Raw genomic sequence first — 144,179 nt, 5'->3', positions numbered from 1 at the left:
TCTTCACCGAATACTTTGCACGATGAGCTACGGCCTCAGCAAAACAGTGCAGGAGTTGTTAATAACTGGAAGCCACAGAAAAGTTTAAGACAAGGCACTGAAGGAGTTTGCTATAGCAAGACTAAGCACACACTTCTAGCCACAGAAACAAAGAGCTTTGAGAAAATGCTAAGGGAGGAGGAAGTTGGGTTTGTGCTGCACGGACCAGAGCACAGTGCTCTTCGGGCAGGCAGCAGGGTCTGGGCAGCCACTGCAGAGCTGCATCCCACTCTTGTCTGGAGGATCCCATGACAACATTGCACCAGCTACTCCCCTACATCTTGGGGACGACGTGGCTGTTGGCACCAGTGTAGTGTGGCCTCAAGCCCTGGATCTGCCCAGGGGTCATGCTCTGCTCCCCATCAATTCCCCGCAAACACAGGCACTGAGCCCTGCCCAATACCTTCATCTGAACACTTCCAAAAGCTGAATCAACTTGCACTGCTTTGCAAATGCGTGCACAGAGCAAATCCTGCAGGGAATAGACCTCCACAGCTGTGCTCGTGCCCTGCCTGAGCCTGGCTGCACAGGACACCCCATCCCAGTCTATCACAGCCCCTCGCTCATACTAACCCTTGACAGACCACAAAAGGCAGGTTGTGTCAGCTCCCCACCACTGCTCACCAACAAGAAATGACTGCTCTGTGGGAGCAGGGTACTTCAAATGGTACTTTCCTTCTCAAAGAGAGCTGTACAGGACTGCGAGAAGTGAGGCAAAGCACCAGCTACACTGGCATGCGGGTGGACAGGCAACCTGAACCCTCGCCATGGGAAAAAGGAAACCAGAAGAGGCAGTTAATGGAGATCTCACAGGAATGCCCTGGCACAGAGCTGCCCATCCAGCCAACCCAAACCAGGTCCCCTGTATCTGCTCTGTGCCTTGCTCCTGCTCAGGCCCTCTGTAACCCGGAGCCTCTCCAAATACCACACAGCCTGATACTCACCAGTGAGAATACATTTTGTGACTCCTGTTTACATATCTGTTGCTCTCTGCATGCCAAACTCATCATGAGATGTGTTGTTTCACAAGACTGGTGCAAACTTCAGGAGAGTACCACAGCTCATTGGAAGGTAAATGCCTACACACCTCCCCAGCAAGGATGATTGCCCCCCTCCACAAACACACATCACCACCACCATTAGTCCTTCAGAGAGACCAAAATATTGCACCAGCCAACTCCTACCATTGTGCAATAGCCAGCGTCAAAGTCACTTCAATCACTTTCCCAGGAGAGATTTTACAAGAAGCACAGCCCATTTCAGAGTCCTCAGAGGTCAGACAAAGCCGCTGGCAGCTCAGACAGCAAGGGAGCACGTGGGTGACATTTCTCTGCGGGCCCTGAGACAGCGGCACTGACAGTTCCCAGCCCCTGCAGGGGTTAGCTCGAGATGCCCCTGATGACTGGCCGACAAAACACAGCAATTTGCTCTTCAGGCACAGTAACAAATACAGTCGTTTAGTCTCCTGTCAAAATATTTCTTAAGATAGCCTGTTTTTACATTCGCTGCCGAAGAGGACTGCACTGCAGCATTCGGTCCGAGTTCTTTTAAAAGTGTGAAAGAACTTTCAGCAACCTATTTGGGTACAGAATTACTTGATTTGGGTCGGGATTTAAAGAAGCCTTTCAGAATCAAGGTTCAGGACAAAAACAGAATCACGCTGGAGTCTAAGGTGAAAGGGCAGGAGCTGGGGGGGGGAATTCAGGAGTCAAACCCTTGCTCAGACTGAGCTGCTGTTGGCTCTGCAGGATCCTTCCGTTGTACAGAAACACCTCCGGCTCCGGCGCTCCCACTGCCGAGCCGGGCAAGTCGGATTCCCGGGGACAAGGGCCAGAGCTGGAGCCTGGCCAAAGGAAGGCGCTCAGCTGCCAGCAACACAAACCCTGTTTTTGTGATAGGGTAACCTAACACCTAAGCAGGGGCCACGTGTTGAGCCCGAGCAGCTCTCCTCTCCGCTGGCCGCCCCCTTCACCAGTCCTGTTCCAGAGAGCCTTATAGGAGCTTTAGTGCTGTGGGCTGCTGAAATGAAGGGCTTGGTGGGAGAAGTACCACTGCAGTCCCCTTCACAAGAATATATATGTACATTCGTATATATAGAAAATTATTCACAGACAAAACCCAGCGTCACTTGTTTATCTGAGGGCAGTTATTAAGCCCAAACAGATCTAATACAAGATTTTCTACAATTCAGTTTCACTTGCCACCTGCCAACTAATGTTCACAGCCACGTTCAGTAGCTAGCTTTTTTGATGAGAATAGTTTCTAATTTAAGAAATTTTGCATGAGACTTTTTTTTTTTAAAAAGAATCTTCATTCTCAGATCTCTGCATTTCGATTCATAATAACAATCAGAGCATGCTCAGAACATGCCCAATGAACAATGCTACTACTAGCATCAGAAGCGAGTCAGACACTTGCTGGATTTCGGTCAAGAGCGTGAAAACCCCTAGTCTCCCCGCCCGGAACAGCCAAGTGCTGAACAGAGCCAGCCTGCTCCTCTCATTCTCTGCAGCAGCATTCCCCAATGCATCTTCCTCATCCTCAGGAGGACTGAAAACCAGCTCAACTCTAAGCAAATTCAGCACTAGGTTGTACTACTTTATGCGTTATTAATTCACTGCCACAGGCTTGAGGAACTTTTTACACATACAGTGGAAGAGAAGAAGCAAGCTATCAGGGACAACATAGCTTTTCAGCCAGAATGAGTTAAACGCCTATGTGACTGTCGGTTAATCCATACAGTACACAGTCAACAAGATGCTTAGGGAAGGAAATAACATCTTCTTTAGAATATATATGCACATATTTTCTCACTAGAGATAACCGTAGCACCTGGTTTCACATCACAGAGAAGAGCCCTTCCTGAGGTACACCCTTACTTTGCTTTCTTGTGATGATACAGTGATTTAGCTGATTTGGATCTCTCAGTACATCTGCACACCAGCTTCCTTCCTAAGCAAATAATCTCAACAACAAAAAGAATAAGTCTAACACTTTCAAGACTAGGCTGAAGGAGTGCACAACATGCTGCCCAGCTAATTTGTTCGCTAAATGCCAGGGCTTCTAGCACCATACCCCAGATCCTCAGTTCTTCAGCCTCTTCCTTCCTGTACAACTCCTCCCAGCATTTTAGTTCAGTTTCCTAAGGAAATAAGTTACATGTAATTTCAACACAGTGCACGTAATAGCTTTTGAACCATTAGCCAACAAGAAGTTTGACCACACTAGATACCAAAGAAGCTGTTAAATTCTTACACTGTTCACAACCGCAGGGACAAGGGAGACCCTTTTTCATACCCCCATCGCAGGTTCAAAAGCTATCATTTACTCATGCCTTATTAGAAAGAAGGGAAAGAAAAACTGAAAAGAATGGGTCTGTTTATAATTTCTCTACCTATGGAGCTGCTGCTTACATCTTGTCTGTCCTCTCAGGTTGCCCCTAAATAACCAGCTCCCTAAGTGGATGTAGCGATTAGCTACTAAACTTCCTTTTGACTACTCTCTTTCATTCTCTAACAACTTCAGGTCAATTACTCAGAACCTTTCTGTACTCACAAGAGAGAGACTGCAACTCCCCACACATGTAAAACAGGCACAGATGTCAGTTAAACTCAATGATAATATCAAGTAAGAGATGGGGATTTACTTACATTTTCAAAAAAGAAACAAAAGCTGTATTACTCTGAAAGATCTACAGGTGACAGTTTTGTTGCACAATCCTAGAGCCTCATCTCACTTCCACTGAATTGAATGAAAAAGCTACCTTTGCATATACTAGGAGTCTGACTGACTCATAGCATACAGTAAGAGGAAGTAATTTGGTTTACCAGTTTTTCTAGTGAAACTATCTGAACTGTTCAATGTTCACTGTAAACAAAAGCTTCCATTTCAGTTTTTGTTCATACATATTGTCCAATACATCCTTATATTGGTCCTTGTATTTTCTTTCTATGAAAAGTATGATCATTTTATACACCCAGAAGCAATGTTGTCAATCTACTAAGGTTAAAAAAAAAAAAAAAAAAAAAAAAAAAAAAAAAAAAAAAACAGGTCTCAGCTGTTATGGATTGACAAATATTTCAAATGGCAGGCACCTCCACACCCCAGCAGAGTAGCTGGCATGGATTTGAGACTATCGTTTAGGATGTAAATATAGACAGTTGATGTAAAAGGCAGGTGTCTGTATTTGAGCTAATCAGCTTATGCTGTCTGTATAGTTGACAGAGAAACAAGCTTCTATGAAGGGATACTTATCTGACCTACTTTAGACACCTCTCCCCCAAACTAAGATGATTCATGCCCTAGACAAACACATTTCCCTCAATGGACCATAAAAGGAGCTGAAGATGTTTGAATTAGACAAGAAAGCCTAATTTTCAGGCAGCTAATATTAAGTAAAATTAATCCTTGATGGGCCGATGTTATAGTACAAACTCATAGCACAATTCCTGGGTATGCATTATAGACATGGTAAACTTTCCTTAGGGACACAAATAACAAACAAAGTCAGATGGGTTGAAAAGGTACTCTAAATTTCACCCAAAGTAATCAAAGGAGAATTTTCCAACATAAAATACGTAACTTTGGCACTCCTAATGAAAGTGGAAGTAAACCATCTGAAAGGGAGGGCAAGGAAAAAACTATGTGAGGTTTACGCTCTGTACAAAACAGGCTGGGCAAAAGTAAGGGTGGAAAAGCATGCGCAGTGTTTGAAAAAAAATTTCCCTGTATGAATGTGTAAGAGCTGCTTTGTGCAATCACATATGCACAGCTAAAATGAATACAAAGGGAGGATAAAACATTTCACAAACAGGAGGATGCTATACCTCTGTGCAGATTTTAAGTGACTACACAAGGAAAAAGACAGAAGTGATTTAGGTCAAACTAAAGCAATCATTGATACGGGATTCCTTTGCTACTTCTGTCTTTAAGCAAAGATGTTCCTCTACGCAAGAGGAAAACATGCTACACATATGCAAGCGGTATATTTAGTGACCCCCAGTGTATCTTCAGGGTTGTATAGACAGTGCTGAGCAAACACAAAAGGATTCAGCGCTTAAACTCAAGCTGCAATCTTCTCTGTATTTCTTCTGTTTATAAAATAGCCTTGAACTTGTATAAGCATTGACTTTTCCACAAGACACAGGAATTGCTGTATTTTGGTTTACTTTGCAAATCATCACTGACAAGAAAACATACTTAGCTTCATGGGATTTGAAGATACACATTAAAGAAGCTAAGGGAAGAAATGGCTTTGTTTATGCTCTCTCTATGTCCAGCCTACCGCTGGGAGTATCTCTACTGAAACTGATGTGAGAACTTCTGTGGGTGAGATCTGCATGTTTGTGTGAAGTGTAGATGCCTGAACTGATAACATAAATGACCACAACTTTTAAAGTTAGAAGAAATTTTCAAAGGTTTCTATGTGGAACCATGTGTTCATGCTTTTTCATTTCAACAAACATAACGTTGAGATATGGAAGGCATCAAAGCTCAATAAGCTTTTTTTCTGTTTATTTACATTCCCCTCAGATACACATTTTTTATTTAATATGGTAAAAAGCAAAGTTAACACTCTGTGCCAAGTTTCAGGCAAGTGTGAAATTTCAAGGCTTGTTAGGTTATTAAGCTTCTGAAATATGGCTTTATATTTATAAGAGAAGTGCTGACACAACCTGAACTCTGAGCAGTGGTAATGCCACCAGAACTGTACGTTCATATGCAGTGTGAAAAGCCCAGATTAGTTTAGTCTGATAAAATGAAGGATTTAAAACAGAACAAATTATTTCAAACAATTGTGTTTCTCCTGCTGTCATATTTGCAATCACATTTGTGTTTAAATGATGTGAAAACGTGGATCTATTTATATATTCTCAAGTTACACCCACAAAACAGGATCCTAGAGAAATTCTTGCAAACAGTATTTGCAAGAATACTACAGAAGTAGAAGCGTGTGTAGGTGTACGTGAATAGATAGATTATGCATATGCTCAACACATAATAGTCCATAATGCTGAAAATAATAAATTGTTTTGAATGTGTAGCAGAGGAAAGTGCATTTTGTATGGATTATCTGCCCTAGTTCCTGGTCTTATTTTTGGAAAGCAATCAGCTCTTCGTGAGAACTCAGCACCATGCTGAGCCACCCTGGGGCTTTTTGTGGCCCAGCCCTTCACTTTGCATTATCATCTGCTAGCAGCCATATCCTGTGCAGACTGATTCATTACGGCCAAGAAAGAGAGAGAACAGGAGACCCTCTGAATCCTGGGGTTTGAAACCACTCTAAGATCCTTTGCTCATCGTACGATATAAAGCTCGCTTTCAAATAAATTACCAGTCATTTTTGTCATTGACTATTCTGAATAACAACTTATTTTAAGATAATACGTTATTTTAACTCCAGATCTTTGCAAATCACCTTTACTTGAACACAGTTATATTTGTTTTCTGTGAAGCTGCAGCTCATGAAGTCAGAGATAATACAGTATGCTGAACTTGTATTTTTAAACTCTCAAAGGTATTACTTTTAAAATGGTATGTTTTCCTGATGCCTAACTTTTGAACACAAATAAGGAAATCCAAAATCATTACTATTACACTGTTTCTTTTATTTTCTATTACACTGTATTTCTGCAATATCTTGGTATCTCACAGCACTTTTAAACATGAATTTAAATGTAAGAACCGCTATAAGAATCTAGCTTTCAAGAATCTAGCTTTACACACATCCTCTTCAGGGATAAAATGACCAGAGCTAGTCCACAACTGGGCTGGGATGACAAATTTTAAACCTTGACTTCTAGCCTTCAGCATTAACTCCAATACTTTAAAAGTAAATTATGTCGCTTGATGTTTGTTTGTTTTATAGATGCAGTTTACAGGCAAATCTTTGTAGACAATCTTTTCATAAAGTCTCCTGTTTTGATTACAGCAATAGCAGGACATAAACTAACCTTGCATGCAAGCAAGTTGTGCGACACAGAGGCAGAAATAAAGTTGCTGAACTATGCTGACGTCCCTATCAATACTACTAAAGCAGGACATGAAGGAAGTACATTCATATGGTAGTAGAAGACCTGTCAAAAGGAATCAGTATGGGCAAGATCAGATAGTCACATTTATCTCCAGCGTAACATGGCTGATTACAGCTGAATTACAGTGACTTTAAATGTAAAAGTCAAATTCTTAAGCTAATTAAAATGAAGCCAATAAGTATTTCTGAAGTTTTTACAACTCAGTTCCTTCATGAAATACAGTATAATCAAGAAAAATTTGAATATATCTCTCTGACTCAAATGGAAATCGAAAAGGTGGAGTTCAATGGAAGCTGTGCTACTAATGATTCATAGGTTGTCATTTTACTATATCACTTATGATGTAAGAGGAACCAAATAAGAATGAATTGTGTTTGCAGAGACATTGTTATATCAATCCATGTTTCCCAAGGAATCCGAAGTTTCCCTGAGAACCCAAAATGGCCTGCAGAAGCTCTTCAGATGGACATCTGAAAAACACGCATCATTCACACGAAAGTTCAATATTATAATTTGCAGCTGTGGAGACCTTACACTGAGGATCTGCAAACCACTGAAGGCATTTTAGAGCTAATCAAGTAAGCAGGCAGTGCTAAAAAAACAGCAGCAGTAATAGCATCCAATAATCATACGATCGGCGGAGTTCAGCTATTTTTAGAAACAGCGTATTTTTAGAAAGTTTCCCTCCTATAAATAGTTGTCTTTTATGTTAAGCCAGATTTGCAAAAAGACTGTTTCTAGCTGAACAAGTCACTGCAGTGAGGGTTAAAACTCTTTCCTGACCTGATGAACTCTCCTTATTTTTATGTAAGAATAAGGAGACCACCTCAACAATATTCTAACATCAAAGCTTATTAAAGCATTTGGAGCAAGTGACATTGAAGTAGGAAAGGAATGAAAACATTATGCTCCAAATGAATTAAAACATTATGCTCCAAAAGAAATTATTATTTATCATGCATGATATTTTTACAGGAGATAAGCATCCTGATTACAGGGTGAGTGGCACCTTTTGACTGCATGTGGTATCCAAGGTATGAGGCTTTGCACCTTCACCTCGCCTGACCTACAGTTCTGTGATTCTGCTATTCTTAGAAAAGCCCTTGAAATACAGCAGCTTGTGTGCTAGCCAGGAGGCCTCAGCCTATTTAACAAGGCTCAACACCCCTCCTAACCTCCTTTGTCAAGGTAATCAGAGATTAATACGGTGATTAGGTGGCTTTCTTAAATGAGGTATTGTTTTATTTCAGCAATAGGAAAACTACAGTGCATAAAAGAAAGAAGATTTAAAACTAATCAAAAAAACTAAAAGCATATCTATTTCTCCTAGGACTCAATATGTCTCAAAAAGCTAGGAAATTCCAGCAGTTTCAAACCCTCTCCCCGCACACACCCTCATAGTCCCGGTAACCGTACTCTACCTTCTCCTTTCTTTTTCTGGCCTGTAGTATTCTGTCATCCTTAGCTCTTAGGTTTTGGTAGAACAGCTGTGTAAATACAGCTGGCACTAAGAAACTGTAATTGTCACAGTTAATGGCTCAGGATCATTATCTCTTACCTTCCTGACCTGTTCACAAGCAGGTATTTTGTCTGGAAGCACTGTCTAGCCTTCCCCTAGCTGATTTTTCTTCTTAGAGATTTTGGGTTTCCCTCTGAAGAAAATCAGGATATGAAAATACAGCAAATATGCTATGAACTAGGTCACAGACAGCACAGACCGATCACAGGGCAGCTTTCCCTGATCATTGCACAGGTGCCTCAGACCATGCACAGCAAGAACCAATGAAACAGGAGACAGACACAAAACTCAAGAGTCTGATTTGCTTCTCGGGATTTTTTTTTTCAGCCAGGCCTTTGAAAATGCATTTTTGCTTTTTTACAGCTAGTTTAAGATGGCTAACATTTTAAAGAAGCACCAGTTAACAACCGTATGTTAACCCTTCAATTTGTTCTCTGATCACTGCGTGAAACCATGTAACATCTCTACACACCTCAACACTACTCATTGCTAGGAATTTTAGGCTGTATATTTACCTTCAGTTTGAAAACACACACAGGAGACTACCCACACAGTTCTGAGTATTGTACTGCTACTAAAAATAACCGCAGCCTGCAGAGCATCGTGAAAGGGGCAGGCCTTCACCCCCATGGATCAGTCAGTAATCGGGAAAAAAAAAAAAAAAAAAAAAAAAAAAAAAAAAAAAAAGCTTTCCTCATCTCCCAGACTAAACAAAGCAGCAGACTATGCCGTACACAGCTCCCTAGACATCCCTTCTGGCAACAAGGACCAGCGATGGTTGTAAACGGTGACCCTCTCAAAAGATGAGTCATAGGACAGTAAAGTGAAAATACCAATCCAAGAAGCACTGACTCACTCCTAGATTTCTCTCTCAAAATAATTTAGTTAAGGCACATAGCATTCTGAGTACAGGTTTACAAGTCTTTGATAGCAATCTGCCTACAGCTGAATTAGGATGGCCCATTAGGGTTGATGCAGCATATCCAGATTCCCTACATTTTCCTTGCTCTGCTTTACCAAGCCCTTTTTTGTTGTATCAGTGCAGTACCTAAAACTTTCTCAAAGGCCAAGAGTTACACTGTTTTTCAACAAAATGTTTCAACTAGACACTAATTAACCTTCTGCTACCCATAAGCAAATCATCCAAGACCCTGATAAATCACCATAGAAACCCAGAGCTCCTCGTGGGCCCACTTGGGCCCGAAGGGCTCACTCATACCCGCAGGACACGCTGCCCTTAGCTCTTCACCAGCACCGTGACCCTGGCACCCAGTGCTGCAGGAGTTCATTATCCGGAAGCACTGCGTAATGCAGCACAGCGAGTGCCCAGCCAGGTCAGGTCTGGGAGCAGCAGTGTGTTATCTGGGTTACTCCCAGCTGCTTTATCCTGGGCAACAGAAAGTGGACTGGCTGGAGGTACTGCTTTCCACACAGAAAGGATCAGCTGCGTCTCAATACAACATGAAAGCTTAAAGAGAGAAAGGTTTCACCTCTCACTTTGCTGAAATTCAGTATTTAAAATTTTCAAATGTAAACGCACATTCAGCACAACATATAACAAAAGCCACACCACGAACTCAAGGAAGCCTCCCAGTTCTACAGTGCTGCTTGCTAGCTGAAGTAGTCATAAATTAAAACACAGCTATGCAGTTAGAGAAAAGAGATCAGATCCCGAGGGCTGGCTAACTTTAAGTGATTGTACATGCATAAACAGAGGCAATGCCATACTTGCTTTTGTAAGATAACTCAAAGACAACAATGATAAGGCTACAAGAAGTTGTGGTTTGTTCATTTTTAACAGAGGTGCACTGTTTTAAAATGCATTTCTGTATCTTCTTAAAGTAGAAGCAGTTTAAGACATTTAACTTATGAAATGGTCACTATCTTGAAAAACAAAGTATCTTTTGCAGTACATTTTAGTAAAATTTATTTTAAAACTTAAATTGTGCAACTCCAACACTGTAATAAAATTACATCCGCTTATTCAACTCCTGATTTTCCTATGCAAACAAGCATTTATTTAGGCCAGATCTATCAATTCAGTCTATGGAAAAGAGTGATCCCAGGGTGACAAAACTATGCCAGCAGAAACTCAAACACCTAAGGTAGCAATACTCTATTCCAAGTACTATTTTGTTTGTACTTGGCCACTTTGTCATATTAATTAAAAACAAACAAAGCAAAACAAAGAAAGTCTCACAGATTTGCAGATGTGGCAACAACCATATCTGATTATTTTACTCAAAATAGTTACTGTAATATCTAGTACAGAGAAAGATATAGCTTGTATGCAGAATTCACATTTGAAATTTTCTACTTCCAAGTCAATATTAAACATTCATACAGTAACAACTATACCATTTTAGATACACAGTCCTCTGCCTTCTTCCAATTCTTCCTCCAAAGTTGAGCGCTTGACTACAGACCAGTCATGTCTTTCTATCAGTTAAATTTTATGCATATAAGAGTTCTGGGAGACTGCCACCAATTAAACACTAGCACATTTAATACGCAGCACAGAATATGGTTGACCTTTCCAGGCAATATGCCTTTTCAACGATTTTTAATAAAAATCTAACGAATACCCAAAATGAAGCAGATTTTACTTAGTATCCTATAGTTTGCTTACCAGGTTAAGAAAAAAAAATAGCCTGTCACATTAGCTTCCTTAGCCTAGCACTAATGTGTATGTGACAGGAAGAAAAGTGTTAGACATTATATTGACTATGCTCTAGATTCATAGGGCTAAATATTACAAATATCCCTTTCACAAGGCTGTTAGTAACTGTCTACATCTTGATAATCAGTTACACAATTAGAACTCTAAGTACCAGGTTTTAGAGAGAGGTTTAAGCCTATCTTGTTTAATTCTTCTTTAAACCTAGCAATTTTGATTTGTAAGTTTCTAAGAGAGATTTGTTTTAGGCCTTTAACATAGGCAAAACTAATTAGAAGCTTTAATATCTCTTGCTATGTTCTACTCCCTGCCATAAGAACGGAAGAAGTTCATCCAAGGCTGACGTACATGTGAACCCTTCAGCCAGCTTAAGAAATGTGAGCCTACAGATGCTAAATTAAGTACCACCTGCATGTACACGACAAATGCCCAACATTTTGTCTCTTAAGCGTTACACATATCTCAAAATATATCCAGCCGCGCAAAAGATTTTTCAAATGGTGCAAAGATGGTAGTATTTAAGTCAGAAGTTTCTAATGCACACCACCACTTCAGAAAGAAGTCACTGCAGTTAATCATTTCTGTGAACATACCCACATGCCATTTGCATGTCTTTAATGAGATGCCTGCAATTTATAACACTGTCACATTTAAAAGTTTTGTTTTCAGTAGAAATAGTTTTATTGTTATTAGCATCAATACGTGCAGAGGCTGATGAGAACACATCACTGCACTACAAGAAGTCAGACACCTTCTCTCTGCAGACTTGTTTTGAATTGTTTATTGAGGTTTAAGAAGTCATCCACATTTCTATAAATATAGACATTACTTGAGTAAGTGACTTACAATGTCACCAGTGCAGGTACATATATAACCAACATACAAAAGCTCCACTGGAAGCTACTTCAGTTTATTCAAAAAGGACCAAGATGTCATAAAAAGAACAACAACAACAACAACAAAAGAAAGAGAACCAAAAAAACAGCTGTTACTTTCAGTTACTGAAGACACTAAAGTGCATTTTTGGTTACCTCCTGGACAAACAGCTGCTGGTTAAAAAAAAAAAAATTTAAAACATAATCAAAGTTACACTGATTGACATTCAGGTTTGTAGCTGTCATCCTCATGATACATGGCAGTAGGTAATAAAAACGTATTACTTTGCTGACTGAGTAAGAGGAAGAAATAGGTTTTACTTTTTTTTTTTTTTATGGTATTTCCAACAAAAGTCAAAAGAGAATCTAACATTCTGATGATTTTTTTACAGCACCACTAAAGTTAGTCTTTAAAATCCAGGCTCTGTTTTAGCCCTTTTAATCACTAGCCACGTATCTAAAGAGTCACTTGAAGCTCTGTACCAGTAAGAAAAAAAAAAAAAAAAATCTCCCTTTTCTGTCAAGCACTATCCTGCCCAGTTAACACTGTTTGCACACTCTGTAAACAAGAACAGCTTAAAGCATAATTAAAGCAGAACACAGGCCCATCTTAAAATCTTCTTCCCCACTCCCCACCCCCATAGTGTCAAATGTTTTGAGTGTATAAAGCATGAACACATCCTAACCACAAAATACTTTAAAAGTCACAATTAAAAAAAAAAGTGTATGTTGAAAGTGACAGAGCAATACCGCTTTAATAAAAAGGGTATTTTGGGGAGACACAAGATGTGCTCTGCTAAGTTTAACCCTATCTTTACTTCCTTATGATTTAGTTTTATTGCCAAAAAATGTCACCAACAGAGCTAAAAATGCTGCACTGGTTACAACCACAACAGCCAAAGCTGCTCTTTGCAACTCCCTTACTGCAATTAATTTACTCTTAAATTGACAGCATGAAGACATGATACTCATCATCCAAAAATAAATTAAGAACTTTGAGTAAATTTCTTAGTGATATACAAGTACTTTAAACCTGATTAGCACTGTATAATCATGGCTACTTCTAAAAAATAAAATCCTTACATACCAAAACATGCTATATGTTGGGAAACCACTTTTTCATGCTCCAGCATGTTGTTTATATTTTACTTGTCAAACAAGTCTTTATCAGCTGAAGAAGCCAGAGCACTGGAGTTTCAAGTATTTGAACTGAACATGATTCAAATTCAAAAGTGCCAAATTAAAAAACTACGCATGTAGCCAAGCTTTCATAGAATCCTGAAATAAGATAAAAACAGCCTCTTGAAATAATGGATTACTAGCTCCATACATGTTTTTAAAGCTGTATAATGTTCACCTAAACACTCCACTTACGAGCATTAGCAGTTTAAAAACACAGAACACCTTCAATGTAAATTGCTTGCAGAGGGTACCCTCAAACATATGAATACAACACTAAGCAAAAAAACCCTCGTCTTATTTGGCTATTTAGACATCCATGTCACATTTACCCACCCATCCATTTCCTGGTAGTATTACATTATCTATTAGGGCTTCTGAAATAATGCAGAGCCTTAAAACTCAGAAGAGACTATCAAAAAAAAAAAAGAAAAAAAAAGAAAGAAAAGAAAAAAAGAAAGAAAGAAAAAAGTTCCATAACTGCACAGCCTTCCACAAGGCAAGGCTGTGCAACCAATTGTTTAATATAACTAAGCTTAACGGCATCCAAACAAGCAGGCCTGGGTTTGGAAGCTGTCTTATGTCAAATTTTGACCGTGTAACTACTCTAAAAGAGAAAGGTCAAAACAGAACTCATCTCTTTTTTTTCTGCTGTCTCAACATTTTCCTTCGCTTAATTATCATATCATGTAATTTTTCCAGTCCCTCTTTGAGTCCATCTCCAATGATTGCACAGGTAGGCTGCAAATGCCAGGGAGTAGAAGAACTCAGCTCACTCATTGCTAACATTTTCTCAATTTCAGTGAGAGAGAGAGAGTTTCTCAAGTCCTGTTTGTTAGCAACTATAAGCACAGGCACTCCTTGATTTTCTGATATCCTAGTAATTTTATGAAGTTCTGTTTTGGCTTCCTCCATCCTCTCAACATCAACAGAGTCCACCACAAACACAATGCCGTCGGTGCACCTCGTGTACGACTTCCACAGGGGCCTCAGCTTCTCCTGGCCGCCCACATCCCAGAAGTGGAAAGTGACCGTCTTCGAGTTACCCAGCGTCACCTTGATCTTCTCCGTATTAAATCCTTTAGTGGGGACAGTGTTGACAAACTCGTTGAACTGCAGCCTGTAGAGCACGGTCGTCTTCCCAGCCGAGTCGAGCCCCAAGATGACAATGTGGAAGCACTGGAAGGAAGGCAGGCTGGACAGGATCGGCGTCTGGTCCGAGAGTCCATTCCCCATTGCCAGACGGGAGGGTGACAGCAGGCTGCCGCGAGCAGAGGCTGGATCGCCGCAGCGACAGGCGCAGCCACGCCACACTCGGCCCCTGCCGGGACAAAATCAGTGTGAGCCCCCGGCTGGCCACGGTTTCGCGGTGGCCGCGCGGATCCGCCGCCGCGCCCGGACACCTCGGGCCGCCACCCTCCCGCGCCCTTCCCCGCGGCCGCCGCCCCGCAGCGCCGCGGCCGCCGCCGACACTGCAGCTCGCCGCGCACCTGCGCCCCTCGCCGCTGCCGCCGCCCCGTCAGCGCCGCCGCTGCCGCCTACCGCTTCGCTTCGCTGCGCCGCCGGCCCGTCCCTCAGCGCGGGGCGGCGAGAGCAGCCCGCGCCCCCATGCCCGCGCGCCGCCGCCCCGCACGCGCGCGCCCCGCGCCTCCTCCGCCGCCGCCGCCGCTGCTGCGACTCCCCCGCATCTGGCGGCGCCGCGCCGCCCGGCCCGCGCCTAGCCCCACTCGCCCCGCCCCGCGCCTCCGATTGGCCCCGCCGCGCGGCGGGGGCGGGGCGCAAGGCCGGCTCCGCAGCGCCCATTGGCCGGCGGCACCGCGGAGGCTGCAGTCACCACCCTGACGCCGGGGACAGGGTGGGGGGGCCGCTACCTTGGCAGCTGCGGGGGTCACCGCTCTCCGCCCCACACGGTTTCGCAACCTGAGCGCGCCAGTTCCTCCCTCCCGCCCCCGCGGGCGGAGTCGCTGCCCAGCGTGGCCCCCCCGCCGGAGGCTGCCTCGCCCTCGGCGTGACCCAGCTGCCGCGCGGGCCACGGCGGGGGCATCCGCGCTCCCCCGCGCCGTGGGCGGTAGCGCCCCGCCGGCCCTAGCGCCCCGCCCCTCCGCCTGAGGCGCGCGCACTCATTGGGTCCGCCGGCTGCCGCTCAAGTGAGCGTCCCGCCCCCGGCTGCGGGGAGGGAGGAGGGCGGCTGCGCCTCTTCCGCGCCCCGCCCGCCGCACCTGCGCCGCGGCCGTGGGGGCGCTTCTCCGCCTCCCCGCCTGCCCCCCCCACCCCGAGGGACCGCGGACGGCTTCCCCGCCGCTGCCTGCCCCAGGAATGCCTCCCCGGGCGGGAGCGCCGCAGCCCCGCCACCCCCGAGCGGGCAGCGGGCGCCGCCTCAGCTCTCCACTCGTCGAGCTGCTGCGTCATTGCCCCACCCCGCCGCCGGCCTCTCCCATTGGCGGCGCGCGCCTTCCCGTCTCCTAGCAACGCGCCTCGAACGCAGCTCGCGGGCCCTCTTCCCCTGGCGGTGACCCCGCTGGCCTGCGCACGTGACCTGCCATGCCCTTCCCCACGCACCGGCTGCTCCGCGGCGCCCCGCCCCGCCGCGCGGGCAGGCGGGCCACGTGACGAGCCGCGCCCCCGCCCCGCCCCGCCGAGCCGTTGGGCTGGCGCGCGGCTGTGGCGGCGCCGTGAGGGCAGGTGCGGCTGCCATGGCCGTCGGGGCGCGGCTCTGGGGAGGCCCAGGGGAATCGTGCTTCAGGGCGGCTAGAAGGGTTGCAGCGCGGTCGGGAGCGCTGCCAGCGCCTCAGCTGGTGCCTTACAGCTCTTGCTCTCTTGGTGTAGCACAGCAGCTCGTTAATCTCCGGGCCGGTATCCTGCCTCAGTGGCTTTAGAAAAGCCTGATAGTATCCTTGGTCCCTCGCCTGGGATCCCTGCAGACTCTCATCTCCGCCATTAAGCTTAGTTATGTTAAACAGTCAGTTGCACAATATAAAGGGGCGGGAAATCCTTTGAAAGGGATGAGCAAACTCTCACCACTTTTGTGCGAGTAAGAGGTGCTAGGCCCCAGGCCCACAACGTGTGCTTGTCCTGTTCTTGCCTTTCGGGTGTCCCTGTGAAGCAGGGAGCTAAAGGGACCAGGAGGAGCTGGGAACACCTGAGCAGATATACATGGTCTACTTATTTGCGTATACGTAAGGTGTGAGCAGTACCTAGGTCTTAATACACATAGAAATCATCTAGGCCAGTTATTAGGATGAATTTTCACAGCAGAAGGATATGCTAAGTACTTATGCATTTTAATCAGTAAGCTAGATCTGAGCAATAAAATCTTCCAAAGTCAGAACTAATTATTGATTTCTAATAAGCTGTTTTAGTACATTACTGTTTTTTTATAGCATATGGAGCATTAGACAAGGCCCAGAGCTGTATTTTGATTCGGATATTTTTGCTATTCTATTTCTTTCCATCACTACTTGCTTAATGTTTTTGCCACTGTGGTCTTTACACAACTGTGACAATGTGGATGGTTTCTTCTGCATATGTTGGATGTACACAGGCTCAATCTAAAGTGTCTGTAGCATAGAGAAGGATCAGATCCACTGATTTAAGAGCAGTGCATACCAGTAAAGTCTTCAATATATGACCCTAATGACAAATTCAAGAAGTCATTAATAAAAGCATATGGTTAACTACTAACTAAAGCTGTTGTTCTACTAAAATCTACTGTTCTAAGTGTGTGCTTTCCCTACCAAAATCAGTGCAAAGAAGAGAATCTGTAAATTCTCCTCACAGCTAAATCTTTTCACCTTTGGGGTTCCAGCAGAAGTAGAACAGTGTCATTTTCAATATTAATCTTGCATCTTTTCTAGAACACTTTTAAACTTCTTGATGTGACTGCTGAAAATAAATATTTTAAAAATATATAGAAATAGTGTATATATAAAAGTCAGTTATAGTTTTTTTTTTCCTTTGGAAGCATTGTACTTTATATTGTAAGTCATAAAGAATTATATAATATAGAAGTAGTTTAATAGTAAAAGGGTATTGTATAGCAACAGAAATTCCATAGTATGGTGTAGGCAAGATTTCATGTTACTAAAGTATTAAGTATTGTGTCCTGCTAAAAATAGCAAAATTCTCATTTACTTAGATCTGAGATTAATATTTAACTGGTTTTATCTTTGTTACTTAATTACATCCTGATCTTGCAGATGATTCTCTTTGGAGGAAGTGGCCTGTTTGTAAAAGAAGGTGGGTTTACATCCGTGGAAAAAAATGGGGTAATCTACTGCCACTGAAGTTCACTAGTAAGGCTTCTGATCTGGCACTCTTTTACATTATCTTTGCATAGCTTAAAGAAAAGCAAAGCATAGAGAAGCATTTGTAGTGACAGTAGGATAGAGCCTTAATTATTTCAGGGAAGGTCTTCAGTTACTTAAAATTGGTGGAAATGAGATACCCTGTTAAGGAATGTTACTACTGATAATAAATTTATTCATAAAACTCCACAAGATGAAATAAATCAAACTGACCTTTATCTCCGCCTACCAAATTATAATATTCCTTATTTTTAATGAAAAAATAAGCCTATTAGGTATTATAGCCTTACAAATTTTTATGTCTCGTATGAAGATCTGTTCACACTTTAATACAGTTTTATTATAACCATCTATTTAAAACAAATTCCACAGGGAAGATATGGGCCAGCTACTGTCTTATTGGAGGTATTTTAATTTTTAATCATAAAATGCAGAAAGGTTGCCTTTGTCTATTGCTCTGTTGAAAAACAAGCGATACATAAGAATGGATTTTGATGCCCTTGAAAAGGGAGAGATACAGAACTGCTAATTTTGTAGAATGTAGTATTTATAGTAATAATATAGACACCAGGGTGAAGAAGGAACGTCTCCTAGATTATGTGTTTCTCTGGAAGAAGAGTTTTATGATATTGAGGGGATCGTTAAAGGATTAAGATTAGAGAGAAATGAATATCTAGCAAAATAAGAATAGCAATATCTGTAAATGTATAGATGAAAATGATACACACTTTATCTAGAAAATAACTAGAGAAGTAGATTGTTATATTTCTCTTTATGTCTCTACACTTAATTTGTCTCATCTGCCTGCTGTAACTTGCTGTAAACTGAATTATGAATTATCTGGGGCAGGAACTATTTTCCATTGCAATTCTTCTTAGTGTTTAGCACCTTGATCTTAATTAATGCCTGTAGGCATTACTGCAAAACAACTATTAAATAACAATCCAAGCTGATCAATTCCTCCCATATACTTCATGCTACTTTAGAAGTTGAATTTGCAGACCAGGCAGGTGTTCCAGGTGTTGGGAATGGACTAATACTATCTAAATTAGTGGGAGGGTAAGAAAGTTGACACATTCAACCCCTGATAATTGAGGATAAGAGTGAAGCAAGGCTTAGATTATCCTTTAGAAGACTTGAATGATGGTGCATAGCTAAAAGTATACTTACTGCGTTTTCAAGTATGTAGGTAATTGAGGAAGGAGGAGAGTTATTTAGATGACAGGTGAACATAATTGCAAAGTACAGCACGTACATGTATGAGGAAACTGAAGGGCTGTAGCCATATGAAGACTTGGTAATGCGAAATAAGGAGATGTTTAATTTCTGTGTTGAGGTTATGTCATGTACTGACACTTCTCTCACTTCCTATCTAACTTGTCTAAAGCTCTGTGTTCTTTCCTACTAAACATTGCTTAACTCAGGAAAGCAATTGCAACTTCATCATCTCTGGGCTTAAAACTTTTTCCTTCTATGATATACATATACCAAGGTTTGTTTACACAGAAAATATAGCCTGGGACAAACCTTTGTGTTTAAAGAATCTCTGCCTGCATGACATGTTATTCTTTTATGTGTTAAAAGTGGATTTTTATTCTTGCTTGATCTGGGGATAATTTTGGATTAAAACAGGTTTAGGAGCGCTAGGCCTCCAAAGCTGCAGCCAACCATTGTATCTATGAAAGTTCAAACAGTCCTTAGTGTGCATATGGAACAGGGAACTGATAGCAGGGAGAGAGAGCTTGAAAATGTTGTCAGGAAAGAATCAGCATAGGATGGGAAGAGAAGAGAATCTTGGAAATTTTAATATTATCTCACAGCAGAGACTTAGCTTATCTTCTGATACGTTTCCATCACGTGCTTCAGGAGCTATCTCACAATGCCTAGATAACAACAAATTCAAAAGATCAACTGTCTATCTGCAAGGCTGCATGTGTACTTCGGAAGAAATCTTTTATGTGGAAATTGTTGTGGTAATTAAAAGCTAGCAGTTCATACGAGTTTAACTGTATAAAGACGTCAAATCAGAACTCTCACTTAATGCTGCTTATTTCAAGATAAATTCAGTTGAAATGATAGGCCTTTTTTACACAAACACATCTAGTGGCACAGTAGATTATAAATTCTTTCCAAAGCAAAGATAGTGGGCTTGAAAATCCTTGGTTAGATAAGCACAATATTCCTTTTGTTTCGTCTGAATACCAGTATTCTATGGAACAGGCTAATGACATTTATTATCCAGTTCAATAGCTAATAACCACAGCAGTTACTTTTTAATACACCATATGTTGTGAGTAACATGCAAATAGAATGAAAAGTGGAACATAAGACAGCCCAAATCCCATTTACCACAGATGCAGAGGGATACAGCCAGGACTACAGAATACTAAAGGATGGAAGCAAATATTAGCAAATGCAGATGGAGGGAGTGGAAGAAATCAGCTGCATTATGCAGCTGAATTAATTAAAAAGAAAAAAAAAACAGTGAAGTCAGGAGGAGAATGAAATTAGAATTATGACAATGTACTGCCGACTACCTACAGTGACGGAATTCCAACACATCACTCTTCGTGGAAGATGCACGGAAGTGATCTCACAGCACCAATTCATACTGCTACATGGGGTAACTTAGCAGATTACTCAATGTGTAGAGAAAATAGATTGCATTTCAGTATAATGATATGGCAGACCTAGGCTGATACAAGATAATACTTTAGAATTGTGGCTTTGTTCAATATATTCAAAGATTTAAATTATTTCTGATCCATTAGACCCTAAATTTAAGAGTATAACTAAAATGTATTGCTAGGAGATGAAGTCATTTGCTATTAAAAGAAGATCGCATTCTTATCTGAAAAACTATAACACAGTTTTACCACGGATTCTGAGAAAAAATAGAAAATAAGCTGTAACAATGAAATTGCTGACAAATCGCAACATATTAAATTTTGCTCTTAAGACTTACTCTTAAATTGACATACAAAATGTTTTGCATAAAGAAACCTTTTATCATCTTCACTGTGTCTGCTGAATTCTTTTATGATAACTTACATGCTGCATGAATTGTTTTGATTATTAAAAAGTAGTTGGTGGTAGAAAATCTAATTTATTTCCTCACAATAAATAACAAAGCTTAGAGCAGTAGGAGATGGAATTGCTGTGTGTTACACTTAAAGTTACTTCTTTGCTGACACTAGTTAATTAAACCTATTCTCATTTCATAGGTATCTGCACATGAAGTCTAACATTTACATTTTATTGCTTCCATTTTCATGCAAAAACCTTATGTTAACTAACAAACAAAATGCCTTGTTCTTTGATAATGACAGTCACACAGGGCTGCATCTTGAATGTTGCTGAGGTCTGTTAGCTGAATAGAAGTTATGATACTATAAACTTTTCTTAGTCATAGTGAACAAATAAGTGTGTTGTCTCAGGTGACCGAAATTGTGAAATCCACGTCCCAACTTCTGCAGCATTTAGTTTCTTTGTCCTGTAATTACAGCCATTACAGGATGGCTGTAATGGCAGAGAGTCTGGGTTTGCAGAGCATAGAGAACAATCTGAATGCTTACGGTATGTGTGGATATGTGTGTATAGCACACCTTCTTCCTGAGATCAGATGGAGTACATCACAACAGCTAATTTCCCCTGGCAGCATTTATGTATTAAGGACTAATATTGCAAAACTGTACCATACGGATTTTTCACTTAATAGCAGCACACGAGCAATAAATGTTAAGCATAGATCCTGTGTTCGCATAATACAGTGATTATAATCTCAAAATCCAAATTCAGACATGTAATTGTATATGGGGCAGTTTTTAAGAATATAAGAAAGCATTAATTGTTGCAGGTTTTGCTATTTTCCAATGTCCTTGCCCCTACTTCACTAAGCAGCTGGCTCTAAAAAACAATAAAGATATTTATTTAATAAATGAAGAATACCTCTCAGTTTAATCCATCAGTATGTGAAGTAGGAGTTCCACAACAATAAAAAATTTAAAAGGCTGTTCTATACATGATATTATATATGAACGTTAGAACTTTGGCTTGCATATTTTCTTTGACAGTTCTCTACTGATAAAAGATATCTGTGCTTATATTCATCACAACAACAATTCTGCCCACCCCCCATGTTTGTGCCACAATTTTTTTTCCCTTAGCAGTTTTTTACTGTCTTGAGTGAAACGTGCTTTTGCTGGGAACCCAAGGCTACCATTCTAAAATCTTGACAGTTACGGCACTAGTTCCAAGGGTTTTGTCGTAGAATCATAGAATCAGTAAGGTTGGAAGGGACCTCCGGAGATCATCTAGTCCAACCTCCCTGCTCAGCAGGGTCACCTAGAGCATGTTAGACAGGGTTGCATCCAGGTGGGCCTTGAAGATCTCCAGGGAAGGAAACTCCACAACCTCTGGGGAACCTGTTCCAGTGCTCCATCACTCTCACAGGGAAGAAATTCCCCCTCACGTTCAGGCAGAACTTCCTGTGCTTCAATTTCTGCCCATTGCCTCTTGTCCTGTCACACAGGACAACTGAAAAGAGTTTGTCCCTATCCCCTGGACACCCTCCCTTCAGATACTTGTACACATTGATAAGATCCCCCCCTCAGTCTTCTCTTCCCCAGGCTGAAGAGGCCCAGCTCTCGCAGCCGTTCCTCATAGGGCAGATGCTCCAGCCCTCTGATCATCCTCATTGCCCTACGCTCGACTCCCTTCAGGAGCTCTATGTCTCTCTTGTAGTGGGGAGCCCAGAACTGGACACAGTACTCGAGATGAGGCCTCCCCTGGGCTGAGTAGAGCGGCAAGATCCCCTCCCTCCACCTGCTGGCAACACTCTTCCTAATGCACCCCAGGAGACCATTGGCCTTCTTGGCCACAAGGGCACATTGCTGGCTCATGGTCAACCTGTCATCCACCAGCACTGCCAGGTCCTTCTCTGCAGAGCTGCTCTCCAGCAGGTCAGCCCCCAGCTTGTACTGGTACCTAGGGTTATTTTTCCCTAGGTGCAAGACTCTGCACGTTCCCTTGTTGAACCTCAGGAGGTTCCTCTCCACCCAACTCTCCAGCCTGCCCAGGCCTCTCTGAATGGCAGCACAGCCCTCAGGTGTATCAGCCACTCCTCCCAGCTTGGTATCATCAGCAAACTTGCTGAGGAGGCACTCTGTTCCCTCATCCAGGTCATTGATGAAGAAGTTGAACAGGATGGGACCCAGTCGTGAGCCCTGGGGGACACCACTAGCCAGTTTATTCCCAATATTTGTTTCACCAAAAAGCCTTGGGCACTTTGAAGCTTGCTTGTGTACCAGAGTTACTGTAAAAAGTACTTTAAAATTCTATCAAACTGAGATTTCTGTATAAGCTATAGTCTTTTTATAATGCTTCTTTTGAAGGTTACACAATTCTTAAACACATCATTTTTCTTTAATACAGTAGACGTAGTTTGCAGGCTGATTAAAAGTACTACAGTTTCAAAAATAAGGCCAATATCTGTTTTATTTGGTAATCACATAGCTGAATTCAATACATGAAAGTGTTTTCCCACTTCAAAATAATAATGGGAATATCAATAGTAAATTAGATACTGCTGTTTGCTTTGTGATATTACCAGCATAGAATAATAATGAAGAAAACTAAACAGGAAAATGCAATTAAATTTTGTTTTTCTAAAACATTTTTCTCAACATTCTGTAAGTATTTAACATTTGCAAGGGTGGTGGTATTTACTGGAATTAAAATAGGTGGGAAAAAGAAATGGAGTTTGAACATCAGAACTAAGGAGGCATCTTTTTGTATGAATTTGTATCTCGATTGATGGACTGTAGCAGGAAAAAAAATGCAGGTGAGATGAGATGAGGCATTTCCAGACTGTGAGATCTGTAAAGGTTTTTGTTCCTCTGGATTCTCTGGTGTGTAGTAAACAGTACAAGCACAGGGCATTTGTAGATGATCTTTCCTTGACCCAGCCACGAGGTTTCACAAAGAAACATAGAAACATAATTGTCTTTAAGATCTCTACCCCTCTGCTAGGTTCAATTTAGCCAACAGTTTTAAGAAATTATTATCTTGGTCCAGACATACTGACACAAATGTGCTATTTAGTATTCAATAATCTTATTTCCATGGTAAGTCAAGCAAGAAAGAAACATAAAGTCTTATGGTATAAGTATGTATCACTAACTGTTAGTTGGTGAATGGATGAAACATTCATTTGAACTAATTATTCCATAATAATCCATCCACTTGCAAAAGTTAATTCACTCAAAAACTATGCTTTGCCTTTCAGGCACTGCATATATCCGAAAGGAAAGCCAAAGATAGGAAGAAGTGTACAGCACTTGGTTCACAAAGTGAGACTTAGCATATAAGTGATGTAATGTTTACATAAAAAGTATAATGCACTGAAACATGTTATGGGAGAATACCTCACATCAAAGATCATGAAAAACTCCACTGCATCTCTGTGAGTTTGCAATGACCCACTGGTGCCTGCAGCTGGTAGGGGCAGGGACATGTGTCTTTATCTTGTGTGCACAGCTAGCTCTTGGGTGAGTTAACAGCTGAATGAAGATGCCCATCCAATATACAGTGTCAGCTGTAAAAAATGAGCAGGCTGTTAGTCTGTAATAACTTTGTGTAAATCAAGCTAAGTGTACAACTTGAAGAGGAAATTCAGTTGCTCTTCCCTCCTTAAAAAAGGCATAGGTGTAGTAGCAATAGAAAAGGGCTACATAGAGACTAAGTTGTATAAAAATATGTGAGATATACCTAAACTCCCATGAGTGCTTTAAAAAATCTCAAATATTTTCTTCTGTGTTTTTAATGTTGTAGGTAATGTAGTGATAATGTCACAACTTCTTGAGCATGGTATTGAGGCAACAGCTAATGTAAATCACCGCTGAGGCAGTGAAACAGAGCACAAATGATTTATTTTATGTTCTCAACTACTGTTATGTGGTTTACCAGTGGTCCTAATAATAATTCCAGGACATCTGTAGAACAAATATATATGGAGGCTAGTTAAGCTCAAGCTCTCTGAGAGCATCTTTTTCTTTAAGTGATGGTCCACCGTATAAGAAGGTGGACCCTAGATCATAGAATCATAGAATCGGTGAGGTTGGAAGGGACCTCTGGAGATCATCTAGTCCAACCTCCCCGCTCAGCATCGTCACCTAGATGATACACTGGTTTTGGTTTGTTATTCATTTTTATTTTTTTTTAAGGAAGCAATAGTTTATTCTGAATTTTAGATAACGGAACTCGAGCGTAGTTGTAATATATTTAATAAGGTGATTAATGTTTAAGAGTGTTCTGAATATAATCAGCACAATATATGCATTAGCAGATGAATTAACTCAGTGTTTTGTGAACCATGGTTAAACTGATGATACAGTCAGTTGAGTGTCGGTTTGCAATTCACTAGTCTCATCCTCCACAGTGCTTTCCTCACTTCCTACCAAGTTGTGAAGCATTTGCATTGGATTTTTTCAAAAATTGCATCACTGGACAGGTCTGCTACTGGACAGATCAGGATCTGTCTCTTAGTCAATAGGCATCTGAAGGAAAATACTTCATCTGGTCCAGTGAAATATCTCAAAACACAAATTCAGAGACAGAATGAGATATGGTCCTATTCATTGGTATTACAAGCAAGGGCAAACTTCTTACTGACTTTACATTTGTGGATTTACTAAGCACTAGGAGTTGGTAAGCCAAGACATCTTTGCCTTTTCCCTTCCAGAGTAGTAGCAATGCAGGTATACAGCAGTTGAATCTAGTTTCTGAGCAAGTTTGGATTTTGACCAGCATAACAAATTCTTTCCTGGATCAGAAGTGTTAAAAATCAGCTTTACAGGAGGGAGAGGCGAGAGCAAATACTCCCTGGCTTTGATTCCTGACATTAGAAGTGCACTTCAGTCAGCAGAAAATGAACCAGAGCTAAGTATTCTAGACTGGATTTCCCTCAAATCTAAACAAAGTTATTTGACTGCAGGTGATAAGAACTACAAAGTTTCAGTGCAATCAAAGGAGTTTCTTTTCTCTAGGGTCATTGCAAGTTTCACCAACTAGCCTAAACTCTTGTGCAAAGGTTTCAGTTTCTCACATGGACACAAAGTGGGCATATGATACTTTTATAAGTACTGGTTATTTGTTGCAGTTTCTAGAACTTCAAGCATATGTGTAATTATTCTTCTCAGTTGTAATATTCGTAAGATTCATAAGATCAGTGAGAAATCAGAGCCTATTATTCTATGTGCTATATAAACACATCAAAAGGGAAAAACAGCCCTTATCATAGGGAGTCCACAGCCTTTTACTATGTTTCATTAAAAAAGAAGGAAGAAACAAACAAAGGAAAAGAGGATAAAAGGACAAGGTTTCAGGGAAGACAAATAGAGCGTAGGTGAGGAGCAGTAATTTCAACTCATTGCTCAGCTATACTCTAGAATTGTTAAGTCTTATCAGCCCATCATCTCTTCTTTTTAACATAATGGTAAATCTCAGGATTGCTTCAATAAATGCAGGATTGAGCCTGCTGTTTGCTAAAACAGCTAAAAGCTAAATTGAAGATTGACTTGAAAGCTGATCATCAATGTACTAGGCAGAAACCTTTCTGTTGCACTGCTAGGTTTCAGTTCTTGGATAGAAACAACAGTAAACTCACTTTGAGGAACACAGCATAGCTGTTTGTGCAAAACCATTTTTCTCTTTCATCTCACAGAGAATATGATTCAAACAAACCACATTACATACATACCATTTTCATAATACTGGAAAAGTAAGTCTTTCAGAGAATCTGGCAACTAACAGCTTTTGTGGCTGATTTGTAAACTCTGCTTATGTAAAGAAAATGCAAAAATATCTTTTAAATACATTTTATGCCTTATGTTGACATCTCAGCTTTTTTGTTAGAATATAGAGTTCTCTTTTGTCTGTGATGAGCACGTGTAGCAATCCATATTATTAAGTACAACTTGTACTTCTAACAGAGTTTAAGCAAAGGAAGGCAGATACACAAATTTAGGCAGGAATAGTCTGTTGAAATTTTAATCATGTCACTTAACTCCAGTGGATGCAGACAATGCTGCAACAGCCAGTAATTCCATGTTCTGCAAGGGTGAGCTCCACAGCTGCCTTCTCATTTTTGAAGATCTACACTTCTGTCAGGATGGGACACACAAGAACGATTAAGGAAGATTCCAGGTAAAATTGTAGGAAGCAGAAGAGGCAGCAGGATGCTATATTCTCCGCCCCCCCCCCCCCAATTTACTTATTTTATTCAAGATCTCTCTACTATGAAATTTGCTAGGATGTGAAAGGTAAATAAAGTCAGTAATACATCTGTATGTAAGGAAAAAAATAAGCATGGACATACCATAAGCAAAAATGGACTATTTAGGGATTTTTTCATATGATGAGGTCTTTGGATGTCAAATGGTGAGTAATACAATACATGCACACCAAACTGGATCTTCAAAGGAAGCGTCAGAGAGCTTCAAAGGGGACAATGGTTGCATTTCGCCCTCCTGTTTCAATGATGGAAGGCCTCTGAAACCATAAGACATTCTGCTAAAGCTTGTTGCTAAGTCAGAGATCTTACCTGCTGTGTCTCACTTCAGAGCCTAGCCCTTCTGTTCAGGAATACTGAAATCTGCAAGGTCTTTCCTTTCAGCACAAATCCACATAGAGGCTTTTAGGGGAGCAATACCATTCTCCTTTCAAATCACTGATCTTTGAGGCCTTGCTGAGGAGTGATTGAAGGCCCAACAGACAAATGCATAAAGTGTACAACTTTCTGAGTTCTTTAGACCTCTGACAAAACAAAGTTCAGATAAAACAATAACTTTACAATAACCATGCATTCCTAACTCCAAATTTTTACAGTTATTAAAGTATACCATTCTTCCTTTTACGTGAAACCAAAAGCAGCAGCCAGATGACTTTTCAACAGTGGAGAGACCATTAAACTGAAAAACCCAAAGCTTCAAAATGAACAAGATATTCAGCAATGATCTTAAAACTTCCTTCTGATGACAGCTGACAGTGTTCCTCATGGTTTATGTATTTTGCAGATCCCTGAATTGAAACAGTATCAGCGGATGTCTGTTACCCAGTCTAATTCAATAGCAGTAGAACAAAGATCCAATAAACTAATAGCCTTTGAATAGCCCAGAGAATACCACGCTCACTTGCCAGGAACAGACTGAGCAGTAGCACGGAGAGGCCTTTTGGCTTTAACAACAGTATAAGGAAATTTTGAGGACAGAGGAGATGAGGAAAGCTGACACACTAAAAGCAACTAGTCTCACTCTCTATGGTCGAAGTAAAGAGGAACTTGAGGATTTCACTACTGGTTCATAAACACAGCTGAACTTTGTCTTCTCCTAGCATTTGTTATCCCCAGAGCAGCTGCTCCTGAGCTGGAGAAAAAATCATATGGATCTAGTACAGATGCAGTTATGATTACTGAGTGATCTGACAAAGCAACCCTGAACTATGCTGTGCAGATTTGATTTTTGCTAGCACTGTGTTGGGTCATGAAATCTTCACTACTCTGCCAAACTGGCTCCAGCCCTTTCTTTGCTGTCCCTGACGCTACCATCAGTGGAGCTGCACTAGTGCTTGAGTAGTGCAGGTAAGTCTAAAGGTTGCTGCTAGCATCATAGTTGCCTGTTACTAACCTTGCTCTGTTACACAGCGTGGCACTGATAACTGTGGTGGCTGTCTGGGTTATGATCAGTATGTATAGGATGGTAGCATCAAGAAGTGAACAAACATGCAGTAAATGACAGTGACCATAAGAAATCTTCACTTAATAGATGGAAGATAGAAGCACAGAAAGTCAGCGATTTACTTCAGGTTACAGAAGACTGCACAGATCACAAAAAACATAGATTACAGAATCCTTGCCTGTAATCTTTAAATGTGTGACAATTTTCCATTGTCTTTCCTCAGACAATCTTAAAAAAAAAAAAAAAAAAAAAAGATCACGTAGGGCTTTGGATACATTAACAGTTCGTGACTGTGCCTTCCAAGTTCAACAACTAATTTTTTAAAAAATAAAGTGTCAGAAGAATGGCTGTACATATTTTAGCTTGTAGTAAGATCCCTTTAACCTCAAGCAGTAAGGAGAACTGCACATTGTGCAGGACAGCACTTGGAGCAAGAAGGGAGTATATAGGTAAGATACTTAGGTGGCAATATGTCTGTGAATGCTAGGTTGGGACAGAGTTTGGCATTGGAAGGTGTGTGAGATAGCTATTGTTGACTGGGAATATCTAGGAAGAACATATGGGATTGTTGGAATGGGCTTCTTACCTGTTGTCTTTGCTGATAAGACATTCATTGCTACTCCTATCTCTTCTCCCGGATACAACAACTAACTTCTTAAAGTCCAATAGGGGACCACCTAATTAGTAGAAGGAAGGACAGACAGTAATTTTTGGCACCAACAAAGAACTACAGCCTTGCTCATATTTCATCTGATTAAATGTGCAATCAGCCATGCTGCTATACTTATTACAAGAAATTCAGGACATTCGGAGCCACCTCTGTACGAATCTAAGCCCAGAGGGAAACATGCATTAAGTTCCTTCTAGGAATCAAGATTGTTGCTCTAACTGCTTCTAGTATAGGAAGGACATCAGACAACACAAAGCACGCTCTACTGGTAGGTAAGGGATGTTAGAATCGCCTGACCACATTCAGCCTTGATATTAGTATTTCCAGCATCTGTGAAATCCTTTAAAGAGTGACATGGGGAGTTGCTTTCTTCTAGCATTGGTCAAGATATTTTGTTCATTACTGTTAAAGCAAATGCCCTGTCTCTGGGTTTTGCTGGGATTGCGTTTAGGTTCTTCCAGCCTCACTGCTTGATTTCCCAACATGTTTATTCCTAAAGGAACACTATGCACACCTTCACAGGCCTTGCTTACCTCTGTTAATTTTCTGAAGCATCTGCCTGTTTTATGAGTGAATGCTGCATTTGTAATCATAATCTAGCACTTTAGAGCTATTAGAAGAAAACAGTTGTAGTTCATAGACTTAGGTATCTCGAGTTTGATATCTACTAAGGGGAGGGAACAAAGACTCCTTTGCTCCACTTAAGGACTCTTAGGAGTTATATATATGTACAACTTTCTTGCTCGCTATAAGATATATATATATATATATATATAAAATAAAAATATATATACGTGTGTGCATGTGTATGTGTGTGTGTGTCTGTGCGTATTATATGTCCATATAGATATGAAAAATAGGCATCCTCACTGGCAAGTAAAACCAAGAACAACGAACAAACAAGCACAGCTCCTGTGCTTAAATATAGTTGAGAACATTATTCAGTTATGAGCTCTTAGTGATCTTCTCAACATTAATAATCAATATGCCAGGAAAATGTATTGTAACACCGAAATGTCCAGCCTAGGAGAGCACAAAAACTGCTTTGTCCTTTGTAAGGGAACTAAAAACAGGCTTTCACAATGCTGCAGAGTATGCTGACACAAGCCCATAAGGACCACAGTGTTAACAGTATTCTGGAACACAGTTAAAACATTTATGTACAAGGCAGGCAAATCTTGTTATGATATGGTTAAGGAGATAATGTAATTGTTATTAGTTTTAAAAATAAATAATTATATATTCATATTTATATGTCAAAGAATACCATCAGATAATTACAGTTTTTTCAGTGACACTATGGAGTGCACTAGCTGAGTAACTGGAAAGTTCTTCACAGTGCTCCTTCCAGCAGATGAAGGATATCTCTTCTAATCTCACAAATAAAAGCAATACCCATCCTTTAAAACAAACAGATACCAATTTCCTGCAATTATATAAAATAATCATCCCTATACTCAATCATTTTTTTGCAAGCAGAAAATTATAAAGCCAAATAGTTTTACAACAATATTTGGGATTTTTTAAAGATGAAATTACATGCTAATAAGCCCCCAGTTCTTTGATGGTCACATAGATTTGTAACTTTAAGTTGTTCAGAAGAGTTAAATCTCTATTGGCTAAAATGGCACCATAGTAAAATATTAAGTGCACTGCCAATCTAAAATGAAAGGCATCTACTGTTTATTTAGCAGGTTTTGCTAGAAATCAGTGATCACTGATCACTGATTAACACTTACACAGATAATCACTGATGGACAATATGTCAGAAATAGGTGGAAGTAGGAGGATAAGGTCTGTATATAAAATGATCTTTTGTAATTTTATTTTAAACGAAATGACATCCAAATACAGCCCAATTACATTAGCAGAGTTTTAAAAAAATGTTCAAAGCTAACAAACTTCCAGAATTAATCTATTAGATTATTAATTCTTTTTTTCAATGACTTTGATTAAGAGCTCAGGCTAAATTCACCTTTTGTATTACTCAGATTCAAAAACATAATTGATCAGGTTAACAAAATAACAAAGGTCTAAATTTTCCTTTTCCAAATTTATTTAAAAGTACAAAAAAATTAAAATGCCTTCATTAAAAAGCCACATTAACATGATTGACAGCTGTACAAATTGCTTTCTAAAACAAGCATTATGGGATGAGTGTTCAAAGCAATGTTAAAGATTCAAAGTAGAATTTTCCCCACTGCCTTTAAGGAGACTTGTGTGGCTAAACTACAATAACAAACAGTTTGAAAGTCTACTCTTAGATTCACCAGAATAAAAATATCCAAAATAACTGTGTCTGAGAGAAAGAGAGGGCAATATTCTATAGTGTGTAATTAGACTCCAGATTCCCAGGATGTAGAATGCTGCTGAAACAGAAAGGGCTTGAGGTTCTTGATATATGTCCAAGACCTATATAGAAAATGAGTAGAAACAGATCCTGTGCTGACAATATGAGCAATCTATACACTGGAAAAGAACTGAGCACTGCAGAGTAAGGCAACCGAGACAAAGCAGAGCTTCATTGCAGTACAAGGAAGGCAGAGTAAGCATTTTAAGAGGTGTTACTTCTGCTACTGTTTAAAATCAGTAGCGGATTAGTATATGTTTAAGAGCTGTGGTTAAGAGGGCTGGAGCTGGAGACTGGTTCACACTCAGAAATCTAAAGAAAATCATTGCTGCAGTCTCTCGCAAAAGCCTTTGTTGATGCCATATTCTTGCAGTCATACAATTGCAATATAATTCTTGCAATCTAAGCTCAAAATGCCTCTACTTAGTAGACCAAGTACAGCAAACAAACACAATAAACGTAGCTTTTTCAAAATACCCAAATTTGCCTCCTGCAAGACAAAGCTCTCACTCTGGATCAAGCCTCTTTTGAAATTTTATGTGAGTGAGCGTGAATATTTTGGTCTATCAAGTCAGTCATGGGTCAGTCCTGCCCTTGCAAAAGATGTAGAACTAGTACTTCATTGGGCCAATTTCTGTGCAAAAGTATGCTGACCTTAATCTAAACTAATTTCTTTGGCATTAGTTTGGATTTTTTAAATGAAGGCACACTTCCAGTTTAGCACATAAAAATTAAAATAAAATGATCTAAAGTATTTGTTTCAAGAACTCATGAATTAACCGAAGTATTGGTGGTTCTTTGCGTATTTGCTACACAGAAAGCCCTACTCACCCCATTTGACACGTTTACTATTACGATTTAGCCTTCCCAGTACTGAGAATTTCTAGGTTATTCATAGAAATATATGAAAGCTGGGGAAAGAGTAACAACAGATGCGCCACAGTGTTGCATAAGCTCATGCTTAAAAATACTAGAAACTAGCTGTGCTCTGATCATTCTTTGGCTTGAAGCGGAGGCATTCTTGGATAGATCAGTTTTTCCATTTGTTCGAATCCCAGGCCAGGAACCAGCCTGTGAACGTAGGGGGTTCGTAGCCTTGCTTCACTATGACAAGGGGCGTCCCCTTATCTCTTCCAGAAGGATCTGTTTCAATATAGCGCTTGGCTAAAAAGAGAGAGGAAATAAAACATGCAAAATATTAGTTCATTCCTGTGGTATAAAAAATACATTAAAAGCCCTAGTAAAAGAACTCAGGGCTATTATAAGAAAGTATTCAATTAAATTATTTCAAAGGCAATGAAATGATGAAGTAATTGCTGCTTTCTCCCAGCTACCAGTGAAAGAATTTTCACAAGATTAAAACAGAGTGATCATTACTCTGATCATTTCCTTCCCATAGAGCCGCGCTTTGGCTCCGGAGCAGGAGAAAGCATTTGCTGGTGCTGTGCAAATGCACAAGCTTCGTTCCCAGTTCTCCCATGTGAGACCCTCAGAACTGTACTCAGTATTGTTTCCCTCAATATCGCAATGGGACATCAGTACGTATCAGTAAATAGAAAAACAACCAGGTAACCTTAGCTCTACTGGGAAATGTCTGCAAGCATTTTCAGCAGGAACTTTGTCGTGACAATTCAGCTTTGTGAAACTGCACCTGAGATGACGTGATTTTTTTCAGAGGTGCATTCCAAATAAGTTGTCTTGATTTGTTCTGGGATAGGAATTTCTTCCTCCAAATTTAGCTGAGTACAGGGTAACAATGTAAGGACTTGAAGATTTGTCAGCATTCCGTTGACTATAAACATTAGTGTAGGGTACAGCTCAGTAAATATCTCCATTTGAAACTCCTACTTTTTTTTCATGGAGCTCTCCTATATACTCTCTAAAAAGCCCTGTAGCCTAGTAATGCTACATAGATTAATTCTACTCTTCATAAACTTACAGATAAGAAACATAACATGAGTTTTAAATCACTTTTAAAGCAGAAAATAATATTCTGTAGGGTTAAATCCTAATAAGCTCAATAGCCCTTTTAAACAGCACTGTTAACACAACTATTTTTTCTATATCATCTTTTTCATTCATTTAAGTATTATTGATGCTACTTCATTTGGAATTAGTCAAATTGATTTTCTTACCAGATTTAACAGATTCTTGTCGCTCAGTTTCATTAGCATCTTTTCCAATCCAGATGAAAACCTGCAAATAAATTGTTACGAGGATTTTATGTACAGCAGGTAAAATCCAAAACAGTTCATTTCATTAGGAGAAAGAACATGCACTATGAAAAGAGATACACAGGTCTCACATACCACCTGTATTTCTTTTCCCTTACTGTAGCTCTATACTCTGAAATCTCGCTCTCTTGACACTGCAAAGTCTGACTTTAAGCATTCTGATACAAGGAACCCTACTTGACTTTTCCATGGATGTCTTTTACGAATTGGCAAGCAAATTACTCTTTAGGTGCAGATAAAAATGCAAAACAGGAGCTGTCCCTGGCTTGAATTCTGCTTAGACATTCACACTTGTGCACTGTGGCAGATGCTACTCCGGGTACCTGCTACATTCCCCACTGAACAACCCAACATCCAGAGTCTAAATCAGCAATCCCCAGATTTTTTTTTTTTTTTCTGTAAAGAATACTTTTAGAAATGAACTACATTTCCAGGGTTCCTTTCATCCTGAACCAGGACATCTCAACCACTTCTATGCATCTCTTAATAGTACCCTCCCCCTTCTCTCCTTCACACATGGACTTGGACAGTCCTTCTTGTTCCCAGAAATCTCAGCCTGTTTTTCCTTAGGTTGAAGAAGACAAGCAAAACATGGAAGCCATGGCCTCCTCCCCCTTTCACTGCAACAGGTGGAGGAATGGGAGAAGGATTATACTGTTAGAAACAGGCATGCTCTCCGTACTCCCAGTAAGTTTTCCTGTCATCTGAAAAGCTCTCAACATTTTCAGTGAACCTGGGAAAATGACGGAGACAATATCTGTCATCCTCCAGTCAGGTCTTCTGAAGAAATCAGAGTAAGGGTCCCTCCTCTGGTAAGTTTTTTGCTAGATGCTCCTACATTGATTTTGTGGCTTCTGAATAGCATCTGTGAAATAACTTTCTTTTTAAAAATTAATAAATTTTAGTGATAAAGTCAGGAACATTATTGCGAGCCTCTCAGAACACTGCTGGGGCTTATACTCTTACAGCTTTCTTTGGTTTTAATGGTAAGTGCCTGCTGTGATCTCATATTACAACTGGAAATTCAACCGTGTATGTTCACACTAGCAAATCATATAGCACAAGAGAAAATATAGCTCCCTCTGATATAATTTAAAGAAAACAAGATCTCTTCCATTCTCACAAACATGACTTTTTCCTGCCGTCTTACATTCTAGGTGGCTGTTAGGAACAAATTTTTATTACCACAGAAAGCAGTGGTAAACTGCACAGCTTACCTGTTCCCAAGCATCCAGCAACATGACATCATCTTCAGCCAAATCATCCTGAGTGAATTCCCCTGGGACTTCCTCAATCTAAAAGGGATGTCAAAATTTTTTTTTTAAATGGTCTGCCAAGATATTCTAATTTTGGAAAGAGCAAAGATTTTTTTAAAGGGATAAGTCTATAAGATGCCATGCAATTCTTTTTGCTCCTGTAGGGTCACACCTCAACTTTATTTGATAAATGTGTGAAGAATATTACACTGAGAGGAAACAAATCACATAACTGCATGTCCTATAAAATAAACTCTCAGTTTGTCAGAGTTGATAGGATATCCTCAGGAGAGGCATAGGTTTATATTGTACTTGTGACTCTTGTAAATTGGGACTAAGGGCTGCCAGAAGAAAGGGACAGGGAAATTTCCATACAGTGACTGGTACCAAACAAACTAAATCAATCTTAAACCTGGTATATTCAATGTGGCTTAGATTTATTAATAAGGAAAAGAAACTGCTTGTATGTGCAGTGGATGAGCTCAGGGGTGAAATGCATATCCAAGCAAACCTTCCATTGACTTGAAAATGCGGCATTCTACTTGACTAAGCCATTGAGGACTGGTCCCCAAAGGAAAGGCAAATTGCTAACTTCTTCCAGTCATTTAGAGTTAAGTAGGAAAGCAGTTCAATCTTCTGTATCAGCAAGAGAGATAATAATTTAGCTAGTGGCCAGCCTGCTACCTTTAAAGGGGATTCAAGGGTTGGGCTTGGTCATGTGTTAAAGGGCCTGTAAGCCCTTTATGGTGCACAGGACATGCTCCTTTCCCCACTCCCCTGGCCTTCTTATGGTGCCTAGAAGCTCAGAGTGATCTGATCTGCTTATTTTTCGGGTGAGTGCTAACAGTAATGGTTCTGTTACTAGGGAGATCCTAGGGGAGATAGGAAATTTCACAGAAGTTGGAAGGAATTTGAAACAAAAAGCAAACAGTCCATAGCCCCCAGCAGACTATTACGGAGAAGCTGGTTCCTATTATTGTATTTTATGAGAGTGTTTTAGAAGCTTGCTAGAGGAATACACGTCCCTACTTCTCTCATAAGATTTTAAAATCCTTATTAAAGGATCTTGTTTGTTTTATCCTTCTCCAAATGAATGGGCTGTTCCTTAAGGAAACTGCGGAGATGGTGGGCAGCTATGTTCCCTGCCTAAGGACTAGGGCATCCTTGCCAGACAGTGTCACAGTCTTGCCTTTTCGAGCACAGTAAGTAATTAAGCCTGATTCAGTCAGGCAGCACTGGGTATTTCTGCTAAGGAAATAAGTCTTCCCACCTCCTTGATCACAGGCCAAAGCCGTGGAGACACAATTACTGGCCTTAAATCTCTACGGAAAATTTCAGGCTGCTAGGGATTTCTGGCAAGGTCTCAGGACGCATATCTTTTCCTCTCTACCACTATCAAACCTGTAGGGGGCAAGGCATTGACCTGCACTTTCTCAGAGAAATGACAGCAGTCTGGCAATGCTCTGCAAGAACGCAATTGTTTTTGATGGGGAAAAAGCCTTGTCTTCTTGCATCTGTAAGCCTCTAGTCCCATGCTGGGAACAGACTCTTCCTGCTAACATCTCCAGTATTTATTCTTCTGTCTGTTCTTTACACTTGGACTGTTTCAGAGCACCTTAACTATCTAGCTCTTGCCAAGCACTGCTAACCACACAAAGAAAAGCCAGATCTCCAAAATTGTTTAATGTTTATTGATTCCCAAGCTAAAGCATACTGGAAACTGTATATTTAAATGGAAGGGAAAGGATCCTTTATATACTTACAACAAATCTGCCAGTCTTATTAGAGCAGCCATATAGACGAGGTGGATGATCTTCAGCCTTTGTCAAGAGTTGTGAAGAGGTCTGGTATGTTTTTTTACCTCCAAGTGTCTTCCAGAATTCCTCTGAAATATGCAATATATAATTTACTCAGCAGTGACTTTTGCATTTTATGTTTTAGCTTCTTACAACACTATTCCAAGAATCCCCCAGAAATGACTTCTTTGTTTTCTCAAAAATGAGTGCGTTTTCTTACAGTTCTTCCTGCAGTTGGTCAATAACAATAAAGATACTTGCTCCCCTTCTAGTCTTTGAGGGTTGGAAAAAAAAGACTACATTCCACTGTAGTTCCTGCTACAGCCCTACAGACTTCCAGGGGATTGCACTGTGTGTGCAGCAGCCAATTCTAGACAGATCTTCACAGAAAATTCTGAAGTTAGATTTTCAAAGGGAGGGAGTGAACATATGGTTCTGCCTACAAAATACATGACTGCAGAAAAAAGTTAGGCCTTATTTCCATGGAGCACTGTGTATACTCAGCTGCCTATTAGCAAGCATGTGGCCTCATACTAACCCGGTTCCTGGCCTTCATTAATCTTAGCAGTCTGGCATTTAAGAACACTGGCAATGTATTGAGCTCCTTGTTCCTCTTCTTTGTTTGCTCCTTTTCCTACCCAGGTGTAGCCAGAGTTGTTTGGCAGTTTCAGAACAAAGACATCATTGGAGTTCAGTGACACTGCATCAACATCAACCTAGATCAAAAATAAGATTATTTTATTCTTCATATTTTCAAATAACATGATCTCTATTTTGCACGCTGATATAAAATGTGTAGATAGATTTTAATTTGCTGTGCTTTTTCTGCAGTGTGTCATAAGATTTATACTGTTATGAAGTAGAGATTTAACCTGAAAGAGAGAAGTGACTGGAAGGACAGAACTTGGGACTATCTTGAAGTAGGAATGACTGTCCCGTAAGGGTCATTTTTTTGCCTATTCATTGTCAGCTGATTATCCACTAAGCATTTACTAACAGTTTTCTCTGAAATATGTAGATTGGCTGTAGTCAGCTATGGCATATTCACTTTGAGTTTGTTAGATAGGCTAGTCATACAGAGCAGTTGATTTGATGTGGAATTCTGTGTTCCTATTAACTACAGTTGGTAGGAACAGATGTTGACTACTTGAAAGGATTAACTGGAGGGGAAGAAGGAGAAGGAGCAGCTACACTATTATCCAAAGAAATATTTGTCCTTACCTCCGCAATCCTGGTGGTGGATGTCAGGTTCCTGCGGATCTGGAAAAGTCGTGTTGGGGGAGCTGGTTTCTGACCTTCCTTCTTTGATGTCCCATCCTTGTAGATAACGAGTGGTTTATTTTTGAACAAGCTCAATAAATGTGCAGGCTCTTTGCCTTGGCTGACTCGGATCTGCATATGTATGAAGAAATGCAATTCAAGAAACAAAAACGACCATGAGAATTATTTTTGGTCTTCATTGAATAGCATGGGGAGTGTTAGTAATAATGGTAAGTATGTTAGCGAGAATTAGAAGTGGTAGAATGAGAAGATTTAAAAATACAATTCCAGAGACATTAAAGTTATTGAATTGCTGAGATTTTTTGTCAATCATGCTAACACAAAGACATCATTCAGATTTGTAACACAGTGTTTAGCTGATTAAAATGGCTGCTATCTTCTGTAATAAGAACATTCTTCTTTTTCAAAAGAACTGTCATTTTGTGGAGTTTTATAGAGTCACTTAACTCCCCTGAAAAACTAGTTTGGAAGTTCAGAAGCTCAGTATTTTAGCAGAAGAGAATGGTTATTTATAATATGCATTATTTATCTGCAAGAGGATGAAAATGATGAGCAAAAATCTATCTTGCAGTGGATAACACAGATGACAAAAATAAACTTCCATTGCAGATACAAAAGACATTACTGCAATTTCAAAGAACATTGAACTATGAAGTATGGCTATTTTCAGGTTAATTTACTGTAAAAGTTGTATATATCTATTTATTTTTCACTTATAACAGTATCCTCTACATTTTCATTCTAAAGGAAACAAAAAGATGACAGCTGAAGGCTAAGCTGCACATAGTTTTTTTTTTTCTATTCAGCTTCTCCTTGCTTTATACAAAGAGAAGTGACTTACATTGTGCATGGGATGAAGGATAAATGAAGAACTGAAGGGAAAAACTCAAGAAAAAAAAAGTGAAAGGAATAAAAAGGGGAACTGCCTACCAGGAATGCCATGGAAAGCAGTGCTGTAGGAAGAAAGGATGTGTTCCTCTGAGGTGTCCTACTCACATTTTGTGCAAAACAAATAGGTTAGCTGGCAGGGTCTGGCCACTAGCAGGTCTGAATTCAGCCAGCAACTGCAAAGCCCTGGGGTGTGAGTGTGATCTCCCGCATGTGCCGTGGAGCCCTCACTCCCACCCAGCTCCCCAGTGCTAGGGAGTCCTTGGCCCCACTGCACCGGCCAAGCCTGAGGGCTGAGATTCTCACACTTCTCTTAGCTCATCCTAAATGTTAATCCCAGAAAGAAATGGAAAAAAGAGGAAAGTGGCATGCTGCTTATCCTGCTGAAGGAGGGCTCACTGATCCTGACCCCAGCCCAGTGTCACTATCCAGCAGCAGCTGAAAAAGGCACTACCCTGCAGTGCCTTCTCGCAGGATGATAGGCAAGGCAAGGCAAGGCCGCTCCAGCTCAGGAGCCTGACACATCACATCACCTCTCTGAGATGCCAGCAAGAGCGCATGGAAGAGTTGTACTGGAATACTGTGCAGCTGAGGATGACTGGGAAACACGATGTTTGTACTGGGCAGCAAAAGCAGATGCTTTTAGTTATCTCACAGCCCGATATACTGATAAAATCACCTGATAAGGATACCCTAGCACATGCACATTCATAGATGTCAAATTGCAGCAGGATTTTACAAATTCAAAATGAAAAAAAAAATCTAATGCAGGGAAGAAAATGCTGAGGGGAACATCTTTTTGCAAAACAAATATTGAAACTTTTTAACAGTGATTTGTACTGTAGTGCCCTCTAGTGACTAAATAAATCAGTACATTTTAAACCTTTTAAATAAGGATGATCCAGATGTTAAGTATAGGTAATACATTCAAAGTATTCATGCATATGCATATAATTTCACATAATATACATATATATACTTGTTTTACTTCATTTCAGATTAAAAGATTATTTTAAGTATGTTCATTGCAGTGACATGGATCTCTTTCAGCTTTAATAAAACATTTTAAGTATGTGATTATTCCAGCTGTTAGTAGTAATATTATTAAATAATATTATTACTGTAGTGTTAGTATTGGCCTTAGGTATGAGGCAAGACCCTACTGTGCTCAACTCTGTCCGAAAATAGAAAATGGACATACGCCCTGGTAGGATGCACCCACAACTGCTGAGGGAGCTGGTTGATGGTATTGAGAGGCCACTGTCAATTATCTTTGAAAGCTCATGGTGCTCAGGAGAGGTTTCTGATGACTGGAAGAGAGAATATGTCACCCTTAGCTTTGAGAAGAGCAAGGAGAAAGATCCAGGGAACTACAGCCTGGTCAGTCTCACCTCAATCTTTGGGAAGGTGATGAAGCAAGTAACCCTGGAAACCATTTCCAAACACACAGGGGAAAAAAAAGTGATTAGCAGTAGTTAGTGCAGATTTAGAGATGAAATTGTGCTTAAGCAATCTGATAGACTTACATGATAAGATGACTAGCTTAGGGGATGAGGGAAGAGCTGTGGATGTTGTTTACTTTGACTTTAGTAGGGCTTTTGACACTGTCTCCCATAACAACCTCATAAACAAGCTGAAGTACAGGCTAAATAAGTGATCAGTGAGGTGGACAGAAAACTGTCTGAACTGCTGGGCTCAGAAGAAGATGATCAGCAACATGAAGTCCAGCTGGAGGCCTGTCACTTGTAGTTTCTCCTAGGAGTTGATACTGGGCCCAGGGCTGTTTAGTATCTTCATTAGTACCTGGACAATAGGATGGAACGCACCCTCAGCAAGTTTGAAGATGATACAAAACTGGGAGGAGTAGCAGATATACCAGATGCTATTCAGAGAGACCTCAACAGGCTAGAGAAATAGTCCGAGAGGAACCTCACGAAAGGTCATCAAAGGGAAGTGCAGAGTCCTGTATTTGGGGAGAAATAAGGCTGGAGGCCAACCATCTGGAGAGCAGCTTTGTAGCAAAGGAACCTGGGAGCACAAGTGAACACGCTGAACATGGGTCAGCCATGCACTCCCGTGGCAGAAAAGGCTAATGGTATCCTAGACTGCATTAGAAAAAAATATTGTCAAGAGGACAAGTGATACTTCTCATCTCCTCAGCACTAGTGAGGACACACCTGCAGTGTTGGTGTGAAGGCTCCAGGTCTAGGCTCCCTGGTGTAAGAAAGATGTGGACTTGCAAAAGCGAGTCCAGCAAAGGGCTACTAAGATGATGAAGGGACTGGAGCATCTCTCATATGAGAGGCTGAGAGAGCTGGGACTTTTTACCTGGAGAAGAGAAGGCTCAGGGGGGGAATCTTATCAATGTGGATAAATATCTGATGGATGAAGTAAAAAAGGCAGAGCCAGACTCTTCTCATTAGTGTCCAGTGGCAGGACAAGAGGCAATGGGCACAAATTGAAACACAGGAAATTCCATCACTGGGAGAGTGAAAATGTCTCTCCATTTTAGCTAGAAGCAAGGCTTCTCTAGCCTAATCACTTCAGCTTCTTATATAATCAAAAGGGGTAGACACAGAGCTGCTCATACAGGGCTATTGCCCCATCAGACACCCAGTTTAGAGTGAATTGCCCCCAGGAGATTCTTATCCTTCAGCCTCCACTAGTTATATGCAGCATCTGTAAAGGTAGGAAGGACTAAACCCCCAGTTTATAGACAGTAGAAAGAAAAGAAAGGCAGTTTTAGAATGTGAAGTATCTATGCTCTTTTAAACATCTGCTTTCAAATAGGATTATTCAAGTGGGAAATGCCTGTTGAGAAAAGGAGTTTGTGGTGCTTAGCTTGATACAGGCATCTAAAGACATCTGCACCTGCAATTACCCACATAGTTGCATGCCCACATGCAACATATGACTGTGCTTCAGGCGTTAGGAAAAAGGACAAAACGTTTGACTTAAAAAGGACTTCTTTCTGTCATAAAACAACCTCTACTGTAGCAAATGGGAAAAATAAGAGGCACAGAAGACAAACCCTTTCACAAAGGGCTATGAATAAGTTTTTATTTATTTGAGCAAAAGTGGGACAAGTCTTCCAAATAGAAAAGGCTAGCAAGTTAGGTAAATCCTAAATTGAACCTTGAAGTTAGTCTGCATTAATATGTGAGGGGGAAAAAAAGGTAAAGATTGTTAATAATAGCTAAGGAAAATACAGAATTGCTTGGTTAAGGTTGTAGATATATACACGGTGGTTTGCAAAGTAATTTTCATTTTCCAAAGATTACTGACTACCAGAAAGGCATTATAAGATAAATACAAGGCAAATACAATACCAGCTGTATGAAGAAAAGACAATAGCTGCAGAAAATAAATTATTTTTATTCCAAGTGAACTCAAATAACAGACAGTTTGGTTTTACCTCATAAATACGTGGATAGCAAGAAGATTGTATAAACACAAGTTTGTTCATATTTTCTTTTAACAAAGCAGATATATCCGTTTTCTGCAATTAAGCAAAGTGGCATGGAGTGCTTAAAGACTGGATATAATTTCTTAAGAAAATTTAATAGTATGGGCACCTGCATAAGGTGAGCTAGGAGGTAAATTTACAGTGCTCCATGTTAACTTCCATGCCATTAATCTGTAGTAAAATGAAAATAATTTCAGGTAGCTCATTCACTGAGGAAAGAAAGTTAAAACATTTCACTACATGATAAATGCAGGCACAGGAGTTGCCATGAGCAGCTGATACTCCCAATATTCAAAAGCTATCTCCTCCTTTCAATTCCCATTATTTTTGCATCTATACCATATGCTGTATTTGTTCAATTTCATCTGAAAGATACTAACCTGCACAGCCTGACCATTCAATAACCGATCAAGCTGAACAGTTAGAAATGCAGATGCAGCCAGTTCATCTTTTGTAGTCTGAGCTCCTTGCCTGAGAAAGAAGAGGAAAAAAAACAAATCAACCAACCAATGGTTAAATCCAGTTTCAGAATGATCCAGAGCTTGTAGAGAAATATATATATATATATATATATAAAAAATGTATACACACACACACATATATGTATATACACACATACTAAATCTAATCTTTAATTTTATACAAGATTCTGTTGTTTTCCATGGGAGATAAAATCACTCTAGGAAAATATCCACATGCTGGAGATCTGTGCAAAGCAGATCAGACATACCACGTGTAGATGATCTGCCCTTTAGGGTAAGTATAGAGGATAATGTAGCAGTCACCCCCATAGAACTGCCCATATGTCTCAGGCTCTACAGGAACCCTGCCGGTGTCTTCCACGCGCCAGATCTAGAAAAACAGAGGAATCACTAGAAAAAGCTGAACTTCATCTCGAGACACTGAAAGAAGCAATTTACTGTGTTGTCCCTTGAACAACATTTGGTTTTGTTCTGAAACGTTATGGAATAAAACCAGGAAAGTTTCTCCATGAAGCTGGTAGGTACACTCTACGGCCACTGCAGAATACTTCTTTGTCTTGATGCCATATGACCATTTCATAATGCCACATTCCACCTTTTTTCTTAATATCTCAAACATGAGTGGCACAACATTATGATCATCATAGAACTATATATCATATGATAAAGGTACATCACAGACAGATAACACTGATCTGCAGATTTCTTTCTATTTGATGCAGTACAGCCTGGGTCAGTTATCATCTGCTCTCCAAAAAACACACTGCTAAAATTATATAAAAAGAATGATTTAGATCTCGGCAGCTCTGGTCAAGTCTAGGTACCATCTGAAACATCAGGTTAGAATCCCAGAGAATATGCCAATGAAATGTAGGTATTGTTCCCTCCTCTCTTCTGCCATCCCAGCATGCAGACCAACCTGGTCCTGAACAAGCTGGTGCAATGCTGGCCTGACCCTGTAGCTCCGATATTGCTACAACGGGGTACTGATAAATTTAGAACTGTGCAGTCATGGCTGGAATCACACGCTACACATGATGCTACACATCTTTTTCCTCCAAATCCAGGCTAGCTAGGAGACCCACTAGAGAGAGAGTTCCTCTAGAAAGTAGATACGATAGATACATGAGGGACAAAGATACAGAATGAGTTTCTAACTCCAGGGGCAAATTTTACCATTCCAGATTTCAAGCTGATGTGAGGTAGAAGTGTTCCTTTAAAGTATTGTTTTAAAATGTATTACTTAAAAGGGGTATTACTCCTGGTCTTTGATTTGTACTGATGACTTACACCATCATTCATGAGCATCAGAGCATTTCACAAAATAGCATGACTTAGCAGACAGAGAAATTCCCTTTCCTCTTAAAAGTAGCTTTTTGGGTGGTAGGAGTACACAGTAGGCACACAACAGTTTAAGTTGCAAAACAGAAGAAAGTACAGGTGGATTACAATTTAATACAATATAAAAATTACCTCTACTTTCCCTGAACCATCATCTACCATATTATGTTTGGCGGCCATCTGTGGAGACTCATGTAACTTGGTAGCATCAAATTCAATCTGCTCAATTTTAGCCACTCTCTCTGTGACATAAACTTTTCCAAAGCCATCACTTTGATCTTTATCCTTCCAGTCTTTGAAAAACTGTTTGAAGATTGGTGTTTCACCTCCTTCTGGAAGAACTTGAATCTGAAATGAAACAAGACATATGAAACAGAAGGAAACCAAAACAGACTAATCTGAGTCTGCCTCTTTCCAAAGCATAACACACAACCTCCTTCTTCCAGAGAAGGTCTCTGAAAAAAATAGTGATACCAGATACAGATATCCTCTTTGGGATAAGAGACCGTGCTAGGAGAGCGCTATGATCTGCTTAGCTGGGGGGTTCTATGTATGGGATGGTACATGGATTTGGTAATATGAAAGGTGAAGCTTTTAAACTGATTTGGGAGCAAGAGACAAAAGAGTCTTAATTTAAATGAATGAAAAATAATGTGTATGTTATTGACTTGTCCAATCATTTGATCTTTTCTACGCTTTCCCGGTCTTTGAACTACCTTAACAAAACCAAACTTTTCTGAATGATGTGTTAGTGAAATATTGCTTCTTATCTGCCCTTAAAAATACTTTCACCAATTTAAAAACAAAGCCTTTAACAGAGCTTATTTTTTCCTGGTATCATCTCGTGAATAGACCACACCTGCGTGTTGGCAGGATAATTCATCTGCTGTATGAACTCTTCAGCATTCTTCATGGCTGCCTTTCTCTCTTGTGGGTTAGCATCTTTGCCTGGTTAAAACAGAAGGATAACAATATGGTGGGAAATGGGAATAAGATCACTGATTCTGCAAAAGGAACTGTACAGGGAAAATCTCAGAATGAACAAGATATCCTTGAGCGACGTTTTCTTCCACATTGCTCATCTCAATCTTGCACAAAGACAAATGCTGGTCAGCATGAGTAATAAGATTCACACAAAGTCAAAACTTTGTGGCCAAAACACAGCATCTTACTTTTAACATGGTCAAGAAGAAAAAAAGAAAGATCATTTCTTTTTTACTTAACGTGTGTTTCTATCAAAGAAACCCACTTATGATACCTGCTTGGTTTAAGCTATGCATCAACAAAGAACACACGGGCAACCTTCTCTGAATTTTTCCTTGCTGGACTATAATATGTTAAATAATGCTGCTCTCCAGAACTGCCTTCCCTTTATCAGCAGCACCACTGTTACACAATCTGAGAAGATGAAACTCCTATTTAATCCAGCCATGCTGTACAATTTATTACCACTTTCTGCTGTTAATTGCTCCTTTTTCAGCTAAAGATATTAGACATCTCTGAAAGTCTCTGTGGGATGATTTTGTGTATCAGTTCTGTGTCCCAGCTCGCTGCCAATGACTATTCTCCGGAGACCTCTTAGTCTAGTAAGATTCTCTGATAAGCTATTCATCACAGTCAACTTTGAATAAGACTATTAGCAAAGTAAGTCACACTCCTCAGCTTAGTGGTATGGAGATTTCCAGCAGAAATGGTAACTGCAGCCTCCCAGTGCAAGGTGAGACTCGCAGGCTAATTCCACACTTTATTCTTGCCAACAGCAGCAAAGTGAAGATGCACAGAGGAACATGTGTGGCCATATTCAGAGGGCCTAAATTGTATATAAATGTCTGGTCTTGTTGGCTTGATTCTTCTATGAGCCAACAGGCAGGGAGTGGAAAGCAGGAGTCAGGGGCACAGGCCGTCTGAGCACAGTGCCCAAAGAATGGTCTTTTTTAAAGCAGGCTTCCCTAACTGCAAATTAAACATTTAAGCAAAATGCTTACAGTGCTTCCTGGATTGACTTCAAAAGCTTGACAACTGCACTGATTAATTATTTGCTACTGCATATGGTAAAAAGAAATGCAAACGCCATAGAATAGACATCCACAGTCAGAGAAGAGGAGACACTCTACAACAGATGCAGTGGTAATCCTGTAACACTCCAGCCACAAGGAGTCCAGACCTAATCCCTCTGCAGCAGTCTTCTCCTGGGAAGTGCTCAGCCAAAGCAATTACACACACTCCCACGAGCACTGAGGATAGCATAGAGACATGTTTGCAGGAAAAGAAAGAAGCATCAAAGTATTTATAAGCTTACACTTTTAGTCAAAACATGAGATACAGACTGTATTAACCACTCAGCTTTAAATTTAACACCTTCTGCAGCATACGGAAATGCAGTATCTACCCATTATCAATCCTTCAATTTCTAGATTTTTTTTTCCCCAGTAGATAGATATTTATTGGTGATACATAAAACTTGTAAGATTCTTTATGGTTGCTTCATAATTGCCACACGCTTAAGCATTTAAGTGCCCAAAGTTACAGATGCCCCAAAATACTCAGGATACTTAGACAGGCCTCAGTCTTGAGGCCCTTACTCACATGAGCAATCCCTGTCCACTGACTACATCAAGGAAGAATTGCTCAAGTAAGAAATTGTGTGCAGGGTACTGTGTCCAGCCAGTATTAAATTCTTACTAGTGTCCAGCGGGCATGGTGTGGACTTCAGATCTGCGTTCCTTATACACCTACAACAGAAGTCATCTCTTACCTTTCCACACAAAGATCTTTCTTGCAGCGCCATGGTCCAAAATGAAGCACTCTTCAGACAAAAGCATAGACATGGAGAAGGGGTTTTCCTCTGCTACCACTGACACCTTCATGGATCCACTTGCATCTGACACCTAAGAAAGCAGTCATTTCATATTTAGATCAGCTCTGCCTTTTATAAGCAAATTATTTTCCCCTCCTCAAATTGCTACAGAAATCAGCAACTATTCTTATACAAATGACTGTATAAAATTTGTATGTTGCTGGAAAGTAAATATGGCTAATGACTTTTTCCTTTTCATTTTATGTCCAATAGAGGGAGATGTGGTGTCAATTTTAGTGACTTTTTTGGATCCTTGTGTCACAACTTTTTAAAGTAAGTCTTTTTTCAGCAGCTCGTTTCAACTCATTCAGTGAACACCTCACAGTTAAAAAAAAATCCATATTTTCTTAAGTCCACACTATACACTTTACGGAGTTGGTGGAGCCTTAAGCATCATCTTCTACAAAGCAACCAGAACTGAAGCCAAAAGCACATTTACACGTAGCAAAAGACCATTTGAAATCATGATAAAATAGTCCAGCACTATTACAACTGAAATATCCGCATTTACAATCTATAGTTCTGTAATAAGAAATGGTCATATGAGACCTGTTGCAGCATCTGCTTTGTAACCTTCACCACAACTCCCAGTTTGTTCAGGGATTCCACTTCAAAATTCAAAATTCATTCCTGTATGGCTTCAGAGGCCAGAAAAAAAGTTCTATACTATTGTGGCTTTTACTTTTCTAGTAGTCTTCATTTCCCTTCCTAATTAAATTTTCATATTAATTTTAAATGTCTTTTTACCCTATGTTGTGTATTATGGAAACACAAGATGGAAATTACACTGCATATTGAAAATAAAAATAAACGCCTACTTTCAGGAGAGAGGCTTATAGCAAGTCCTCACTTTGACACTCACTGTTATATTGCAGCACATACAGAATTTTGTTCATAGAATTCTGTTAGCAGGATTTGTGAACGTAAAGGAATTTACTAGATATCCACAAAATGTTCTGAGATTTCTTATGATTCAAAATTCACCGCAAGCACTTTATATTTCCTTATATAGTTAGCTCTAGATATATCACTATATTTCTAAATTATTGTCTTTTTACAACTGCCCTGACCATACATGCAAAACTACTACTTTTCTTTCTTTTCCTTCCCCTCCCATAAAGTAAGCCAAACACCCTGCTATGAAAGGTGAGAAACACGTGCCAGATTCTTTGGAACGATGAATGGGAACTACACGCAGGCAGCAGGGGCAAGAAGCGGCCTTGCAACATCAACGGCCTCATGCAAGTCTCTTGTAAACCCCGAGACCACAAACTGCGGGATGCAGAGGCGCAAGCACAGGGGTGATTCACCCTCGCTCGCACCTCACAGCGGCCTCGAGCTACTACAGATGGCACCCGAAAGGTCCTGGGCAGAGCCAGGAACGCTTAGTGCCGCCAGGATGTTGCCACACTGACTAAACTCTTTATCTCCGTATGGGATGTAGGAAAGTGACTTTTGTATCCTGCAACGCAACCGCTTTGCGTGAACAAAAGCACCAAATGCTGAAAATGGGGGTCCAGAACTCAGTGCTGATGAGCGCATGTAAAAAGAATACTCTTCATGAAATCTTCAGAAGAAAATTTTTTTTTTGAGGGGGGGGGAGGCACAGAAGAAAGTATTTTCTAGCTTTTCATTAAATATTCTCCCTCTTCTAGGTATGTTTTTACTCCTTTTCACTCCTTTTCTCAAATGGGAGAATATGAAAGAAACGGTGGCTGTGACAGAAGAAGAAAACACAGAGCCGGAAATAGATTGTTGTTTCAGTTTTGTGGCTTCTTGTTAAAAAGATCAGTGAAATGGAACATTTTACATTTCAATTTAAACACAGGCCTTTTTGTAAAAGGGATCACCTACAAAAAACTGCGTCTGCTTTGGGTCTGGTAACCAACAAAATGCTTTAGATTCATGGTTATCTGTTAAATTAAGTCATAGACTATTTGTTGAATAATGTGTTGAATGAATATCACAATACTCAATAATTTATTTAAATTGTTATTGCTGACATTTTGCCAGCTTAAAGAAATATGTAGATCCTTTGACCATATTTGGAAAGAATAAGCTATTCTCACATCCTTTCTAATAGAATACCACTAATTTTTAACTACTTCCCTATCTCTATTACTTAAAGAGAACTGATTGTATAGACTTTATATATAATGTAATATATTGTTAACTATAAGAAAGAATTATGAGCCCCTTCTAAGCAAGAACAGAATCCATAGCACGACATAAGGACAAATCATAACTTCACTATATCTAATCATAAAAATCTCCCTGATTTAAATGGAATAAAAATTGTATCCATTTTGTTAATAGGCAATTTTATGACATTGGCACTGTCCTACTTATTATCAAGCCATTGGATGAGGAAGGAGGAAAAGACTTCTGCAAAAGAAAGGAGCATGCATTCAAGTTCTTTTGGATTTTTATTAGAAAAATATTACATAATTGTTCCTCTCTCAAATTCTGCTAAGAATAACTAAGTCATATATGACTACTAAAACCCTAATTTTTAAGGCCTAGAAGACATGAAATATAGTTTCCTGCTAGCATATTTAGTTTGTTTCCTGAGTAAACAGGACTGTAATCCAGTCAGACAGTCCAGTCGCTATTAAACAGGAGGAAAGCTTTGTTTTACTTTAACTGAGCAGTCTTGACGGATGTCTTTGAGGATTTTGTCTATGGACTGCAATCAATTAACACAATCGGAGTTTTATAACTGAAGCCAGAACTGCATATGCAAGGGCCCTAACTCAGGGAAAAAAAAAAGAAAAATTACTTACCATATACAATTTAGCACTTCTCCTGTTCATAATATCAGCTGTCTCATCATCATCACCACCACTTTCAGGAAGCTCTGGCTTGTTTCCTAAAACCTGTAAAACAAGAGAATAATAAATTCAATGCAAAGAGAGTCTAGGTTCCAAAGTACAAATATCTAAGTATTGTCACGTGTTGTTCCAGTAATCAATTAGTCTGGGTCATCTCCACTCATAATCAAATCTAAATCCAAACTCTTCAACGCCTTGTTCAAAAATATATAGGTAAATTTAAATTAACTGCTGTTAGTAAGCAAGGCTTCATCTGACAGTTTTTGGAATGACTATTCTTGAAATGTTTGAACATACTAAAAGTAGACAAAGTGAAACAAATGGGTTGAAGTTATCTTTAAAGATATTTCAATTGACAATAAAAACATCAGATTGTTAGCTCAAAAATAATAAAGTTGCAGATTTTTAATATCATTTTAATGAGGAAAAAATAGATAAGTCCTCAAAAAGAATTTATGAGGTGGAAAAAAACATTTTCTTGCTCCACTACTATCAATTGTAACACTGTGGTAGTTTAACATCATAGTTTTACACCATGGATAATCTTATAACAACTTTTATTAGCAGAATATAGTAGCTCATCAAGAACATGTAATGGTAATCAGGTAGTGACTATTAGATCCTGGCTACTCACTATTAATGATAACATTTTTCCTTACTGATTCATATATAACCAGACCCAAATGTTACAAACACAGTTTTATTGATTTCATCAGGATTATGTCCCAGAGGGGAGGTGAGAGTAATTGATATGTCTGAGTAACTAAATATTAATCTCAAATACAAGGGAAGTAACAGCTTTGCTGTTGACACAGTATGCTTGCATATGGCATGGGGCTGCATGCAAAAACATTGCAAATATTTGATAACAGGGAAGCCTAACAATGCATACAGCTGCAAATAATTTGTAAGAAAAAAAAACACAGCATAAATATTTAACATAAATCAGCCATCTATGGCATATCCTGATGTGGTGAGCCTGTAAAACACAGCACCGTGGTAAATGCAATTGTTCCAGTTTAATCTGAAATATTTTACCTGTGATTTGTGGAAACCAAGAAAGTACTGCCCTGAATCTTTAAGAAAGATATAACCAGTAGTTCTTTAATAGCCATCAGTCAGCAAGTCATGGATTTACACTATGTGGCTGTAGATTTGCTAATGTATTGGCCAACCAGGGCTATATTTTCATAGCAGAGTGCTGCACTACTACTGAATGACTAGTTGAAGACTACAGGCATATGCAGCAAACTGTCACAAGTTTTCTGAAATGTTTCCTCCATTAGTTTTCACTAAACTGTAGCCTACACGCAAGCTGCAGGGTGTCCAAGAAATTGCATCTGTTGCCTTTGCCATGCGTGGGTCAGAAAACTGCCAAGTAACAGGCAGTTTCTTTACCCAAACACGTACTAAACAGACTCTGAACAGAACTTTTATAGCATTGAAATATCAGTGAAGATCAAGAGGGTAAAAAACTCTTGTTAATAAAACTTCCAAAAGTCTGTAATCATGTACATGTTATTTGCTTTATTAGATATTTTCAACAAAATCCCATTCACACTCACAAACTGATTACTGACACAGAGTTTTAACTTGTCATATATAACAAATACCTGTGGCTCCACAATTATTTTACAGTTTTGTTGTAAATGTAGCTTAAGGATATATATATATATATATATATATATATATATATATATAGTGTATATATAGAAAAGCTGCCTTCATGCATAGATGGTTACAGTTGTGAAATGAACTGTCCAGAAAACAGCTGATTCTGGCTTCTGGGCAAATCTCCCCCCACCCCGATTCCTAACTAGCAGCTTGTACAGGAGCTTCTCCGACCAAGCGCGCTCCAAGCCCTGTGCTTCAGCCTATGCAAGCATGAAAGAAGTGTTACTGGAAGGCTCATTTTTATAATTCCTCTGCAGTTCCTCAGAGGGGCACAGAAGGAGCCTTGACGGTACCCCCTCTCCATTCAAAGTCAGAGTTGCTTGTAGATCCTAGCGCTTCGGTGATCTTTGTTAAAATGGGCCAAGATGTGCTTCTCCCAATAGGTAAAGAAATCCAAGACTTCTAAGGGGCCAAGCATCCCGCTCAGCTGTTAAGAGTAAGCCTTGAGCTGAATCACTAACAGATACACCTGTGTGCACCAGCATCAAAAACTGAAGATGACACAGTCAAAATAACATAAGGCGAGTGAAGACACCAGTCTCATGGTGTGAAGCAGTGCAGCATGAACTGTATATACTGTATATATCAAGTGACATGGTATGAAATACAGTCACTATGCTTTCATATTGCTAGGAACAAATTATGTCACTCCCTGAGTAGATTATTATCTGACCGAAATTATGTTGTACAAACTTAAAAATAGGAGAGATCACAGAAACACAAATTTCGTGCTTACACAGAAGGCAATTTATGCTGAGAAAAAAAATCTTAAGTTTTTCCCTAAAGAAATTTCTTCCCCGAGAAGTCCTCTTTCTGCCTTCTAAGGCGAGTTCAAATGATTTGGCTACTTCCACACATATCCTTGCATATGTTCTGGATTTTATGACAACTGATAATTTTATCAATAAGATCACAAAGTGTATATTGAACTATTGAACTGTTAACTCCTGTGCTGGAATTGGATTATATAATTGCATAAGCATATGGATGGCTAAGCTGTGACACTACAGATTATATAGCTGATTCTCACGTGATGTATCAAAAAGAAATTAGTCATGCCAGTTGAAGCTATAGTCAAAGGCTACCTAAGCCTGATTATTCTGCAGAGTTATACAATAAAATGACTTAAATCAACAGACAGTTTCAAGGACATCGCATGTCACGATCGTTATCTACATACACCCAGTTTCATAGAAAGTCTGTGGTAGCTAGGTACCTGGGACCTTGCTCTGCAGATTTCTCCCTACTCAGGCAGCCAGCCAGCCTGCTCTCTTGGATCTTCATGTCTTTGGGCCGCGCGTACTGGCAACCCTGGGCTGGGCTCTTCTGGGTTGCCTGGAGGGTGCGGGACACTGAGCAGCACCACCTTCCAAAAAAATTAGACTCACAGATCCAATCTAAACAAATTTGAGAATGCCTATGATCTCTCTCCAGTAATGGCTTAGACGCATTTCCTCCCAGACTTCCAACCATGCAGGTGACTTCAGACCATACTTCGTGCAAATATACAGCTATAGATTCACACTTAGGTTTTGCAACCCCCTCCCCCTTTTTTTTCTTATTATTAATTGCACTAGAAACACCTTCACTTTAGATATAGTCCTTAGAAGTTTGTATCTCATCACTTTACACGTTATTCATTGATTAGCTGTCAAACCACTCCTCACCCTCTGCTGTTCGATCACAGAATTATGCTTGTTCTCTCCTGACCATTGCTTCCTCTGTGCAGGTTTATGAGAGTCTTTAAGAAAAGCTTGAGCAACTCTGGGCTCAGCTAAGGTCCAAATAAACATTACTTCAGCTATTCTGCCATAGCTGCCGGTGTGCACAGTCTAGCCCCACAGTATATATGAGGTTGCTTAACCCCAACCCATCGAAGGTTAAGCTACTTCACAGTTGTTTCAGAATAGAACATGTCTACAGACAGCGGCCACAGAGCTCAGCTTGCCTCATATGGCTATAGCCGAACAGCATAGGACTGCTGCATGTGCATCCCGTTGGGGAGGTAACGTGTTTCATCCAAAGCATTCATCATCTCCACACCTTTCATCTTGTCTATGGGGGATATACCCAAGGAAGTTAACCTGTATTATTTTAAAAGTTGTTTTAATAAGTTCTGTTAAAATTTTGTGTTGACACTCAGCTTAGTGAAAGGAAATCACAGCTATAACCAAAAGAACATCAGTTCCTCTACAGTAACTGCCTGAGTTCGCTCTTGTGGTAAATGCAAAGTAGCTTATCTCATCTGCCAAAACCATAATCCACTTTCTTCTTGCTGTGTGCACAAGCTCTTTTCTATATAGATCTGCACCCTTCTCAGAGAAATGCAAAATACAGAGCCAAAGCTTTTCCCGACAAATTAAACTCAACTCCTTTTCCCTCAAAATGAATAGAAGAAATCACAGGCAAAACGTTTCTAATCCGTAGGGATATGACAATGTTAAAAAAAAAAAAAAAAAAAAAAAAGCACATTTCAAAAGAAGAAATTTAGCAGATTTCATCTTCCTTACCAGAGAAGCCAGCACAGCATCGTAAAGTAGTTAACATTTATATTGATTTAATGGGAGCAAGAAGCTTGGTGAGGCTGGAAGACAGACTAAGAAAACAACACTTGAAGAACATGTCAGGTGAAGCTTAATTAAGGCAATCTGCCATGAGAAAACCAGTTTCATACAGTTTAAGTTGTGTATACTAGCACTGTGTTTATGTTTCTTCTTACCATACACAACTTGGGCCAAATTTCTGGGTTTAAAACTGAACTATTTGTTGCTGTGATCCAAAGTGACTAAATCTCCAAAAAACTAGAATTCCTCTCTATCATGCTGAGCAACAGAAGGGAAGGAAAAAAAAAAAGGCAAGTCAGATATTTACATTTCATGTAAATTCCATCCCAGGTCTTGGAGGCCTCAAATATTCTGTTACTTAATACTTTTGGAAAACAATCAGGATTAGTAGTCCAATATTTACTTTCTTGCACCCTCTGACATGAACAAGTCTATCCTGCTACTACCAATTCAGGGTACACATTTATGCTGTGACAGAGAGTAGATCTGTAGTGCAGGATAGTTAGATCTGAACTGTAGGCACTGGCTGAACTCATCTGCAGAGGAAAACTTGGATTTTTATTAGCGTTTAAAGTAGAATAGAATATTACAAAGAATGTTTCCCTGAAATAAATATTGCCTCAACTCTCAATTCTCTAGCCAGTAAAAGGAAAAAATCCAATTAAAAAAGGAAAGGATAAATGCGTGGCACTGGCAAGTAGCCACCTGGCTGATCCTGAGTGCCAGCGTTGCCCAGAGCATCGCTGGGCAAAAGGGGCTCTAGGGCTTTGCTGTGAAAATGGCTGACCACAGGTTCATCTCCAGTCACTTCTGCTTACTGGTTCTCATGCCCAAGCACAAACACTCCAGAGGATACTCTGGTCCAGGCAAAAACTACTTTAGATAATTGGTCAGATTATGAATAGCTGAATTTGCTTATTTCTTGATTATTGTAACTTGAATCTCTTTTCATCAGTCAAAGCAAATATTCATAATCTTCAGGAAAACTACACTTCTACATGGAAAAAATCCTTTCACTAAACTGCTCCTAGGTAGATGGCAAGATATCTGCCTGAAATTGCCTATCACGAGCAATTCCAGCAATAATAGAGGCCATTACACACCAACCTTGAGCAGAAAACCTCCCACTGGCCTCAACAGAGATTAAGACTGAAAAGACCATAATGTATTGAGAATCGGACAAAAATATTAAGTTAGCAAACAGTCCTGGCATTTTGTCAGTTTGGTTTTATCCATGTAATTTATCAAAAGGGCTTTATGGAATTAAGATTTAAACCTGATCTGTATGCATTTGGGATGCTGCAAAATAGTGAAATGCATCAGTTGCTCATAGAACTTCTGACGCATAAATTATTGCCTACATTTTTATCCAGTTTCTGTTGTTTCAGGAATTTCAAATGCAAATCATAATTTTATTCAAAGCTCTATGCTTAACTTCCTAAAAACAGGGCATTAGGCTTTGGCAACTTTTCATAAAATACTCACAGCTTTGCATGTCTGTCCAGGATAATTTGAATGTAAAACCTTTACTGGTAAGATAATGACATTCTAACATTAATTTTCCACTCTGTAAAACAGGTCTAGGATAAGATGTTCATGGGGAAAAGCATCTAGATCAGTCTTGAGAATACAACTTTAACATTTTGCTGTAGTTTGCCTCACAAGCAATATTTAGCTGCTACAACTCACAAACCTCCCAGCTCAGATCTTCTTTGCAGCCGGGCATTCGCCCTGCCACCATGCAGGTTGGCACCTGAGTTGTGGCAGGCCAGACCATAAAAATAATAGAGGAAAAGAGCAAGATGGCAAATCCCCTTTGGGGCAGCAGGGAGCAGCAGACCATCAGCAGCCCGCATTCCCACCAGAAAACCTGCGTGTGCCAGGGAAGCCCAGTAGCTGGCCAGCAGCAGCAGCGCAGGGGCGAGCGGTATGGGCTGCAGCCAGGTGCTTCATCACTCAGCCCATGAGACAGGAAGGTGGGAAAGGCTGCTTAGCACACTGAAATATCTTCCCAGTTTACAACTGTTTGAATCCACAAACCAGGCACTGCCAGTCCCATACACCTCATAGATAAGGTACCCCGGAGCATCCTCTCTGATGAGACACCCAGACTCTTGCAGCCAAAATACAGCCCACATTTGGACCCTAATATCCAGGAGAGCACATCAGAGAGTATGTTAATAGGGCTTCTCTAATGACTCCTGCTGCAGCTTTACAAAATTAGGTATGTATTAGGCAGAGAGAGCAGGAAAACAAGCAAGAATGTTTCATATTATTAAAAACAAGACAAGCCCTACTTAAGTCTCTTCAAAAATCATTTCCTCTTGTTAATTTAGGTGCCCTCTATTAATTGATTTCTGCATTTTTTTTCCTGTGTCTCCCCAGATTCTGTGTATTGGGGCCTGGTAGGCAGGCCAGTGTTTACAACACTTAAAAATTACATATTGCAGCACTGATTACTACAATGCTCAAATCCCTCTTGTGATTCTACCTACCCCCTATTTTTATAGGTAAAGTGAGGTAGTATCAAAGGCAGTTATGTAAGCAAAGAACCTGGCCCAGATAACCTGCTTTGTAGTAAATACAAAATACTTAAAAATTTCTGCAGCGTTACACATTCTATGGTGTTGGAAATAATGAAACAACCCTAAAACATGTGGAACAGCTTCTGTAGAGCTGTTCTTCACACTTTCCTAGATGTGAAAAGACTTATTCTATGGTTCTGTATCAAATAGGTTACTCCTTTTGGGAGGTATCTGAGCGCTGAAGCTCTTACACCAAGGGAACAGAGAGGTCAGGCCTGTAGAGAAAACACCAATCTCTGCGCATACAGATTTATATGGAGAAAAAACTAACTAGCCTTCCTCACTGAGCCCTTTCTGTATCATAGAACTTTAAGAAAATACAAATGCAACACTGACAGAAATCCCTTGACAGCTGCTCTTTTGGTTTTAGGATATCTGGAAACCATAAGACAAACCTAAACATGAGTGCTAGTGCAAAAAAGTACAGAATATTTCTTTCTAGAGAGACACTGGATTCACAAATGCCATATCGCCAAGCCTTTTACATCCAGAAAGAAACTCTGCTCTTTAAGTTCTAGTCCAGTAAAACCCTCGATGGTAGAAAGCACATGGAAATAACTGCTAACACTCTTTTCTTTAGCCTTTTCTTCTAAATTATGTTCATTTAATAACTGAAAATTATAGCATTTTTTCATTACTAGATCTCTTGATAGTTTAGCATAGAAAAGAAAAAAAGCCATTACAAACTGCATTAGTATTCTAATATGTAATTATAACCTTATAATCGACTAACACAGTAACACTGCAAGCACTACAGCTGCTGAAGTACATATAACAAAGATGAGAGGTTTTCTTACCTAGAAGAATGAGACACACGTACTTGCATAGTTTAATTGCAAATACTTCCAGAAATTCATAATGACTTCAGATACCCACTTAAATACCTAGTACATAAGCATCCTTTCTAGCATAAGAAATTACGGGGTTATCAACCATCTATCTAGAACTGTTCATGAATGATTTATTTCATGCCATGCAGTATGATATGCCTGAACATTTTCTGTAGTAAATTCTTAATGTATGCACTGAAATTCATATTTAGAGACTTGATTAAAAGCTTTAGCCTGTTTTTCAGATGTACTTGCCACCTGCAGCTCCTATTCAGTTCACTGTCATTTATGTACTCAGCTTGAAACAATTAAGATCGAAAACTGCAGCTTGGAGACCATTACAGGTAACCCACAGCATTACAAAAATGAGCCTCAGTCCTACTAACAAGCCTCTTCCAGTCTCAGGCAAAACACCCACTGATTTTCCATTTAGTCCTGAGGAAAACACTGGGCCAAGTGCTCAGCTGGTACAAATCAGCAAAGCTCTACTGAAGTCAATTCAGTTGAGGATCCAAGCTATGCACATTTTGTCTGAGAACACATTGCAGAAATGAGTCCTTTAAATGAAAGTTTTCTACAGAAAGACCACCTTTAATGAAGAAAACATGCTCAATATTTAGGAAAAAAAACAGGTCATGTGTTTTTGCCAGTTTACAACTGGCTCCCTGCAGTGCAAGGGGTTTTTCTGTGCTTCATATGCACATTCATAACTCCTCATAAATTTTAACTGAACAGTGTAATGATTAACTTTCATTATTCAGGGCAGATAGACATTGCTGTGAAAGCACAAGCACATGTAGCATTTTTTCCCCAGAGTTCGTACTTTAAGTTCATATCCCACAAACTCTTAGGCACTGTTCAAAATATGAAGATCAAGCTTTTGTTCTTGCTGGCACCTGGACGTATCACCTCACCCTTCACCCTCCTCTCTTTTCCTCTTCTCCTCTGTATGCCAAACACACAAACTTCTTTGTCAGCCAACCTCATAATGGCAAAGCAAGGGAACACAAAGAAACATTGATGTTTTGAGATCAGCAACAGCAATGTTTGCTTTTACAGCTTTTTTTTTTTTTTTTTTTTTCCAGAGTTATGGCAGCAGGTATTAGTTTTGCTGGCTTCTGGGAGAGGAACAGGTACCAAACAAGTTTGTCGTGCACAAGTAGGCATTGCTAAGGCACCTGCTGCTCTTTGAGCCCTTTGCAATAATCCACACGACAGCACTGGGAACTGCAGAAACCGGCTCTTCTTGTTCGGTGGAGAAGCACGCCTTTGCGGTGTCAAACCCACAGGTGCAAGTCACAGGCCACAAGTCACAGCAAGCCTTAGTTTCTCCAGCTACCTCGCTGTTCTCTGTGCTGCCCTCAGCAGACATTTCTTTGCTTTGGAGAAAACAATTTTTAGGGGCTTGAATAATGCTTTAGGGACTTTTATAATGGAGGGGGTCATCCTCCTCCTCTTGCTCCAGTCTGTATGACCACCCACCTATCTAAAGATTACTAGAGCCTTACATTAAAATGGTACTAGTTAGGTCTCTAGAGGAACAGCCTTTGTAACAAGCATTCCTGATAGGCAATTTCAGTGCTCTTGAGATTTTTATCCACGTGACTGACTTGGCACAGTATAATGGTACCAGTCTCTTCCCAGCTATGCAGGTGGAAAGGTGTGCCCGGCTGCAATACGCAGAGGTATGGGAATAGCTCGATCATAACATTTATTCATACCACAGGCAAACAAATCACTGAACACAACGGCCTTGAGGAATTTTCAGAATAAAGCACTGGCTAGATTTAAAGAAAAGCTCTTCTCCTCCCTCATTTATCAGGAAGGAGGAAAAGGTTGCTTCTGCTGAACAATATTTAAAGAGAAAATAAACTACACAAATATTTACATAATCCTTTTGTGAAAATTTGCACTGTATTTGAACATTATTATGAGGCCACAAGATTTCTAACAAAACCAGGCACACGACAACTGCAAATGATAGGTCCTGTTTTTTTGTTTAATGACAAAAGAATGATTTCAAATAAGTGTACTAACACGGTCTTTCATTTTCTTGTGGTTTTAGAGCCTAGCAGCTGCATTTCTCAGTTTTCAACCATGACATTAAAAACCTTGACCAAAAATGAAGAAGAAGCCAAAAGCCTCAGCAGTAAAAACTGCAACAATCACATGCTGCCAAGAGCTGGAGTTTTTAAGCAATCATTTGTAGAGAAACAGTAAGCATCGCCCAAAGATCAGTTTTGATATAAACAGTGATCCTGAAAAGCGTTAGCTGATCATTAGCTACATGATTAAATAAAAGTGACAGATGCATCCTTAATATTTAGTTTAGTTAAAACTCAGTTTATCTTACTTCTTCATCTTATACATTGCAGACAGCTCTGCTCTACCACAACTCAAGTATCACAGATGCTCAAGTTACTTAAAAGCTATCACAGGCAGATCAGTCTACATAGTCAGAACAGCAATGGCAATCTAGAAGTCTTTAAGAATATCTAACACTTCAAATTTCCCAAATACAGGAAGACAAACACACCACGACTTTCTCTTCCTCTGCTACTTCATCTCTAGAGGTATCATACCACACCACAGTCTGGTACACATCTTTCCCTCGAGTGGCTTAGAAGTGTGTTTCTGTTTCATGTATTATTACAAGCAGCTTCTGTTGGCTGACTGATCAGACACTTCACAAAAAATAGACAGATTCTTTTTTTCCCCTCCAATTTGCCATTCTCATAATGCCAGCCATACCTGCCATACTCTGAAGAAAAAGGCATTTTCACTTGCCATAAAGTTGTCAATAACTTTGCTGTAGGAAGGAAACAGGGTACCTCAGACAAGCACTCATCCCATTCACCATTTCTCAAAATGCTCGACTAGTAAGATCAGAGGAAGTTATTTAGGTTTACGTTTCTAGCTTTTACCTTGTTTTCAGAATTAGAGCTGATATTCAAACCACAATTAGAAAATACAACGCTCTTGTACCAGACAACAGTTAGCAAGTTTAAGGCTAGGCCATTCACGTCTATCACCTTAAGTCAGGTCTAAGCACTGCCAGCTCTTACTGTGCTCACACTCTCAGACCACAGGCTGTATCAGCAATCTGTTGTGTATACAAATGCTATGTTGAGAGATATCTGCTTACCTTTGGAAGCAGTCAGAAGGATAAAAATCAGTATTAAACCAACATGCTCCAGGAGAGAGTCAAGAAGGCTAGAAGCCAACCCTAGAGGATTTCAATCCCACATTGCTTTCTGAACCATATATTCCTCTCGGTTAAAAGAGGAAAAGAAAGAGTTAACTCTAGCCCTAATGTGGTCACTCCAGAGTGACAAAACTGACCTAAGCACTGCTAAGATATTTTTGGATTGGTCCCATGGGGCTAAAAGTTTCTCCGTAACACAGTTGGAACATTCAGGCCTAAGATTCAGTAAGAATGAGTAACTGTTCAGCTGTTTACATGTGAAAATCAAAATAGATTTGGCATCTGGTTAGTCTTACTACGGATAGCTGTGACTGTGGACAGCTACCACAGCTACTGAGCATGAACAGCTGCAATTTGTCCAAAGTAGTCAGTTTATTTTTTTTAATTTTGAGGGCAGCAATCCTGCACAGCAGTGCTTATTTAAATCTACCAGTCAGCATCTCATGTAAAATGCAAACAAGGATGTGCAACCAGATAAACACCTTCAGTGTATTTGTATGAAAAATTTCAGCCTCATCTTCACAGTGGAAGAGTTCTAGTTATTCCTGTATCATCCCAGATGATGTTCTGCACACCTCCTGCAGTCTGAAATTCCTGGAAATGCTGGATTTCCTGAGTGTAAGCACAAGACTGTCACTATGTTCCCAAGTGGCCCCAACCATGGCAGCAGATGAGAAAAAGGTTGCCACTTGCACAGTCAGCTTCTGGCCACTCTCCTTTCCTAGGGCTAGCAAGCCATATCTTGCTGTCTTGCCACAAAAACTCACCCAGCCCACAGCATGCTCCAGCCAGCTCCCTTTCCCACAGACAAACTGGGAACAGGCTGCCACCACTTGAACAAGTCCGTGCTAAAAAAGTGGTAGCTGGGAACAGGCAACTACTCTTGTCAAAACAGTTAATCTCACCCACTGCCAGCTCCCAGTGGGAAAGCCAGCTCTCAAGGAAAGGGAGCCCAGCACTGCTTCTGCTGCCTCCTACCCCCTCCCATGGGATAAGCAGAAATCCAGTAGGATTTGTTAGAGTAGTTAGTCTACAAGGTGGAGGGTAGGCACAACATTTTTGCTTTAAGAGTTGAGATGTTAATGGAGAATGGATAAAAATCAGTATCAGCTCGTCACATCGGTATTTGCGGCATGTTTGTCAGCCTCTGCCTGGTGAGCCCTGTTCTCGCAGTGTTGCACAAGAACTCAAACCACTAATGTGGAAGCAGATGGATTTCTAACTTGTGGGGGGAGGGGGAAGCTTTCTTGACATTTATCAGAGGAAACAACTTTAGGAAAGCCTCATTGATTTCAGGTAAATGCCAGATGAGGGAAGAGAAGAGAGTGGAGGGAAAAAAAAAAAAAAAAAAAAAAACACACACACAATTTGAAGTACATGATTTCTTCTTTGTTAGAAAGAACTACCTACCCTCCTGGAAAGATGGAGATGACAAAAATTTCTAGCCTGAATAACCAAAAGTTCAAATGTATGTCAATCTTCACCATCTTCATCCCTAGGTTTCAAAACTATTAGGTTACTAAATTAACCAACAGTACATGCTTTCTGCTTGTCTGACAGTTCTGGCACTGCTCAGCTTTTGCTGAAACCAAAGGTTTTCTTTTAAAGGATACCTGAGGATCTCCATCTCATGATTTCTGGAATAGAGACCTCACTATCCTAGTTCCTGGGACACAACCACGTCAAAACTGAAATCTCCTTGCTAGTTTCCTTGTGAGCTTGTGAGAGTCACTTCTCAGATCCATCCATGCTCTCCATAGATCCTCCACCACAGTTCCAAAAGGATCTATTTTCCTTTTGGGCATATTATGAGGCTAATTCATTTGCTTTTGTAAATGCTGCCTATAAGCTTCACCTTACCTTTAGAATTAAGCTAATTTCTTTTAATAGCAGTGAGAAAAGAAGCAGCATCAAGTTGTCAGTAATTTGATATTTTTGTCAGTCAACATTGGAAAGCACTGAACAAGACATAACAAGTAATGTCTACATATTTGATCATTCATCTATAGCATTCATATGTCAGTAAGCTGAAATCTTCCTCCTCACTTCACAAACACTGAATAATTTGCCAAATCAACTGATTTTTTTGTTGTGCAGATTCATAAGCTCATTTTTGTGGTATGCTTTTCATGTTTAGTAATAACCATGAACTAAGCCACATGAGCCAAGATGCACAAGGATAAATTAAGCAAAAACACAAAAATTGAAAGGTTAAATATCAAATCCCAGTAGGAGTTGGGTACCTAAACAAGATTTAAGAGTTTGTGGCTCCAACTCCAGTGTTCTTCTTACTTCTAGCTAAGAGACTATTCACTCTGTTTTTCCTTTGACATGACCTGCGAAGTTTGCTTTGGAAAAACTTAGCGTACTGTCCTGCTTTTAGAGAGAAAGCAATACAGGGACACCAGATCCCCAGAACTGTCTGATTCTAAAAGTGCTCAGACCTAAGGAATTTCTGACAGTTCTGAGCTTAAACTTTAGGGATTACCGCAAATGACAAGTGATGCCTGCACATCCAATAAAAGTGTGGTTACACCCAAGACAACTAGTTCCCACAGCTAAAACAACAGTTCTTGAATTTCTCGAATCAGTTGGCAATGCAAAAGTAATAATAATAGCTCGATATCTTAAGAGCAACCTTAGCTGCCAGGATAGCCAATCAGCCATTGGCCTCTTAAGAGTAAATACGCCCTCGGATGTTTCTTGTGTCACGGGCTCATGGGACTGCTACTGTCCCCTACCACTCTTTATATTCATGTGTCCTCTAGGAAAAGGAATGGTACCTCCCTTCCTCCTGCCCACACTCTGCAATCCCGAGCGAATAAACCAGCATGGTATTTTCAGTGTAGTCAGCCTAGGGAAGCACTACAGGCAAGTTAAACAATTTCGTGGCAGCAGGGAGAAATCAAAATGAAGGCAAGGAACTGGATATACTTGAAGCAGGAACGTGGATTAATGGACTTCGTATGTTTGTTCGGCTATCCTCCTGGCTGTTTTGCAGCACACTGTCAGAGCTTGTAGCATTGAGACAGCCCAGGGAGAGTTGTAGACTGTTGAGTGGGCTTCCCAGGGCAAGGGCGTCCAGCCAGAAGGTAGGCCCTGGCTGCTGACAAAGTCACGTAAGTCAAACTCATTGTAGGGCTAGGAATAAATGCAGTGAGGCTACCTGCACTGTACTATCATCCATATCTTTCTCTATTCACAGCCCAAATGAACAAGCTGAAACTTGTCTTCATACAAGTGAAACTGTTCTGATCAACACCCCCAATTCACAGATGAGGTTATCAGAAACCCCATGCACAGCCTCAAATGTAAACTCCAAGATGGGATGGGCAGCAGGAAGCTGCTGCCTCGGGACTACGCCAGCATGGTGCTGTCATGCCACCCAGCACCTGCTACCAAGCCACAGCCCACATCCTGCAGCAGGCTGCAACTCTCACAAATTTCAGGTAAGCAGCAGGAAGGTTGGGCTCAAAGTCTCAACCAACGATATGTTCTTTTCTTAAAAAGTATTGATATAAAGTATATGCCAGATCAGAGCCTATTTGAAAGTCTATGAAGAGGAGATCAAACGCCAGATGTAGGTTTAGCGGTTCTTTTCCTTCACAAAACTTAAGTGAGCTGAATGCCACCTCCCCTGCCCCTGTACACAGGCACCCATAGGCAAACAACTTTGCAAGCAGATGAATAAATCATACAAAGGCATCATCATGGCTAGTACGCTCAAGGAGCTGGAGGCTCTGCACCTGTCATGCTTTGCAACTTAGGCAATTACTAGTTCATGTGACAAAACAGCATAAAGTCACCATCAAAAAATAGTGTACCTGCCTATACCATTAGCATTGCTTCCTGAAGCTAATCTGAAGTACAAGATAATATTCTGTCTCAAGGGTATATTTTCCATTTTACTGAAGGACAGTTTTATGACCCTATTTCTTCCTTCCTCTTTTTAGAGAAGGAATGGAAAAAGCTAAATTTAGTACATAAATGCCAGTGATAATGCCTTTATTAGTTAGTATGCGGTCTGCAACAACTCAGTGCTGACTAGTTTTCATAAGATCTGAAAACAACATAAATTTAGGGGGAGGGAGTTGCACCCTACTTTGATCAGTTCTGAGATCTAAATGATATGTTTTAATTTTTTTTAACCAGTTAAACTTTCTAAACATAAGGGGCTCACTAGAAGCTACGTGCAGAGCTTGTAATTAGGATGATGCAAAGCAGTGTGTTTTATCCCATGCAATTTGCTACACTTTCTCATCCAAAACTCAGTACTTCCAGCTATTTGATATTGTTCCACCTTGACCCTTCTCTTTCCTCATATGGGGCAGATAGCATAGTTCAGGTACGAACTCTTTGTTAATTCAGTCACCTGCAGGCTAATCCAAAAAAGCAAATATTCCTTGTCCTCAAAAGAGTATTTTCAGGTACTTAATTATCTCAGACTCTAATGCCTAGCATCTTTATACATTTTTCACCCTCCTAATCTAAGCAGTATTAACTAACCTACCACAAGCTCACTTTGAGTTCCTGGACTTCTTGAAGGACACAAGGTTTGAGCCCAACTCTGTTTCACTCCTGACCTGTGAAAGCATTTTAAATCACAGCTGCATCAGCAATTGCATGAACTACATATACATTACCTCTATAAGTCGGTCTGGTTCGCTTCCTTCTTCCACAGGAATTAACTGTGACCTTCCATTCCGCTCATTGTCCCGAATGCCAACAGCAACCTGAGTAGCCTTCAGACGCTCATATTTATTGCATGCTGAGCCACACCACTGATAGATTTCCTGTAACAATTAAAAGCACCTGCATTAGCAATAAGTCATGAAGCAAAATCATAAAATTAGCATTTTATTAATAGCCACATGGTATCACTGGATCTGAACCATTAGAACATCATTGAAATACACCAACTTTCACTAGCTGCCTTTTGAAAAGTATTTCTAAGTCATCTATATATTGATAATATGCAAGATATTCATGCAGCGTAATTCACTCTACCACCCACATTATAAGATTGCTCAGTCTCCAAATCACCCGTTCTGGTTTGATTGAGTTATATCCCAAATAGGAATGCATCTTAGGCTATCTGAACAACCCAAAAATCTTAAGCTTATTATCACAGACTTTTTATTTTGTATCTGGCAGTTTCTCGTCTAAGCTATTTCAGCAGTCCTGGTTCTCCTCTCTGGCAAGGAAAGAAAAAGTAAAGTAATCCCAAAAACCTTAAAGAAAATCCTGATGGAATCTGCAACTCAAAAGCAAAATAAGGTCTTTATAACTAGTTTTTAATCCTGATGACTTTTTGCTGTAGAATGATACTTGTCACTCACTGTGCTGCATCAAAAGTTGAAACCAGCTCAATGTAGGTATCTTCAACTGGAAGATTCTTCTACAGGGCTCAGCTGCTCTAATACACATGGAAATTTACTGACCTCAGATTAGCGTGAGGTCTTCCCAACTTTAGTTATCACAAATATCTTCATAAACAACTTGCTTAAGAAAAGCCTATGTTCAGAAAATACAGCAGCTGAAAAGTAAGCTGCTGTCACAGGAGCAATTCACCCCGTCATGGTTGCCCCCTTTTCTGGGAATGCCTCAGCCACAGCAGCAACAGCTCTCCAGGCTGAACAGCGAGCTGCTCCGGTGGCAGCAGCCCAATCCTAGATACTGTTTCCAGCCCTTCCTATCATATGGCTGAAGGGATGTTCCATAGGTATGCTCCTCACATGAGGAGGGAAAGCAGTTCATCTGGAGCTGACTTATCCCCACAACCTCTCAGAAAGGAGGGTCACCTGACATTGACACCTAGTCCAGACAAACTTCAAGCCAAGCATCCCAAGTTTGGATAAGCTCCGTTATTCATCCTGAATACAGAAAGTTTCAGGACAAAGAATTTAGATTTCAGTCTTGAAAGTTGCTGAGAGAAGCCAGAAGATAAGATGTAGAACCACTAGAGGTTGAACTGGAAAGAGTTAGCCAAAGGAAGTGGATCAGCTTCTGCTGATTCTTTTTCCCCCCGTTTCCAGCTTTTGGAGGAAAGTCACATGATTTATTTTCCAGAGTTCTAAAAAGTAGCCTAAACAGTGTAGCAAGAACAAGAGGTAAACAGTCATTTTCATCTTCAGAACTGGTTTGTGTCTATGTATGGTACAAATAACAGTAAGGAAAAATACTTAATTGTAATCCTCATCAAATAGGTTACTAAGGTCTAAAAGTTTTACTGGGTGTATATACAGCTATATGCCGTTTTTTGAATATATATTTGTGCTATTTCTGTTGTCATTATTCAATAGTATTTGAAGTGCTGGCATGAGACAACTGAGTGATAAAGTACAGCTTCTCAGCACTAGCAGACAAAAGCTTTTAGAATCCAGCTAATGTTAATGGCATCTGCATGACAAACAGTCCACTAGTAATTTCTGATATTTTTCATCAGCTTAGACAAAGAAACAAAACTCGCTGATCTCACAGCCAAATCCCTTCCCCTTCCTTTGGAGGGCTTCCTTCGAGGATGATGTTTTAAATTTATTTTGGGACTATACAGATTCCCAGGGCTGGATCCTTTTCAACTTCTAGATGTTACGCAACAAAAGGCGAGCTGAAATCCCCATGGCTTTACAAACTTGACTGTAGATCTGAGACAAGAAGGAAAAGAAATTTCCACATTCTGGTTCTAATCTAGAATCTGGAGACACATACTTGGCTTCACGTCTGAACCTTGCTTTAAATCTGATTAGATACTTTTATCTTTTCCATAAGAAACTACCTGAATACTCAGAGAAATAGGATCTCCCGAAGCATTAATGAAAGCTTGCCTTGGGTGCATGTAGAAAGTGAAGTCTGTCCAACCAGATTTTTCAATACAGTTACTATTGATATGCACTTCAACTTTCCTCTCAAGTTTTGGATGACTTTCCAAAACAAACTCCTCCCAAGATTTCAGCACTCAAGCTTATTCCTGGCCTCCCTTCCTAGCTGAGCTTACCTGAAGCAATGGGGGGGAGGGGGGAGGAGACCATTGGAGATCCAACAGCAATAAATAGAAATTCCTTATTTCCAGCACACACCGGAAGCAATAAGGAAGAGGAAGAAAACACATACAGAAATAGCCAAGGAGGCTAGGGAGATATTGCATTATCCCAGTGTATAGGCTGCAACTCATGAAGGTCACCGAGAAAGGTGAAAAGTTCATTTTCAGTTGTGCGTATCAGTCTGCTCTTGGTTTTTTGGTAACTGGCTGTGCAACCTCAAACAGGTTACAAAAATCTTTCCAGCATTCCCATCTACAAAATGAATGTTATTTATCATACTGACCACAGCAAACAGACTTAAACAGTCATCATAAAGTACAAAGACCTCTAGTTCTCAGGCAATTAATTCACACTTTCCTTTAACATCTCCTAGCAGTTCCACTGCTAGATCTGCCCTGACTAGCCACCATTCACAGGATCTTCTCCCAGTTTTCTTTCAGTAAGCAACTAAGCCGGGCTCTTGTACAAGCCTGCCAGCTGTATGCTTCAAAGCAGCTTGAGGAAGGGAAAAGAGCTTTAAAGATCTACAGCAGCAGTCTCCACATTTTTGATAAACAGACTTCGTTTTCTTTATGGAATCCATACCTCTACAGGAAAGTATGCAATGAGTTTAGTCCTACAACAGTTTAGTTCTTTCAGACTCCAAAATTTGGGTACTACAGGTCCTATACTGTTGCAAGAAAGATCCCTCAAATAGCAAAATCATTTGCAGAGTGAATTCTGAAAGCTAAGTTTTCTATGAAAAAAACACACAATTTCATTTTGAATATGTGGTTGTTTCAATTTCTATGATGCAAAGAAAAAAAACTGAAGTTTTTAAAACTATATACACTTTTTTAAAAATAAATCAGAACAAGTAATTTTGGGCCAAACTAAGTAAAATTACAATTTTATCAGCTCTAACTCCAGGAATCCTGTCCAGATTTTCTCCTGCAGCAGAAGCTTGGCTTGAACAAGCAGTCAGTCTGAAACATTCTTGATCTAGAGCACATACAGATGAGCAATATCATTCCTAAGCCTCATCTTCCCCAATCGCTTTAATAGTGATCAAAATGTTGGAGAAACAAGAATCTGAATGTTTTCAAGCCCTTGAAGGTAAAGGCAACATTCTTTATCAAAACCCTAAAAATTAAACCCTCAAGCATGAAACGTGTAATTCAACAGAAGGTAATGAGCAGACAAGCCATGAAAGTTTACAATAATTTTATTATATTTAGCACAAGAGTGTTAAACTAAATACTGGCTTTGCCTACAAGCTTCTAGGAGTTTAGATTTAGTTATTTCAGTTCTAAATTGAAATAACTTTTCAATTACTCCAGATAACTCATTCTGAGGCCTCAGATTGAAATGAATCAGTTGTATTGGGAAGACAAATTTGAAATATCTAGCTGAATTTCTATCTCCAGGTATACTTTTATGTATTTAAATCCAGATAAAAGACTAAGTCAGAACAGTTTCTTGACAATGTTGATATTTATATTTGCATTTCCAACACACCTGTCCAGAATCATCTAGCTACCTATGTCCAACAAGCCACTCAGCTTTTTGCTTGCATTTTATTATTCACATACATGTGTCTAAAATTAAGCAAGTGCTGAACTAGGGCCATAATATAGTACTCAGCTCTAATTCACTCAGTTCTTCCACAATTCTGCAACTGTATTGCACCTTCACTAAATTTAGCCTTGTTTTGGTAACCTTATTTTGAATTGGCAGGCTGACAAAAAAATCATTTAAATGAAATTAGGCCTCAAGAGTTCACTCCCCTTAAAAAAAGAAAAAACTTCATTCATCAGTAACTCCTTTGCCAAACACTGTTTATTTTCAGAAGTCTTGCAAGCAGTAATTTTTAAAGTCTGGTTAGCAGAGTTTAAGAGAAATAGACTACCTATGAAAGAGAGCTGCTCTGATATCTGATATTCATGGCTCTCAATATCAGTATCAGTACTGGATCACTGAGACAATTAGCAGCTCAGTATAAGAAAGTGTTATGACAAATAATCAGTGACCACCTGAGTGTTTAGCAGGCAACTTAAGCTATCAAAAAAGAAATCTTGATATGTATAGAAGAGAAAGGTGTATAATTGCTAGAGTTTACAAAGGAAACAGTTTTAGGACTACAGTACAAGTTAAAAGCTTAGCTCAAGTCATCTGAAATTCATGATTGGTCTTTAGAGGCAGAAGTCCAGGTTTCCCTCTGGTTGCTGGATTCTTTGCTTTCCAGTTTGTTTTTGACTAAAGAGAAAGTGGGTCAGCTGTTCCCTTTTTCACTGCAACTTCAGAGCCAGACTAGTTTTGTTCATGAAAGCACATCACACCTCCCCACACATTTCTGAGGTCTGAAGATTTAGGGGAAAGGGGGCTCAACACCTGCACACATAAGCTACAAGGAACTTAATAATCAGGAATCTGAGCTTTTACTGCCAATAGCTACAGCTTTTCAAAGCAACCTTGAGCCAGTCACATGAATTTACTACAGTGCATTAGAGGGGTGCAACACTTCAGCCACACAATTACCCTGTAGCACACTTGTGTAGGAGGTTGTGTAACAGATTATAAAAATACCTTAGCACTTTCCCCCGTACTTTCACAATCCCTCTCCAATACACCTCCTGCCTTCCTTTTCTAGCTCTGACTTGGATATAGAGCAAGAGAAAACAAAAACAGAAGCTGCTCATTTCAGAAGTGACATAAAAACAAGTTTTCCCTTCTGACACAGCTACCTCTGTATTCAACTGGCAGCCTACTCAGACTGGAGGCAAATAAATTACACTGAGTGCCTATGTCCTTGCTATGAATCTGAGCCAGGGCTAAAAAAGCAAAAGCCAAGTAGCATGGAGGACCTAATTTAATACTAGTTACAAATATGCCCTGAACATACAAATGTTTTAATCCTATCCCTCTGTTCAAGATCCTAGTAACTTCCAAGTGCACACTGCAGTACTTGTTTACTCTATTTGAGAAAGGCATTTAAAAACTAAAATAGATTTCAAAACTCTGAAATAATTTTGTGAATTTTCAGTTCTTAGAAAACAGCAGAGTACTTTAAAAATGTTAAAGCTTCCTTCATCTTAAAATATCAAAGAAAGCTTTCATTAAGAAAAGACATCAAGCTAATATTCCCCCTCCATTCTCCACTGGCTGTCCCCAACTAAGCCTAAGCCGTGCACCTTTGCCTAGAAGATAATGTCAGCTCACCTTAAAAAGTTAGCACTTCTAGTTAGAAGTCAGCATGACTTAGCTTATGCTGACTTAATATGCATCTGTCAGCAAGTTGTCTTTGGTTGGAGTACACCAGCGCTACGTATGCAGGCACAGTTACAAAGCAGAGAGGCTTAGAGAGAAGTTTCAGCCAAAGCTGTTTGCTCATATGAACTCCCCAACTCACAAAAGGGCTAGATGCCAGGAAGAAGAAAAAAAAGATTTGTAAGGTCATTATTGCCCTAACTCCTCTCTTCTCCTAGGCTTAGTTGCTTCTATTATATTAAATAGAAACAGATCAGAGCTTTGGCAAATAACCACATCACAGAAAGCCACTATAGTGTTTTGCTGGTGTGCTGGTTTCTGTTGACTGGGCTTGCACAGAAAGGAGATGGGTCAGGACAAGGGGCACTGGAGTGCAGGAACACCCAAAGGAATTGGCCAGATAACAAGTCACAGAAAACAAAGCTAGAAAACTCACACATGCCAAAAATTACTCCTATTAAAAATAAGCATTGCTATGTATCAGTGTACCTAAAGTCCCACTTGAGAAGTGCAGTACCTAGCAAAGCTACAGACAGAACAAACGTGCATGAATATTTGCAAAGCTTTTGTGTCTCATCATGCTTCTGTTGTATCAAAACAATTGGCACACATCCGTATGGGAATCCTGCCATTGTCTTCATGGTCATTAATAAACTGTTTTGATAAGGCAAGAGCTCATTTCGGTTAAAATCTCTTCTTCATTGTTAAAGTCTAATCTTTTAGGTTAAAGTCAATGTGTAGATTAAAAGGAATGATGTCAATACAAAATGTGAACTTGCAAAGAGTGAGCTTTTATGGGAACTGCAAACAATGGAAGTGCTTCCAGTGCTTTCGGTTTTATTAAAGGTACTTTTAGCAAAAGCGCACATCACATCTCAGCGCTTCTCATTCAAACACTAGCTTCTGGAAGATCTGAATGAAGACCCCTAGAGCAAGGGTGTGTATAGCTCCATTTTCAGTCAGAAGAAATGTGCTAAACCAAGGAAAAGAGTCAAAATGGTGTGAAAAAAATAAGCAATAAAGCTTGAATAAGTGACTCAAATATAGCAACTTGTTAGTTAAATAATTCTTTTATACAGAAACTGACATATACTGAGAAGACTTTGGGCTGAACAAGGTTAACATAGGCTTCTGAAGCCATTTTTCTCTGTAAAAATTCTTCAGCATATATTGCTGTTTCAGCTGTTCATTTCTTGCTACAGGGAAAAAAAAATCATTTCACATATTCATCAAATCTGCCTTTTACATTTGTTGAAACTGTAACACAGTGAGCCTTTGAAAGCTGCAAAGTTTTGATAATCCAAACCAAACTGAATTAATTCAGCTAGAATGCTGTTTGAGGGCACCATGAATGGCACTAGCATAATTATTTATAATTATACTAGTATATAGTAGTATATTATACTAGTATAGAGCATCTTTGTAATCTGCTTAGGAGTCTATTTGATCCAACTGCAATAAATTATCAAGAAAAAAGCCATCAGATGTGTCAGACAAACACTATATTTATTTTTTGCTCTTGCACCTAACTGTTTTGTTGGTGCATTCTTGGCCCATTTGTTGCTGTTCTCCAAGGGTGAGTACCAGTAAGGTAGCCAAAGTTAAAGCAGTTCAAGGAGCAATGCAATACATTTCCTACAGCACTAGGAAGAAAACTAACCTAAGTATTCATGTATACATTGTGTTCAATCCACCAGAAGGTATGACAAGCTCTCAGTTATCAAGTCTCTCAGTTTTAGCCCTTTTTAGCATGCAACAGGAAAATAGCTTTCTTGTCCATATAATACGAAAACTGCAAATCATGAAACTTAACAGAAAAAACAGGCTTATTGTTCTTCATCTGATGCCTTTGAGAACATGATATTTCCAGAATGCTGAAGTTCATACTACTGAAACTGTAAAAATAATTGGTTCACAGGAAAGTCAGATAACTAAGAACAGTAACACAAGATGCCTGTTTACTAAGATATACTGTGCATAGATATAGCCATATTTCCCAGCTGTTAATAATCTATTAAGATAAAGAACTAAAGCCACTTAGTTCTGCAAGCTCTGCTACTTGTTTGCCAACTCTGTTACAGCATGACCAATATTCTAACTCTCAGTGGAGGAAGACTAGGGAAGAGGTTAGCTGTAGAAGAAACATGAATAAAAACATGGAAGTGGTTGATAGTGTCAGAAAAACAGAACTAGAATCTTACAGTGATAGACTCCCACATGCAAGAATCTGTTCCTCCAGTCCTGTTTATTCCCAGGCAGTCACTTTTATAATAAAGTGATTAACATGCTGATTAACTGGTTTCTTGAAAGTACAAGAGAGATCACCTAGGTAAGAGTGCAAGCAAGAAGGGAGATTACATAGGCAAGCAAAACTACAACTGTACTTCGGGTTGCAATGTGATATTGACTTATACCCAGTAGCCATAATCATTAACAATGAAAGATGAAGAGGACAGATGCTTGTTTAAAAGCAGAAGTTATGTTTAGAATAAAACTATTTTAGTCTCTAGCAAGTTAACAGTTTAAGTGATAAAATGCTAGTCTTTCCAGTGTCTTCTTGAGAGCCTTCTCTTCCCTACTTGAACTTATGCAAGATTATGTGAGAAGCTCAAGTAGGAGCATACCAGTGAGTACATGGTCACAAAAGCTTTACGCAGTCCTATGCCTCTGTCCTGACATCATGATTTTCACTTGTGATTTATGAAATTTTTGTGAAGTCATGTATGTCAATTGCTATATTGCATAGCAAATGCATTTTCTTAAACACTTTGCATGCTCTTGAATCTCAATTCAGCCACCTCTTAGCTGCTTACAGAAATGAGAAGGATGGAAAACTGAGTGCAGTTTACCTTCAGTGTTTACTTAACTTTGGGGATAGCTACAACCTAGCCTTCTAGCATTCCTGACAGCCATTTCCTTTGGAGACAGGAGTAAGATTTTTCAACAGAATTATGCTTGTACTGCCAAAGTTTTGGCACAGGTCAAGCCCAAGCTCAGAGCGCTGCTCAGTATTTATCACCCACTGTGCCCTTATTTTTAGGGACTGTCTCTCAATTCTCTTACAGTGAATAAGTGACATGCAGCTCTCTTCCTGTCTTCTGCAGTCTCTTGGCAAGTAGCGCTGTTGCTGCTTCCCATCAAAAAAGTCAGTCAGAATTAAACCTTACTTCACAAAAATCAGAACTGCCAAGAGAATATTTTTACAGATCACGAAGAGGGTAACTTTAGATGGCCTTCCTACTATAGAGGATCTCCTCAAACTAAGTTGAGGAAATTTCAAAGTCAGCTGATCACTTTTCAAGCAGTTTTATTATATTGCTACTCCTATTGCTCCTGCCATGCATGTTTTGAAGATGCACTCTCATGGACTGGCAGACTCCAGTCCTTCCCATATAATCAGTGTCCTTCAATATTCCATTTTGCACAATCCCAGTAAAGATCAGTGTGTCCAGGGTAAACCTCAATACTGAAGACTTCCTCACTTCTTTAGATCAATCAGTAAGAAAAGTGACAAAATATAAGCATCTAGCACATCACTTCAGATACATATGCTATATTAAAATATGCATTTGGCTAACACTAAAATAGCTTAGAAAAAAGTATTATCCATTGAACACCACTGATTTTCTTCCCTTCCCCAGTCATTCTTCATGCCTTCTCCTACTGCTTTGTGTTCCAAAAATTTGTCTGATGATTAAAAAATAGGAATGTGGCTAAGGAAAGATGGCTGGACATGGTTGCTTCCATATCACCCATCCTCCAGAGGTACAGGGGACAGCACAGGATAGGGCCAGTTTATGACAGTGAAGAGCTGCAAAACATCCAGGTGGAACAAGGAAGAGTTAGCACCCTCCAGCAAACTTGCCTCCAGTCAAAAGGATGCAATGAGTGGCATGGCAGGAGACCATAGGTTCTAGGTGGGCTCAAACAACTATACCAGGACAGGAGATGCTAAGCAACAACCAACGTTAGGCTCTTCACTCCATGTCTTGTGCAAAGAAAGACCTCTCAGCAACTGCTCTGTACTTCAGTTGCCTGCTCTGTCCTAAAAATCCTAGGGGACTCCTAGATTCAAATGCAGAGGTGGACTGTAAATCCCCTGTAAGGGAGAAGGGAGGAAATAAGAGGGTTTTGCAGACATCATAGAATTCAGCATATGAATCAGTATGAATCATATGAACCATCATGAACCACTCATTGCACTGAAGTGTTGAAATTGTAGTGGCTGCAGTGCTCATTCACGAACTTACAGAAGATTGTTTGGATAGATATGCATTTCCAACAGCAAGTAACTCAGCTGCAAAGAGCAGAAAACACATTTGAACTTCCTTGACTGGAATAGAAAATAAGTGCTCAAGAGCTAAGTAGGATGTGTTTTGATAAGATCTGAGCAGGATGCTTGAAATGCTCTATACAAATGCCTTCTTAACATAGCTAGCTATGAGGTGAACATCAGAACCAAGACTCTCTGAAGCTAGCTGGAAATGCACACAAAAGCTTTCCTACTTAGGTAATTACCACCAGCAAGGAAAGTGTTAGTGGCCAATCACTGCTTTGCTCCCCATTAGCTTTTTTTAATTATCCTTTATCTGTTCAGATCAGAAGTTTAAAATATTGCAGTAATTGAACTCAATGAAAAAATAAATGATTTCTTACTATATTAGATAACTGGTCTGATGAAGTTAAGAGGAAGTGGGCTGCACAAGCAGTTTTGTAATGCCATGAGACCATCTCATTAGCTAAGGGACTCAGAAAAGTACCTCTTAGAAATTCATCTTACTTGACAAGCTACAATAATTTGATATTAAAAGTACTGGCCATAAGCTCATTATTTCATGCCATTACTGCCCATTATTCCATTATTCTCAGCTGATGGTTCAGTAGTACCCTGCAATAAATCCCACGGCTCAGAGCAGCCCTGTTCAACATTCATTTTATTTCAGTTAAGAGTAAAGACATCTCCTTGAGCTAAAAGTCTCTCTCTCAAAAAATAATAATAATAATAATAATAAATTGATTAAGAGCTCTTTGATGTCTTTACAAGGGAAAATTTCACCTAACAGTTTTCTGAAAATAGTGTCATAGTGGAAATCTTGAGCAAGTTCTAAACATCTGTTTCTCCATAAACACTTCAGCTAGACTTGCAAATGTGTTGAAATATTTAAGATTAATGTGCTTTGCAACTTTCAAGAATTTTGTCAAAGTGCATGAAGATGAATGAAGATGAAATCACTACAAACTTATAGTGGATGCTGAAACAGTTCCCTGTCCCAAACTTGTTTATACATCCAAGAAAATCTATCCCTCAGAACAGCAGTAACAGAAGACTAAAAGCCTATCAGTCATACGACTTGCCCACTACCCCTCCATAGCATGACACATGATATAGATGTTGCTCCCATCTGATCTTTCTTCCTGCAAAGAAGGTTACATCACTGCTTGATCTGTCTTATTAAACAGGAAGCCGGAAGCCAGAGTCAGTTATACTAAAAAAGAAAAGGCTCACAATGTAAATTCAGTATTAGAAGTCAAGAAATTAACGTGTTATTACATTTAGCTTGTTTAATGACAATGCTCTCTTCAAAGAGCACATACCAAAAGGAATGAACCAAGATACACATGTAATACCACTGGATAGCTATAGGGCATTTGAGTGTCATTGCCATGTCTGCAGCATGACATTAGCAACTACTTTATGCAAACTGAATAACCAGAGTTCACTAAGGGCCAGGACAAGTGGAAGTCATGGCATTCATCTGAATCCAGAAGGTCTCCACAGGGAAGGGGCAAAAAAAGCAAACCTATAAGCACCCTCATACAACCAAGCCCTGTGACAGCCCAAAAGCAGCATTTTCTACCAACATGTAGCTCCAAAATTCCCTACTTCCTTTCACAAGTCTCCCATGGGAGATGATTTGGATCTTCTATGCATCTTTAATAGGCATTACATTTAGAGATAATGGTTTGGATATTGATCCCTTAGCTGTTTCAGATTGTCAGAGCACACAGATCAGGAGGAGCTGAATGTGTTGGAAAACGGTGTTAACTACTATTATTTTGTGATCTGAGGACTGTTAAGCATGCTAAAACTCTGGCAGACAATCGGTATAGCTGCCCAGTACCAGTATCTTCCCTTAAGTAGGTAAAGGAAGAAGCCACAAGAAGGATAGACCAAAAACTACTGGTATGCAGATTAGAAATTGACACTATTCTTCTAGAAGGCGTAATCCCTCACAATCCAAATGTAACACCAGGGAAAGATTTTCTGAGAAAGTCAGATTTATATCTCAGAACAACTTTTTCAATGTTTTGGAGAAGTCTTCTCTGAAATCTTGAATCATCTGACCACTTCCTTTTGAAATATATAAGTTAAGACCAGTAGCTGTAGCTACCTTGCATGTAAACATTTTTTTTTCATATTGAGCATTCCAAAAGGTATAATTTCTATGTTCAGTTCTGAACCTTAGCATGAATCTTTTGCCCATTCCATCTGTGGGTAGCCCCAAAGTCTTAAAGAACTTCATGTGAACATCTCAAGGTTTAAAGGAATAAAATTCTTCTATGTCAGTGAGAAGAAAAAAACATTAATGCTCAAGTGTGGCATTGTCTCCTAAAGCAGAATGTGTGTACTTCATAAAACATAAAGAGCAGTTTTGAACCTGCAACATGTTGTAATACTAAAACTAATTTCTGAAGCCAAGTCTTTCGGTTGGTTTATGCAAGTGACAGATCAGTTGGCTATTTTAAGGCACAATTCAAGCCCTAGAAGAGATGCTGTAGCTCTTATTTTTCCATGCTTATTTCTCTGTGAAAGACTTACAGTTCCAAGGTCAATAATGAAGCAATCTCCTTTGTTGAAGCTGGTCCAAGCAAGGGGAACTTCAGTGGCTCGTACTACTCTCCGGCCCTTGATATGCAGAAGCCTCTGTGCCCTCAGATCATTAGTAATAACATGCTTAAATCCAGAGGCAACACCTCCTGTCTGAATAAAAACAAAGCAGCAAGCTTTAACTTCAGCCTGATTTCTAAAAACTTACCTTTTCGCAGCAGCTGAGAAACTAGCTGGAAAAAAATTATGTGGTCAGATGAACTAGAACAGCACATGGTTTTAACAACATTCAGCAGACCAGATAGTCATGGTGCACACTTCTGCAGCTGAACTCCCTCATGTTGTGAGCCTTTATCAGACATCACTCTGCTTTCAAGCGTGGGGTGGGTGGGGGGCTTATATTTGGTGATTGAAAAAGGATGATGCAGAGAAGAGTGCTGTAGATCCTGTGCTTTCTCCTAAGGTTAAGGCAATGCTGAACCACACTGCTAGGACAAAACCGAGCAGGTCACTGAATAGCGACTGATGTAAAGTAAAGGAATACGCAGTTTTTGGGTGGATTTTCCCAAATTCTTAAGTCACAGACATTTGGGTAGTTTTAATGACTGATTATGTCTAAAGGGAAGGGTAATTCCAAAGCAGTCCTGAAGTTTTCTGAAATATTTGCTCCCTAGCAGGCAACCAAGCAAAGAACACCAAACACCAAATTATGTGAGGAAATAAAACACTGATTTTAACAGCTATAAATAGCTATAGAGCCTATCTTATTCCTGTAAATTGTGAAGAACCAGGCTCCTGTGAGGCACTGTTCCCAAGATATGCAGACCCTGGGTTGGAACAGCCAGCTACTCTCAAATAAAGAGAAAAACAGCAGGCAGGTCCCTGTCAAATTAAGGTTAAAAACTTCAGCTTGATTAGACTGACAGGTTAAAAACCTTCATAACAAATTAGAAAATATTGACTGAGTGATGACTCCCAGAGCATCTACTAGTTCTAAGCAGCTTATAGTCACTGAAGTTTAGTCACAGAAAAATGCATACACTATTTTTATTTCTTAGAAGATTCATGACTTTAGAAAGGAATATCTGAGCCACTGTTACTGAAAGAATAAAGTTACTGCTCTAGAAGTGGCACAGCAAGGAGGCTGACATTAGAGCTGACTGAATGTCAGCCTTCTAAAATATAAAAGGTTTTAATGAAAAGTATTTTCAGGTTTTTTGTTAGCTGTTTCAAAGATAAAGATAACAGCACTAGTACTGGAAAAGGTATTCCACACAGCATAAGTACATTCTTTTAACCAAAATAAGGTGGCCTCAGCCTCATTCCACTGTGTTCATAAATAACCACTTATTGGATTTGAACAAAGTAATCCAGTCCACTGCACAGAAATGGCTTATTTGAGATTTATTACCTCCTAAACACAAGAAGTCCCAACTGTGAGCTCCTTGAGTGACAAGCAGGAAGTTTCAGGGCAGCTTAATTTTGGAGAAACATTTGGGCCAGGTTTGCAGTTAACAGCAAAGGCTGGTAAACAAGCTGATGTACTCTGTGCTAGTACTGCACTCAGTTTAGTAGAGGTAGCACAGATCTAGTATCATTCAGTATTAAGAAACAGTTTCTTAAACATTCAGTAGCATACAATGCAAGTTTTTTTTCAAGTCCATTAAAGATTAGTTTCTACTCTGGAGGACAGTGTTACATATTTTAGAGTACATTTCCTCAGCTAGCTCTTTACCTTGTACTTAATTCCTCCTTTGAAATATCCCACAAATTCAGTAGACTCATATCCTTGAATTTCTCTGCTCTGTACAGGCTTTCCTCCTAAGTAATCATCCATCTGAACAGCAAAGATAGCCACAGCTGTGCTTTCATCTTGGGTACATTCTTTCCCTGAAATAAGATATTATTTCTATTTAGTACTGACATGAACCTTTGAACACAGTTGTAGAAATCATTTCTGCAACAGCCAGACATTGTCTGCTGCATCTCGTATGGTCTGCATGTGCGGTGACAGAGCACTACGTAACCTTGACCACTGTCAAAAGCACTATCATCTTGACCATTTCTTAGCTTCCTGCAAACAGACTTCATACGCTAAAACCAGGAGGCAAAAGCTGAATCTCTCTCCCCTCACCCCCTTTAAACAATAATATATCTCAGTGAAGCAATTTCAGCATAACATGTCTGCAGTAACCCGTCTGTGCACTCAAGTTAATGGGAAGACCCCCAGAAAGGTAACACAACAGGATTGATTAGACAGTAAACCATATTAGCAGTAGGAGAAGGCTGACTTGCTCTTAAGCTATAAAAGTTAAACAACATCAAGTGTTTCTATTGACACAATAGGACAAGCAAGGATATTTTGCATCAATATATATTTTATTAGATCATCTGATGTAGCTGAGAGAAAGAAAAGCAGCTTTGGGACTCAGCTACAAAGTATGCCCTGATGAGATAAGTACCTTTTAGTTTTCCCTAGGCTGTGGCAAAATGGTCTTCCTGACCTAGTGGGTGGATTATCTAGCCACCATGCAAAGCAGACTGTATATTAGAACAAGATCTAAGCATAGGCAATGGGAGAATCTGATCGTGTGCCAGCCAGGGGCTGGGGTCACAGGAGGCCCATCAGCAGGATGCAAGGAAAGAGCAAGCATGGCAGAGGCGGGGGGACATAGTGCTTAAGGGCAAGCACTGGAGTTGCTCCTTGCTCTCTGTAGGGAAAAAAAAAAAAAAAGCTAGTTATCAGTAGCTCGGCAGCACAAATCCCATGTATTATCCTTCCACCCACCAATCCCTTTCCCAAGCTCCCACAACACTACTCCATTTCTGCCAGGAGCAATACCACCACTGCTATGGCTTTTGTGGGGCATGAGGGCACTGAAAACCTACAGGAAGAAAGCACTAAGGATGAAGTAGATTCCAAAGGGACCCCAAATAATGGAAGTAGAAGGAAGAGAAAGCAATGAGGGCTGCCCAGAAGAGGTAGAAAATTACTGAAAACAGTATGCAACCTAAGAAACTCTTAAAAAACCCTTCACTCAAGTGACCCATATTGCCACACCACAAATTCTTTCTCAGACCTCAGTCTGCATAGAGTTACTGTTAATGTTTTTATATGGTTATTCATTTCCATTGGAACTGGATCCTTTAAATTTATTGTTTTAATTATACAACAGGGTTCAGATTTCAAGAAAACTGGTTTTGGAGCATCATTGGATACCACTGGATATCAGAACCATTACCACAGCTCAGTCTCACAATATTGCTCAGTTGTGCAATAAAGTAGCCAGCAAAAGCATATTAAAAAAAAAAAAGTGAGCATCAACCCTGATGCAGTGTGTTCTGTTCATAAGGAAATCAAGTTTACCTCCTAAAGTACAAGCAGCTCTAAATAAGCCCCCTTCCACTCCCTGCCCTGGTACTGTAGAAGGAATTTGACCAGGATTGATTCTGGTTTACAGGGAATTGGTCTCAATCCTTCATCTTTAGGGACAAGGATTAAGAATAGTTAAAAACACGCCACTTGCTGTAGGCAAAATCTGCACAGGCCACTGTTTTGCCAAAGATGTTTGAAGCCTTCACAACTATGAACTTCACTGTTGTAACAGGAATTTGGGTTACTGGGCTTGCCCTTGTTAACTGAGGAGAATTAACTTAGCTATCTAGAAAAGCACTGTTGCCCATAGTCACAGTTTTAGGATACACAGGTGTAAGTTTTACTAGGCAAAAGAAGTGAAGGGAAGTGTTAGAAAAGTCAAGTAACATAACTTTTGAAATATCCTTTCCTAAAGCAAACCATTTTATTGCAACATTGGGCATCTGTATCTGAAGTCTGTTTAAGAGATGGAAGTACTTAAATCGTTTGAGTAAAGATTTTCTGAGCATTAGATAACCAAGAAAAATAATTTGAATAAGGATTTGAGTACTTAGGACTCTAGTCTCTGGCAGTAGCAGAGATTTGATGAAGATTATTGATTTGTTTTCTTTGGAAAGAAAAACAATTATTAAATTCCAGACACTCAAAATCTTTTTGCTTAAGTGCATCCAACAATTGTAAGAAGATAAACTACCATGCAAGCTTTAGCTCTGCAGCCAAGAGAACAGTTTCAAACTAAACTTGCTTCAGAGCTAGCTGTACCTTTCCTGTAGGATAAAAAGATCAGGTGCCTCTCTGCCCTGCAAAGTCCTTAAAAAAAAATATCCCTTGCACTGTACACATTCAAGAGAAAACAAAGCTAAGGAAGCTATCCCCATATAGCTAAGAAAACGGGATACAGGTTGTCTGCACAAGGAGCATTTTTCAGTTCCTAGCCTGAGTGTATATTCCAGCTGTGTCATTCAGATTTACATTCCAAAGCAAAGCATGGAAGTCAATCCTCTGAATTTGGCCAAGAAGCCAATTGTGGTAGTCTTACCCCTTTGCCTTATTCTAACAATGAAATCATCGTTTTTCTAAGAAAAAGAATTGGAGTGTCTCAATCTACAGATTCATATTTTTAATAGTACAGTCAGTTTAAACCAACATATCTCCTCTGGTCTTTTTCTCTGTTAGCCTCTATTTTATTTCCATATACCATTATAAGTAGGTGTGGAAAGCTACAGTTTAATTCTTTTAGCAATAACATCACCATCATGACTAGTTATCAGAGAGCTCCCCTAAAAGCAATTTATCAAAACAGGAACTCCATTAAGGAAAAAAATAGATTAGCTTAAACCAGTCAAATATAGCATATTTAAAATTAGAGAATACATTTAAGATAACTTTCATAGCACTGAGTTACAAAATTAGAATACAGCAATCCTAGGACACTGTGCTAATAAAGACTAACTTGCAGTAAGTGAAAAACAGAAAGAACTAGTGTGCAAACTAAAACTGCAACAAATTATAACCAACAAATTCTGCATATTAGTGACATTTATCTGTCTTAATTTTCTGAAGAAATTTCTGGAAACATGCCCACCCCAATTTGAGATGCCAGAAGGAGAAAGTTTAGCTGTATGCAGCCTTCTTGTGCAAAGAGCGGGCCTTGGGCTGTTAAAAATGTACATTACCACACACACATAGGCCTAGGCATGAGACTTTAAATTTTGGTCATTTTGTCCTAGAACAGCACTCACAGCACAAGGCTGTATCAAGGTCACTGACCACCCTCCTATGACCTAGACATCTTTTCATTCCCTCACACATACATGCCCAAGGTGTTAGGAGGCAGCTTGCTGCCACATGATACAGAAACTCAATGCTTTGGTTTTATTCCGGATTGGGGGCGGAGGGGAAAGAGGAATGTGCATACAAACTCTGAATCCATGCAGATTCAAAGCCAGCACACAGGAGGCCCACACAGATGAAGGGTAAGAGCTACAAATGCATCAAACATCAATGCAAAAATGTCCAGATCAGAAGGATAGTGTGTAGTAGATGAAAAAATCCATAAGGTTTCCATGAGTCTAATTTCACAAGATTCTTTCCATCCCAAAGGTCAACTGGGAATTTGACATTAGTTACTTCTCAGAGGCTTACAGGAAGTTTTAAGAAGATGGAGGGCTTTCTGGCCTCCTGCCCAAACCCAGCTGCCCTTTCCTGTATACCTTACACAGGATTCAGGTCTCCTGTTGCCATTACACTTCACTTCCTGCCCACAGAGCCCTGCAGTAGAGGGCAGGGAATGCTGAAAGGCTCCTGCAATTTCCAAGCTACTATATGCACTGCTGTCAAGTGTCTTTTGCATAAAGAATGAAGTGCAACCAGGCTTCTTGCAGCTGTTTGCAATACCTGGATATCACTACATCAGCACACAATGCACATCAGCATGTTCAGCTGGGAGGGTTAATAAGAGGTTTGAATTAGTCCCAGTGTTGGCTACTATTTTGATTTCAGTTCCACAGAGGTAAGGACTTCCCACAACTTTGAGGAGAGTCTACTTTAGCTATACATAAATGCTAAAAAGACTAAGTACCCACTACAGTCCTGACAAGCACTAACATCACTAACAAAGGTCTCAAATGCAAACCCTGCTAATAACTACCAGTGCTGCTGACATATCTGCTAGAAATTCATTTATGCTGCTTATACTCAGACAGATGCCATCCAGCACCCAACTCTGTTTCTGTGCAGATATTTGAAGTTTTTCTAGTTTACCTTGCATCAATGAAAAATCTCAGCTTTATTTGCTATTGTTTTTCTACACATCCAAAAGCACATTGAGATCCATAGGAACTCAAACATTTCAAACACATTAATGTTACACATACTGACCTGTCAGTGTGCATTCTTAGAGATGACTGCATACAAACCTCACAGAGATGACTGAACACAAACCTCAGGATGAGGAGAAAAGACAACAGCAATAGATCTCAGGCTGCTGCACAATGAACCACTGGGGTCAGATGGCTCAGTGACTAGCTAAGAAAGTTTCAAGAAGATGAAGTCAGCTAAGGATGTACTAACCAGGATGCATTTTATGTCCAACTTTTACTCTACCAAAACTCTATGCTAGGCAAGGGTCACAGTGAGCTGTATCCCTGTTGCTTAAGGAGGGGCTTTGCCAGGCTATCACATATAATATTAGAGAGAATGTGCTTTTACAGTCTGGTGACTTCAACTCAAACCCCTCAAACTGTATCATCAGAAAGCATTTAGCCTAGCTTCCACTTCCCCAAAAAAGTCAACATCCAGACACCAGCTAGCATAACATCATCAGGAGGAGAAAGTCAAAGTAAATTTTTAGTCCTAATGGAATCAAGGAAAAAAAAAATCTTAAATTGAATACAGGCAGGGATTCACTCTCAAATCATGATTGGATGCTGCCAGCACTTAGCTTTAAACCTTCACCACTCTCACCAGCAATACCACAAAGCAAGCAAACACATACCCCCTTCCCCACCCCATTTCTTCACCCCGAGAGGCCCTTAGCACACCAGCAGAAGCAGTCAGGCTTGGCATCAGCCCAACCCCCAGCTTTAGCCCCTCTTCTGTTACTTAAGTGCCTCAACTTAGAAACACCACATTTTCAGCGCTTAAAAATAAATAATTAAGTAAGAGTTCATCTCCCAATGCCCCGGAGCCCAGCAAAGCAGGCAGCAGCCTCAGGACGGGCAGGAGCCGAGCCCGGGGGTGCAGCCCCCGCGCCCCGGCCGTACCGAGCCAGTAGTGGAGGCGGTAGGTGACGGCGTTGCCGCGGCGGGCGGTCAGCAGCACCAGGTACGCGTCGCCCACGAAGAAGTCGCCGTGGCAGCCGGGGGGCACCGGCACCAGGTCCAGCCGCTCGATGCGCCACACCTGGAGCCCGCTCTGCTGCCCGGCCCGCGCGAACTCCTTGTGGTACAGCGCCGGGGACATGGCGAGCAGCGGCACGGCACGGCACGGCACAGCGCGGGCCCGGCCTCCGCGCCCTTATAGCGCCGGCGGCGGCGGGGGCGGACCCGCCCGGTGGCCGCGCACCTGGGCCGGGCCGGGCCGAGCCGGGCCGGGCTCGCCCCGCCGCAGCCGTCGGGGCGGCGCGACGCCCGGCGGAGGCGGCTGCGGCGCGGGGCCGGCTTTTCCCGGCCGGCTCGGCAGCGCACGGCTTCGCTAGTGCTAGCTGCCCGAGCGAGCCGCAGGTTCCCCTTTCCCCTCCTTTCCCCTCCCTTTTCCCTCTTTTTTTCTTTTTTCTTTTTTTTCTTTTTTTTCTTTTTTTTTTCTTTTTTTTTCTTTTTTTCTTTTTTCTTTTATTTTCTTTTTTCTTTTTTTCTTTTTTCTTTTATTTTCTTTTTTTTCTTTTATTTTCTTTTTTCTTTTTTTCTTTTTTTCTTTTTTTTTTTCTTTTTTTTTTTTTTTTGAGATGCCTACAGATTTGCATGGTCACACCTCTTCTTTCCATGCCCCGAAGACATTGCAAAGCATGTCATAAATAACTGGCCAGTTAGAGCTTCTGTTGCTGCAAATGGACGACTTTATTCTAAAATTAAACGAAGGAGGGGGGGAAAAAATCATCACTGCGCAGCACAGCTGACCTAACCCATTAACTGCGGGTGTTATCTTGTGCCATTTGCTTGTGTAATTATCCTATCATCTGCTTTATCTTTGTAAGTTGCTCTTATGCAAATACAAAGAGTTTTTATAGCTTGCATTTGCTGGCAGACTTTATTTTTTTTCACAGAATGGAAAGGCAGAACCGCTGTTCTCTTCCCCCATCCTATACTTTTATTTTACCTGTTCAGAATTGCCAGGAATGTTGTTTCAGGAGATAAAAATGTATTTTGAAGATTCCAAATGAAGAATTTATATATCAGTTTCTCAGGAAACAGAAAGCATCACTCATGTTTTTTCTCACCATGCAGCAACAACGCAAAGGAGTAAAACTCATTTCCTCATTGTCTATCCCTATATGATAGGGATTTTTATGACATAAAGATTATAACAGATTAATTGCTTTCATCTGACGTTGACAGGTTAATCTACCGATTAATCTGGGCAGGATACAGATAGGCAGAGTTCAAGCTATCAATAGAGGAAATGATACTTTTCAGAAAGGGCTGTGTTTAGGTCCATCGTCTTACCCATCCAGCTGAATTTTCAGGCTCATGGTTTCCCCGCTGACTTCCTTTAGCAAGTTATTACAGGACAAGGAAACTGCCTACCTGCCGGCAGATCAGGGCTGCCCCATTAAGGGGCGTGATGAGACGTTGCTAAATGCAGCAATGTACTTAGAGGAGATCTTCTCTGGCCACAAGTTAAAAGTAGCACCACATCTAAGACATACTTTTTAGCCATCTTCCCTGCTTTCTTTGTGCAATTCCCTGCTGTCTAGTGTGCAATTTAGCTTGTGTGAGAAAAGATGCAGTAATGTACTGTGTACCTACCAGCATCTCCATTCCAGTGAGTGTCCTGTTGTCTGGGCGGACAGAGATGGACATGCACCCTAACGCTCTATCACGCCTAGTCAGAACAGCAACCTGCGGGCACTCTGCCATGTCCAAGGTACCGGCGAGGGCATTACAGCTCACCTCCATCAACACAGACAGGCAGGTTAGCCGTCAGTCTGACAGGTCTGAGGACTTGCTGAGGCAGAGCCTGCTTGGCAAAGCACTGTGTCACCCAACTGAAATGCTTTTCTCTAGACCAGTTACCATGGGAAGAAGAAGTAGGGAAACTTTAGGAATAGCAAGCCAAAAAATTCCAGTAATTTCAATTTCAGTGAAGTATCAGACGCTTCGAATTACTGTAAGTGATTTCTTAAACTTGCCCTCACATCTATATGCCAGTTCCTCTTTTCACTTTTAGCATGACTACACGCTTTTACCAAGCAGTTTTTCTTTTTGTCATTGTCTGTTTTGCCATTCTTTTGCATTGCTCAACTTTAGTCGCTGTGAGCAGAACTTACCATACACTCTATATCTGAATGGATTTATTATTTCTTCTGAAGCTGGCAAGCTGCACCTGCTTTGGAAATGTGCTGAGTTTTGCCCAAATGTGAGCTCGAACCAGCCTAATATAATCCAGCCTCGTGTCTCTTCCCTGTTCTACCTATATTGCCAAGATAAGATGCACAGCTTGCGGAGGCCAGTAGAGCACATTTGAAGTCAAATTTACATCTCCCTATACTAGCTTTAAATTTTCAATGCTACTCTCAGCTGTGTCCCTGTTGTTGTCACGAAATGCACAGTAATGCTCATATTTGTTCAGCATTTACCATGCCCAGTATCGCACACCTGTGGACAAAGGTTAAAGACACCAGAACAGTTTAACTGTTTTGTCTCAGCGTGGAGTCTGTGGAACTGCGCACACATTAAAGCATTTAAGCACGCATGGCAAAGTTTTCTCATACACATGTTGGTCTTAGTAGGATTATGTAATATGTAATCACTTGCTGGCCACTACCAAAGGAAATCTTGGGTTCCAGTCTGTATTGTAAGTGCCAGAATATTTGTGTGTATTATTCAATCTTTTTAATCTTTTTTTTTGGGGGTCTGTTTTGCAATTCTTTTGCAGTCTGATCCCTATTATGTATGTCTGTTATTTTTTGAAAATTGTCCCGTGTTTTGTCTTGATCCCTTTCAATCTAATTCACAGAATTCTTGTAGCAAAAATGAGCGCTGGTATTGTTAGCATTCCACAGATTTTGCCTAGCATTTTAAACAGCTAAAAGTTTTCTAAATGCAGTTAATTTCAAAGTGAAATTTTGGAGATAAAAAATGAGAACATTCTGGGATTTGCTACTGATATACATTCAGAAATAATATTTAAAATTAAATTTAATGTGCTTTTTGTTGGTGTTTGATATAGTAACCAGGGTGGGGAAGACTATAAAATAATGTCCCTTTCAGTGTTCCAGAAGGCACAGGTCAAATCATGATTACTAAACTCATTAGAAATAACACAATAATGCAATTTCAGACTACGTTAGACATTTCAAAAAATTCCACTCTAATTTTCTAAAGATTGTATTTTGATGGTGAATTATGGTTTTGTCATAAACGTAGCAAAGGCATGGTGCTGTTTTAGCTCTGAATATTAATGGAAAAGCATTTTGCTCACACCCTTTCCCGAGGGAAGAATGGTTATCACAGCTTCAGACCCAGAACACAAATGTGGAGGGACCATGTAACATTTCTACCAGCTTGACTGCACAGATTGAGGTATGGCAATCTTTAAATACCTTCTTTTTCCTAGTCCCAAGTGCAGTGCCCTAACAGGTCACACAGGAGAGTCAGGAAGTCTTCCTGCTCCTTTTCTAGTCCTTAAAACAGCAGAGAATCAAATTTGTATTGAGTTTACAGCTTTGATGGTGACTCCAAGGAATTCAAGATCATAATCTGACTTTGTGGAAAACTTTGCTATTTTATTTTGCTGTGTTTTATTTCTCAGATCTTTTTTTTATATTAAGAGATCTTTTTTTCCTTAGAGTATTGTTACTGTGTACTGCATATAGGTCGTGCGTGAGTATGTGTGAGTATACATATATTAAAAAGCAGTATGTTAGGTACCAAGTTCTGATTTTTATCATGGTCCCTCAGGATTGCAGCAAAGCAAGGTTTTGTTTCCAGGTTTTACACACTTATTCTAGGGCCCCAAACAAGCTCCCAGAAGCTGAGCTCCAGCACTTTTCCTAGTAGGAATAACTTTCAGTCTTGACTTTTTAAGTCTGCATCCTTTTACAAGGCTAATGCCCTGCACTGAATTACAGTTACAGGAACATTTGAATGAAAGAAAAGGAGAAGTGAGGAAAGAGGTTTTTTCAAACATTTTGAGCGTGTCCTTCTACAAAGTTTCTTTCTTTTTTATCACATATTCCTAATACGTTTCTGAACTCTATAGCCCTATCTAAACAATGGGATTACATGTTTATTTTTAACTCCAGTTTCACATTACAGAGTTTGCTGTGTCCAAGGCACATTCTTGTCCTAAATGACACAGAGTTTGGTTCTCATGTGTGCTGTTGTTATCAATTGATCAAGTTATTTTAGATTTACCTCACTTACATCAGTTCACAGATCTCTGCTAAGTTCTTATTTCCAATGTGCTTCTTAAAAAGCATCACTGAAACTGTGTAAATAAAAGGAGAATTGGACCATACAGCTTTAAAAGCAAAGTTATTGAAACCAGGCTATAGAAATTATGTTACCTCCTGTTAATCCTCTCATATCTCTCATCGGTCTCTCAAACCATCCTGCTCAGTAGCCCAGCTCTAACAGGAGAGGCCTTAACAAAGCTGTAATGAGTTGAACAAGGAACCAGACCTAGCTTTCCTCCTTCCTGGAGTTTGCTTGGCTGCTTGGGATGTGAGGCTACCATGTGAGAGGTATGCAGTGTCCCACGCAATCGCATGATGTAAAAATAGCAAGTCCTCCTCAGGAAAGCAGCCTGGGTCCAATGCACCAAGTCCAGAGCACATCAAGGGCCCTCCCTAGTGTCTCACTATAAGCCAGGCATTTAAGGTGTAGAGAGGGTAGGATCACAGATGTAGGCTGCTCCACGTAGCAACTGGCTGGCTCTCGCCTACACCACGCTCTGCGTGCATGGGCACTCACTCACCGTATGGCAGTATCTCTACTCTCCATACAGGCACTGGGCGATTCTTCCTCCAGTCTCAGCTATGCAGATAGAGTAGAGGAGCTGAGGAGCAGCTGAGGAGCTCTGAATCTCCAAATTCATTCTTCAGCAATAGTCCTGCCTAAGTAGAGCATGCAGAATAAGCAATCTGAATTTGGACTTCAGTTAAAGAACCTGGGAACTGAAGTATGCTGTAGCTCTATCTCCGTGTATTTTTCTTAGGTTCTTCCACTGAAGTATTCAATGAACAGCATGAAAGTTTGATTAAGAAATTCTGATTATACACTCATTCCAAGCCACAGTGTATTATATCTTGGGAAATCAGAAAGAGGGAATTGCAGGACTCCTCCACCAGCCTGTTATCTTCAACAGAGAGAAGGTCTCCTTTATATTTGTATTTATGTGACATATCATTTCATGGTCATGAGACTAAACATGATTCAGAAAATCAGTCTTAGACCCATCATTTTACCAGCCTCAGCTAGCTAGACAGATTGAGAAATACTGCCATTATTCATAGCTGTGATTTATCAACCTTTCCACATTTCCTCATTTGGTCTACTATAGCAATAAATCGTGCTCTTCCACATGGATCTGTGGTTTAGTATTTTTTGCCAAAATTATCCTACTGATCCTTCAGTTTGCTTCCTTATATTTAGATATAGTGGTCCTAAGGTTGGCAGGGAAAATCGCCAGCTCTTGGAATGGAAAGCCCATTCTAAGTTAAGAAAGAAGCAGAGACTGATTTTATGTAAGTCAGCAGGTGTAAGTAAAACAAGGCTATTTTTTATCAGTTCATAACATTGACCACTACTAAATAAAACCTAATTCCCACTGTTTTATCAATTTCCAAAATATTTCTGGGACTGGACTATACAATGCTTTGTGAAACAAGATGCCCCATGAAAAAGAGTCACAAAAGAGTGGTTCTGGGCACATCATTTACATAGCATACAAAAGGTTATACCCATGTGATATTGCACAAGCCAGTCTCAATTGATTGCTCCAGCTCTTTACTTTCTTTGCATAAATGGAAGCAATTTTCTGTCAGTTTGGTGGCTTTTTATATTACAGAAGGCGGAAGTGACTTCACTGTACATTACAGAGGATAGAAGGCAGCAGGAAATTAAAAGCCTTGATTTCTTTGTTTCTTGTGTAAAGCTCAAATTTCAGCTCATGCACAAATGGTTATGTATGAGCTAGTTACAGAATTTGTCTGATTAGACTGACATCCTGCAAGTGTGAAAGAGTGAAGTTCATCAATTTTTTATTTGATCATACTGTCATTTTGGGCTGACATAAAATTTTAGAATAACCTTCTGAGTGTCCAGAAGTAATAATTGAAGTTCCCCATTCTTATATTGCGGCATACAGGTTTTGATAAGAATGTAATTTATTTCTGAGTAGTAGGAAAAGAGGGATAAGAAAACTGCTACATTCCTTTTTACCATCAGTGCAAGAATTGGAGAACTGAGTGGAGAGGAACCTCATGAGGTTCAACAAGGGAAAGTGCAGAGTCTTGAACCTAGGGAAAAATAACCCTAGGTACCAGTACAAGCTGGGGCTGACCTGCTGGAGAGCAGCTCTGCAGAGAAGGACCTGGCAGTGCTGGTGGATGACGAGTTGACCATGAGCCAGCAATGTGCCCTTGTGGCCAAGAAGGCCAACGGTATCCTGGGCTGCATTAGGAAGACTGTTGCCAGCAGGTCGAATGAGGTGATCCTGCCCCTCTGCTCAGCCCTGGGGAGGCCTCATCTCGAGTACTGTGTCCAGTTCTGGGCTCCCCAGTACAAGAGAGACATGGAGCTACTGGAGAGAGTCCAGCGTAGGGCTACGAAGATGATCAGAGGGCTGGAGCACCTGCACTATGAGGAACGGCTGTGAGAGCTGGGCCTCCTCAGCCTGGGGAAGACTGAGGGGGGATCTTATCAATGTGTACAAGTACCTGAAGGAGGGGGTGTCAGAGGGACGGGGCCAAACTCTTTTCAGTTGTCTTGTGTGACAGGACAAGAGGCAATGGGCAGAAACTGAAGCACAGGAAGTTCTGCTTGAACGTGAAGGGGAATTTCTTCCCTGTGAGAGTGATGGAGCACAGACGCAGGTTGCCCAGAGAGGTTGTGGAGTCTCCTTCTCTGGAGATGTTCAAGGCCTGCCTGGCTGCAACCCTGTCTACCACGCTCTTAAGTGACCCTGCTGAGCAAGGAGGTTGGAGTAGATGATCTCTGGGGATCCCTTCCAACCTTACTGATTCTATGATGATTCTATGATGATTCTATGATGAATAATTGAGGAAAGAGGTGCATTTTTATCCAAACACAAGAAACTGACAGTAATTTGAAGACAGCACAATCATCTTCTGAATCCATTAATTAAATATACAACATCTATAAAGCTTGTAAATCAAGTCTCCAGCAAGATAGCCATAAATGTGGAAGGAGTGACCAAGGTGTTAGATATGGCAAGTGGAGGACCAGAAAGGACACAAAAAAACCTGCTTCCCCATTGGCATAAACTAAGTGGCTCATCTGCACATTTATTCAAAAACAGAAAAGGGGGAACAATCAAATACGTAGAAATGCAGTAAGAAGGAAAACTACTAGTAGTGATCTAAACAGAAGTAGAATTTAAATTTAAATTATTGCCTTCTCCAAACTGTGAAGGTTTCATTCATTGATATACCTTGATACTAATTGGTCTGAGAATTATTAAATTTAATAATAGAATATTTTTCCTCAAGATTCTAATAACAGGTATGTTTTGAAATAAAGTTATTTTGAGACGGAGCAGAATACTCAATGCATGTGCATCTCCCAATCTCCTTTACCAAATAACGCCTCTGAATTCGGACAAAGAAATAAAGTTATTCATTGTAGCTGATTTCAGGGATAGATATCCACAGTAAAACTGATTATTTTTAGTCGGATTCACTAGTCAAGGCAAAACCATTGTAAGATTAATTTAACTGGTCAGTAAAACTAGGTTTTAAGCTGCTTTACATTTTCAGAATAGCCGTAGTGGTATGGCTGCGCCTTTAACTACAGGGTAGCTCCTCATGAATAAATATTTGTAAGTCTTGAGCTAAGTACTTAAAATTACATTTTTTTTCATCAAATCTTATACATGACCTTATTATGGAGTAGGAAACCATGGACTGAAACTATTTTTTTCAGTACATCCACTGACCTTGACGTAAGATTTGAAGCACCTATATATAGTTTGTTCTGTTTTTAATTTGCAGATCCTGAACACTTAGTTAAATCACTGAAATATCTGAAACAAAAGAGGAGGGATATGTGAAAAAGAAGGGGAAAACTTTCTGTTTTCTGACTCTGGAAAAAAATCTGTTTTGAAGGTTTCTTGAATTTGGAAATTGGAAAAAAACATTTTCTAGATTTTTGAAAATATCCAACACTTACCAAGCTCATTACTGACTCCCAGTTGTTTTCTTAAAGCACAAGTGATTATTATTCTTAATCTTACAGAACATTTAATAAAAGTAAGTAAGGTGGTTTCAAACTACTCAAAAATAACATTCCTCATAACTGTGAACTCTGCTGCTGTGTGTCAGCTATTATTTATCAGCCAAGTTTAATTATATCCTCCGAAAGCACTAGAAGCAATACCAAGAGTCCTGTCACAGACTTTTAAAACGAAGATACACTCTCAGCATTATTCCTGTTTGCAGAGGGACAGGAGGTTTCCTTGATCAACCTTCTCAAATTAAGTGAGTAGTTTCTAAGATCACTGACGTTAATTGGGGATCTGCCCACTAAATTTAGTGGGCCTAAAAGCAAAGCTGTCTGAAAGAGATCAAAAAACATCCATAAATTTCAGTTTCTACTTCAGGATTGCCTGTTTTATAAAATTCACTACTTCTTTTTTTCTGTGATATTGGAAAGTGTACTAATTCTCTAAAAAGACACTGAGATCTGCAAATCTGCTAGAAACAGCTTCTAAAATAGTCATCTTTTGATAGAGAACATTCAAGACAAGCGTTCTTAAAGTTGCTCAAGAGGTCTACAGGAAGAACTATTTAAATCAAAGCTTGGGACTGATTCCTGTTTCAAGAAACTGAGTCATACTTACCGGAAAAGGATTCAATCGCTCTGTTTTCTGATTAGCACCTTGCATACAAAGCCTGGAGGTGCCTTGACATTAAGAACCACACTATTAACATAATTTTTTTTTTCCACTTGATTTCATAAATGTAAGTAACAAGGAAAGCCACAAGAAAATATTGAGTTTGCTTTGTGCTACTCATCAGGAGCAGGCTTTTTCATAAGAAAGTCTGAAGAATGCACATTTCATATCAGTTTAAGTCTGATCAGTAAATCCTGCAACTCCCTCAGCCTTAGACTCCAAGGTAGAATTTGATGTTGGAAAGACATTTTCTTAATGTCTTAAGATGCCTAATTTTCTTGTGAAGGCATGTCTTAAGGGACAGAAATGTACTTTCTTGGCAGATTCTGTTCTCCTGACTACTCTTCAAATTTGATTGTTCACTGACAAACCACTGGCAGATACTGGATAAAATAAAGCATGAGGGAAAATGTGTAATTGATTTGAGACAGTGAAGTGCACAGCTTGTTTACACATCCTCAATTCTATTTAGCATTAGGCATAGTTCCCAGAATAAATGACTGCTCCAATTCTATGAAAAGAGCATATTTCCATTATCATCCCCTCAGTTCCTTCTTGTCAGTAGTATAGTGTATACTTGTGCTCCCAAACAGAACTACAGCATTCACTCCTCCCAGGGTTAAAGAGCGGTTGAATGTAGGTTGAACAGAGGTGCTACAAAGCACCTCTTCACTTCTCCCTCAAATTCAGTAGCTTAGGTTTCTCATTTCCCTGGGTCTTCAGTTTATTCTGCTAGAGCAATTCCCATGCTACAACACCAGGAATGCTAAGCTCCCTCGTGCAATGAAGGGTAAGACTTTCTCCTGCCCCATCTTTACAAACTCTATTCCTGAGCTTTCTTCACAAGTTCTGCTTAGAAACCGAACCTAAATGTTATCTCTAATCCAAGCAGTCTCCCTTGTGATAATGTGTATGTGCTAGAAAACATAAGAAAAAGATCAGTAGATTCAATAAATATTTTTGATCATGCTTTTTTTTTTCTGTGATACAGCAAGGCAGCACTATGCCACTGGACTGTGCATGTAGAAGTCCAGATCTGAAAGTCACTTAAGGCTTTGTCCAACTCTTACTGGACTCAAGAAAACACTTGTTTATTTACTCAATGCAAGGTTTCACCCAGAGCATACCAGCCAGCTTTGATCAGAGAGGAGCGTGCACATCAGTATGTTATTTTAAAACAGACCAGGCCATATTCCTTTTCCTTCCTTGCCTTCTTCACAAGGCCAGAAAATTTCCCCAGTTAGGCAAAAGAAACTCCCTTGGTACTCTTTAGCTTTGTCTGGTTTTCATCTGGTTCTCATTATTTTCTCTAGTAACATTGTTTGTTCTTTACTTTGAGAGGTTCATAACCATCAACAAGAACAATTTCCCACTTAGGAAAACATTTACCAACATGCATCTATTTATTGCACTGTGTTTTGACTTTCCACTGACTGCTGTGGGATTAGGGATTGCTATGCTCCTATCCATCTCTTGCAAGGAAAACTTGAGGAACACCATTACCACCCATGTACTACCTTCTTCAGCTACATAGGATGCTAGTGAAAGTAAACAGCAACATTTTTTGTTTTTTCTTTACAAAATAAAAGATGATTGGTAAAAAGCACTGAGGAACACACTACAGATAAGTTTATTGCTCTGGGTATAATTTTAGTACAACCTACATGACAGGCACTTCCTTGTTTTATTTTTCCATCCAAGAAAAAACCTCTGTGGAGGAAAAGCAACACTTCAGTGTTTATAAATCTGTGTGTTTTAAACAGTTGCAGAATAGCCCTTCTGTGTTTCATGTGCTGCTTGTTGGTCTGTAACATGAGGAAATCCCATGCTGCTAAAATCAAACTGGCTCTTTATTAAAAGAACTATTTACAGAGGTTTTGTAGCAACAGCAGCCATTCCTGTGGACTGGCCTCCTGCTACCTCCTCCGAGGCTCTCTGCATATAGCTTCCTACCAGCACCCTCTCCAGTTTCCATCACCGTTGTTGCCCTTGCAATCCTGCACACAAAATTTAACCAGAGAATTCTCAGCATTTCCTGAGCTGTTACAAAGATTGATACTGAAGTAAAAAATAATAATAATAATTAAAAAAAGGAATTCTATATAAATGGAAAGAGTAAGCTAAGGACACCTTTTTCATTTAGGCCTCACTCCTTTATTGAGTATTGCATAGCTCTCATCTTTTATAATAAAGCTCTGAAGGAACAGCTCCATACATATGCAAAATATTAGTATTAATAACTTATGGAGTCCAATATTTTTTCTTTATAGAGACAGTTTGCTTGATGCCATTTTTGAACTTACTTTTGTGTAATACTCTTACTTCTTCAGGTCACTTGAGATTCCAGCATTTACAATTAACCCTTAAGCCTGCTTCTTTCTTTAAGTCTTTCAGAAACATTCCAAATACTCTCTGTGCATCTATATATGCTGTGAAGGTTTTTATAAAATGATTCTAAAAGAAACAATCCAATAGTGGCGTGCAAAACAAAAAAATTGATCTCCTTAAGCTGGTTCCTAAGTACCCTGAAGTCAATGAAACCTATTGACTGGAAAGGATTTTAGTTCAGAGACGTTTTTGGTAATGGATGCTGGTCGTTTCTCATACACGAGCCTAAGTGGTGTTCACTCTGCAGTTGACTGTGTGCCCAAATGGCTGACATAGCCGTCAGCAAGATTTACGGTGCATTTACACTGCCCCAGTGAGAATGAAAAAATAAAAAAGGCTTGCGAGGTTTTGCTTGATTCTCCAGTGTCAACAATTGCTCGGGTGTAAGAAAAACGCTTTAGCCAGGTCTTGATACAAAACCCGTACTCTAGTTTCTCTGAGTTTAAGGGCTTTATGAAGCTCTCAGAGGTGGTGGAGGTTGGCCTGCAAGGCAAACAGGAGAATCAGAGGAGCCCCCAGTGCCCTGCAAGGGCTCAGGCTTGCGGCAGAGGGACAGGGACGCTCCCGGCTGGGAACAGCTTGACTAGCCGACACCGCACTCTGCTCAGATGAGGGCCTCTCCTGAGTGCACCTATGAATTATTAGAGTGGGCAACCACCCGCAGAGGCACAGCAAAAGGCTGGTGAAGCTGCACTCTCGTTGGGCTGTGCCGAATGCTGGGGCGGCTGTGCATCAAGCTGACATTGTACCTGAGGCAGAATCGCTCTCCAGAAAACACTTAAATGTTTGTTTTGCATGTTGGACGACAGTATCAACAGTTCCTTCCTACCAAGCCACTACACTACACCAGTAAGCCTGGAGAAGTAACATGCTCCTAGCTGCACAGTGTAACTATTTCTACTTTGCAGAAGAGCTATTGACTGTTGTCAAGCCAGTGTTGGAATCTGGAAGCAAGTTATCTGTTGTATCAGTAGCCATAATGCGCTTCAAGCTGCTTCCCAGCAGGGATGTGCTGTTGGAGCAAATGAAAATCTTATACTTCTTAATAGTGTTCTTAATAGGAACAGTTATTTTTTTCTTACGGCATTGTGTATAGTATGTGTATTATAATAATTACATCTCAGTAGGTGAACAAACTGAGCTGGCATTTTCAAAGAAGCATTAGGTTTACAATTCTTTTGGTTTTTAGGATATCTGTTATAACGTATTTGGAAGTAAAGGGCATTATCCAAGTACAGAATTACTGCAGGTACCAAATTTTCCTAATAGCCTCTGTACCCCAGAGACTCTTGCAACTTGTACTCTTGGCTGCAGAGCAGCTCTGTGGCTTTTTTCTGGCTCCTCCAAACTGAGAGTAAAGTTACACGAGCCAGGACGGGCGTGTCTGTAACATACCAGTGCATCTCACTCCCTGTGGCAGCCAAACACCCCCTTCTTGTGAGCTAGGATGAAGGTGTACCTCCGCCATGCAACTTTTTAAAGATGAAGTGCGATGCAGGAATGGAAGGGCAGGTTCAGCCCTCTTTTGCTTAAAAAAGCTGAAAATGCCTCCACATCCATTATGATGCAAGAGATTAAGTTTACCCGTGAGAGTTGGACTGACTCTTTCCACATGGTTTGGGGGCAAATCATTCAATTTCTCTGTGCAGTCATTTAACTTCTCTGTGCTTCGTTTTCCCCATCTGTAAGAAGATGACGACAATAGCATTCTTCCAAAGGAATACCATGTTCACCACTTTATTGCTCTCTCAACCCTACTGCTATGGGAAGGCTCAGCTAATATTTGCACAGTGATATAGTACTACTATAGTTTGATTATGTCTACCAACAAGAAGTCAAATCCTAATAACCTTTGAAAGCCACTAGCTATTCAATTTTTACTGCCTCCTTCACTGCCACATGTAATTGCACAGAGAAAACACTGTCTTCTGGGTCAGGTTTACCTGGCATTCAGAAAACACAATTTCCAGGCAGACTGGGTACTTGATTCTTTCCAAATCTGACTTTAGGGAATACCAAATTTCAAATCAAACAATATCTGGAGAAAAAAATGCAATTGCTCCCTGGCTGGTAGGAAGATGTGTTTAACATAAAGTATGACTTTTTTAATGTTAACATATTACACCTTTTTTTTCCCCTGCAGCTGCATCTGGGAAGTCGAGGAGAAAGGCCAAACTCCACAACAGCACACACAAAGCTATGAGATCATTGCTTAAGGGATTCTCATTAGCACCTCAAGCTTCCCCTAATAGGGTGTAAATCACTATCTTCTGGAAAGGGTAACACAATCCAATATGCAATTTTTCTTATGCTAAATCACCAGCTGGATTGTATTTACTGGGCAGCTTACTTATAGTTTAAATCTAGCTCTGAGACCAAATCTAGCTGTTGGATATGGCTCCAAAGCCCTCAGCAATACATGCTGAGTTTAAGAAGTGCTTCCCCCTGTTACACTCAACACCCCAATACACTGTCTTTTAAAGGCAATTGAAACCACTTGATAGTGTTGAGTTTTGAGGGCCCATAGTAATTGGAGTCAAGAGCAAAACAGCTGTTCCTATTAAAGCAAAAGGAAGTTGGGGGAATCAGTCTGGTACAGTTTACTGATCACAAGCTCTTCAGTGGAGACAGCCGGAAGTTTCCAAAATAAACTCAGAATGGCACTCGGCCTCATCAGACCCCAAGAGCATGATGGGTTGAGCCATTTCTTTTACCTCCAGATGACTGAGGGACTGGTTAGGAAAAAGAATTAATGAATTGGAAGAGCTAGTAAGTGGTTTTTAGCAATACAGAAATAAACACATAGAGAGAAGGATTTGTTAAGGAGAAAAAGATAATAATACTGCCCTCTGTGTTATTTCAGAAATTAAGAACTAAGTAAAAGAGACCGTGTACTCACTGATAAACCAGATACAGTTTGTTTACCATGTTCCTGTTCAATACCAGTATTTACAGTAATAAACATATTTTCTAAAATAAATATCATTCATAAAGTGAACTCTCTATCACAGTGCTTGCACTGCTTGAAGGACCTAGACCTCCCTTCTCACATCAGGCCAGGGTTCTCAAAGAGCTGAAATAATGGGACATAAGACCTGCACATTGCTCAGCACCACCAGTATCTGTCATAGCACCTGCAGATGTACCCATTTCATAGGATGAGAAGGTTGGTATTTAGCCTGGACAATTCTGTAGAACTTCTGTCCCTTCTGTCATCACTGTGCTGCTGAGGCTGGGGTTGCTGTGAAAGGAAAGACATTGTCATTTAAATGTAGCCATTGATCTTCATATAAAATGACATCAGACTAGTATCAGGTATCACAGAAATAAAAGCAGTTTAGAACAAACTGTTTTTGTCAGTTAAAAGATCGGGAATTTCCCCATGAGAATTTTGTATTAGACTACAAGGAAACATAACATGGCACACATCCTGGCTATTTTTCTGTCCTCCCAGGATCCTGGAAGCAGGACATAGGGGCTGTGTTTGAGGGCATCGTTAATGTGTCAGCATCCCGGGAACACTGAAGGAGAGGCATGCTGGAAGCTTAGAAAGAAAATTGTCTGCTAACACATTAAATAGTTGTCCTACTTTAAACATACTTTAGACAGCAGCCCACTATGGCCCTACTTTGAGTGGGTTAGACCACACAACTCCCAGAGGCCTCTTCCAGGCCTAAATTATCAATGATTCTATACATGGGGAAAAGCACAATTCCTTTGCTGCCAGTTTGGCTGCAAGAGGGAAGATTAGTATTTCACAAAAGCTGCAACAAATGGCAGGATCAAGAAAGTTTCCATGGGCATTCCCATAGCCATGTTTACTGACAGAGGAGTGTAATGAGGACATCTTGGACTGCACGGTTCTTACCAATCCATCAGCAAGTGTCATGGCCAAACTTTGGATTTTACTTCTTGTGTCACACACCATTTGGCCGTTGTGGCCCAGGCTGTAGGGTCATCCCCTTCCTCTTCTCCAAGCCCCTACACTGACACCCCGGACATGAAAAAGAAATTCGCTCCTTTTTCTTGGAAGGGCATACAGGATCATGTCAAGGAATGCCCTGACTTTGCAGGCCCTCAACATAGGAGATTTTCAAACGTAGTCAGCAGAAATGCATTCAAATGAACATAAAACAACCTTAGATAAATAGATAGTCTTAATTAAAAATGTATAATTTTAGAATATATAAATTACCCATCTTCTCAGCCTGATAGAAACCATCAGTATGAAATGTAAATCTGTCAGCAAAAGGAATGGTGCCAGCTCTTAGTTCAGCTATTTTGAGTCATATACACTAAAAACACGTGCATAGAATTTGCAAAACAAGAATTTTTATCTGGAAGACAAAGCTATTTAACAATACTTCTTTTGCTTTTGTCATGAAGTTACTAAGAAGTTTTTACAACTTCACTTCTGACTCTTGGGAACATCTGTACTGAAAACTGGAGCATACACGTGTATTTTTCCAAGAAGAATGAGCTATTCCAGTGAAGGTCACTGTTGTGACCAGCACATTTTCATTGCTTCAGCCCATTCCAATAATCCACGCTGCAGCACAGCATCTGAGGCGATGCTGCTTTGCCTGTGTGGACACAGGCATGGTTTTGTTGTGAATGTGCAACAACATTAGTGTTTTATGCTGCACAATATATACGTGTGTGTACATTAACTACTGCATAGTTAATTATTTGCAGTAAAGCTATTTTTATAGCAATTACAGTAAGAGCAGCTAGACATCCCATTACAGACTATCTACACCAGTAGGACTGTAGATATGGACTATTATATCTACAGTGAGGACAGCCCACACTGGACTTGTTTCCTGATCACAAACCACTGTTAAGAGGTTGATATCGGCAAATCTACATTGGGAAGTAGTTTTTTTGAGCTACCAATCTGGCTTATATCAGGTACCCCTAAAATTAAATGTATTTGCATGAGTGAGCTTTATGAATAGTTCCAGTCTCTTAGAGCTAGGGAAAAGATTTTCTCTGATATTGAAACTTATCGAAAACTTTGCTAGTGAGTCACAGTGCCTCATGTGAGGCCACTTAACCCCTCCGCATGGCTGTCTGCCTCTCTGTCCTGCTCCCTGCTGTTCATGAACTGGCTGCTAATTATTTTAATCCAATGAATACGCCTGTCAGACTTACCTGTATTTAAATGTTGTGAGCTGAACTTCAAATTTAAAGGATCTCTGGAGCCATTTGTCACAAAATTTGGTAAGTTAGTTTCATACTGCATTTGAAGAGGAAAATACATGGTAGCATCAGATAAGCTGCCATGCCCAGAACCAAGAACATAGAAGTGAAATGAAGAACAAGCCTCATAGTTTGGAATTAGGTGAGGTATAGAATACACCTGTTAATATTAAGTTAGCATTTTTGTTTATAAAATGCAAGATTTAGAGTTAAATCTGTAATACGTTTAACTGTTCTATACTGGTCAAGCACTGAGCTGTTGAGCTGTCGAGAACTGCACTTGCTCATTACCCTAAACTTCTTTACTTACACAACACCTATCACCATTGTGCTGATCTCAGACAAGTCCAGTGGCCTGCTTCTACAATACAGATGAGGAGTAATAACAGAAACAGAGCATTACTCTACAAAAAGGAGCCAATATTCTGAAAACACAGTAGACAAAGTTTCTTGAAATAAATGCATTGAGTTCTTTCTTTCATGGAGTTCTTTGCTGCACTATTTTTCAAACCTTTGTGGGGAACTTAATTAATCATTAACATATTCTGTGGTCTGTTGCACTACAATAAGTTTAAGAGATTTTTGTTGCTGGAGAACTTTGGAGAGGTTTAGAAACAGTGCTTAAACAAGGTAGACATGTAACATTAATGAGACACTGTTTTTAAATCCGTATTTTCCTTGCTTGGAAAAAAAAGTGATTCTGCATTCAAAGTGGATAGAATTTTAAATGATATTTTCTGCAAGTTGCAAGAAGAAATTGCGAGTGTAAGTGCTGGTAGCACTTTTCTTGACTAAAGGATGTCCTGCAGACCACGTCAGGCAAGTGTAGGACAAGATCGGACACTAGAAATCAGGCTTGGAACTGTTCTGAGGCCAGGTATCTCAATACAGCGAGTTTCTCCATCAGCCCACTCTAGAAAAGGAATTACCTTCTTGATGTAGATCACTTACAGTAGACTGCTTTGCTCTGTACACAGGTTTGACTCACAGTCAGCCCTAAACTTCTCAGGTTGAAATGGGTATCACAAGACAATTCTTGTTTAACTACGGACTCTCTGGTGCGATACACTTCCAAAGCATATGGGAGGGAGCGAGAGTCTACAGGGAACACTACCACATGCAAGAAATACCGTACACTATTAATTCACATTTCATATTTGTTGCCTTTCTCTTAATACACCTATCTCTAATTTTTTGCGGCTCAATTCCGATTTCCATTTCATGAAGCATTTTCCGTTGTCCTGAATGGCAGAAAGGGGTCTCCCCATCTGAGTGAACTGTACAATAGGCAAATTACACCAAAACAAACCAATCACCCCAATTAGTGAATTTTGGACCTTCTGGCATCAGATCAAGCCTACACTGAATTTTGCATCAGTGTACCTAGTCCTTAGGTATATTTTTCATTTGGAGAACTTGCACTAAAATTGGTTCTTTCATTTTAAATTCCTGAAGACACATCATTAATGTTCTCTGGGGGGGAATTTTAGTGAAAAAAATACTACTAAAATTCCCTGTATAGGCAAGTCCTTAGTTCCACTAAATTTGCATCACTGTTCTGTCTACAACAGTTTAATTTTTCAGTTGTCTAAAATATTAATAACATCCTAACCAATCAATCTGACAATATACACTATTTTCCTCCAAACTTCAGAGTGGAGCTCCCGTCTATCTCCAGGCCAAGTCCTGAGGGCAGCCTGAAGATGTTTTCCTGTTATCAGGAACTTAATCAGAAATTTATGGTTGCAACTTAATTTTTTTGTTTGTTTTGCTTTTTCCTTATTTCTTTTCACATATACTGACTTGTCATTACCAATTTCACTCCGGGTAGAATTTCACCAAACACAGAGATCCGTCCATCCAGAGATAAAAGCACTGAGCAGTGGCAACGGACTCCTCCAACAGCTCCTGGTTCGGAAAAGGGACTTGAACCCAGATTTCACACCTCATTGCTAAATGTCTTGGCCATTTAGTTATTGGTCTTTCTGGAACCAGTTCTTGGAGCCTGTCAAATTATTGAGGTGTTATTTTTCTCCTGACATGGAATTGAGAAAGTTCTGAAATCCTGAGAATATTTCCTAAGAATTTTTGAACATTTCCATAAACTGTTTCCTTACAGTCAGTACCTCCTAAGTGCTCACCTTAGAGAGTGCAAAATCAGATTTGCAAGGCCAAACTTTTTTTTTTTCCTTCCACTGGTTGTAAATTTGCATTAAAGGTCAAGACTTGGAAGAACAAAAACAAAAACAAAAAACAAGACACATTTACTTAAAAGAGGAAGGTTTTGTTCATCAGGTTTTAAGAGAAATTAGCATTTGATTAGAATTACGAAAGAATGAACATCTTGAAGTAAAGCAGAACTTTCCTTTAGACAAACATTATTGGATAAATTTCTTTCCGCAGTAATAGCTAACTGAAAGTTTGCTTTTAATTAACTTAAGTAAGCTCAAAAACAGGGACGTAAAATTCTTGCTAAAGTAGCTTGGTAAGTAAATAAAGACATGACGCATACTTTCACGAAGACAACATGATGGAAAAATATTTATTGTTTTACATGACAATATAACACTGGCTATATGCCATTTCTGCATTTTCCCAGTGAACTATGTGTCCAGGTATAAATATTTGCTTTGGAGAACAGAAGGGTTTTTGTTTACTTTCTGGATTTTGTTTCTAATTTTAGAAAGTATAGGCTTGCTGAATTGCTTTTTTAGAGGAGAGAGAAAAAAAATGAAAAAAAGTCTAAACAAATATCCTTTTTATTTAAAGGTTTCCTTCCTTAGCGATTTTAATGGTAAAGGCATTTTTTTTGGGGGGGGGGATGCATCTTGGATTTTTTTCATCTTCTTTGCAAGTTTTCTGTACTTAATTTCATTTTCAGCTGTTGTGAGTAGGGGGACAGTTTCTTGCTATGTGGTATGCACAACCCCCAGCACAATAAGATCCTGGTCTCGCTTAGTGGAAAAATTACCATAAAATCATACCAGCCAGCTAGTCAAGCAATTCAGCTGCTCCCTCTTAATCTGGGGAGAACAGAAACTCCAGCCAGACCCGCCACGGAGGGGATGGCGAAGAGGAACCGCGAGCCCTGATCTAGGCCTGTCCGTGTTTCAATCTGCTCTGCCAAAATGAAAACCATCGTGTCAGCAAGATGGCACGGCAAAGCAGACAGCTCCAAAACCTGGATTCATCAGCCTTTCCTGCTCAAGTCTTTTTGGCAAATGGTTTCTACCTACCGCACAGTTATATACCAAAGCGGTCTACGCTCACGCGGTACCGACGGCGGGGGTTCTTTTTTTGCCTGGTGAGACTGACACCTAGTGGCTTAATTAATCGATAATCAAACATTTGCTCATTTCCGTGTGTTTGCCTTCTAAAAGCATGGGCACAAAAGCATACTTTATCTGTCTACACTTACACGGTTTGGGGGCTTGATACACTCCAGGCTTGCATTTACCATTCTTCACAAACCTCGTAAGAGCTCATCCACGGAAACCCAGCAACACGGCAACTCCTTTTCTTTTCTGACCAAAGAAAGAGCAGCCTAGACTTAAGCATGGAAAGCTGAGGCATGACTACGGATTCAGAGGTGGTTGTTTGCTTCAGTTCACCTTTTTCCTTTCCTCGTGGCTTCTGAGAAGGGTTGGATGATCTACAGAGCCAGTAGCTAAAACCAGGAGGCTGCTTTGGTCACATATCTCTATTGACTTCAGGTTGCTGCACTAGGGTTTGTCGCCATGAAAAAGCCTAATCAAGGTTTGCAAAAAGTTTGATTTGACTTTCAAATGCAAATCCTCAGTCGGCTTCATTAAAGATGAGCATAACAGCCTATCTGTAGATTTTTTTTTTTTTCCTTTCAGATACTGCAATCCCGGGCAAAAAGCAAAAAAGACAGGCAAACAGCAGGATTTTTATTATTGATCATTACTTTCAGTCTGGCTAACCTAGCCCATTCATTGAAGATGAATATGTACTTGTACTTCAGTATCATTTGGTACCTATGCTCAGATAAATAACTGTTGCTTCTTTCTCTCCGTTTGCAGTTTCTGCCTAGTAGCCAGAAGAAGCGAACTCTTAACCATGTAGAAAGCCCATCTGATGCCAAAGCATCAGTGTTCAGGAATCTACCCATTCACAGCAGCTTATAGGAAGAGGACCTGCAGCTTTTCTTTTCCCTGAAATACCCACTACTAAGTAGAAACACAAATACATCCTCTCCCACAATTCTATTCTTATCTTGTTAAACAGTATATTCTTGAGGGGAGACTAAACCCAAGCTATTCACTGTGTGTGTGAGCCCCACCACAGCGGGGATTTGGTGTTTGCTAGGCAGAGGTGGACATATGCTGGTCTCAGTTTGCACAAGCAGGAACAACCAAACAAACCTCAAAGCAGGAAAAAAGTTGAAACCCAAGTCTTCAAGCCACTTGACGCGTTTTCGTGTTTCTCCGCATTCCTGGAGCCACCCAGGCCAAACATTAGTTAGAGCTGCCCCAGCACCAGCCTGACACGAGCTCAGGTGTTAGGAGCTGCTGCAGGCTGTCTCAGCCCCGGGCGGGAGGCAGGCCCTTCGCTCCTGGCCAAGAATGCATCTGGGCAGGGTGGCAAGCTTGATCCTGTAAGAGACCACTGGAGCAGCGGTAATGCCCTAATAGGCAGTAAAGAGGTTATCTGCATGCATGGGGCTAAATACTGCCTTATCTCAGTTCTGTCTCTCCATGGTCTTAAAGCTAACCCCTAGAATCTCTTCATTTTTAGAAAAAAGGCCTTACAAATGTCCTGCACAAGGTAAATGGGAAGAGAATCCAGGGAGACCCAGTCTCCACTCCTGCCCTTCATCAGGGTCGCATGTCCCACTGTAGCGGAGTCCACTCTCCACCTCCTGTTTGAGAGGAGGCAAGCAGGCCTGGGTGGACTTCTGGATTCCCACTCCGCTTTCATCTCCCAGGGCAGCCCTGGCTTCCCATCGCGCCGGAGGGGAGCAGTCTGCTGGCAAGCCCACTGTCCCACCTCGGCCAGCTGCTGCGCTTGTCTGATCGTTCAATTAAGGGGGAGAAAATTGTCAGCGATCATCCAAATACTGCAAGCAGCCTGTCCTTGCTTTGCTGCTAACAGGAGCCGGCAGACTCCCTGGGACAGGCTTTAGGTGAACGTGAAATATGGAGGTGCCAGGGTCAGCAACTAGCTGCACGCACGAGCAGCAAAGGCCTTTTGGCTCGTCCGCGCAGTGCCAAAACTCTAATAACCTCATCTCAGCGTTGCTGCTGCTGCTGCTGTTGCCATCATGCACGGGGTAGGTAGGCGCAGGGTCAGGAGCAGAAAGGCTTGGCCCCAGAGAGCGTCCTGCCCCTCTCCCCAGCACTCCTCACTGCCTGTGGCAACCCACAGTGAGGAGGCAGCAAAACTCAAATTTTGCTTGCAGTGCCAAGAAGTCTCAAAGCTAGCCATGTGCCCTTCTGCAGAGACTTCTTCATAAGCGTTCCTCGTCCTCTTTTCACCCACTGTGTAATGTAAACCACTAACTCGCTAGCTGTGTGACTACCCTTTTCTTCCTTTTCACCTCTCAGTTCTCCACCTGTTTTCTCCAGTTCCAAATTTCTCCTAAAAGCAAAGTTCTGCAGCCAAAACCAAAAGCTATTTTTCAAGTCTTAATTGCGCCCCCCTGCCAAAAACAATGTGATTTCCCATTACTTTCAGCACAGCAGAAAGGCTGTGTGTTTTCACACACACTTCCACTATCAGCTTTGTTACCTCTGATTTTCCATGCATGTTTTTGTGCCTTGGAAATGCTGTCCCAAAGTACATACAAATCCATAGGCACAGTGGTGAATAAGGACACCAGAGACATGCATTTTGCAGAAAAGAGAGAAACCACTCACCGCGGTCTGACTTCCTGACCAACTTCATCTGCTGTCTGACAGAAAGCAGACCTCTTCTTCTTCTTGTCTATGGGAAGTTAAGTAAAGAAGTGAGTTTGCAGCACAGCCTTATTCAGGGAGTTGTTTAGTCTTCTGTTGCACAAAAGAGCTGGAATCGACCCATCTGGGTTGCTAAGAAACAGGGTCTTGTTGCCTTGGGGCTTAATTCAGAATTCAGAAATGAAAATAGTGCCTCAATAGACCGCATAAAATCAGCTTGAAACCTAGCAACAAGGCCACAAGTCCAATGTGATTCTTTCACATGTTAGCAAACAAAGACATTCGAAGGAAAATATGATTGAGGAAAAGAGTACAGCAATTTGAAAACAAAACAGAGCTGTTGTATTACCAATTATGCTAAGGAAAGAACTATGTTTTACTAAACATACTTTTATGACCTATAAGAGCTGACACATTGCTACCCTGCATTTTGCGTAGGTTCATATTTCCCAGAACAAGTAAACAGAGTGGTTGCATTTTGCATCATCATTTACACCAGTTATTTCCTGGTGCAGCATAAGTGACAGAACTAGCATGAGGGTAGCAGAATTAATGTCCTAATTGTATTTCAGTTCTCAAGCATTCTTCTAAAAGAATTATTTAATAGTTGCTACACATGCCCTGAAATGACCACTCTTATAAAGGCATAAATAGTAAAACATGGGGTTAATTACTCAACCACACACACCTACATCACGTATAGTGTTTTGTATATTTTCTTATGTGCAAATGAAGTATAAATAAGAACATAAGTATAAAATTATAAATAGATTATAATAACTGTTAGTCTTTAACATACGGTAATCATGTGCTTTTGGAAATTACACTGGTTCAATTAGCCATGTCATTAGAAAAAACTGTTTGCACTAGTTGCAGGACTTCATTATGCAGCTGAAAGTTTGGCCAGGACTCCAGCAAAGTAGGTCAAGCCTGCACCGAGTTAGGGTTTTCAGCTGAGTAAACATGGCTCTGTTGTTTGGTTTTTTTAAATGAAAATCATGCAGAACTATTCCAGAGCTAAGAGATAGGACTGTGTACATAGGAGATTTAACTGGAAAGGAAGAAGAAAGCAAAATTCAATGGTAACAAACCTGCTAGAGCTACCCAGTTTCCCCCTTCACTTTTCCTATTTTTTTTTTCTTGGAAGTATACTATTTCCAAAAGAAAATGTGGAAAAAAACAGCTTTTTTTTGGGAGGAGGGTTGTTTCTTAAATAAGTCTATGTTGTTGTAGTTGAGCTACAAGAGTATCTGGAAAAATACCTTTTTTTGTTTTGTTTTTTGAAAGACATTCCAAAACTTTCTGGTTTTAAGCAAATGAGCAGGTTTTTTTTCAGCTGAAAAGGAAATTGTAGGTTGTAGTTCAGATTGGCGAGCAAATTATTCAAATGCAGAAATATCTCACAACAATCCTAAAGTGAACTGTAAGATATACTTGCATGATCCTTGCAAGCTCATGCTGCTGAGATATGTACAGTTTTAATGAATGGAAAATGCCACTAAACATATATCCTTATGTTTAAGGATTTAAGAAATAAAATCAGGTTGCATTGCCACTAGATGGCAGTATGTTACCTGTTTTGCAAAGTAAAGAAATTTTTAAAATCCAGGAAAGCTAAGGAGTAAAATCGCTTTACTCTACAGCTGCTTAGCAAGAGGTCTTGAAATTTTCCTGCACAAAACCACTCCGTGTTTTCAGCTAAATATAAGTCCTTTGTAGACTTAAATAAGATTAAGGAGACCTTAAGTGTACAAGCTAGAAAAAGAAGCAAAGCTAGTCGGGATCCCAGGCTGAGCTGTGGAATCTTCTTAGGGTCGAGTAAGCACAGATGGAGTAGCGCACCAAGATTTAACCTTGAAAACCATATCCAACGTGAATTATACTTTATTCCTTGAAGGAAGAAAAGACATTTCCAAAAAGGGAAAAAAAAAAAAAAAACACACACACACACACAAACTACCAATCCACTACTTCTTTTTCATACTATTTTCTTTTACCATTTATAGTCTGTCCACTCATCGTATCATGAAAAATTATTATCAGCCAAACCTGAACTGTATGTTTGGAAGAAAAATTGTTCTGGAAAACACCTGACAAAGTGCATGACTTGATCGTTAATATGACCTTTTGAACATGGGCGTTCTTTAGTGTTTTGTACAGTTCTTTTTAAACTTGAAATGTTCTATGCTACATTGGTTCCCAGAAGTCAAAAAGATACAAAGGAGATTTAGTCTTGGCTTTGAAAAAGAACGAGCAATTCTTATCACAGTCTAGGTCAGAAATAGAGCTTTTATTCCCTTAGGCTGTAAGCTCTTTGGGACAGTGACCTACTTTTCCTGTATTTCTATGGCAGCTGAGCGCAATGGGTTCAGAGCCCGTGTCTGGGTACTGTAGCAATGCTCCAGTGGTAACTCAAGAATATCAGGAAGTTTTCACTAGGTATTTATATTACTCATTTAGTTCTTACATTCACACGGAATCTGACTGTGCCCACTGAAGTCAGCCTAAAAACAATATGAAATCACAGGTATTTAGAACCATTACAGCAAGAAAGAGTAAATTACATAGGTTTGCATTACTGTGCAAAATGCTGCTCGGTATTTGATAACAGGGAAATACTTCCTTTTTCCTCAGCTAGGATATAAAATGATGCCTGAGGGCATACTGTGGCTTAGTGTTCCCTTGTTACAACTCATGTAAGCAACGAACAAGCCTACAGATTTCATAAATCCACTTATTACTTCTGAAATCTTATTAGTGACTGAGTAGAATAAATCCTGATTTACACCAAAATAACTGTTTCATTTCCCGTATTCTAAGTAGTTGTTCATCAAGCCCAGGAATTAGAGGCACATCTACACCATGCAGCACAACTCTGAAATATCCCAGCTAACTCCAGAATCAAAGCTTGCAGGTCCAGGTCAAGGTGAAACATCCATCTCAGTGATTTACCCTTCATGTTCAGCATTATGCAAACATAACTCCATTCCATTCTGGTGCTGGAGTTAAGAAATACGAGCCAGCTCAGAGCTGTTTTAGGGTTTTTTTGCAGCAGACAAGGAGTCATGAGGCTAATTTCTCATCATCAATCCTTCCACAAGGAGGGAAAGGAAAAGGAGAAGAAAAGTGTCAAAGGCTAGGGAGGAACAACTGAACAGGGGCTGAACGAAGGCTAGGAAGGAACAAAATAGAAATGCAGTAGATAGATAGGAAAATTTTCTGGGAAAGCAAGAATAACAGAGGGGGAAAAAACACATAAAACCCAAATCTACAAACTAACTCCCAAGTGTTCCCAGAAATTTCAGTCCTTATATGTATCTCCTTTTTCTGGTTGTGCTTTCAGCCATCACCATTATAGTATAATTTTAAATATGGTATGAGTTAAGACTAAAAGCCCACCTGTTTTGCTGTGAATTACCAAGCAATTAAATGTTTTTGAAGAACATTTAGAAAATGACTGATTACACAAGTTCGTATGAAAAATTATTTTGTTCTTCTCTACCATTCTGGTAGCATTTTCTTTTATTCGTCTGTTTTCAAACCACACAGAAGTGAAGAGAAAGTAAATACACTGCAAAGAGTAGTCATCAGTAGTAACAATAACAGAAAGCTCACTCTTATGATTTGCAGTTACCTTCCAAATCAATGTTTTAATTCAGACACAAATTTTACCCCCTCATATTTCCCCTTTCTTACTAAGAACTAAAACTTCTTTATATTTTTGCTTCATTTCCGGCAGTCAGAAAATTTGGTAACCTTCTCTAAAATACATTTTGAACATCTAAAAACTGTCTGTCACAGAAATTCCTACTACAGTAGGATGCCTCCTACTCAATACCTTCTTCACCTCAGTCTTCACTGGTAAGATTTGCCTTCACGAATCCCAGATTCCTGAGACCAGTGGAAAGCCCTGAGCAAGGAAGACTTATCCTCAGTGGGGGAGAATCAGTTTAGGGAATATTGAAACTGGACATAAACAAATCCATGGGACCTAGTGCAATGCACCTACAACTGCTGAGGGAGCTGGCTGAGGTCAGTGTGAGGCCACACAATTATCTTTGAGTCATGGTGACTGGGAGAATTCCTGAGGCCTGCAAGAAAGCAAATGTCACTCTTGTGTGTCTTCAAGAAAGGCAAGAAGGAGGATCTGGAGAACTCCAGGCTGGTCAGCCTCATCTCAATCCTTAGGAAAATGATGGAGTAAATAATCCTGGAAAGCATTTTCAAGCATATCAAGGACAGGAAAGTGATCAGGAGTAATCAGCATCGATTTCCAAATAGGGCTTAATGAACCTGATGGCATTCCACAAGATGAATGGTTTGGTGGATGAGGGAATTGCAGTGGACATTGTTTATCTCAATTTTTGTAAGGCTTTCTATACTGTCTCCCCATAACATCTGCAAAGACAAACTGAGGAAGTACAAGCTACATAAGTGGTCAATAAGGTGGACTGAAAACTGACTGAACTGCTGGGCTCGGAGGGTTGAGATCAGAGGCACCAAGTTCAGCTGGAGGCCTGTCATTAATAGTATAAGCCAAGGAGTTGTTACTGGGTCCAGTACTGTTTATCATTTTCATAAATGTGCTAGTTGATGGGACAGTGCATCTTCAGTGATACAAAACAGGGAGGAGTGACTGATACATTAGATGGTCATGATACCTTCAGAGGGACCTTGACGGGTTGGGAAAAAATGGACAAACACTGCTTGTTCAACAAAGGCAACTGCAAAGTCCTCTCCCTGGGAGAAATAATCTCATGCACAGGCTGGTGGCCAACTGAATAGAAAGCAGCTTTGCAGAAAAGGCTGTGGAGGTCCTGGCAGACAACTATTTGAACATGGGCCATGAATTTGCCCTTGCTGCAAAGCCAATTACCTCCTGGACTGCATTAGGCAGAGTGTAGACAGCAAGTTGAGGAAGGTGATCCTTCCCCTCTACTCAGCACTGATCAGAACACATGTGGAATGCTATATCCAGTGCTAGACTTCCCAGTACAGGAAAGACATGGACATGTATGTCCAGCAAAGGTCCCCCAAGATGATGGACTGGAGCATCTCCCACATGAGGAGAGGCGGAGAGAGCTGGGTCAGTTTAGCCTAGAGAAGGCTTATGGGGATCTTATCAATGTGAATAAATACCTGATGGAGGACAGTAAAGAAGACAGAGCCAGACTCTCCTCAATGGTGCAAGTGACAGGAAGCAGTAGACACAAACTGAAACACAGGAAATTCCAACTAAACATTAAAAAAAAGTCTTTTGCTGTGAGAGTGGAATACTGCAACAGGCTGCTCAGAAACATTGTGGAGTCTCTATTTCTGGACCTATTCAAAACACCTGGAGTGGACACAGACGTGAGCAACCTGGTCTCATTGATCCTGTTTTGAGCAGGGGGATTGCAGCAGATGATCTCCAGAGGTTCCTTCCAGCCTGAGCAATTCTGTGATTCTGTGATTCTGTTGTACTACTTATGGAAGTGTCCATAACATCTCAGAACCTTCTAAACACATAAAAAGATCTTGTCCAAGGAGGTCAGAGGTGAAGATGTGCAGCAGGAACAAGGCAAACAGCAGAGGAATGTTGTACACAAAATGAAAGTAGGCTGTTTATCTATTTAATGTTACAAGAAACAACATACCAGAAGAAACGGCATGCTTTCAATGTATATATCATGGGAGAAAGTTCATGGGAATCTAGGACCAAGAAAAGCATATGGACATTTGAGATTAAAAAGACCTCTTTCTTCCACGAGAAAAGAATAATGGAGAATGTTATAAGCAGCAAGCCAAGTGCTTTAAGATGAAAAGCTTTAGGTGTTTTAAAAGAACTCCGCTGTCCACCAGGGACATCACTAAGGATTTCAGAATCATTGTAATTTAATGATTACCTTGGATACATTGACTGCCTTGCGACTTATGAATATGCAGGATACAAATGATCTGTATTTGGAAGTAATTTAGTAACTAGTTCCTGGTAGCTTGGAACACTAGTTAATATATATTACCTGAATTCACACTGACTTAGTAAGATCACAGATGAGGAAAACACAGATTCATAAATAGGAATAATCATAGGAAAAACAAGACTTACCTACCCTATAGGTACAGAGATATATGAGTTTGTGTTGGTTGAAGTCAGCTCAGGAATCTCTATGTTGCACTCCATTATGGAGTGAATGCATGCCTAAAGCTTTGTCACCTATTTTAGTGCTGGTACCAGGGCAAAGATGAGGGAGGCATGCACATAGTACGTGTAAAAAGAAAACCATATAGCCAAAGCACTCTGCACAGGGTAACAGAACCGAGTTGCAGAGTCACTAGTTTCCTATATCTACAAAAGTATGCAAGTTTGAAGGAGGGGTATCTGAATACTGTAACGATGGTGTCTTTATCAGTGCCTTTACCAGGCGGTGAACTGGGAAGAGGAGAGGGTGAGCTGTGAGGGAGGGTAGGACAGAATGGAGTATCCCCAGAGTCAGAAACACCGAAGTAAGGTACAGAAGAAGAACTGAGACTGGCACTGGCTGGCTCAGTGCTCAGGCTTCATGCAGATGGTGAACAAAGCAAAAGCCTCCTAGTTTTGTCCACTGTGAATGAGGCTGGGGGCCTGATAAATATTCTTTGAAAATTATCTTTGAAGGAGGGTCTCAAATCATTACCTTGTCCTCATTTGCTAAATATAGTGAGCACTTCTCTTGCAGGATTTTTCTTAGGCAGTAGTTAAAACTTACTAGAATTTGGTAATCACTTAATAAAGAAAAAATTTAAATTATATATTAGGGTCTTTCCTCCTTCAAATTAATTTTCCAGTAATCTCAGTATTTCTCTAGCAGATGAGAATAATTATCCTGGCTCTGTTGAATAACTTTAAGTCATTACATTCTTTTAGCTAAGCATAGCTTTATGAAACAGCCAAATGAGCATTGTCTTTTTAATGAAGCTCTGCAATCCTGAATGCTTTATATTCTAAGTACAAAATTGTACCATTAGAGTCTGGATATTATTTCAGTCAGCCAGTACTTCTTCAAGCAAACAGACTAATCATTTTCTAACACATTCAATTATAAACTGTATAATAAGGAGTTAAAAGTCCAGGGTTCTTTGTTCAGTATTTCATATGCTAAATCAAGTATAATGTACATTACTACAAAGGTGCTAATAAATAAACATTACTTCCAAAGGCTTAATATCAACTCAGATAAATTGTGTGCATGCACAGCTCTAAATCACTGATTCATTTATAAATTGAAATAATTAATTCAGCCACTATATTACAATAATGTGTCACACTGTAACATGAGTAGGACTTCCAGTGTATTCATACTAAGGTGGATGGAATTTGCTTGCATTATTCAATATGTTTACCTCAAAAAACTAAATGGAAGGTGATAATAATAGGTTGGATTGGTATAGGAAGCTCAGTGCGTGGAGCAATCTGGCTTTCCTTATTTAACAATAAAAGAAATGAAAAAAGAAAATGCGTACCTAACACTCCAGTATTCTTTTCTCTTAAATATCTCTGGCTTATATTCACAATGTTTTTGTTTATGAAAAGAATGGTGAAAACCCTCCCACACCTATGACCTACAGCTTTGTACTGGAGCTCCCTTGTGGCATAACAGTGAATACAGACAGCCTTTACCATCCTTTATTTGAATACCTATTTTGACTTCTGTTTCTTCATTCATTCTTTATATTTTTCTTTCTCCTTCTGTCTTAGCTTTAGTCCTTGCTTTTTAGCTCCTTCTAGTTTTATTTTCTCCCACCACAAGGCTGGTGCAATAGTGTAGTATCAGTTAGTCACTCTGCAGAGACTGGGCCCCCTTTTCATGGGTAGGTTGGACACAGAAATGAGATGTGTGGCATGGGTTAGTGCACTGCTTCTGAGCCTTTGCCGTTACGGCCCGCTGTACAGGGACAGTTGCAGATGCAAGAGAGGAGAGTGAGTTTCAGGAAACTGTCCCTCATAAAACATTTGTACTTTGTCCTTTTGAACATTTTTTTTTTTCAAAGTCCAAGATCTTCGGTTCTCCCAAGCGTACTTTGTCTAAAAGTGTTCAGTTCTGGTCCTTTCCTGTCTCATCTCAAAGACGGTTTGCTGTCACCTGGAGCTGGTACTCCCTGCTGTGCGTACCGAAGACTGCATTTGCCACACATCCATGCTGCATTTTGTTTCTCCTGACTTTGCTTTTTCCAATGTGACACATTAGCTACACAGTTCTCACTGAAAGGAGGAACCACTTGTTACAAGTTAGAAGGACCATATTACACTAAAAGTGACATCTCCTATCTGTAATTTGATTATAGGAACAAAACACTCAAAAAGACTGTTACTCGTTATCCACTATTTTACCTAGGGCTCATTCAGCAGTTAGTCACTAATTTGAGAAAGTAGATATCAACTCCATTGACTTGGGGAAATTTAAGCATGTGTTTAAGACATTTACTGGAGTAAATTAAGTTTACTGTAAACTGTAAGTTTAATTACATAGTTAAGCACTCTTCTAAATCAAGTTTCTTGCTCTAAAACATAAACCTGCATGGTACCAGATTAAAAACTAACAACGCCTACTATTTGGTGTGCCAAATCTGATATAGCAATCTCTGGGCAGTATCTCTGTATATGTTCTGGTTCCAAGTGTAACTCTATTTATACAAGTGCAACAGTCAGGTTTTGACTCAATTGTTTTGGCTTGAAGGCAGTGAAAAATTCAAAAGGAGAGCTATCCAGTGAGCAACTTTATTTATAGAATTTTATAAAAACTATTTAACAAAATAAAACAGGACGTTGTCTTAGGTGCCTGCAAGACTGCCTACTTTTCCTTCGGGAAGAAAAGTCAAAATCTTCCAATGAAAATTAAATGATCATATTAAAAGAGAGCAAACAAAAATTAAGATTCTTTTGTAGCAAGGAGGTTTACACCTACACTTTACCAGCTTACAGCCAGGGCAGCATGGCAAAGTTCAGTGAAAGCTTAGGAATAGGACCACAGTGAGTAAATCCTAAATCCAGACTGGGATGTGTCATCTGGCAGGCAAGGTGTTTCCAGGTGTATATACCTCACTAGGTATAATTTAAGATGCTATTCTTTAAGCAAATGATAAGCTACAAACATGACAAATGATTCTGTTCCAGTAGTCTTCAATGATGTTCCCAATTTAGCAGATAAATGGACAGATATTCTGGAATATTTCCCCAGTGCTGTATCTTGAAAAATATGGCGTAAAACTAGCAAAGGACAAGGTGACTAGCTATTGATAATCATCTGGAAATTTGTAACCAGCTTTATGAAGAACTTCTTTGACAGTATTCTGTACAGTATAGCAAAGCTGCTCAAAGCCTGAGTTCAGATTGCTTTGAATCAGGAAAATTGAATGTACAAATAGATAAACTATTGCCAGAGCTTTGAAGAAAAAAATAGCTAGATGCTTTCTTGTTCAAATGCAGTGGAAACACTCATCCCCACTGTTACAAAATAAAAAAGAGAGGCTAGAGGGTAGCAAAAATTAAATTGCTCCTTTACGAGCTTCTTTGTTCAGGTTTCTGCCACTGGATGAACAACTCTCCATCTGCACAGTATGTCTGCACAGCAAGAGAGAGCTAAAAGGGCTGCAAATATGACCGTGTGGATAAGTGTTGCAAGAATGAATACTAATACTTCAGTATGTCATTTATATTTTCAATTCACTTTCCTAAGTATATTGCTGTTTATTGTCTGAGACAAAAAATAGCCTGCATACTCAGGGGGCACTGACACTGGAAAGCAGTAGAAACACCAGAGAGCTAGAAATTAGCAATCTTAACAATACACAGTATAGAAGTAGGTTACATACCAGAGATCTGAAGGACATAGACTGGTCCACATTAATAACATAACTTTGGAGGACACAGATACACTAAACACGTTCATAAGGAATGTGTTTCCTAAATCGTCTGTTATCATGACACTCTTCTGGAAAAATTCAGATAGCCTTAGAGTGGCCAGGATAAAAGTCATAGGAAAACCTTTTTAGGGTCTTCAGCTAATCCACATAATTAATGCTGACAATGAACTCATTTGCTGACATGCCCAAGATGTATTTAATTTAAGGATGATCAGATAGATTATATTTCTACCTCAGAAACTGCCTGTTTCTTCTTTTTTTTTTTTTTTTTTCACTGTGGAATGCTTGAGGATTTAACTTAGTCTGACTACTCCAGACTTAGCTCTGTGTAGTATCAATCTGCCTCTGGCTGCTGCCTAAAGTTACTGCTTATATTTCTGCTATAGGAAAAAATAGAGATGTTTTTCCTCATCTGTAGATACTGAAAAGTAAACTGCGTATGGATCGTTTCCCAATCTATCTGCTACTACCATTTCAAGAAAGGCACCAAAAAAGCCTTGTAATCACTTCCCATCTCCATTTGTTGAGATAGTAAAATACCTACTCTTTGCTCAATATCCTGCTTTGCTGCCTAAGTCTCATGATTCTGGCCTCTAAAAAACTGAAAAATCAATGCATTCAAGAGAGCTTTAACTTTGCTTTTGGATAAGAGAATTCTCTCACTTTCCCACCCCAAGTGTGCTGCAGAATACCCAGGTTTGGAGGCATATTTTACCAAAGTGCTTAGATATGTGAAGAGGCTTATAAAACTGTGCCTGAGTGCCTGGAAAGGTCAGGCCACTGACCTGGCTTAAGGCCGCTGAGCAGGCTTAATGCATCTCATTCACACCTAGTTCTGTGCTACCTTCAGATCAGCACTCAAGCACCACTGCAGCTGTGACACTGACGTTTACATAAAATCAAATGCAGCATCCACTGAAGAAATTGCTATGTTCTCTCTCCATTGGGAAGGGAGGGAAGAAGGTCAGGACTGAAGCCAGAGGTTCAGGAAAGTTCTTCTGCTTTTCAGAGCAGGAAAGTTCTTTGCTGTTTCTCCTCATGAGGTTGGACCACAGAGAAATCAGGAATGGAAGTTTCAGGAACTAGAGAGTGAAAAGTAGGAGACTGACTCCATAACTTGGTCAAGGTCATTGCTCAGTCCTGTGGTCCTCTTGTGGACACAGTGTCTCAGTATGATTTGCTGGAGTCTCTGAATGACACATCTGGACAGTCTATAGTGGCATCCAAGTCTACAGTTACCCCACAGGAAAGCACCTTTCACATTGGGCTAGAAAGTCAAGGTGCCTCTTCTGTATTATCCTCCGGGCCCTATGAATCTGTCCCTGGCCTTTTCTTCTGTAAAAAATCAACTTTATTAGAAGAGATGCAAAAAAATCCATTTTCTCCTGTTCTCCCGGGCTATTCTTTAATCTGATAGCTCGGACAATATTTTGGAAGGTAACAGCTTTGTGATCCAACACTTTCAGGCTGAGGAAGGCCCAGTTACTGGTTACTCACTTCTGAGATGAGGTGCTCTCACTATCCAGCCACTGCACAGGAAAAAGCTGCACCTTTTTCCTGCCTCTTAGCTTAGCTAGACGCGTAACAACTTATCCTGTGCTAATGTTGTTCTGTCTGTCCCCAGCAGCATGCAAGTGCAGTCAAAAGGATGAGTAAGTAACTGAATCTCTTTACAGATTTGTGATTAACCAGCAGTACCTTATTCCTGTCTAGAGCCTGTTCGAGGCTTAAGACTGTTTTGTATCTGAAGCCAATGTGTTCCCCATAAAATTACTCTGTGACAGACAAGAATCAGAATAGATAGGTTATCTGTCAGTTCCCTTTGAGGTAAAGAGGTGGGTATTTTTCTCCACAAGCCAATTAATGGTGTTTCTGGTTTGGCACTACCATCATCTTTGCATCTCACTCAGGAGTTAGCAACATCTCAAACACAATGGTAGGATGGGTGTGGATCATCTCACATTCACCAGCTACATCTGACTAGTGTTGGCAGCATATGAGGTAAGTAACTGAATTTCAAGAATTTGCTTATAGTCCAAATCAGCTTAGTCCAACTCTTGAAGCTCTTTCATCACAATTGAAATGTGATAAATGAAAAATCAGCTTCAGTTTTTCACCATTTCATCAATATTTGGTTTGACATTTTTCAGACATGAGTTTCAAGTAGTTTTGCTATTCACTTTTCATCTGTTAGTTGGCATGGACTATTTAAAAACACTAAAAAAACCCACATATACTGCTACTTCTTGAGAAGGAAATCAGAACTAAATACGGTAGCCAGAGTGAATTAGAACTTACTGATGAGCCTAAATTATATATTTAGCATTTACAAAGCTAGTGCAGAGGAACTGACCAGCATTGTAGCAGATTAAATTCACTTCACATAAGATAATGTACAATGACTAATCTTCTATCAATCCCCTTCTTGTCCCATGCCAATTCTACCAACAGGACAGTTTGATCCAAGAAAATTTTCAATGACATCAACCAATTTTTTATTATGTCTTGAGCTTACATAAGCTTTCAAAGGAAAAAAAAAATACTACTGAGATTTTCAGAGCCTGCTGGAGATTTCAGATATTCAATTCTTATTAGTTTGAATATAAATTACAGTTTAATTATGATTCATGACCCAATACAATTAATGACTAGCCAGTAAATAGGGAATCATGGCTGGATTTTTACATGCATTTGCATGTAGATAGAGGTTCCACGTGGAATCATCAAACATTGAAATCATATTTCCCTGGCTGATATTTACTTGTATATTTTTAGTTATTCTGTTTTGGAAATACAAAAATAAATAAAAGTTCAATGAATGATGAATGATTTCACCTGTCTGATAAACTGGCAGGTAGAAAAGAACAATCCAAATAGATCCAGGTCAACAAGCCCCAGTATAGAGGAAAGTCCTTTCTAGTGACACCGGGAAGTATAAGCAGAGAAGCTATGAGTAGCCTCCTATGGTATGGCATAAGAAAATCCTGTAGAGATCCTCAAAAAGGTTTGTATCTTTGTCCTCACTTCTTTGCAAAGTGCAAGAAGGACAAATCAATTTTTTTCTGATTTCTGGCAGGATGCTGATTGCTATAAGAAATTACCTTCCTGACTATGTAACAGAGCAACATGCAACTAGTGAATTATGGCTTTTGCATTTTGTTTTGCCATTATATCAGTCAGGCTAACTGACTGACTATGTGATCTGCTGAGATCTGGATCATATCCTGGTTAAGTCTCTCAGTTTCTATACTATCTAAATGTATTCAAATATGTATTTGTTTATATTTTCAAAGACTTTTTATGGAAGCTTGTTTAATCTGAGCTGGAGGAAATCTGTGACAGGTATGGAAGTAGTTTAAATGTATAAGAAGTATGGAAGTTTTATCCAAATATTGTACCACATATCTATCAAACTACAAAGCTAATCAGTAGAAGAATCTACTCAAAATAACTCTTTCCCATTTTCATGACTGGTTCTCCAGCTTAGCAGGTGTAAGTGTTTTTGCTTCCATGCTCTCTACAAAGGTACTTCACTGACTCAGCTCGGGTCATTTCTCTAGATCTGGCCATGTGGTGTGACATGCCATGCATGTGTTCATCTCAAGCCACCATCTATCTACATCAAAGCTAAGCAATGATTATGGGCATCTGAACAATATATTAAAATTCTTGAAGCACTGGAGACACAGGCAGGCTGTTGTTCTAACTAATCACAGGTGCAGCACTAGCAGCATCACAATTTGCCCTCTCATGGATGCAGATGTCTGAGAGATACGTTCACCCCTTTGCTGAACCAGAGTGAATGGCATGACAGCAGAGTTCAATCCTTAGATGCAGTGGGATCTGTACAGTAAAGCTACCATTCACTTACCTCACTGGTCCCGGTCGAGATATTTCATCTGTGTCAAACAGCTATTTCGTGGTGTCAGTAATCTCTCATTTTTGAGCTGTTAAGTAATTAAACATTAGAATGACGGAAATCACAGACTATCAATGGAGATGCTAACTGAACTAAGGGAATATCTTACTTTTTTGAATGACACGAGATGAAAGATACCTTTTGTCCTTTTCTTTAATAGCTCTTGTACGCAAGATAATATGACTGTCTCCTATATTTCGACAAATTACGCTATCCAAATGATTGTTGCATGCAAATGTATTGTAAGTGGATTTTTCCAATAACAATTAAGAGAGCTCTAAGGAGATGCATCATCAAAATGCAGTGAGTGCTGGCCTAGAACATTTGTTATTTCACTTCAAGCTTCCACTACATCTTCTGTGAAGTGACTGCTCATATTCACTCAGTTAAGTCTTTCTGCATAGATTTCTTATGCTATTGCGTGGTCTGAAAACATCTAAATTTCTGTGCCTACATCTGAAAAACACATGCTGCCTGTAGCATGCCTCCATACACTCTGGAATACTTCAAGCAGTTCTTACTGTAAGCTGCCAATGAGCCAGCTGACTCCAGAAAGACACGTGGGAAGCTTTTGCAGACAGCAAGGAACGCTAGCTACATGGAGTGGCTTCCATAGGAGGAACCACCACGTGAACTACAATTCCTCGGTCTGAAAAAAAGATGGTTCAGGCTAAACATTATAGTGGTCTAAAAAGCCGGGAGGGGTGAGGTGGTGGTGAACACAACATGACTGCTCTCTGACTCTTGCAATACAAGTAACTGCCGTAAGTGGGGGACAGGCTGAGAGCAAAGGGATATAGCTGCAGGCACAACAGGTAGCAAACCTGTGGGACTGCTTTCCCAAAGATAATGTGAATGTAAAATTTACATGATTTCAAGGAAATTCTATGAGTTCATGATAGAAAAACCCACTAAGAAACCCAAAATACATGGATGTCAGAGCTGGATCAGCTGGAAGATTGGGTAGAAGACTATGCAGGGTTTAGACAAGAGGTTATTGTACATATTCGCCTTTTACTCTCCCTGAGGCTTCCACTTGTCCACTACTCAAGACAAGATACTAGCCTAATGGACCTCACTTTAGCCATTTTCATATTCTAATTATTTAGAAGCATTAGTGAAGCCGCTTACTATCTGAATGATGTAAGAGTTAATAAAAACCTATAGGACCAATCTATGTCCTTTTCCTGTCCATTTGTACAAGTACTGTTCGATATCTGCAGCATTTTCTACACCTTACTATTCAGGCTGTATCAGGCTGTAGTTTTATAGTACATCTGTTTCTGTTCTAACCAAGTGACATTTCAGTACCAGAATAACACATGGGACCCTGTTTTATCAGAAAAGAATTACTCAAATATTGTTTTGAAATATTATTTTAACAGACCAACATCAGCCTTGTAACCCAGCTACCATGTAGCCCTTGTCTTAACACAACTAAAGAGATAGGAACCTCTTAAGTCAACATATCATGAAATTATGGTTTCACCATGTCAGGAGTTAATAAGATTGCTCTAAAAAAGTATCACTTGTTTCCTCTCACACGGGGCTTGTAGCTTCCTTTCCACTGACTTTAATAAATCCAAAATTTCACACAGAATGTATTTCATTTGAATACTCGCATGGAAAAGATACATGCGTACAACTGGGTAGGATTGTGCTATTCAGTTTTGTGGCAAAGCACAACTCCTGAAAGATATGTTAATCAGACAGGAAATCACGATACAATCTTCAGATTGTTTTTAAATTCACTACAGGCTTTCCACTAAGTAATTTTAACTGCACATTTTGAAACCATCCTTCTCCCTTTCAAATTTAGAAACTTTTCTATCAGTATCATGATCAGTGGAATAGTCAAAGCTTCCTTATGTCAGAGGCTTTAAAATTAATTAATTTTGTTAAAAGATTTATGACAGGTCACTGTTTCACAACTGACTTCAGTTCACAGCTGAGTAGTTCCTCTTCTCGCATATCTGTGTACATAGCTGAAACCCACATAACTGAGCCTTGTGAACATCAGAAAGCTGTTTACAGCCCCATGGCAAAGGGTACTTCAGAAATTAGTTCTCAGTAACTAATACCCCTGCCTGTTTTGACCTGGAACACCTGTGAAAATCAACTTAGTTTGTGATGATCATGCTGTATCAATGACTTGCTTTTTAACTTTCTGAGGCCATTTTTTGATTTGTTAACAAAGTTGCAGGCATATAATATGTCAATAAAAATAAGGTTTAAGATATCAAATTGTCATACCTAGTTTTCTATAAAAGAATTATTAATTCACTTAAAATACTGTGATTCACCTCTAATTCTATCCTAATTATGTAGTATAGCAAAATACTTTGCTTTTTATATTTTTTATAAATTTTTTTATAATTTTTTCAACTTAGTTTACAAAATTTACACATGCATATTTTTAAAATAAGGAGAAGCCCCTGTGATTGGACCTATCACATAAATAGATCATAAGGACTTCTTGTTTTTCTTACTCTTACTAAACAATAGGGTTAATAAAATTACTTTACACAGTTTGCAATTCACTGTAAGAGAATTTTGCTGTTTGCTGTAAGGCAAATGAACCTTACAAACTTAGTTGCCTCTTTTATAAATTGTGTAAGTAAAATACAGATTTGACTAATACAAATTAATGCAACAAGTCTGAGAAAGAATTTGGAAATTTAAATGTAAATGCATGATTTTCAAGATAAAAGTAGCTGTTTGCTCTTAGGAGTAAATAGCACATCACAGGGGGAGCTCGGGTGCCCTAGCATATATTCATGGGACGGAGCAAATACAGTTTCTGGTAGCAGTATGGTCTCATCAGTGCAGTTCTCTGCTGGCCAATGTGCCTGACTTTCCAGCAAAAATACTGGATTGAGTAGAGCATCACACTAGTGCCACGGTAGAGTTTCCAGATCCCAGGCTCACTCATTTTCAGCTCTCTCTAGTATCACAACATACGGACATTGCTAGTCGCTCAGTAAGATGTCTAGTGCTGACAACAATGTTGAGATTAAAATCTGAGCTTTCTCACTAAAGACCATCTCAAGCAAAACCTGGATGCAGAAGCAGTAGCAGCTCTCCATCCGTTTTATCCTAAAACCGTAGCAGTAACCATATGTTGCAGCTCATTCACTCCTTGACATTTCCATCTGAGGTATCTGGTTATCTTATACCTTATTGCTCCAGCGCATCTCAAAGTTGGAGAATGTAATTATCTACATTTTACAGAAAGGCATTTGAGGCATAGAAATTCTTCATCGGATAATGTAATTAGAAGTCTGAAGTGAGGCACATATCCAGAAAAGTTTTGTCTCTGTACTTGAAAAAAAGGAATAAAAGAATGGGGTGAGTCTCAGCTGGCACTTTCCTTGGTATATCCTCCCTGTCTTTGGCAATCTTAGCATCTGTGTTTCTTGTGCTGTGTCTTTCAAATCTCTAGTAGTGCTTAGAAAGCTTTTTCTTCCATAAGTCTGTAAACATGGTTGTTTAAACCATTTACATTTTTGCTATTCCAAACTCCTCACTTTAATTATGCAATTTGAAAAAAAAAAAAAAGAAAAGACTTTGTTTTAAACTTGAGGCTTGATTATTAAATGTTCTCTAGTCCATGTGTTAAAGGAATAATATATTTTTCATATTCATTTTCTTTGTTCCATTCAAATTTTATAAACCCCTATTATATCACTGGCAATAATGCCTGCTTCATTTCTTTTCCAAACAGAGGAATCCCAGCTTCGCAAGGACACTCTCTTTACATGGAAGCCACTCTGTACCGTGAGCACCTTTGTCACCCTTCCCTGCATATGAATGCACAGAGAACCTGATGCGTAGGCACCCCACAGACTTGTGCAGTGCCATAGCAGTATTTTCCGTTCCTTTCGCAATAAAGCTAACCATTCTGCTTGTTTTTTTGACTGGCCTAAGCATTAAACAGATGTTTTCGAGGAACTGTCCCCAGTGATGTTAAGTTTTATTTTCTGAGTAGCTATAACAAATTAGAGCTCTTCATGTACAGTTAAGATTATTGCCTTGTCCCATATACACTATCTGCACTTATCAAAATTGAATTTCATCTGCCAGTGTACCATCCAGACATTTCCTATGCTTTTTATGGTCCATTTCATTTTGACTACCCTGGATCATCAGCAAACTATCATCTTCCTTTTTTTTTCCAGGTCATTTACATGTATGTGCAACACAGATGTAGATTTCTGTGTTTCCCATTGACAACCTCTCCCTCTCATGATAAGTAATCATTGACAACCACCTGTCTACAAACACATCCGGAGCTAAGACTAGAACATCAGTCACACCTTGCCACCTTGTCATCAGGTGGCAAGTGAACCCCTTGCTCACTTGCTACCTACTTTCAGGTGCCTGAGGAACTTCAGATAAAAATTATGTCTCAGTACTTTCCCGGTCCTTTTAGGAAGGGAGAGTTGGATATCCAAATCACATCATCAGAGCCCAGAAGCACAGAACCTTTACATTTAAGATACCAGTGGGCTTTGTCTGCTGGATACTTTCCCCACATTTGTAATAAGCTTCTAAGATATCATTCCCTACAAAACTCAGTAGTGGCTTCCAATTTCCATTAACATGTGACGAAAGGAAGAGATAAAGATATTCTAGCACTCTTCTTTTTATTCACTGATTATGTGGCTTAGATGTATGCCATTGGATAAAATACAGAAACAGCTTTGAGTGAAAGGATCAGGACTCATGACTCAGGACACTTTCATAGGAGTGTTCACGTAAGCACAGGCTGGTGTGGATATAATCTCTTGAATCATAAGGTCTTTCAGACACCATCCTTTTCTGAGTGTTTCTCAGTGTCTAAGCTCACTGGAGCTCTCCCCATGTAGAAGAGTCATAAATATGCCTTTTTAAGTTTTAGGTGTTTTTGGGACAGCTCTACAGCCAGTACTGATTTCTGCTCTTCAGCAGCATTGCAGAGTTATCTCTGCGTTATTACACTGATTTCACGTAGATGAGCCTACGATGCTTTCTACCTATATTCCATTAAGAAAGGAAAATATTTATGATAAAAGTGGAGATATGCCCAGCCAAAAGATTGCTCTCCTGCTGGCATCACACTAAATGAAACATGAAACCAATATTGAAGTGACAAAAGATAGAGATTGTCAGAGTTTCAAGGGTCTGTTTTTTATTAAATATTCAAAAATCACATTTCCATTTCAAATGTTTGTTGCATGCCATGAGCCTGTCTCAGAAGAACAAAGTCTGTCCAACAGGATGCAAATTTTTCTTACAAAGTGTTCTGATAAAACAGACCTATTATCTGTGAACCCTGAGGTCCATCTACTTTGCTAATCTGTCATTCTTTCGTCTTCAGCAAATAAAATGATTTTCTCCCAGCAAACACTACTCGTTCAAAGAGCCTTTTCTTTGGGACAGAGCTCATAAAAAAGGAGAAAACCTTTTAATCCAAACCAAACATTCTTACTCTGTCCAGTTGCTTCCTGACACTGGTGTCAATGGCTGTTTTGGCTAAATAAAGTTTAAATTTTACTTTTATGTTGGGTACATGCAGAATTGCAGAAATGTTTTCAGTAAGCACAGTGGATCTGGCAGCTCAGAAAACAAGTTTATGCTGCATCTTAGAATAACAAGAGAAAACAAGGAAGATCTTTCTCCAACAAAAATTTAGAAAAACAAGATGAGGTAAATTGCTTAAATAATGTGTTCTTATGTGTAATATAATCATCATTAGTAGTTGATAATGGTGATGCATATTTTCACAAGTTATTCACATTATATACTTAGAAGCCAGGCAAACTACATTATTCTGACAGAGGAAACTGTCCACATCACTCTCATCTCAGAAAAGAGACTGAAAAGGGCAGTAGGAGACAGATAACATGCTGTAATTATGTATAATAGCATGTAATTATACCATTAATGGCTTCATTAGGATAGCATAAATATTTTAAAAATTCACTCAGGTAAATGGAAAAGACATAGAAAAAGAGACCTAGAAGATGAGCCAAATTCTGAGGTAATTTCATAAGACTTATTTCAGTAAAAGTCTTCCAACTAAACTGAGCCAGAGTTGGGGAGCCAAGCTGTGCTGTACGACTAATGCACTGTCAAAACTCTTCAATTTGTAGACAGTATATACAGTCTGCAAATTGTCTTTTCTTAAACAGGGATGAACAGACAAACATTACAGAAGCTTTAGAGAATTTATAGATCAGTCCAAAACTAATCAAAAACTTGAAGATTAGGTGCTAAGTGAAAGATTAGGGAGACTAGGAGCAAAGGAGTACATCTATTCAATCTATCAAGACCTTGGATCTCAGTGAGAGGAACAAATGTGTTTTTTTTCCTTCTTTCATCAGGTAGCAGAGAAGAGGTGGAGTCAGCTGCTGCTCCTTTCTGGCTGACTCGTGCTTTCTTGAAAGCAGGCCAGCGATATACTACTTACCTCTGGAAATGGGAAGACAACAAACATCTCTCATGACTTAGTACCACTTCTGAGTTACTGTGCTCCCGACAGCAGCGATGGTCGGTGCTCTTTGTTGTAAAGGTGATGCATAAATGACCTTACAGCTTCTCTGTGTTTATAGCTTGGGATAGCATGTGGTAATGCTGCATTTCCGAAACTACGTATTAGGATGTATCAAGTAAATAGGCTAAATTAGTTTTATTATAGAAATATAAGAAAATAGGAAAAAGAAGGAAATATATAAACACTCTAGGAGAATATTGTTTGGTGGAAAAGCAAGCTGGACAATTAATGACTTCAGAAATCAAACTATAAACGAAGATATTCCAGTTGTAGAGTTCAGAACTCAGATGAACAGTGGCTGAAGAACTGGCCCCTGATCAGACGCTCTTCTGCAGTCCAGCAGTGAATTGATGTCGTAATTTGATGAGGTTTCTTTCCCATGTCTTCAACTACCATCCTTACTGCAGTACCTACTTGCCACCTTGTTACTTTTTTTTTCCAGCAAAATGCTCACACCATCTACACTATGTAGATGTGTCCCTCTCTCCCTCTCCGTTGTTTCTTCAGCTGCAGAGGCAACCTTGCCACAAAGTCAAAAAGCAGAGAGAGATCCAGCAGACATGACCCATGGCTATCTCCTTTCTGTCCTCCTATCTGGTCCCAGATTGCCCAGTTGCATACTGCCTGAGTGGGCAGCAGCACTGTTTATTCCTACTTACCTTATCTGCTCAGAGCAGGAGCTGGAAGGGCATGATTAGCAGGACCCATTATGAGGCCTATCTGCTATTCTCTACAAAGTCTTCTAATGTAATGCATAAAAACTATGAATTATGTATACAAACAACAACAAAAAAAATCCTTCTAGGCAACTTTCCATAGTTCCATGATCAATTCTGTTTTCCATTTTTTTCCTGTCTTTTTCTAAGGAAAAAATGCTAAATGTTTAAGTTCAAAAATAGAGTAAAATGTCTAGAGGACTTTTTGCAAACAATTTCTTAGTGGGAATTGCAAAATTTAAGAACCTTTTTTATAATATTTCATGTTTATACTGCAAATGAAATATAGTACTTTGTGTTTTCTTCTCCACATATGAACAGATGTGTTACCATAGTTTAAGCACCACTATAAGTCACTTAGATGAATCAACATTTACTTGGAAAAACAGAAGGCCTATCATTCAGTTTCTGTTTATAAATAGTGCCAGTATGGTGTCAGTCTGTATTTCCTTGACTGTTTCCCCCCTCTTTTAAGTCTTTTGAATTGGTCTTATCATTACATTTTCTGATTCCTTGGAAAGAGGAGTAAAAAGTGCAAAAGCATTGTACATATGCAACAATTTAGAGCCGTATTCAAACACTTCTACTTAAATTTAGACATACTTTATTCTGAAAGAATGTACATAAGAAAAATAGTAGAACTTGACTATTCATGACTGACTAATCACATTCATGTACCAATTACAAACAAGTGGAAAGGACAGAGTATCTGTAAAAATGAGAAAGGAAATGGAAAAGAAAAAATATCCCAGAAAAAACTTATAAGTCCTAAGTGTCTCTAAATAAAATCTGCTTCATAGATATTTATTTTTCCCAAAAGAAAGCGATATGGTGAAGCACAGACCTTCCTCAACATTACTGTACTTTGGGATTGCAATACTAGATGAGATTTTTGAAAAAATAAACAGATAGATGGTATTATAGAAGAGCATTATTTCTGACATATACTATTTAGTGCTAGAGTTGTCATTTTTAGCCTGTTAGTGGTATTTGCAATATTTGATCTATCAGCACCCCTAGAAACCAGCTGGACAAGCGTATCCGTAGCCAGGGCTTGCATGCTCTCAGCCACGTCAGCACTGGTTAGATATGCCCTTCACACAGCTATGTAACAAGTAACAGATATAACAGCTTCCCTGTCCGCTGGGCAGCACCGAGCCCCTCCGACATCATGCTAGAAGCATTCCCTCCAGCTGATCCCTCCTCCCTCCTAGCCCAAAGGACATCTGGCGCCTTTTGGCTCTTTCCCCTCCACACCACAGTGTCTTCTTCCCCAGTCCAACACCCACCACACTGGTAAGACCGTGCTAACCCCATAAGCCCTGCCATCCACCTTTTATCAAGGATTATTCACCACCCTGACCCTCTGGGGGAGCCCGTTTGTGACTGAAGGCCACAAGACCGCTGGGAATAGACCCAGGCAAGCAGTGACCCCAGCTACCCGATGCTCCCGGCTCTGCTGCGGAGCTGACCAGGACCACCGTGGACGTCTGAGCCTCCCCAAGGGCTTGGTGCTGCCCCTCCATGCTGCCCTGGTGTCCCCCAGTCAAACTTGGGGGTAGAGTTGCAGGGGCATGCAGCCCCCCAACAAAGGCCCTGTGAAGGTGTTCTCACCACCTGCAGAGTCCTTCCTCCTACACGCAGCACTGGGCTTACTCAGCCACCTCCTGCCTGGACAGCCACATGGTCTTGTCCCAGCATGGGAACTACATTTTGTGCTTATAAGTGTTGGTTCTCGGGGCTGATTATCTGCATCGTTCAGGTTTCAGTATTTCTCTTCCAGGTGCCAGCCAAGTTTCCCAGTACCGCACAAAGTTTGATGCTACTCAGAGCAAAGAGCTCTGCCCCTGCAATCCAGACATACAATTCTATTAAATAGGAAAAAATAAATGGGCTTTTCCTTTGAGGACAAAGTTGAAAAAAAATCCCTTTTCTCTGTCCTTTTGCCTCTGAAACCATTTCCTCTGCTAATTAAGGACTTCCTCTGTGGGTCAGTAGGACTCCATTAACAAAATCTCACAGAAGATATGAAGAGTGAGATCTTTAAAAGCATTCAGTCTTGGCATGCAGTCCTGCCCTCACTCCAGTCTATGGTACAATTCACTTTGACTTCTGTGCTTCCGAACTTCTGTGCTGCAGTTGGAGAGGTTTCATAAAAAAATAATGTGAGGGTCTGAAAGTGATCCAAGATTTCAGAAAACTGAGAGGTCATACAGAGGGGCAGAAGTAAAGAGTGTTGGAACTGATGTTCTCCCAAAACATGAGACCATCACTGTATATGACACTGAATAACTACAACTAGAAACATCGCCCATGAATTCTAGTAAAGTCTTGTGTTGCTTTTACTGTTGATGCAGGAAATTGCTCAGCCAACAAAAGAGACTGTGACAGAAATCTCATGCTTAAAGAAATTATAGATGAGGTATTTAACATGCATAGCACCTGGGATCCAGTTAAATGAGGAATGCAGAGTTCAAATGCTCAAGGGGATCTATTAGCAACAATGTCCTGCAGTGAGAGTAACCAGCAAGGTAACAAAATCATTTGCAATATGGGCATTTCTTAGAAAAAATAAATCATTAATGTGTTCCTGCTGTGCCAGGAGAATTCATGACTTACGGAGAGACAGCAGTGGTAACTGGGCTGTAAGAGGGAAAGCTAGGGGGTCTTTTTTACAAGATTGATGGTGTTTTTTTATATCAGCCAGGTATAAAGGGGGAGTAAAACCAATACAGCTAATGACAGCTCACTAGAGAGCTTATTTATGCTATGTCAAAGGATTTCAGATGGTGAATTTCAAATACCACCCACCAAGGAAGTGTGGAGTAATAATAAAAATTTGTAAGCCCTGAGACCTATGTTTAGTTTCCAGGCTTATTGCCACTAAAAAGATGTTTATTGATTTTACATAAACAGCAAGATTTGATGGGTGTTTGATCTCTTAGTTTCTCTCTTAACCAGTATCTGATCATGATGTAAAGACCAGAGTTTGGCAGAAGCTTGGCACATGATCAAGAAACCTTAAAATTTTGAAAGGCTTTTACTTCACAATCACTATTCTGCTGTACATGACTAAGGGCAAGATCACCAAAAAACATCACCATCTCAGATGCTTTTCTTACAGATGAGGCCAAATTTCAGAACTCTTTCTGAACATGGGAGCAAGTCTCACAAAAGTTAATGAAACAATTCCTATCAGTGCTAAAGAGCAAATGCTCTTTGTAGAGCAATCTTCAGCAAATTGGAACCTGAAAGAAAGGGAAACTAACTTTATATGTCAGTTCTTTCTCAAGTTATACTCTTTTGACAGCAAGAGTCTGTGTAATCTGTGGCTGATTTTCTTCTAACATACCCTATTTTTCATGGGCTTACTCGATGGGATGCCCTTTGATAATAGAGAGCTAATGGATTTCCTGGCACTTACAGGCTTTTGAAAATTCTGACTATCTGCTTCACAGAGAATTACTTAAATTCACTAATGTTTACTGAATGTTTCTGAATCCTCTGAAGGAAAGCTTTAGATAAGGAGACAGTATTGCTGTTCTTTGGCTCTGATAGCTTAACTTGGGATTTGCCTTGATGCTGAACAGAACATTCAGCATTCAGCTATAAAGCTTCCGGACTTAGGAAAGATTCAATCTTGCTTCTTAAGCAAAAGGAGAAAAATGTGGGTATTCATTACTTTTAACCCCCTGATGATATATTCAATTATAAATAGTTCATTTTTAAGTTCTGAGAAACCAAACATTCAGATTTGACAGCATTTCTCAGTAGTATCCTTTGAAAATGGTCCTGAGAGGGGAGACAAAATATTATTGATTTATTCCAGAAGTTCAGCATTTACATTAACAGGAAATATACCCCAAGATGGTCTGTTATAAGCAACTACCTAGTGCCAGGAAATTGAATGCATTACTTCATGCTTTTCAACCAGGGATTTAGGAATTTAGATAAAGAGTGATTCTCTTTATGGAAGGACATGAAAATTTCTCATTTCCCATTCCTCTTGAGATTTTAGTTTCCTTCTTTCCAGTGCACTAGTGTTGTTATTTTTCTTATCCATTTATTCCACCATGTCAAAGTATATTACCATTCTTTTGAAAATTTATGAACAGAATGGAAAGACAGATGTTTTCAGCACACTCATTAACTAGTTCAATAACTCCATTTTATTCCTCTCTCAAGTTTTGCTTCCTGGAGTACAGTAAGTTAGCCATTGTCTCCTCACCCCTGCCAGTCTATCTGGAGAGGGGAAAATATTGAGTAAAAAGACTGACTAAAATATTTTGCAGCAGCAGCAACAGCACACTGTAATATCACTTCCAAACCTTTCTGTTTCAAAGACAATCCAAAATTCCCAGTGCTGATATATGATTTGGACTTTTATTAAAGAATACAGTTATTCTACATCTTCTAACAGTCACTTTTTGTAGCTCTTAAGGCCCTTGAAACCCACAGCTCCAAATAATTACTTCTTGTGGTCGCACATGGTCATTTTGAAATGTTGCTTTGGAGTTTCTATAACTGCTATATCATCCTTCTCATCTGCATCTGGGTAGCAGCAATATAATACTACACAGTGTCCAGTGTCTAGTTCTGGGCTCCCCAATTCAGGAGAGACATGGATACACAAGAGCGAGTCCAGCAAAGATCCCCCAAGATGATTTAAGGAACAGGAGCATCTGATGTACAAAGAGAGGCTGAGAGAGCTGAGGCTGTTCACTCTGGAGAAGACAAGGCTCAGGGGGATCTCATCAATGTGTATAAATGTCTGACAGAGAAAGTAAAGAAGTCTGAGGCAGACTCTTCTTAGTGCTGGCCAGTGAAAGGAAAAGACAATCTGAAATTCAGAAAATTCCAGTTAAATATTAAAAAAACTTTTTTTTACCGTGACAGTGGTCAAATACTGAAAAACGTTGCCCAGAATGGTTGGGGAGTCTCCATCGCCACAGATACTCAAAACCCAGCTAGACATGGCCCAGAGTAACCTGCCCTATCTGGCCCTGCTTTGAGCAGTGGAGTTGGACTAGACAATCTCCAGACTACAGGGGGTCCAGAGATCCCTCCAACCTCAGCAATCCTATGATTCTGTGAACACTGCTATAAAACTGTGGTAAGTTCAAACACTTCCAGCAAGGTTTTTTTGAGTGGTAGTAACAGACTTCCCAGTAGTTTGCAGGGAGCATGTTCAACTGCATGTTTGCTTATAGAGGACCAATAAAGCTTAAAGACCACAAAGGATGGAGAAAACATATCAGACATCCCATCAAGTTTGCCTTTTCTAGCTAATACGCTTAGACTTTCTATAAAACAAAAGTGGAGGCATCTCTCCAGCATAAAGAGGTTCTTGGAAACTCCAGTAAGTTCTTGGAATCTTTGTGGAGGATAATAAACGTCACTTACTCTGAGTGTACTACCTGCCACAGCTTAACATGACTACCATGCATTTTTAGTTACTAGAATAACAAAATATTAATGACTTATTATATCTTATTTAATTGCATAATCAATTTAGATGATAGATTTCTTCTCTGCATGTCTGACATATTATTCAATGCTTCTTGCTTCAAAACTTCAGGTCTGTTTGCTGGCATTTCCAGAGGCAAATGTTTATTGCAGTTCTGAAGTTGCTAAATTAGTATCTTGTCAACAGCATCTTTTATTTTTCAACCACACTGTTTAAACCACTTTGCCATTCTGAAAAGTCCAAGACAGGTTTCAGGACAGACACATTAAAAAGTTTCGTATAATCATTTAGCCACAAAGTTCTGTAATTTCCACCACAATACAAGGTAGAATAGAAAGAAATATAATTGAACCATGTAGATTGGGAAAAAAGGAAAAAAATCTCATCAGACTTTCATTTTCTGTCTTAGAATTAGAATTTAGTTTACAGAAAACATATCTGGCACTCTTCCAGACACTTTCTTACTGTATTAAAGGAATCTGGGATTAGGTGAAAACCTGCATCCACAGTGTCTTCCTTTCTATGGCACTTTTAGCAGCCTTGATTATTCAGAGCTATATTCACAATCACATTTCCACAGACTAGTTTTTGCCTTCTATAATTTGAATGCATATTCAGAGACATGAATGAGAATTTTGTTCATAAGTGATTGGAGACAGATACGTCATTGAGACTGAATTGTAACCTGCCTTGTACCATGTAAGACATAAACTACATAGTAAAATGAAAGATATTTGAGATCCTATCCAAGTAGTCTCCTTTCTACATCTGGTTTGAGGTTGATTTAAGTTTTTAATCCTTTGGACCAGAAAGCTATCTGATAATATGCCTATGAAGTAAGCAATGATCTATATTGCGACAGGTATAAAACAGATGACAATTTCTACCACAAGCTTCTGCAAGGTGAATATTGTATTACAGGTATCACCAAAGAAACAAAAATAAGAGAAAATTGCAAAACACTAGGTGTAAGGAAAGAAGATGGAAAACAGCTGTGGAAACAAACATCCTCTCTAAGAATAATATTTTAATGCCTTTTTCTCCATTCTTTTATGTATAGCAATATCTGCTTGAGGCAGTGCAGAAGGGTATAAATGAATATATCCCCAGCATGCCAGCTGTTGCCCTACCGTTAGATAAGCTATTTTATGTCAGCCAATATTTAGGTTTATAAGAAACCCTCACACTTTGCTTTGGAATAGGCAGCTCAATGGGATTCCATTGCCAGAAGCAGCAAGATCAAATGTGCTATCTGGGATTACAATTACCAGCTCATATTGTAGAAGCAGGAATTAAACACACAGTTGAGAATAACAGGATTCAGAGGCAATAATCTGTGCAGTGACCCTGCTAATTCTTTTTAAGCAAAATTAAATGGGTAGATGTTCACTAAACTGTTTGGAACATTGTAACCTACCAGGTCCACTGACCACACTTGATTTGGGTGGGTGTGCCCCTTGCTAATCAGAAATCTGATTAGCAGAAGAAGACCCAAAAGCCTCAATGAAACGTTTTGTGAAACAAGGTAGCCCTGCTGTGCAATGTTGTTACATCTCAGCCATATACTGCTGGGATAGGAAATTAAGCAGCAGTGGTTGTAGCTATAAAAATTTACCATATGACTGCAGCACAGGAAAAGGATTAAACTTCTTTTAGTGATGGCACTCACCTTGCACCAGCATAACCAGAATGGGGAAAGACTACTGAATGGTGAAAAGAATCACAGTTTTCATGCAGTCTGCAACACGGCTACAAAATATATGGATCCACTCTAGGATAACCAAATTATTGGCTATTTTGAGTTTTTGGATCTGATGTATTATTTGTCGAACATCAAGATGGTTACTCAGTTGGCATGAATATGCTAGAATTGAGACTGTACAGAGTATAATATTTTGGATATTTGGATGTAAAATTGAGTCTTCTGTATTTTCACTTGAAATGTGCTTACCGTTCTAGAGAAGGGTATATTAGGGTGAAATGAACAACTTTGACTCATTTTGTCAAATGTTTTGACTCAATCTCATTGATCAATGAGAACAATGTCACTGCATCATCGAATCTTAGGGCTCCTGACACCTATTTTTCAAAATATTTGAAGAAAACAGTACAAAAATATCTCTGTGTAAAATTAATTTAAAAGCTTGTGACCCTCACTGCCCCAGGTACTGGAGCATATGTTGCTAACAGAGGTTAAGGCACAACTGGCAGAAAAGCCGCCTTAAGCTCCAAAGGTAAGCTTGACTTATTAACACCCACCTGATACTGAAAATATCAGTATCTTGATAGACTCTGTTCAAGTTTCCTTCCACCTTTAAAATCTAGCCTGCCTGAAGCATGAACCAAGGGCCTGTTCTGACTGTCAATGTACTCTGACATTTACTCTCAAATTAAATTCAGACTAGATAAGGCCAGTTTCACATGCACTGCTTGGTTAGGTTCACTCTGAAGGAAATCACAGCAGAGATGAAGGCTTGAGTAAACATTACTTAATTATTGAAATCAAAGTAGCTGCTTTTCCATGAAGGCAAAAAACACAGCAACCAGAAAATAGTCAGCCTCTTGGATATGATTCTACTTAGCTATAACAAAAAGGAAATTTCTCATGAGCTTTAATTGCCTTAGGTTACATGAACAAAGCTATTGGGAAAAATCAGGTTCTGAAGAAGTACTGTTCAAATTTGGCCCTTCCAACATCCCTTTTAACAGCTTCTCTGCAATATTTGATATCAGACTCCACAACTCAGCTGCTGAGGAATACAACTTTTGTTCCCAGTTGCTTCCTGTAGGACATTGAAATACAGCAGTTTTAATAGAAAGATAACTTGAAGATGTAGACACAGAGGAGCAGTATTAAAAATCTTGGTTTTAATAAGAAATGGAAGGTAGGACCTTAAGGTCTGCGGATTTAGTTTTCTTTTGAAGATCTAAGATAAATCAGCAGTGAAGAAAAAGTCCAAGACTGTAATCCTTGTAGACACTGCTGAGTTTTTAGCTTAAATAAAGAATTGTTTTAGTTGTAGTTTGGCAACCCAATGAAGTATTGAAACAATACTTTTCCTGCACAAATTAGTCCTTAAAAGAACTCCATTCTAAAGACAGGAGCCCAGTCTTTGAGGCCTAAAACCTTGTGTTCTAAACACTGTAAGTCAGTACATCATAATCAAGTGGAATTCAATTATATTTAGTTGAGAAACAATGAGTGACGTTATTTCAGATTCATAAAAAATATTTTCATGTCTTCAAACACCTTTATTGAATCTTTCACTCAGCCGCTTGTTTGGCTCAACTCTAGAGCTGGCCAAGTTCCTAGCTCTGTTCATCTGGTATAGGTTCATAATAAATGCCATTATGTGCATTAGATTAGCTTATTTTTGTGATAGTTCTTGTTAAGTCTACTCTTCATGCTGTTTTTTTTTTTTTTTTTTCTGTCAAGGTTATCTCATATGCTACTAATTGTACTTTTTAATTAAGTTAAATTTTTAATTGCATCATCAATCAATTCTGAGGAATTTAATTCTGTGTAACAATGGCTTTAGGAAACCGGCACCATCTACACAGAATAGCCATTAGCATATATAAATGGAAAAACATGGGAAAGAAGATGAGACTTGTCTGTGGCTCCAAAGTTATCAATCTCAAAGACAAGATAAAAGAACAGCTTTCTGGTGGGAGACAATGACTTACTTCTTCATGATAGCTGTTTAATGCCAATGTACTGCATTCAGATAATAAATACGAGGAGTTCCCCTGAGCCTGATTGCTTGTATAATGTGATCTCTTATATAATTATAGAGAGAGTAAAAAACTAAGCTGCTGTGTGAGGAAGCAAACAACTGAAATGTCTTCGCTGACCACAAGCTCCTCCCGTATCGTTGGCCACTCACCCATGCAATTGGCAATGCATAGCTAGCTACTCCTCCCAAAATGTGTATGAAACTAAATAATGACTATCAGTACTGCAGTGAAGTATTAAGTTGGATCTTTTCTGGGAATCCTTGAAGTCTCTAACCCTCTGCCAGATTTGCTTGAATTTTGGTTAATGAGTCACTGGAGCGGACAGGGACCGAAAGACTTACACAAGTGCGTCTTGTATAAACTTAATTTCTTTACCAAAACAAGCTTAAAAAAATGAATAGACTCCTAACAAAATACTTTACCTGTATGTACCTACCTCCTACTTTAGAAAAATAAAATAACTTTTAAGGACTAACTCTACGGGATAATGAACTACAAGTTAGATATAAGCAGCATCACTCACAGCAAATTTAAGCTGGGATTGATTCTGCTTTAAGATAACAGTCTTAACATCCCAATTCTGAAATCCACATAGGAACAGATGTTAAAGATATCAAAAAAATAAATAAGATATTAACTCCTCCCAAAAGCTGTGTAACTCCCAGTGAACAGGTAGGTATATGGCTAGAGACATAATAACTGCAACAGACCCATATGAACGAAAGCCAGTGCAAGGCCAGTTAATTATTCAAGTCTCATTAAACCCTCAAACTGTAACTTGAATGATACACAAGCCTCTTGCTGGCTTCTCCTGCAGAAACAGCTCTCGTGCTGCACTCCTGCTGTCTCTGCACTACCAATTCATGCAGATACATCGCAATTTTGCAAAAGTGGGTTTTGGAAACTCAGGCAGGCAAAGGTAGTGAATTGCATACAACATCTTGAAAATCTAAAACCTGTAAGGTAGGATCCTTTTCATAGCTTCTCCTTTCTTCAGAAAACATGCATGAGGAAGAAAAGTTATGACTGCAGATAAAGGAAACCTAGTTTCCTGAGCAGCCCGCCAGGCAAAGAATCTCACTACTATTTCAGTTAAATTTCAAAGAAAGAAAGGCATTTTTCATCAAGACACTAATTGAACCTATTAACTGAGACTAATTGAGCTGAACCAGTGAAATTGTGCTTTGTTGGGAGTTTGGCAAACCTGCTCTAATTTGAACTAGTTTTTTTCTTCAGTCACACGTTCAGAGACTTCTTCATAGAAAAGAGAGGGAGCTGAAAATAGCAAAGATGGGGATTAAGTTACAGAACAATTACAGATCTCTCCATATTCATGTCTGGGGAAACTTAGAAAAATGCAGCAGTTATCTGTACTTCCCTAGAGTTCTACATCATTTCCTCAGAGTATTTCATCTGGCTTTTTGGCTAATAAAATCCTGAGTCCACTGCCAGTCCCACCAAACATCTCTAGATGTGAAGGAGCAAACAGTGGTGTTCTGCAGTCTAATTTTTCCCCTTTCACACATTTCTGTATATGAAAGGCTGTAACAGCTCTAATAAAAGAGTCACTAGACATTATGCATCTCCTCTTCATGAATAGCAGGCAGGACCAGTTAAAGAAGTTCCTTTTCAGAAATATACACATAATGAGAATATGCGTTCATTACCAATGAACTTGGCAACAAATGCGTATTTAAGAAGACCAAGTGAAATTAAAATATGGATATTCAAAGTTAAGTCATGGATATAACCAAAAGATTCCGTAAAAAAGAAGTACACATCTGTCTATATATAAAGGTATAAATAATCAGGTTTCATTATAGACATTTTATTTTACTGCAGAACTCAAAATCAGAGAAATGAGTTATGATTGTCTAGAGAAAACATAAAACTTGACAATTACTTCTGGTTCGAAAGCACTTCAGATGCAGTACTGCTAATCCAAAGATTTGAGATCTGCTTTTAGAGCTGCCATCCTTCTACATGAATTTGGATATCACTACTTTTGTTTTTGGGAAAAATGTGTTTATGATTCATGGGAATACCTTCACTTGCTTTAAACTAGCTTGCATGCAGAAACAAGAGCAGCAAAGATAGTTACACACATTTCCATACAGACCTGGAATATATGCTCAGGCTACGACCCTATAGGGAAGTCTGTGTTACTGTCTCTCACCACAGCTTTTAACAGTGCTGAAAACTGTAACTAGAGGTGCCGTCTTATAGGCATAAAAATTACGCTTATATCTGAGGCAATAAATGGGTACCGTAACCTCAGGGTTTGCTGAGAAACAAATTCTTGTGTGGCTTACAAGCAGTGTGGCTTGTAAGAAAGCACATGAATAAGTAGGTAATAAATCTACCTATCTACGAATGTTTTAATTTCACTTCCTAATAGTTTTAAGGAGGTAAAAATATATTTTTGCTCTCAGTGAAGGTAGTATCAAAATTACCACTAATTCTAGTGTGGACAGAAGAGAGCTTTAAAAAATGAAGAGCTCAGGGAAACATTCAGAGTATGGCTCAATTAAGACACTAAAAGAATTATCATCAAATTATAAAAAGAAGTAACAGTTTACAAATCTTGTATACTGTTCCATTTTTTTTAGTTCAGTTTAAAATAATTCCTTCATAAATAAGAGTATGTCAAACTAAACATAAAAGTGTATAAGCACAGTAAGTTTATGTTCTCTTCATCAAGAATAATCCTTTTACATTTTTCACTTCCATGCAACAACTGGAGGATTGCAAATATTTTCTATAACACCAGAACATTTAATAATTTTCAAAATTAATTGTGAATGTTTAATCTATGTTACTTTTTTATAATTTTTCCACAAAAATCGAAGTTAAAAGGAAATTGAAACCTCAATAATGAAGCTGTTCAGTGTGAAACCTCCCCATAGCTATAATAGAAAAATGAATTAGGTGCACAAAAGTATATGAACCTATTTTTTAAAAAAGATAATCTGATAGAGACAACATCTACAAGCATTCTGCCGAGTTTCCCCGAGGGAAGGCAGAAAATGTCAGAGAGTCACTTCTGATTTCCTAACTCCCTGTGTATTCCTGGTCCTAGAACAAGTTTAAGATGCCTGAAATTACGCTCTATTGTATCAACGTGGTGTCTTTCCTCGGAAATGACAAACACACACAAAGAATTCTGTATGCAGCTCCTCCGGTCTCTCAGTTGTCCCCCAGAAGTGGTATGACAGAGCTTTCTTTGCCTACTGGGCTTCATTTCACATCAAGTTAACCTCCAGTAATAGTGGAAAAGTAGAATCTAGGAGTGGAAAAGAGAGGGGGAGAGGAGGAAAAGGAGATGTACAATGGGATCACACTGGACAGTGAACTGGACCTAGACAATCTGATTTATCTCCTAGTGAAGACAAGCATTGCAATACTTGGCTAAGAAATAAAATAAAAATATATTTGAATAAAACTTTACAAAATTGTGTGAGCACTCTCACACAGCTCTCCCCAGGTATGCTGCAACCTACTTAATGCTGGTTAACCTGCACCATCTGCTCATTCATTGTAATGATCTTCTGCTGGTAATTAGCATTTTTTTGTGCTTATGGAAAGTATGATCAGTTCCACACCAAAAGTATAATTAGGAGCTGTTCAGAAAAGAGATCATAAAGGCTGCAAACATTTTGGCACGAATGTGTTTTTTCCATCATGTCTGGGTTCAAACAGTCTCGTAAACTAGGATATCTTATCTGACCAGCTCCTGAATGGTGGTCTTTGCAGGTATTATGCTTGTAATCTAAGTAGTTATTAGTCAGAAGCAATTACATAAGAATCAAGTATCATCGCATACTCTCGGCGTTCATGTCCACTTCTGGTGACTACCTCCCTCAAGAAGCCAACCTTAAATGTCGGCATATACTAACCTATACTAGTGATGACCTTTCCAGAGCACAAAACAGTCCTTTAAAAGAGATGAACCCTTTAGCTATTTCCTGACCTTGCCTTTTGTGCAAGCTTTGTCTTATATGTAAGTGATTGTGCCTCTTTTCATACATATTTGTACAAGATATTCTTAGACTCATTATAGCAGATGAAGAACTTCCTCACTGATCTTTCAAAATTTATATTTGCAGCAATATTCAAATCAAGGCTATCATGTTCATAAATGACACAACAGAGTAACATTTTCTTTTATAAGGGACTATAAAAAGCAGAGCCAATGATCAAGATAGTGCATAAAATCCTTTTAGAGGGGCACTGAAAACTGAACAAAATATTTTCCCTGGTAAATTTTATCCCTAGTAGGGTTGTCATAAAGAACAGTGACTAGGATATGCACTTCCTTTTGGGTAATAACAGTCAAATGGCAAGATAAGCTCCAGGGTGTCACATTGCTTAAGTCAGTAAGTAGGTTTGGCCATATCTAGAGCCCTGTGTTAGACTCCTTCATCAACACATTGTTTTTCATCCGCACTAGAAACAAGCTGCCACATAGGCAGTCCTTGCTCGTGGCAGAAAGAAAAGATGACCAGGAAAACATATACCCTGGAGCAACACTCCGCTTTTGACTTGGTCTGAAAAACAAGCCAGTTTCAAAATCATTATTATTGTCTAAAAATCATCATTAATGCTGCTGTTTTAAGTGACATCCTTTACAAGAAGCCACTTGTGCTTCAAATCCTTGCAGCATTCTTTGTGCCTTCCATATTTCTGTTCAGTCCTATTTAGAAAGAGATTTGGAGAGATGTGAAATGTTATAGAGCTCTGAATTTTTTTAAAGCAAAAGGTCCTAAACTGATTAAATAATAACATCTAAATAAAGGAGTGCTATAATATCTACGGAAAAACTTTCACATTGACCAAGTATTCAGACTTTAACTAAAATCAATTCCAATTGTAGTAATTCAGCACATTAAGATTTTGCTTTTTAGGCGAATGAATTCACTTTCCTGGGGTGACATCGTTACCAAGTCATTGCTTTCATCTAGAAAATCTCACAAAATCAGAGATATTCCTATATATATATCATAAACAAGGTCTTTTTTGAGTGACATAAAAAAACTATCTCTAAATTCTGATTCATGAAATTAAAAAAAATACTGTGTTGTCTCCTATCTCATATTGCAGGTGGTATTTTAATTGAGTGGTTTTTTTAACTTTCAAGATTCTTCCAAGTGGTCCATTCTTCAAAAGATGGCAATACTTTCCATGATTGCTTTATACTGAAGCAATTTAAATACTAAGGGAGGACAAATAGGCTGATATTGTTCCAGATTTGCAGCAGCTCTTTAAGGAGCTGAGAAACCTCCAGGAGAAGGTATTTAGAAGGGAGGAAGATTTTTTGATGGTAAGATGCTGATGTAGCTTTTCACACATGCTTTGCCGTATGTGACACTGGAAGCATGTCTCCAGCCTAGATAGACATCTTCAGTCAGGCAACATGGACCTCATTTCAGGTGACATAGGTCTTGTCTTTGGTTTCTGCAGAGGCACTCAGCTGAGTATTATCCCTTTCAAATCCACAAACATGGAGACACTGCTGAACTGCAGGTAAATACAGAGAGGAAGACTGAATGGGTTCCACGGTGCTATCTTCATTCTGTGATAAGGAAGAGGAGTAAAATACTGTGACAATACTTGCGGAGCTATCCAGAAAGCAGGGAAGCAGTGGATTGTGTGTAATTTATAAAGCCAGACAGAAAATAAAATATTTTTAAAATTCCAGAAAATAGAGGGAAATGTTTTAAAGAATATTTGGCAATTCTTTCTCCTGACTTTTTTTCCTCTGAACAGCTTATTCTGGTCATTATTATGTCTATGTATTTACCTGCAGGAGTATGCACATATATGCTAGCAAGATTAAATCACCCAACAAGATGAGAAATCCCAGATACAAGCTGAGGATGTTCTGCATTTATACATAAAAGACAATCCCTTGGAGAATAACCGCTCTTCAATTGCAAAACATTTAACAGTACAGAGAGTATGCGGCTCTTAATCCTGTAAACACGTCAACATGTGCCAGAATGTAATCTATTAAATAGTCCAAAGAAGTCAAGTGTGTAAAGCTAAGTACATATTTGGTTGTAAATGTAGAGTCTTAAAATGCTTCAGAATGTATTATTTTTAAAACTTTCAGTATTTTTTTCTCCTTAGTAATACTACGCAAGGCAGGAAGAAATATTCACACCTCTAAAATCTTTTAGCAAAATTCTTGTAACAAAATTACACTCAGAAGAGACAACTGTCACAATCTTTATGTCCATAGATGCTGAAAAGTGGTCTAGGGATTATCTTCAGATACACAATGAGAAGGCTGCAGTCAAACACGAGGAGGTCTGCTCCTAGCATGGCAGCAAGTCAGGAAATAGAAAAGTAAGTGTATTGCTAAGAGTCATAGATCTATAGTAGCGGAATTCAAAGTTCTACAAATCAGCAAATGCAAGTAATATAGAGAGATTATATCATGAAAGAGGAAAGATATG

General features: G+C 39.6%; 2 protein-coding genes across 4 annotated transcripts; both read right to left on the bottom strand.

Annotated features, from left to right (window-relative positions):
• Window positions 1-12,035: 12,035 nt before the first annotated feature.
• ARL4A (ADP ribosylation factor like GTPase 4A) lies at window positions 12,036-14,961 on the bottom strand. 2 transcript variants are annotated; one of them, XM_062567778.1, is made up of 2 exons: window positions 14,814-14,961; window positions 12,036-14,644 (listed from the first exon to the last, which is right to left on the bottom strand). In XM_062567778.1, exon 2 carries the CDS (start codon window positions 14,557-14,559, stop codon window positions 13,957-13,959), a length of 603 nt encoding a protein of 200 aa, XP_062423762.1. In that variant the 5' UTR covers window positions 14,560-14,644; window positions 14,814-14,961; the 3' UTR covers window positions 12,036-13,956. The 2 variants fall into 2 exon arrangements, with proteins under 2 accessions (XP_062423762.1, XP_062423761.1); XM_062567777.1 differs by having other exon boundaries at window positions 14,866-14,961.
• A 16,157-nt stretch (window positions 14,962-31,118) lies between these two features.
• On the bottom strand, window positions 31,119-99,571 carry SCIN (scinderin). 2 transcript variants are annotated; one of them, XM_062567775.1, is made up of 16 exons: window positions 99,491-99,571; window positions 79,521-79,675; window positions 77,777-77,938; window positions 65,314-65,463; window positions 49,765-49,857; window positions 46,880-47,012; window positions 44,984-45,072; window positions 44,257-44,472; window positions 43,032-43,153; window positions 42,682-42,772; window positions 37,888-38,058; window positions 37,205-37,382; window positions 36,634-36,755; window positions 34,832-34,909; window positions 33,516-33,576; window positions 31,119-32,544 (listed from the first exon to the last, which is right to left on the bottom strand). In XM_062567775.1, exons 1-16 carry the CDS (start codon window positions 99,492-99,494, stop codon window positions 32,411-32,413), a joined length of 1,959 nt encoding a protein of 652 aa, XP_062423759.1. In that variant the 5' UTR covers window positions 99,495-99,571; the 3' UTR covers window positions 31,119-32,410. The 2 variants fall into 2 exon arrangements, with proteins under 2 accessions (XP_062423759.1, XP_062423760.1); XM_062567776.1 differs by lacking the exon at window positions 99,491-99,571 and adding an exon at window positions 84,926-85,124.
• Window positions 99,572-144,179: the final 44,608 nt, after the last annotated feature.

This window comes from Rhea pennata, chromosome 2, assembly GCF_028389875.1.
Source record: "Rhea pennata isolate bPtePen1 chromosome 2, bPtePen1.pri, whole genome shotgun sequence".
Classification (NCBI taxonomy): Eukaryota; Metazoa; Chordata; class Aves; order Rheiformes; family Rheidae; genus Rhea; species Rhea pennata.
This window is presented reverse-complemented; position numbering and strand designations above follow the sequence as displayed.

Coding starts and splice junctions, on each gene's coding strand:
- ARL4A (XM_062567778.1), bottom strand. CDS start 14,559: ATGGGGAATGGACTCTCGGACCAGACGCCGATCCTGTCCAGCCTGCCT.
- SCIN (XM_062567776.1), bottom strand. CDS start 85,124: ATGTCCCCGGCGCTGTACCACAAGGAGTTCGCGCGGGCCGGGCAGCAG. Junction 77,939..79,520: donor AAGGAGGAATTAAGTACAAG/GTAAAGAGCTAG, acceptor GTTTTTATTCAG/ACAGGAGGTGTTGCCTCTGG. Junction 65,464..77,776: donor TCATTATTGACCTTGGAACT/GTAAGTCTTTCA, acceptor TAATTGTTACAG/GAAATCTATCAGTGGTGTGG.